Genomic DNA, 144,179 nt, shown 5'->3' on the forward strand with positions numbered 1-144,179 from the left:
CAGGAGGCTAGAACCACAGCACATCTGAAAAAGATAGGCTAAGCCCCAGTCCCCTTAACACTGTGGCCCAAAGTGGGCTTGTCAAAGACCCTCTGCCTACCTCTGCCTCTGTCTCTGGCTACCTAGAAGTAACCAACTTCAACATTTGAGGAAGTCAAATATCCTGAGGTCCAGTGAGCCTCCCTCTATTTGAAGCCCTCTCCAATGCCCTCCCACTCATTTCCTCCCTAGAGGCACCATGTTTATATTATCACCTTCCCACACTGGGTGGCCCCTGACCTCCCACATCACCTCCCACAGTTATAAAGGAAATGAAGGTGTTCTCCAGGAGCCCACGGAAGCCCTACCACCTCCACCACTGGGCATCCTGAGTTACATGCCAACGGGGCAGGTGCGGAGGCAGGCAGAGAAGGAGGCTGGATTCAGGGACCCCAGTTGTAAAGCCGCCTGGGGATCTGTCCTATTTCTCTAGGGGAGGGTTTTGTACACACGAGTCAACCAAACTTGTTTCTGTAAGAACCACGTGAAGTTTATTGTGAACGACGCTCAGACTGAAGGCAAGGGAGGGGTGAACGTGCAACGCCCAAGGCGTCCCTCAGTCCTGGGGTGTCACCCCCGGCCGTGGGGACAGTCCTCCTCTCAGGCGTCCTCCTCGCCCTCGCACAGGGAGAATTTGTCGAAGAGATACTCGGCCATGCGGCTATCCTGGCTGCCCATCCTGCGCAGGTTGGTCAGGTAGTCTCCCAGCTCCTTGAGGTGCTGCACCTGCTGGTGCAGGTAGTGGGTCTCCAGGAAGTGGCGGAGCTCGGGGTCGTCCCTGACAGTGGCCAGCTGGTGCAGGTCCAGGAAGCTCTGGTTGATTCTCTTGGCCAGCTGGAAGGCGCTCTCCATGGCGTGCAGGCCGCTGTCCCAGTGGCTGGGCTGAGGCGCGAGCACTTGGCAGAGCTTGATGCGGCCTCCACGCTGGTTCTGCATTCTGGCCATCTTCTCTGCACGCTCCCTCTCGATCAGCGAGCGCTTCAGGAAGTAGCGGGCGAAGCCCTTGAGTGCCACGTAGTTGCGGTCAAAGTGCAAGGCCATGGCCCGGGTCAGGTGGGACGCAGAGAGCTGCAGCTGGACGTGGACGTCCACTGCAGTCTCACACTCGGGATGGTAGTTGTGGCGCACCTGTGAGTGTGGGGGCGGGGGCGGCAGAGTCAGCGGGGGCACCGCCACCACGAAGTGGAAGGCAGACCCAAGGTTGGCCTCTGGGCACTCCTGCAGTGGGCGGCGGCAGCGCCTGCGGGGCCGAGGTCCTCGAGGAAACCCCATGGTGGACGCCTGGCAGCACAGAGGCTGAGCTTCAGACCAGGAGCCGGAGGTGCGGCCGGCGGGGGGCTTGGCGGTTGCAGGGGGCGCCTGGTGATTGGCTAGGGGACCGGAAGTGGAGGGTGGAGTGTGTTCCAGGAGAGCAGGAGTTGGGGTCACTTGACGTCACAATGTCATGACCCCACGGTTGGATGGGCCTGTGTCACATGAGTCACACTGTCCCGACCCCACGGGAGGATGGGCCTGAGTCACATGAGTTGGACTGTCCCGACCCCACTGTTGGATGGGCCTGAAGTGACACGCCTCATGCCTAATGCCTCCCCCAGGACCCTTCTGAGTCCTTCATTTTGCAACAACATTGCTAGTGGCCAAGCATTTTCCCGGATCTGCCTTGCACTCCTCCTCCAAACACGTGTGTTTTCATCTAGTAAACCCATGTTCTCTTGAAACATTTCGAGACCATGGATGTCTCAGCAGTTGGGGGTTTCTGTTTTGCCCTCCAGGGTGGTAGCTGTTCATCCTGTTCTCCTCACGTTTCTCAAATATGGAGCAAAGCTTTGCTCATTCCTACTTGGAATAAGAAACTCCTTGGATCAGTCTAGGTGATCAGTATGGGTGTGAGCCACAGTATTGTCTCTTTCCCATACAGGCTTCTCCCGGGAATGAAGGGCATGTGTGCTTGGCTGGGGAGTGGGCTTGTGCCTTAGGGACCCCATGCTACAGAGCTGTGTGAGTGCAGGTGGGTGAGGAGCCATCCCAGAAGACAACACCTCGGCACGGGTCCCATCTTACAGCCCTTTGGCCTGTGGCTACCTGTATATGTCTTTAGTTCTGCAGTGTCGCCACCCTTGGCTCTCCTTTGGCTTTTCTCCCTGGCCACAGAATTCACTGTCTTCAAGTGCAGCTTTAGGACATCAAAGGAGGTGAAATACCGCCTACACCTACTGCCCAATATAAGCAGAATGAGGGTCGCTTAAGGCAGGGCCCAGGGCACATGGATCTGCTCTCAGAGCCTGGGATGGCCCCTCTTAGGGACAGTTGACTCTTCTGTTGGGTGTGGATTTTGCTGGCTTGGTCATCGTTGTTTCTCTGCCTGTATGCTCTAGTTGTCTGCTGCAGATGCTTGTTCAATTCTTCTCAATGAGTCAAATGTGTATTTGTAAAAGTGGAACTAAAGGAGGAATGTACTTAGGTAGGAAAAAATTGGAATCTACACATAGTTTTTTCAGAGTACCAACAATTTTTTGAAGACTCTTTGTATGTATATAAGATGCTAAAATTATTTCTTCAAGGATGCTAGTCACCTATTACAATGGAGGATTCAAGAGATAAACGAGAAAATGAAAACAAACACAAAACTTTAGCGTAACTGAGCTTTGCTTGTAATCGATCTGTCAACCCTTTTTGACAGGAACAACAACTAGGGCTGAGCCGGACAGGAGCCAGGAGCTTCCTTTGGGTTTCCCACATTGGTTGCAGGGACCCAAACACTTGGGCCAGCTGCTGCTTTTTCCAGGCCACTTTCAGGGAGCTGAATAGGGACTGGAGAAAGTGGGAAATAAACAGGTGTTCATATAGGATCCTAACATTGCAGATGGTAGCTTTACATGCTATGCCACAATGCTGGACCTGCTTTTCAACGCTCAAATTTTCTGTTAAGGATCTTCTCATTCCAAATAGAATATAATTTGGGAGTATTATGCATCAACAAGAATCACAATTTGCATGGATGTTTTTTATAGGTGTTTTGTTTGTCATTTCTTCAACAAACCAATTATTCAATGCTGTTTGCGTTTTAGATTTTAACTTAAATGAGAGTCAGCAACTTGCTCAATGTCGCACATGGTGGTTGGTGATCAAACCAAGGACAGCCTGACAATATCTGGGTTTGTAGCTACTAATATACATCTTCCTCTTTCCCCCACAGTCTCTCTTCAGATGTAATAGACAGTTCCATGCAACAGATCCTCAATAAATACTGAATTCTATCAGGCACAGAAATGTTTGGTAATGAGATTTAATTTATGAGTCATGCATCATCTTTGTAAATATGGGTCTTCTTCTTCTGTGATTGGACCCCTATTATCTTTCTTTCTCTTTGCAGAGTTGAATATGAAAACTGTCTCAATATTAATTTTCTTTAGTGTGATTGTATGGCTATGTCTAAGCCCAGCTCTGAAGTTCCAGGTGAATTCTGGAGTAAAACAGGTCTTTAGATCTGATTGCCTAGAATTAGATTCTCTAGTGACTACAAGTGCCACCCCTTCCCATTGCCAACCCAATGTTGACACATCAAAACTAAATCCTCCCCACCCCCATCACTTTCACTACAGTCTCCACCTCTTCAGTATCTTCATGTGTTAATACCCTGTCCTAGGGTAAATTGCAAAAATACCATATGCTCCAATTCTCTGCATCTACACCCTTTTAAAGTGACATAATCCCATACCTTAATGAATCTGATTTGCCCAAGTGACTTGCTTTGGCTACACATGACAACAGCAGAGCAGCTCTCAGAACAATGTGCCAGGTGACAATCCTGGTAGACATGGCAGGAGGATTACAGACCACATGCATAACTGAGACCCCCCTAACAAGTTGCCAGTCAGCCATTTGCATCCCATCGTGCAGCTAATTACATATATCAGAAGCAGCTCCAGGTCACCCAGGCTTGGCTGGCCCAAGGCCATAAGTTCTGCCCAGCTAAGCTGAGCCTGAAATGCTGACCCTTAGACTCATGAAGTATCAATGACCGACTAAGAGTTGGGGCAGTTTGCCACACCGCAAAAAGTGACAAGCCGTTTTTTTTCCAAAGCTCCAGTTTCAGTATGAGAATAGCATTCTCTAATGACCAGATAGTATGGAGCCCCATCCCCGCCCTCTATCCCTTATTCTGTACTTTCGAGAGAATTATCTATATCTTGTTCATTTCATTGGTTTTGTCTTTCAGAGTAGACTGCAAAGTCAGGGAAAGCCAGAGAATGCTATGCTCATCACCGAATTTGTAATTCCACAAATCTACTTCATAAAAATATATGGTCCATCTATCTCCAGGTTCCAGACTGGTGAGTGTGTGTGGCATGAGTGCTGGACGCCCAGGCGCATGCACAGACACTTTTTGTCCAACCGCGCAATTTTCCAGTTGGCTTGCTCCGTTGATATTTGACTGCCACCATCTTCCTATAAGGCAAACATTAGATGAGTATGCTGTATAGTGCAGAGGATGAGTTGTCCATGTATAATAGCGGTTCTGAAATAGTAGCTCTCCCACAGAGCAGAAATAATGGTGGTAAGAAGAGTTACAAGATTTGGCATCAACTCAGATGCCTTCAATTTTGTCATTTGGAAATGCATTTTTTGTTGGGCTGAATCTTAGCTGATTACTTCTGTTTAAATAGAAAAGACATCAAAGCACAGGTTTTCTTAAAAATATATAAGTTCTATTTTTATTTGAAAGACAAAGTTACAGAGAGAAGGAGAGAGAGAGAGAGATCTTACATCTGCTGCTTCACTCCTCAAATAGCTACAATGGTTAGAGCTAAGTCAATCCAAAGCCAAGATCCAGAAACTTCTCAATCTTTCATATGGATGCAGTGGCCTGAGGACTTGAGCCACCCTTTGCTGCTTTCCTAGGCTGCAACAGAAATCTGAATCTGAAATGGAGCCACCTGAACTGGAACCAGTGGCCAGGTGGGATGCCAGGGCCACAGGCTGAAACTTAGCATGCTATACCACCATGCTGACCACAAAAGCATAGTTTTTAACAAGGTAGTCCACATAATGTTAGATGAATAATTCCTGTATGGAAGGGGCTCTCCCTAGGGCAGGATTTGTGAACTGACAGGGGAAGCTATAATTACAAGAGAAAAACATTTTATTGCCTGGGCCTGATCTAATTGATTTATTTCCAAAGGGAAAAAAAATTCATGTTTAAAAATACTTTGCATCAAATGGTAATGAATGTTATGATGTCTATCCCAGTACAGTCCTACATGGCAGCCACCATCCATGTGCAACTACTGAGCATGTGAAATGTGGCAATTCAGAGTTCAAGTGGGAGTTGGTGTGATAGCTAAACTGGCTAATCCAATGCTTCAGTGCCTACATTCCATATGGGTGCCAGCTCATATCCCGGCTGCTCCACTTCCCACTCAGCTTCCTGCTCAAGCCTTGGGAAAACAGGATGATGACTCAAGTCTTTGGGCCCCTGCACCAAATTGTGAGACCTGAAAATGTTCTTGACTCTGGATTTCAGATTGGCTTAATTCTGGCCATTGTAGCTATTTGGGAGAGTGAACCAACAGATGGAATCTCTCTCTCTCTGTCTCTCTCTCTTTCCTTTTATTTGTTAAAAAAAAATAGAGAGAATTGAAGTATGCTGTCAGTGTAAAACACACCCTGATTTCAAACACATAACACAAAAGTGAAAAGAAAAAAAATACCTTTATAATGATGTTTGCATTTGATGGAATTTAGAAATGTCATAATATATAGTAAACAATATTAGAGACATACTGTGCTAAATAAAACATACAATAAAATCAATGCCATCGCTTCATTTTCTCTTTAACTGTGGCTGGTGGGACTCTCAGAATGTCCCAGGTGGCCTCCATTTGGAAGCCCGTCAGATGCCTTAAAGCCTGTTGCCATGTGGAAGGCTGCGTGCCCGGACAAGTGCCCGAGCAGCCCAAGCTGCTGCTTGGATGGCCTGCTCCTCCTCTCCTGTCGGGAAGCCTGTCGGCCCTGAGACCAGAACAGGCTCTCCTCCCTCTAGCCGTTGCTCCTGTGTTCACAGGGAGTGTCCTGAGAGTGGGGAATGTTTGCACTGCAGGGGCTCTTCACCTTGGCCACCAGCAAGAACCACCTGGGCAAGGCAGGGAGGGCCATGGAAACAACTGCCTCACCCACCCGCATCGTGTTCCAACAAAACGGAAAGGGGAAAGGGGAAAGGCCTTGCTAAGCCTGCTGTCCACACAGATGCTGAACTCTGGAATAACTGGACACTGAGCTGCCATGCTCAGTCGCTGGGATGCCTCCCCTGCTCCCTTCCTCTGCTCAGAAGGCCACCCCCAGTAATGTGGCATGGCAACAGCATGTGCCCTCATGGCAGAGGTGCCTGGGCCCAGCCAGGCCAGGGCACGTTCCAGTGGGCCACACAGGTTCTACTGCAATGTGCAGCCTGGCCCTGCAGCTGCCCAGGCCTGTCCTCTGCACATGTCCAGGGCCATGGTTGGCTCCCTGCAGGGTGCCCAGCCAGGTGCAGATCACTGGCTTCTGCAGGCCCCAGGAAGTGCACTCTGGTGAGTAGGAGCTGGGTGACACAGGCAAGAGGGGAAAGGCCATTCTCGTGCATTTTGAGATGGGATAACTTCTTGGCTCCCTCTCTTGAGAACATTTGCCGCCTGCTTTACGTGAGTGAGGTCATCGATCTGGACCATAAGCTAGTGGGAGGCAGGAGCAGGGAGGGCCGGCGCTTCGCGCAGACACACAGCTGTGAGATGCCAGCCAGGGCTGTGCATCCAGCTGGGCTGCAGCCTGTGCTCTCAAGGCCGGTCCCTTCCTCTGTCCCGTTCCCTTTGCCCTGCACCCTCCTCCTCTCCTTCAAGGGAGACACTGAGACCCAACAAACCTTCTTAGAGCTGGGTGGCCTGGGAGAGCCACCACTGCCGTGCCTTTTGGATGGAGTTGGATGCAATATTTAGAGGGAAATGAACGAGGAGGGGGGAGATTACAATTGTGTTTAGTATTCATCATTTAGCTCCCCTTCCCCAACAGTGTTTAATCTGTCACTATGAGTTTGTGTTCTTCATGCAGAGTTCTGGGCACTTGCATAGAGCCAGTGCTGCGTGTGTTACAGGGCTCCCGTCCCCACTCCGTGGCCTCCCTCCTCCTGCCTCCAGATCGCTTCCACTCCTCACCTGTCCTGGCCCGTGCATCTGCACAGCTGCTGCAACACTGTGCTGCTTCTGCTTGCTTCCTCCATGGGGGTTTCATTCACGTGTGATCTCCTCGAGGCCAAGCACTGGCAGCTCCACAACCCTCCCAAGGTGGGGAGCCCTTCGTAGGGGCTTGGTGAGTGTCTGTGGCCCGATTCCCTCGGGGAGGTATTGTATGGTCTCCACATCTTTGTCAATATGGCACCTTTCCCTGGTTGCTCACGTCTCAAACCTTTGAAACTTAGTTTAACTTTTGCTTCTCTTATGGATCACATATCGGTATTGGACTCTCGGCAAACTTCTTGGGCTGAAATTTTACCACTCCAGGTTCCTTGCTGAGTGATCTTGGGTTAGGTCTGAAACCTCTCTATGCCCATTTACTCAAATGAGGATGAAAACATAGTTGTAATGTCTCCCACATATCAGCCATAGATATTTCCTTCTAATGAAACTTCATTACCTTCTAATGAAACTTCTGTGGTCTGCTTACTATACCCCGGGATTCATTTACACATGCATGATTTTTTTTAAGTATTAAAATTAAATTTTCTCTCCATTCAGTGAATCTCATTTTTCAAATATGTTTTTTTAACAGATCCCTGGGCTGTCCTATTTTCTCTGACCAGCAGGTGGTGCTGAGTGCTAGGCCGAGGTCAGATGGTTCCCCTACTTGAGCCCTGCTGTGGAAGTGGCTCAAGTTCATTCTCTACCTTGTTTTCTTACTCTGTGCTTGTTGTTTCTTTCCCTCAGTGACCTCCTTTGCTGCCTGCACCATCTCGGTGCGGCCTCTACCCACCGCCTCAGATGTGTGTCTTGTAGAGTTCGCCTATCAGACTTGAGATTGCCATACTGACCAAAATCACACTTTTTTTAGAGTCCTTGCAAAGCTGGGAAAGCTAAGGACTGGGCCACTAAATGTACAACTCTGAAGGAGAGGGACAGATCTATGCAGCTGGCCTGCCAGCCCTGTCCACAGCAAGCCCTGGCAGGCCAGCAAGGTTAGCCATGTGGCTGTCACTGTGTCCTGTCCTGGTGCCAGTCCTTGGCAGCGCAGCTCTCCACCAGCATTACCAACAGGGAAGCCAGACGGGCTTGCCACTCCCAGTAGGCCCAGTGTCAGGACTGCAAAGACTGGCCCAGTTCCCCATGAGCGCTCCCTGGACAGACGTGCATGTCTGCGGCTAGAACTGTGCACTGCATCTCCAGTGGGGAGGACCAGAGCAGAGCAGCTTGTTGTGAGAGTTTTGTTTCAGCTCATGGTTGATGTCACTGGCCTGTAAAATGGGTAGCCATGGAAACCGTTGAAGGCTTGTCCTGGAAGGCCCCACTAGACTCGCATTTCCAGTAACACTTTTGTTCCAGAATGCTTCCAGTTGCAGTAGGAGGCATTGATTCCCAATCAATTTGGTGTACCACAATCAGAATGTATTTTTAAATAAAACAGACTAGAATTGAATACAGTGGAATACTCCACAGAATATTGCACACATGACATATTCCTAGGGAGATTTTTTGTCTCAGGGGACTTTTGTTTTGGCTCTCTACAGCTAAGGGTGTGCTGGGTCAAAATATATAATGTATTCTTGCGATTGGTGATATGGTGTAGTAGGTTAAGCCTCCTCCTGTGGTGTCATCCCCTATGAACACCAGTTTGTACCTAGAATGTTCCACTTCCAACTCGTCTTCCTGTTAAAGGCCTGGGAATGCAGTAAAGGATAGCACAAATCCTTGGGCCCCTATGCCCATGTGGGAGACCTGAAGGAGGCTCCTGGCTCCTGGCTCCTGGCTTATGGCTTTGTACTGGTCCAGCTCTGACCACTGCTGCCATTTGGAATGTGAATCAGCAGATGGAAGATCTGTCTCTCTCTTACTCTCTATTACTTCTACCTTTCAAATAAAAACAAGTAAATCTCTTAAAAATGTATTCTTAGTGTGGCTGTGATAAAAATTAATGCTTGTTAACTGCTGTTAACACAGTTGTCTTCAAGAAAGAGAAAAGGTTTTTTTTTTTTTTTTTTTTTTTTTTTCTTTGGAGGTAGCACTTATAATGGCCAAACACTGGGCCAAATCAAGTAGCCCAGAGATAAACACAACAAGCATGTTTATGCAGTTACATTATTTCATGTTCTACAAATGAGTGAATAAATCATAGCTATGCACAAGAACGTGGGTTACTTAACTAACACACTGAACATAAGAATCAAGACAAAAAATTTTTGTCTGGGAGTTTGACTATGAGCAGATGACAAAAGAAAATTGTAGGGAGAGCCTTCCCAGAGGAGAGGTGGAGCGATGTTTGCAGTGCAAATTCTACAGAAAGCAGGTTGACTTGCTGGAGCAGCGTGGGCAGTACAAGTATGCAGCAGCAAGCAGGGACACCTCTGGTGACTTTTGTAGCCAAGAGCTCCAAGAGGTGCAGTGTTCCTCCAGCGAGGGGACAGGAGACTTTGGCAGCCAGTGTCACTTGCAGATAACACTGTGAGTTCACTTCAGGTGCCCACAGGAACACCTGATGGTTAGCGGGAAGGAAGTACTATGTTTTTTATCACCTGGATAGAGGCTTGCAGCAGCTCTCGCATGCCTCCAATAGGGGATTTTTATTGGAAGGATAAACCCCTGGTCAAACTAACTTTGAGTTTGGCTTGGAGGGGTGACACGGGCGGGGGGAGGCACCTACTTAGCAAGTGAAGTGCTCCCCTCTTCCCACTCTATCACAGGTACCCACACTGAAACTGCCAAGGTGGAGCACTGCCAGGTGGCTGGGTCTGGTAACGCTTGTGCTTCCTGTGGGCAGGGTGGGCTCATGGTGCTGAGAGCAGATCCCCTGCACCTTGTTTGTGGGATCCTGGTGTTCAGTGACTGTGGAGATTGCCTTGTATTTCATTACTGGGACTGCACATTAGGGCTTGGGGTGGGTCTGGGCCTCCGGACCGTCGCAGTGTCTGGTTTCAGAGGCTCCGGGTTCTCTGAGTTCCTGGAGTGAGTTCCATGCTCACATGAGAATCACACAGATCCTTCATATGATGCGCATACCTCCATGGGTGGGGTGTGTAGACACCGCGGGCTCACCCTGGGCACTGATCATATTGTCAAAGAGGATGGTGAGTGAGGCTGTGATCACACCACATATGATTTGTTTGCAGATGGTTGTGACTGAAAATACTAATCATCTAATAACCCTGCTAGGTCTGTAGATTGTCCGGACAGCTCTTCTGATCTGCAGCAGGCCCACTCTGTTACAAATCACAGTTGCCTCTCAAACCCAGGGTTCACCTGTTAAACATTTACTAGCACACCTTTGTGTATGTGCCTTGTATTTCATTACTGAATCCCGATTTTCTTTAAACCTCTGCAAGAACGTTCAAACTCTGCCCTAGGGGTTGGCATTCTGAGGGGGAGGGAGGTAAAGGGGTTCAATCTGCAAATAGGAACTTCGATGTCCAGTGGATGCACACATTTCTGCAATAATATTTCTATGAACTGGCTTAATTATAAAAGGCATATGTGGGTGCGTGTGAACAAAACTCTAGTACTTATTTAGCCTTCATAGGTGCTGCTCTGGAAATGTGTCAGTCACTAGCCAGTCAGTCTGCTGAATTCTTTAGTACTTGAGAAGTTCATCACTGAGTCTGAAGAAAAGAAGATGAAATGTTTATTGACTTGGATCCAGGGCTGCCGGAGCAAGAGTGCAAACATGAGATGCTTCTAGCAGTGTGACCAGTGGTAGTGATGGAAAGACTTGGGAGAGTTTAAAATTCACTGTACTGCCCGTATTTATTTCTACCTAGAGCTCTCCTTGGAAGTCACCTGGGCTTTGAGGCACCACAAGTTCCCTCAATCCTTGTCTGTTAAACACCCCTGTTTTTCTAGCCTTCCTATCAATTCTTTTTAAGATTTATTTGCTTTTATTGCAAATATATATATACATATATATATATATGCAGATATATAGAGAGAGGAAAAGAGACAGAGAAGATCTATGTGATGATTCACTCCCCAAGTGATCACCATGGCCGGAACTGTGCCGATCTAAAGCCAAGAGCCAGGAGCTCTTCCAGGTCCCCCACACAGGTGCAGGATCCCAAGGCTTTGGGCCATCCTCGACTGCCTTCCCAGGTACATTAGCAGGGAGCTGGATTGGAAGTGGAATAGCCAAGACTGGAACGCTGGTTCCAGTCTGTGGAATGCCAGTTTAATCTCCTATACCACTGTACTGGTCCCTGATCTTCTAGGAAACTTTACCTTAAAAGTGCTGGCATCATCATGTTTTGATCTGCTATGTAGGCGATATAACAGTGACTATGTTTGATTAGTATCCGGGCTTCTAAAATGGCCAGGTTTTGTCTGCTTGTAATGTTACCAGAAAGCAGAACTCTGGATATTTCTCTTATTTTTGTTCTTTCTTTTCTTGTAACAAAGCAAATGCAAATATGTTTTGTCATAAGGTATTTCTGGTTTTTGAGAAAAACTCCGGAAGGACTTTTGTTTTCTTGAAGGGCTTTTGTAAAGGAGTTCTACTGCTAAGCGCACGCTCACTGCACTTTTCTTTAGCATATGTGATTGCAATTTTTCACTCTTGGTAATTGGAGTGCATAAAATCTGCATCTTGCTCACATTCAGATGAATTTTCTTCATCTGTGGTACTTTAATAGTTTTACATTCTACAAAATCAGCCATTCCAACCAATTCTATTTCATACTTTTCCCATCCAAAAAGAAAATGTGCATTATTGCTTGTAGTGGCAGAGACTGCATTACAATTTTTCTCTTGACAGAGTTTGCGTTTTTGACATCTTGTTTCTCTTCCATTATCAAACTCTTCCAGTGTAATTGTGACAGGACACTTTTCTTATCTTGATATGGCCACTGCCCTACCACTTTACATGTGGGATGCATTGTTTCAATGGCAAAAGGGACATTCCTGGAAAGCCATTGGTATTTATATAAGAATAAGCCATGATGGCTCAATGGCTAAATCCTCCCTTCACAAGCATCAGGAGCCCATAGGGGCACCAGTTTATGTCCTGGCTGTAACACTTCCCATTCATCTCCCTGCTTATGTCCTGGGAAAGCAATGGGGGCTATCCCAAGGTCTTGGGACCCTGCACCCGTGTGAGAGATCTGGAGGAAGCTCCTGGCTTCTGCCTTCAAATCAGCTCAGCCCCAACCATTGCTAATACTTGGGGTGTGAACTGGTGGATGGATGAAAGACTTTTCTCTCTGTCTCTCCTCTCTATAAATCTGATCTGTCTTCCAAATAAAAATAAATAAATCTACTAAAAAAAGAGTAAGTCATAATATCCTAATTAAATTCAGAAGATTCTGTTAACCACACAGTAATGCTCCACTAAAAAAATCCACAGTCCTGGGGCTGCTTTTGTGGACTAGCAAGCTAAGCTTCTGCCTGGGATGCTGGCATCCTGTATGGGCATTCATGCAAGTCCTTGTTGCTCCATTTCCTTTTCTTTTTTTTTTTAAATAATAAGTTCATTTTTTTTTTTAAAGATTTATTTTTATTATTTTCTCATTGGAAAGGCGGATATACAGAGAGGAGAGACAGAGAGGAAGATCTTCCATCCGATGATTCACTCCCCAAGTGAGCGCAACGGGCCGATGCTATGCCGATCCGAAGCCAGGAGCCTCTTCCGGGTCTCCCACGCGGGTGCAGGTTCCCAAAGCTTTTTGGGCCGTCCTCGACTGCTTTCCCAGGCCACAGGCAGGGAGCTGGAAGGGAAGCGGGGCTGCCGGGACTAGAACCGGCGCCCATATGGGATCCCGGGCGTGCAAGGCGAGGACTTAACCACTTGCGCCACCGCGCCGGGCCCAATAAGTTCATTTTTGACGATGTTCGGTTACTTTGTGTCTGGTCCAGCTCCCTGCTAATGCACCTGGGAAATTAGCAGAAGATGACCCAAGTCCTTGGACCCCTGCACCCAAGTGGAAAAAACTCCAAGCTCCTGACTTTGATTTTGCCTAGCCCTGGCTATTGTGGTTGGCCATCTGGAGAATGAACCAATGGGTGGAAGATTCTCTCTCCATCTCTGCTCTCTGTAAAATCTTGTTTTCAAACAAACACATAAACAAAATAAATAAACCTTAAAAAAAATCACCATAGCCCTACTTTTTGCTTATGTCATTCCTGAGATCATCCAAGACCTTGATTTGGGGAGGGGGATGGGTCTGGAGGGAGCTGTTAACACTGCTAGGGACAATCAGGTGTAAAGCTTCATTTGCTGCTTCTTGATGTGAGACTTTTCTTCAGAAAATTAGTTTCCAAATGTGTCAACATCACTGGCTGAATGCTTTTCCTTGCTTCATTGGTTGCTATTATCATATAGTAAGTTCAAATAATGAATCCCTTTCTGGACTCTAGTATATATGTGTTGACCTTTATCATCATCACATTGCTTTATTTGGCTTTGTAAATGGTATTGTAATATAGCATGTTAAATAATAGAGTAGAAGCTTCCACTATACTGTTTAAAATAAATATTTTAAACAACTTATCAAGACCTGGGGAAAATTCTGCCTAGGATTTTGATTGAAATTGCAATGAATTAAATCAAACCATCGATTTTGTTAAGTATTTATTTCATGTTCAAAGATAGCATTACAGAGAGAGAGAGAGAGAGGAGAGAGAGAGAGAGAGATCTTGCATTTGCTGGCTCACTCCCCAAATGGCCAGAATGGCCAGAGCTGAGCTGATCCAAAGCCAGGAGCCAGGAGCTTCTGCAGGGAGCCAAGAGCTTCTTCAGGATCTCCCACCCGGGTGCAGGGTCCCCAAAGCTTTGGGTCATCCTCTACTGCTTTCCCAGGTCACAAGTAGGGAGCTGGATGGGAAGTGGAGCAACTGAGACATGAATGATGCTTGTAGGGGATCCCTGTGCTTGCAAGGTGTCAGCACCATTTTTTTCCATCCTTGTTGCTTTTTGTTCTCACTTTGTAACTAAAATCACTATTTAAAAAATATATATATTTATGGGCCCGGCGCGGTGGCGCAAGTGGTTAAGTCCTCGCCTTGCACGCCCGGGATCCCATATGGGCGCCGGTTCTAATCCCGGCAGCCCTGCTTCCCTTCCAGCTCCCTGCCTGTGGCCTGGGAAAGCAGTCGAGGACGGCCCAAAGCTTTGGGAACCTGCACCCGCGTGGGAGACCTGGAAGAGGCTCCTGGCTTCGGATCGGCATAGTATCGGCCCGTTGCGGCTCACTTGGGGAGTGAATCATCGGACGGAAGATCTTCCTCTCTGTATCTCCTCTCTGTATATCCGCCTCTCCAATAAAAAAAAATAATAAAAATAAATCTTTAAAATATATATATATATATTTAAATAAGTAAATAAACAATAAATATATATTTATTTTGAAAGACAGAGAGAGAGAGAGAGAGAGAACTCTTATCTGCTAGTCCCCCTGCCCATGCCTGAAGTACCTGGGGTTGGATCAGGCTGAACATGGGAGTCAGCAACCCAATGGAGATCTCAACCGTGGGTGATAGGGCCCCAAGTCCCTGAACCATCACTGCTGTCTCCCAGAGTTCCCACTGTCAGGAAGCTGGAGTCCTGAGTCAGGTACTGAACCTACATAACCCTGATGTGGAGCTTGACATCTACGCCAAACATCAGCTCCTAAAATCAGTGTTTTTACAGCACTTAAACGAAGCCTCAGACTAAAGCCAAAAGCAAAGCATTGGCTTTATTGATCACTTTTGAGAATTTTCTCATCGACCACATGTTTGTATGCTATTTCCTTTTTCTCATGTATTTTCCACATGTTACTTTGAGAATTTTCTATAGTCTGTTCTTTTGCTTACTCTTTAGGAAACCTATCAGCAGTTTACTATTTGCAATTTATCCTAGTCTATGTATTATGGTAGGATTGTTTGGCTTCATTTTCTAGCTCATTAATTTGCTCTTGAACAATACCTCCTGCTATTCATTCCGTTTGTTGAACATTTTTTAAATTTTACAATCAGTATTTTAGTATTATGATTTTGGGTTTATTACTTCTGTGGATGTAGTATAACTTTGGGAATATTAATCATACTTATTCTAAAAATCTATTATTCCTCTACTAACACTTCATTTTGGTAATAAGAGGGTTATGGCATATAAAACAATCTTTTTGAAATATTCTAACTTGTAGAAATGTTGCAGCCTAATTTCTTTTGAGGGTAGGTAATTTCAAAAGTAACAATAATTTCAAAAGTAACAATCTCATTGTTCAAGAAAAACATCCCACCTTAAATAGCATCAGTGAAAAAATGAAACAAGAATCTTCACTTCTAAAAAATTCTCTCGAAAGAAATCACTAAACGCAAAATAAATTTCTGAAAAGACCTTGACCCGTCACCATGGGAACGTAAAGAAAGCCTTTTGAGAGCAGCAAGTTCCAAAGGCCCCAGTCTCACAAAATCTTTTGACAATGGCCACGGTTAGTGGATGGCATAAAGTCTTAAAATTCAATACATTCCAAGAATAAAGAGAAATGGCTTTCTGACCTGAGTTACTGTAAAATATAAATGTCTTCCTTTAGTAAATGATGTGCCTGATTGGAAGAAAACTTATCCCCAGTGCCTCTACATCAGGAAGACTGTCATATGTTACTGAACTAAGACCAACAGAGACCTCCAGTGGCCAAGTACAGATGTGAACTCTTCTCCCCCAAACCCTAAACACCACAAAGAAACTTAGAAATATTTAGATGGTGATGGTTTACACGTAATGTACCAACTGTGCACAAAGTCCTGTTTTAATACTTAAACATTACTAATTAATTTAGTGCTCTGAGGTATCTAGTAGAAGTGACAGTTTAATGATTCCTATTTTACCCATGAAAAAAACTGAGGCACAGAAAAATCAAATAACATTGTTTTGTTCACCCCCCCCCCCCAAGAGTAAGTGCTTAATGTGGTATTCTATTGCAGTCACTTTGAGGCGAAATGTGCACTAAATCAAAGTACTTCTCCAAAATGAGAAAAATGAGAATGATCTTCACTCAGCTTTTATTCTGAAATACCCTTAAATATATGTGAACCCCATACTCCCTCAAAAATAGAAGTGAATGTTGACACAGACAGATAATATCTGAAACAGAAGCTGCAGAGTCTCTCAAAGCAAAGAGAGAGAGAGAGAGAGAGAGAGAGAGAGAGAGAGAGAAAGGCATATTGAAACCAATCAATTTAGATCAAGCAATGTAAAACAAACAAACAGACAAACAAAAAACACCTTTGGGGGGCTGGTGTTGTGGCACACTAGGCTAAGCCACCACTTCAAACTCCTACATTCCATACTGAATACCCAGTTAGAGTCTCTGCTACTCTGCTTCCACCCCAGCTTCTTGCTAATGTGCCTTGGAAGGCAGTCCAAGTGCTCGGGTCCTTGTCACCTGTGCGGGAGGCCTGGGCAGGGGTCCTGTAGCTTGTCTTCAGCTTCTTCCAGCCCCAGGTTAGTGCAGGCATTTGGGGAATGAATCAGTGGGACGGGAGATTTCTCGCTGTCTTTGTCTCTCCCGCTCTGTGTGTGTTTGTGTGTGTATCTCTTTCTGTCTGATTCTTCCAAATAAATAAACAGCAGTTTATGGAAAATGAACCAAAAGTTCATCTTCGTTTTTAAGAAAATGTTAAAGTTCAGTCATAGGGAAATGTGAAAGTCACCTGCTTCCTAAAATAATCTCTTCTATGTGTCACAGATTTTAAACTTGCTCCATCAATGACCAGGCACTAAGGTTCAAACCCTAGATCCTATGTATTTTTCCTGACATGACATTCCTCAGATCCTTTCATGAGCTAATCATGTGGATTTACCCCCAATCCATGTGGAATTCATGTCTCTTCAGTATGGTAGGCATGGATGGCAGTAAAGCGTGATGAATCTCTCACCTGGATTGACTCCAATGTCTCCAGCTGATTTCTATATGCAATTCATCTGCCAGCACCTACATTCTTCAAGCAGTCACTGACTTAACATCCAGGTGCATTTATTATCATAAAATTCAATATTATTAAGTGGAACATTTGGCAGTAACTTAATTTTTTTTCCCATCTTTCTATTGAGGTATTTTTTTACCATGCTACTTTCTTGGAATAAATGGAACTATTAAGGGGGATAAAAAACCCAAGTGCAACTTTCATCAGGGCAATATGCAAGAAATCACCCATGTCCGCAGTGTAGCCAGATTAAGGCTGATTTCTTGTTGCAGAGAGAGAGAGAAAGTACTGGACACCAGATTTAAATTTGACTAGGGTTTAACCCTGTTTCCACAAGCATGAAAAAATCAAATGGGGACCTATATAATTTCAAGAACCACATAAGTTTATTGTAAACATCACTCAAATTGGAAGGAAGAAACTGAAGTAAACGTGTGAAACACAATGAACCCAGTCCTGGGGTGGCTTCCCATGGCCCTGGGTCATTCTCACTTCAGCTAGCCTTGTTGCCTTGGCCCAGGGTGAGTTTGTCAAAAAGATACTCGATGGTGTCACTGTTTGGTCAGGTAGTCTCCCAGCTGGTTGAAATGCTGGACCTGCTAGTGCAGGTAGTGGGTCTCCAGGAAGTGGCGGAGCTTGGGGCTGCCCCTGACAGTGGCCAGCTGATGCAGGGAGGCTCTGGTTGATGCACTTGGCCAGGTTGAACATGTTCCCCATCTCGTTGAGGCCTCTCTTCCAGTGCTTGTGCTCTCAGAACCTGGGAACTCTGCACTGGCTCTGCATTCTTGCCTTCTATTCAGCATGCTCCCTCTCAGTCAGTAAGAGCTTCAGGAAGTGGTGGGGGAGGCCCTTGAGCACCACGTCATCGCAGTCAAAGTAGAAAGCCATGGACAGAGCCGTGAAAGAGATGGAGAGCTGCAGCTGGATGATCTATGGATGGCAGCCTCACAGTCAGGGTGATGGTTCTGGTGCACTTGATAGGGCATGGCCACAGCCATAGTGAGTGTGAGCACAGTGAACAACGAAGTGAAAGCAGTGAAAGTTTGTGGGTTGAGTGGTCAGTAGCGGTGGGGTAAGGTTCCTTGCCGTGATCCTGGGCAAGCCAGTGGATGGCAGAGACCTCATTTTGGACCAGAAGTTTGGCATCAGTTACTTGTCATTGGCTTTACAAGGGCACAGGATGTGGGCTATGGCAAAATGGCTGAGAGGACCTGTAGGAAGACAGCTGATTAGGAGAGGGCAATGAGAAATCTTGCCGGTGTAGTGCCATAGTCAGCTCTAATCCTGTGACCACACTCCAGGAATTCAGGGAAAGGTCCTGAAGCAGTTGATCAGGAAAGGCATAGGCCAGGACCTCCCTAAGCCTCACGTTTGGATAACAAATCAACGACAGGTGTTTCCTCTTGCAGGCATGGGTACAGGAACTCCCATATCCTCCAGCTTAGACAACAGATCAAAGAGAGGTGCCTGTTAGAACATATTGTTTATTGGTAACCTCCCTCTTGCTGTTAACATGCAAATCACATTCTGCTTCCAAACCTTCTTACTTTTGTCTACGTGACCCTCAGTCTTTAAAAATCCTTTGCTGTTAATAACTTTGGCTATTGACCATCAGTCAGTAGTCTGTGTGCGATTATTGGCTCCCTGCACCAAGGCCCTCGTTGCTAGACAGCAAACAGGGCTGTCTGAGAAAGCAGGGTTTGGCGAGGGAGGGCAGAAGGTCCAGTAGGTAACTGGAAGGGCCAGAGGCAGCACATCCCCAACCCTGCCCCGGTTGCCTGCCAGGTGGTATCACCTTGTGAATTTTTAAATTTGATAGCAACACTCCCAATACCAGAATTAATTTTACTTACTCATCATGATCTCCTCTTCACTTTCCTTAAAAATGGGTCAAACTCTTTTGCATTCCTATTTGGAGTGAAAACCTCCTTGGATTAGACTGGGTGTTCAGTATGGTCTCCAGAGGTGATGTTCCCTTCACATGTAGGCTTCTCTCATGAAAGAGGGCAGATGTAAAATGGTTGTGAGACTTCTCGTGCTTTGTGGTTGGAGCTTGCATGTGGGTTAGCAACTATCTCAGATGACAAAGTCTTGGTATTCTCTGATGTAGGAAGTTTTTGGTGGATCTAACTTCTAGCTATGTGTGTACTTTATTTTTGTCCTAGGATTTCTGATGTGCTCTGAAACTTAATTCTTTGTTTAAACCAGATTTTTCCACTTGGCTAGGAATGTGGTTTGCAATATCCAGAAGTTTACAACATCAGCACTAAAATAGGGATCTTTTTTCTAACACCAATCTAAACAGTCCTCAGTGTTCATTTTAGAGTACTCAAAAAATAACTCCTATATCCTTCATTCTGAATTTAGAACTAATTAATAGGTATAGGAGTAAGCTCATTAAAAATAGGCCAAATGGGTCTGGCACAGTAGCCTAGCAGCTAAAATCCTCATCTTGAACACCAGGATTCCATACAGGTGCTGGTTCTAATCCCAGCAGCCCACTTGGGGAGTGAATTATCAGACAGAAGTTCTTCCTGTCTGTCTCTCCTCCTCTCTGTATATCTGACTTTGCAAACAATAAATAAATCTTTAAAAAAATAGGCCAGATGGATATGCTAAGATATTTCAATAATATGCTTAGATATTTCATAATTTCAATGAAAAATGATGTTCACAAGCCACATTTCCTTTCTCTCTTTTGTAATAATAAATTCGTTTTATTTTTGATGATATTTACATAGCAGAGGGATGCATATCCATGTGGATCACCGATTAGGGTGGCAAAGGTCGAGGAATGGGGGAAAATGGATGATGCAACTGCCTCCAATCTTCTTTTTTCTTCTTTTTTCTATGGAAAGTGGGAGGAAGGGGAGAGGACCACTCCCATTAGTCCAACCACATCAGCACCTGGCGATAGAGGATGGCCATCCAATGTCATCCCAGGGTTCCTGATGTGGGACATGTTCTGGGGATACTACTTAAGTGGTTTTGGCAGTTCTGAGATGCTGCTGACTTCGTTGCTCCAAGGTTGAGAAAATCCTTCCAAGGTCCATTGGCTAACACAGTCCACATTAGAGTCTCAATTCATCCCTTACCAGGTCCACTCCCAGACCCAAATCTCATGCATGCCAGTGGGTGATAGGATCTTACCTAACACAGTCGGCTCCCCCAGTGTCAGCCTTTGTGTGTGCTGGTGTGTATTGCAGTCTGGCCTGTCTCACATCCTCACATCCTATATTTGGGGGTGCCTCTGTGGGTGCCATAGCCTGGTCCAGCCTGGCCTGTTCCAAGTCTAAGTGCCCTTGAGTGTTGATGAGCTCCATGGTCATGCCTACCTCAGCCTGTCACCACTTCCAGCCCTTGAGCAAACCAGCTGGTATAGCAGTCCCACACTCCCCCACAGGATTTGCTCCCAGCCCCCGTTCTCACGTGTACAGGATAGTGTCATGGCCTAGCCTAACATTGTCCACACCCTGCCTAGTACTGTGGTTGAGCACTTTCAGTTATGCCCCCCATTCATGGCTTTCATGTATGCTGGTAGGTGGTGACCGATACCAAGAATCCCAGCTCAGGTCTCCCATGTGGGTTTGTGGATTGGTTTAGCCCCAAAAGATCCTCTGGTTTCCTTCCTCTAAATCACCTGGGCTCAGCTCCATCATTTACCTGCAAGTGCTGTAGTCTGGCTCGTGGAAGACCCCCAGAAGTCACTCCTCACCTGTCATGTTCTCCCTCAGCAATTCTACCTCCCGTATATCTCTAGACCTGCTTTTCTAAGTAATCCACAGCTCCCCATGCCTGCAAATTCCACCAGCCGGTCTTTCAGCAGTCCTTGGCAGCCTCGGGTCCTGCCTGCCTATCCAGGGAACATGCACACTCACAAAGTATCCCCAGACCCTATCTGCCATATCGTTTAAAAAATTATAATATGTGACTATGCTGGCACACTGGTATAATTTACACAAAGATGGCATTAACCAGGCCCAGGATGTTCATTAGCTACTGGCTGCTTGTCTCCCAGCAGTGTGCCACTTGCCTAGGTACAATGCAACCTAAGCAGTTGCCTCCAGCTGGAGTTCCTTTTTCTTTTGATGACACAATTGGAGTATATTTTTGCAGGTAACTTGTAATTTGGTGTGGCCATGTAGTTCATTATGGCTATGGAATATTGGGAGAAATGACATATTCATACTTGGTGTTTACTCCCCAAATTCTTGCAAGATTGGGGCTGGACTAAAGTCAAAGCCAGGCACCAGGAGCTCAGTTTAGGTATCCTACAGTGGGATAATTTTAAGGGCTATTTTGTATTAAGGTTCTCATTGATTATATTTTTGTTTCAGCAGATTGAATTATTTCATCTTATTCCTGAACTCTCGTACCTGGAGAGAAATCAGCTGCTAATAAAACAACTCATGCCTTGCATGTGAAGTACTGCTTCTCTCCTGCTGCCCTAGGATTATCACTCTCTGTCTTTTTGCACTGCAGTTTTTCCTGCATTAATGTGGATCTCTGTGATGTCTTTCTACATGACATATGTTGAGCTTCCCAGATGTACAAATTCATATATTTTATCAAATTTTGGAAGAATTGAGTAATTTCCTTAAATATTCTTTCCATTCATCTCTTTTACCTGCTGCTGAGTCATTTTAGTGGAATATTTCAGTTATTGTACTTTTTAAGTCAACAAATTCTGCTTTATTCCTTTTTCTAAAAGTTTACTTTTATTGGGAAGGCAGATTTTATAGAAAGGAACAGAGATAGAAAGTTCTTTCATTGGCTCGCTCATTCCCCAAATAGCCATAATGGTCACAGCTGAGCTGACCCCAAACCAGGAGCCAGAAGCCTCCTCTGAGTCTCCCACATGGGTGCAGAATTCCAAGCATCTGGGAGTCTAACCAGCATCCACATGGGATGCCAGTGCTTCCGGCAGCTAATTAGCCTCATAAGCCACCGTACTGGCCTCACCCCACTGCTTGTGTATTTGAATATCTCCTATTTTTCATTTAAACCTGGAAATTTTTATGTTATGGAGTATCAGTTCTGGAAATCATATTGCCTCATTCCAGATGCTATGATGTGAATATCTCCCAAACTTCATGTTTTGAAATGACTCACCCATGTGGTAGTATTAAGAGGTGGATTGGTCAGATTGTTATCCATGAGGATGGAGCCCTTCACAGTGGAATTAGTGACTGTACGAAAGTGTTGAAGGAAACCAGCAGAACTGGAGATCTGTCTGTGTCTCTTCTCTGCCTTTCAAATAAAGAAAATAAAAACAAATATCTTGGGCCCGGCGCGGTGGCGCAAGAGGTTAAAGGTCCTCGCCTTGCACGCCCGGGATCCCATATGGGCGCCGGTTCTAATCCCGGCAGCCCTGCTTCCCTTCCAGCTCCCTGCCTGTGGCCCGGGAAAGCAGTCGAGGACGGCCCAAAGCTTTGGGACCCTGCACCCGCGTGGGAGACCCGGAAGAGGCTCCTGGCTTCGGATCGGCATAGCATCGGCCGTTGCGCTCACTTGGGGAGTGAATCATCGGACGGAAGATCTTCCTCTCTGTCTCTCCTCTCTGTATATCCGCCTTTCCAATAAAAAAAATAATAAAAATAAATCTTTAAAAAAAAAAACAAATATCTTATGTGTGCCATGTTTATCACCTAACCAAAACATAATTAACTCATAAGACATCTCTTGGATTTAAAAATAGCTTTATTTAGCATACCAAAAAACACAGAAACGTAAGAAAACCATACCTAGTATAAACATAAAAGTTAAATACTATAAATTTAATGTAAACCAAGCATTTGAATTGTGAAATACTATAATAAAATGCATGCTATTTTTTATGGAACCAAGTTAAAGCTACCTCCATAGTTACTGGATCAGATCATCAAGCTTGAAGATATCATCATTAGCAATGAAAAACACAACACCTTTATTCGTATTGGTCAATAGGGAAAGGGTATGTCATTTTATTTACTTTAAACAAATACAATTTATTGAGACATTTAGAGTATAGAAGCAAAGCTGCCAATTCTAGCATTCAAGATACAACCACTGCAGGTGAAAGCTTCTAAATCACACTGTGGGAACAGCTGAGCCCATTCTTTTATTTACATGAAAACCCACTGATTCAATTTAGTTAACTACTTAATAAAGATAGTAGATATTTTGCAAAAAATAAACCTTTATTAAAAATTACCAAAAGTGAATATAATGTCAGTCAGTTAGGAAAGACAAAGCATAAAAAATACATATTATTCCAGAGAAACCCCTTAATTATAACAAATGTTAGGAAACTCAGTTTATAAAATCAGAGGGGATAGTAAAAGGTATTTTAAAAATATAAAACCCAAACCACATTCAAACAAAGCAACCAAACCTAAGATGATAAGCCTCCATAAAGTGGTATTTTGCTTATCCTGTCATCACGTGAAAGCCACCATGAGATCTTTAGCTGATCTGTAACTGATGGAGCTATTACTATCTAAAAAGCTGTGGTCATTCATTGGTTTAAACATTTGGCTTTTTTTATTTAATGCTTATTGCGTTAAGGATCAGCATTCATCCTTACACTTTAATTCATAAATCTCTAAGAGACGGCATTGAATCCAATATTAGAAGTTTAAAACGTACAATAAAATTGCAAGAACAGATATTTAGTAATAGAATATCCTGCTCCTTTGTCTAATCTTATAGTAATCAAACTTTTGAGCTTGGGACTCCATTACACTCTTAGAATTTATGGGGATCTGGAAGTCAACTTGCTTCTCAGATTTATACCTCACTATTTAAAAGATTAAAAATTAAATGAAAAAATGATGTATTAATCCATTAAAAATAACAAACCCATTACATGCTAACATAAATAAATAACATTTTGTGAAAAAAGCTCTAGTTTATAAAACTGAAAAAAAGTGTGTTGGAAGATGACATGATTTTACATTTTCAACTCTTTTTGAGAGATCAAGAGTGAAAAGACAAATAATATCTTCATATTATGAAAATATTTTGATGTTACAAATCCTCCGAGAAGCTCTCAAGGAACCGCATTAATGATTAAAAGTTAGCACAAAAGGGGCCTTAAGAAAAAGGAAGCCCTAACTTTCCTTTAAAAATAAACCAAAGATCTCACCTATACAAGTCATTGTGTCAAACACTCCCACCTCTTGCATTAACTAGAAACCAAACATTGCCATGTACTCACGGCCAAATTCAGAACAATAGTATAATTTCTGAGGTCAATGTCAAGCTCTAATCATGTTTAGTTCAAGGAAGCTATAAAACCTATTAAGTACAAAGACTTCAGTTCCCTTTCTGACATTTGCTTAACCTGTTCATGCTAAATTGGCCATTATCTTTAAGTTGGCACTGCTTTGGCATAGACTAGAGTATGGCAGGGTTTAACTAAAACTGCATACATTCAGACCAGGGATATGTTAGTCAGTGATGGAACACCTGCTCTATTTCTCCCTATGTGAAAGATTTGATAATTTTTAGAGAAAAGGAGGGAGAAAATTCTCCCTTCAGCACAGTAATAATGCTAAGATCTTTTACCTAAGATAACTCTTCACATTTTACAAATGGCTTGCACACACACCATCTCTCTTTATCCTTTTGAAACCCCCAGGGAAGATCAGGACAAATAATACTATCCCTGTTTCTACAATGAGGAATCTGAGGATCAGACAAGGGGTCTTGTCCAAGGTAGCATGGCAAGTATATGGCAGAGGGGATTAAAATTTAGGTTCTCTTACTGGTAGTTTAGGATTCCTTGCAGCATTCCCCCCTTCCTTTGATTTGGGGGCAGAATTAAGGGAGGAGTCAGTGGGGATTGAGTGGAGGCATCGCAATGGCACATTCAAAGTTATATCCCTTCTGCTGCATCAACTAATATTTCATTTTGCTTTACCTTTAAAATTTTTCGTTTAGTTAGTTGAAAGGCAGAAAGACAGAGAAGGAGTGACACAGATCTTTCATTTGCTGAGTCCCTAAATGACTCAAAAAGCCAGGACTGGGCCAGGCCAAAGCCAGGAACTCACTCCAGATCTCTAGTGTGGGTGACAGGGACCCAAGTACTTGGGGCATCACTTGCCTCCTCCCAAGTACATTATGAGGAAGCTGGGTTGAAAGCAAGTATTAGGGACTTGAACCAGAACTCCCAAATGGGGTATGTGTCCCAGGTGGCGGCTTAATCAGCTGCACAACAATGCCAACCACCACATTAGCTATTGTATCCAATGCAGACAAGGTTTAGCAGTAGCAAAGATATTTCTGTGAATTAATCTAATAAATTTGCCATCAGTGCATACATAATAGAACTTCATGAAATAACTACCTAGCCACTTTATGCAGACAGTTTATACACATCCTATTCCCTCTTCTCCAAGAGAAAAATAAAAACCCTGCAGTTTAAAAAAAAAAAGCTTAATGAAACTGCCAAACAAAATAGAGTGAATAATGAAATGTACACAAGGCTACAACAAGATTTAGTATACATACTTGTTACAACACACACTTTGCAATTTCTTCCACGAATTGATGAAAATTACAAAAATCACAGTTCATAATTTAGTGAAAAATTGTCTCCTAATAAGCTCTTAGGCAAAAAACTTCAGCCTGTATAAAAAACATTATCAAAATAATTTCCAAAAAAACTTATTTTAACTCTTAGGTGCTTGAAGATTCTGTCGTGGTAGGAAAGAGACTATGTAGAATAAAAGAATACACAGGAAGAAGAAAATAATTATTGCTACTCGTCAGCAAATCAGTAAGTAATTGTTATCTAGTGTCTGTCATTAGTACAGATGTCTACTTTACACATTTTGTCACCAGGAAAATCATCCAAAGTTATTCATACAAATAGCACAAAACATTCAGGGATGCTAAGCAAAGTATTTAATTTGGAGAGCGGGGGTCAATAACAATAGCAACAACAACAACCAAAAACCCTAGTATAAAGTGAATCAAATGCCACTAACAACTAAGCATTTTTCTTGCTGCACATTATAAACAAATTATTGCTTCTCATGTACACATATACTCTCTCGATTTTTGAGATGTATATAAAATTCAGAACTATTCCATGAATTATCTGGGTTTAAAGACAGATGAAAAAATGTTAACAAAAGCCAGCAAGAGTCTTTAAAACATATATATATATATCTCCTTTTTGCAGAATTCTACAGAAAGTTACTGGCTATCTTACACCAACTGTGTGCCCTTTATGTCTAATTTTAGTGAGTAATACTGTCTTTTATGAATGATTAAGAAAGAAGTTAATGGATTTTTTTAAGACAGTTGCATAATATACTGTGTTGATATACACATATTAGATATGCATATACATACACACAGATACATGCATCTCATCATCACAGCACATGATGACTCCCACCCCTTGGTGTGTTTTTCCCTCTTCACATGTTTCCTTTGGCAAAAACGAGTAGATAAAGATTTTTAACAGGAAACAGAACTAAAGAAAACCAAACTAGAAAGTATGAAGTGGTATGCTTTAGGAATCCAATGAAATAACTCAATGCATGTTTATGTAGTGGTAAAGTGCTACAAAGTCCTTTCATTAGTAATTTAAAAACAGAGTACAAAGAAATCTGTAGTTTCATTTGATGGTGTTGACCACAGGCACCATAGCAATGGCACTGGCTGAAGTGGAGTTGACTATGTCCTCATACTCCGGGGGTGGGTCTAGATGAGGTTCTGTTTCACTTCTCCGCAGGTTCGTCTGGCCAGTCGCTTCTTCATAGGTAGGTGGGGGATCGCAGTTGGACAGGCGAGTGGAGACGGAATCTGAACGACCAACCACATATTCTAGAAAGCCTGGAGACAATCCACTGCTGTCAAACACTTCGTCTGGTGGAGGAGGTGGAGTGATAATATTGAGGTGCTGAGGGAAAGGGATGTGGCCTTCGGTCACTGTTTGTCTACGAGTTTTGTTTTTTAGGAAGCATCTCCAGATTAGGAAAACAACAAGGAGGATAATGAAGAGACCAAAGATTAGTGGAAAAGTAAGATAAAATTGAAACCAGTCACTTCCTCTGCTGCTCTCTCCTTGCTGTGCTTTTGTGTAGGTGCTCCAAAATTCTTTCTGAAAACACAAGACAAACCAAAAATCAGTGCAGTCAAAGGCAAGCAATGTCAAGTGCATGGACATCCACATTGAATGAACACTATAACCAAACAAAAAACCAGATCTGCCAGTTCAAGCAACTGACCAATAGGGTTACATCAGAATAAACCCACTCTGGAACTAGATCTCCTCTAAAATTTCATTATTACGCCAACATTTTGTGATTCTAATATGAACTGGCACATCCTATACTAATTATTGTAGTACTTACTAAAGTTTGGGTATTTATTCATAATTTTACCCTAAAAAGCAGATGAAAATACGCAAGTTTCAATATTAAAATAAGCCAAAAAATAGAAACAAGATTATTCCAGGTACAGCCTTTTTTTCAGGACAATACCAAAACCTCGAAATCATCAAATGACTCATTTGCTTTAGCAGCATTAAAAATATAACCACAAGTACAAAATAATGAAGTATAGATACACGAATCTTTTAAAATAAATTTACTTTAAAAATTATATACTATTAACATTTGGGTATTTATCAATTTTAAGACTGACAACTTTAATGATTTGTGATTATCTGAAGTTTTAATTATAATAAAATTTAAAATTAAAAACATTTTCATTATATAAAACTTAAGTAATAGCAAATAGCTAAAAAAAGCAAACCGCCTGTAATTTCATCACAAAGACATAAGCACTGGGGGCTATCATGGTGGCATATCAGGCCTGTGGCACCAGCATCCCATAAGGATGCCAGTTTGTGCCCCAGCTGCTCCACTTCTGATCCAGCTTCCTGCTAATGGTCTGGGAAAGCAGTGGAGGATGACCCAAGACCTTGGAACTCTGCACCCATATGTGATACCTGGAAGAAGCTCCTGGCTCCCAGCTTCAGATCAGCCCAGTTCTGGCCATTGTGATAATCTAGGGAGTTAATCAGCAGATAAAAGATCTCTTTCTCCCTCTCTGACTCTGTCTTCGCCCCTCTCCATAACTCTGATTTTCAAGTAAAATAAATACATCTTTAAAAAGAAAAAATAAGATATAAGCAATATTAACATTTTTGTTTACATCATTTAGAAAATATTTTATAGGCCTGCATTGTGGCACAGCATGCAGTGCCTGCATTCCAAATGAGTTGTGGTTCAAATACCAATTGCTCCATTTTGGATCCAGCTCCCTGTCAATGCACCTGGGAAAACAGCAGAAGAGGGGCCTGCCATCCATGTGGGAAAATGTAGGCCCTGGTCTCTCAAGGGTTAACTCCACAGCTTAGCTTGTTTCTCAAGGTGTAACAGGATGGGCAATCTTGGCCTGATACACTTAGCCCCAGGCTTGACTGCAAGTTCCCTCCTTCCTGCTTCCCCTTTTCATATGCCCTCCAGGGAGCTTAGGTGTTGCTTGAGCATTGGGAAAGTGCTGGAAGGGGCCAACCAGACTATAAAGATGCAGCTTGACTTTGAATAAACTGGCATTCTCTTCACAAGAATGATCCACTGTGTGTTGTCTGTTTTGTCTGTCTCATAACCCTAGTCCCTCCGCTCGGCTTGGGGTACACGGCGACGCAGGCGTTGCCCACAGGAAACTAGATGCAGTCTAGACTCCTGACATCATTTTGGCCTAGATCATTTTGGCCTAGCCATTTAGGGAGAAAACCAGTGAATGTAAATGCTCTCTCTCTCTTTCTGTAACTCTACCTTTCAAATAAACAAATCTTTTCTTAAAAATTAGAAAACGTTATAGTATTTCTACTATGTTTTTAATAATTACAGTTGTACCTCTACGTATATGCTGACCCTTTCAAATTTGGAATCAAATTGCAGTAATTACAATAAAGGTGTTAATCATCCACTCATCCACTTAGAGATTTATGAAATTTCTGCTTCATAGTCAATTTTCCTTTATCTCTAACTGAGATTTCACCCTGTTTCTTTCCAGTCCCTCAAATCCCCTTTTCCTCCACTTCATTTTACCTACAAATGCCAATAAATATGTGCTTTAGCAACTATGTACTGCTAATCCTGAGTAAATACAATAAAAAGGGACTCTAATAATTGCCCATTTTACTTCAGGATGATCAAGTATTAAAAGGCACAGAAGGAACATGCTACAGTACAGTGAGTTAAGCTGCCATCTACAGTGCCTGTATCACCTATGGCAACTCCACGTTGGATCCAGCTCCTGAGAAAGCAGTGAAAAATGGCCCAAGAGCTTAGGCCCCTGTCACCCTTGTGTTAGACGTAGCTGGAGTTACAAACTCCTGGCTTCTGCCTGGCTCAGTCCTGGCTATTGTGGCCGTTTAAAAATAAAACCATTTAAAAATAAAAAATAAAACTTAAAAAAATAAACCCCATAACAATGAGGCTTTTGTGTTGTTTATTTGTCTAATTTATTTTTCTCCAGTTTCCCTGATATGATGCGAAATAAAAATCTGTAGTAAATCTTTTTAGAAAAAAAATTACAAAAATAATGATTTTGACGGTAGAAAAGCAAAGCCCAAGTAAAACTTCCGTATCTTATTTTGCATGTAGTAATTCTACAAATCCTCATTACAACAAAACTGCAATTATTATTTTCACCAATTTTCTTTATTATTATTATTTTTTTTTTATTGGAAAGGTGGATATACAGAGAGGAGAGACAGAGAGGAAGATCTTCCATCCGATGATTCACTCCCCAAGTGAGCGCAACGGCTGATGCTATGCCGATCCGAAGCCTGGAGACTCTTCCGGGTCTCCCACGCGGGTGCAGGGTCCCAAGACTTTGGGCTGTCCTCGACTGCTTTCCCGGGCCACAGGCAGGGAGCTGGAAGGGAAGCGGGGCTGCTGGGATAGAATCAGCGCCCATATGGGAACCCGGGTGTGCAAGGCGAGGACCTTAACCACTGCGCCACTGCGCCGGGCCCTGTCACCAATTTTCATATGAGAAAACAGAGGCTGACGTGGTTACCTAATTCATTCAACAGGCAAATTTTGCTGCTGGGGTTCAAGCCCTAGAGGCCTGGTATAATCTAAAAAGCAATGTGTCTTGAGGAGTAAGATATTTAAACTCTATGGCAATGTTCCTAGAAAATTCAGTCTTTCAAGGATTGGATCTGTGGTGCAGTAGTTTAAACCACAGCCTGTAGCACCAGGGTGACATTTTAAGTCCTGGCTCCACCATTTCTGATCCAGCCACCTGCAAATGTTCTGGGGAAACCAGCAGAAATGGTTAAAGAATTTGCACTTGTGTACCCACAGGAAAGACTCAGGTGGAATTCTAGGCTGCTAGCTTCAGGTTGGCTCAGCTTTTACCCTTGCAGGAATGTGGAAAATAAACCAGAAAATAGAAGCTTCCTCTCACTTGCTTTGCCTGTGTTTGTGTGTGTGTGTTTCCCCACTTTCAATTCCTTTGTGGATCTGCCATTAAGTAGCAATAAATAACACAAAAATCCTTAGGCAATAAAAGAATTAATGGTAAATTTCAAGAGTTTGGTTCAGATGTGTGTGAGTGGGAGACTGAATATATTTAAGCATCAGCACTATTTCACAGCACCAAAAGTTAGCCAAGGGCCAGCAGTGATTTAACACTTCACAGTGGGCACACTCATGAGCTGGGGACTTGTCAAAGTGCAAATTCTAATTACTTGGCTCTAGGAGGGGGCTTCAGATTTTGTATTTCTAAGAAGCTCTCAAGTTCCAACTGATGCTGCTAGTCCACAGCCCACACTGAGCAGCGAAATGCTAGCCCTGGTTTTCAATCCAGGGATGCCCAGCTCCTGCCCGCCCTGGAGACTGAGTATGTGCTGGGGGATGGGCCTGGGCAGGTGAGAGGCTCTGCAGGTGGCTGTGTCCTGCAGCAGCCAGGAGAGCCTCCTGCTGAAGCTCCTGTGGTCTCGGCTCTTCCCTTCTGCTGGTGCAGCTCCCTCAGGTTGAACATCTTGCTCATACACCCGCCCATGTCACCAGGGCCAGGACTTCCTCCTTCGGCTTCTGGGCATCTCTGAAGCTTGGGAGGAAGTCCAGGATGTAAACAGGAGGCACAGGCCACCTGGCTTTGGGAGGAAGCAGCACCAAGTGTTTGAGAGGACGATTTCAAAGAAAAGCTGGTTGACACAGAAGGGACGCAGGTAACTGGAAGCTGTCACAGCAACATTTCCCTCCAGTCCTGGGTCTGAGAAAGGGGACAGTGCAAACAACCATCTACTCTCCTGAGTCCCAGCTGCACCTGACAGCCAAAGCCACTGGGAAGGCTGTTTCCTTCTCTGCTAGCATGCAGGGTGACAGGGCTGGTAGAAATGCAACAGAGACCTCCAGTGGCAAATTATAGGCATGAACTCTTTTCCTGAAACCATAAGTCCCACAGAGAAACTTGGAGCTCATTGGATGTTGGAGATGGTGATGACGATGATGATGATGATGATGATGATGATGATAGACACAGCTAGCACCATGTACTCCCATGAGTCAGGTATGGCTCGAGGTGACTTACAGAAATTCACTCATTTGATGTCATTGAATAATGTCATTTAACATAATGAGGTTGATGTCTTGATTATCCTGTCTCCCAAATAAACAAGTGCAAAGTTCAACAATTTGCCCGATCTCATACAAGATGATTGACTAAACTGAGATTTGAATCCAGACAATCTGAGGTGAAGAGATCAGCACAGCAAACATCTCTCTGAAATAGGAAAGGAAGGAGGCTCCTCAGTGAGCTCATAGTTTCAAGCTCTGAAAAATATGAGGCTAATTTAAAGTTTTTGTGGAAAATTGGAATTAAAGCATAGGTTTAGGGCCCTGTGTGGTGGCCTAGCGAGTAAAGTCCTCGCCTTGAACATGTCAGGATCCCATATGGGTGCTGGTTCTAATCCCGGCAGCTCCATGTCACATCCAGCTCCCTGCTTGTGGCCTGGGAAGCAGTCGAGGACGGCCCAAAGTTTTGGGACTCTGTACCCACGTGGGAGACCCAGAAGAGCTCCTGGCTCCTGGTTTTGGATCAGTTCAACACTAACCACTGCGGTCACTTGGGGAGTGAATCATCACATGGAAGATCTTCCTCTCTGTCTCTCCTCCTCTCTGTATATCTGACTTTCCAATAAAAATGAATAAAACATAGGTTTATTTTGCTACAAACTTTTAAAAATCCATACTTTTATTAGAGTAAGCAATTTTTGTAACACTTTTAAAGTGTTTCCCCACACTCCAAAATGCTCAAACTGTTCTTGTACTTACCTAGAAAGTGACAGTGTACACATAAACTCAGTCAATGATGGACAACATAGATGAAGGAGAATCCACAAGTCAGGTTTTTAGGGGTTATGTTGCCATCTAGGCTTTTGCTGTGTCAGTACACACTTATTTTATAACTATACACTAGGATGCATGCTAAATGAGGACAGCACTTAATGATAAAGATCTGGGACAAACACAGAGAGATGTGCCCAAAGCAGGCAGGGAAGAAATACAATGACACAAACTAGCTAGGCCAAGAGTAATAAAGGAGCAGGAATACTTTCTGCAAGCCTCACTCAAAGGGCCATAATCCTTACTTCAGTTTTTCCTAAAGAATAAGATAACATCTCACTTTAGCCAAATTGTAACATTAGTGTTTTTAAATGTTTATTAAGATAAGCGGAATGGATTTCAGGGATACAGTTCTAAGACCATAACCATGCTTTCCTTCTTCCCTCAATATCCTGTCTTCCTTTAATTTTCACAATAACATAATTTCTCTTTAGTTTGTAATGGATCCAACTGGAGACCATTATACTTATTGAAATGGGCAAGTCCTCAAAAGACAAATGTTATATGCTTTTTCTGATATATGGTACTGAATAAGGGATACCAAAAAGTATATGAAAATGAACTTGACAAGTTGTGATTTGAATACTTTTATTTCTTGAACATTATGGTTAGCAGTGAATCCTCAATTTAAAATATATATTTATTTATTTCATTTGAAAGGAAGAGATGCAGAAGGAGAGAGAGATCCTCCATCTTCCGGACCACTCCCCTGATATCTATAACAGCCAGCACTGGAGGTCAGGCTAATTGCAGGAGCCAGGAACTCCACTGGGGCTTCCACATCGGTGGCAAAAATCTAAGCAACTGAGCCACTTTCCATGCCTTTTGCAGGCACATTATCATGGAGCTAGATCAGAAAGGCTGCAGCCATAAGTTGAACCAGCACTCTGATAAGGAATATAAGCATGACAAACCACAGATTAAGATCTGTGGCACAAAGACAAGGCCAAAACGTCAGTCTTAAGAAAGTGTTGAAGAACAGTTATCAGGGGCAAAACTTAATCACAACATATTCAAATTTCCTTAAGTTGTACTGAATGTTCAGAATAGTCAGTTAACAAACCAACACATGAAATTTTGATCACTACAGACAATAATCCATCACTTTTATCTTTGATTTTAAATCAACATTTAAAACATGGTTTCTTTAGTAAGATGTCCTCCCATAGGAACCAAATAACTGCTGACATTGGCTGTCCTGTTGCAGATGTGACCCATCAATGACAAAAACCTCCTGTGTGGTGCACGAGTGTGACTTTATTGGAAGAGACGGCACAACTGAGGGAAACCCTATAGGTGGAGATTCTGAAAGGGCAATCAGGAGGCTAGAACCACAGCACATCTGAAAAAGATAGGCTAAGCCCCAGTCCCCTTAACACTGTGGCCCAAAGTGGGCTTGTCAAAGACCCTCTGCCTACCTCTGCCTCTGTCTCTGGCTACCTAGAAGTAACCAACTTCAACATTTGAGGAAGTCAAATATCCTGAGGTCCAGTGAGCCTCCCTCTATTTGAAGCCCTCTCCAATGCCCTCCCACTCATTTCCTCCCTAGAGGCACCATGTTTATATTATCACCTTCCCACACTGGGTGGCCCCTGACCTCCCACATCACCTCCCACAGTTATAAAGGAAATGAAGGTGTTCTCCAGGAGCCCACGGAAGCCCTACCACCTCCACCACTGGGCATCCTGAGTTACATGCCAACGGGGCAGGTGCGGAGGCAGGCAGAGAAGGAGGCTGGATTCAGGGACCCCAGTTGTAAAGCCGCCTGGGGATCTGTCCTATTTCTCTAGGGGAGGGTTTTGTACACACGAGTCAACCAAACTTGTTTCTGTAAGAACCACGTGAAGTTTATTGTGAACGACGCTCAGACTGAAGGCAAGGGAGGGGTGAACGTGCAACGCCCAAGGCGTCCCTCAGTCCTGGGGTGTCACCCCCGGCCGCGGGGACAGTCCTCCTCTCAGGCGTCCTCCTCGCCCTCGCACAGGGAGAATTTGTCGAAGAGATACTCGGCCATGCGGCTGTCCTGGCTGCCCATCCTGCGCAGGTTGGTCAGGTAGTCTCCCAGCTCCTTGAGGTGCTGCACCTGCTGGTGCAGGTAGTGGGTCTCCAGGAAGTGGCGGAGCTCGGGGTCGTCCCTGACAGTGGCCAGCTGGTGCAGGTCCAGGAAGCTCTGGTTGATTCTCTTGGCCAGCTGGAAGGCGCTCTCCATGGCGTGCAGGCCGCTGTCCCAGTGGCTGGGCTGAGGCGCGAGCACTTGGCAGAGCTTGATGCGGCCTCCACGCTGGTTCTGCATTCTGGCCATCTTCTCTGCACGCTCCCTCTCGATCAGCGAGCGCTTCAGGAAGTAGCGGGCGAAGCCCTTGAGCGCCACGTAGTTGCGGTCAAAGTGCAAGGCCATGGCCCGGGTCAGGTGGGACGCAGAGAGCTGCAGCTGGACGTGGACGTCCACTGCAGTCTCACACTCGGGATGGTAGTTGTGGCGCACCTGTGAGTGTGGGGGCGGGGGCGGGGGCGGCAGAGTCAGCGGGGGCACCGCCACCACGAAGTGGAAGGCAGACCCAAGGTTGGCCTCTGGGCACTCCTGCAGTGGGCGGCGGCAGCGCCTGCGGGGCCGAGGTCCTCGAGGAAACCCCATGGTGGACGCCTGGCAGCACAGAGGCTGAGCTTCAGACCAGGAGCCGGAGGTGCCGCCGGCGGGGGGCTTGGCGGTTGCAGGGGGCGCCTGGTGATTGGCTAGGGGACCGGAAGTGGAGGGTGGAGTGTGTTCCAGGAGAGCAGCGTTTGGGGTCACTTGACGTCACAATGTCATGACCCCACGGTTGGATGGGCCTGTGTCACATGAGTCACACTGTCCCGACCCCACGGGAGGATGGGCCTGAGTCACATGAGTTGGACTGTCCCGACCCCACTGTTGGATGGGCCTGAAGTGACACGCCTCATGCCTAATGCCTCCCCCAGGACCCTTCTGAGTCCTTCATTTTGCAACAACATTGCTAGTGGCCAAGCATTTTCCCGGATCTGCCTTGCACTCCTCCTCCAAACACGTGTGTTTTCATCTAGTAAACCCATGTTCTCTTGAAACATTTCGAGACCATGGATGTCTCAGCAGTTGGGGGTTTCTGTTTTGCCCTCCAGGGTGACACTTGTTCATCCTGTTCTCCTCACGTGTCTCAAATATGGAGCAAAGCTTTGCTTGTTCCTACTTGGAATAAGAAACTCCTTGGATCAGTCTAGGTGATCAGTATGGGTGTGAGCCACAGTATTGTCTCTTTCCCATACAGGCTTCTCCCGGGAATGAAGGGCAAGTGTGCTTGGCTGGGGAGTGGGCTTGTGCCTTAGGGACCCCATGCTACAGAGCTGTGTGAGTGCAGGTGGGTGAGGAGCCATCCCAGAAGACAACACCTCGGCACGGGTCCCATCTTACAGCCCTTTGGCTTGTGGCTACCTGTATGTGTCATTAGTTCTGCAGTGTCGCCACCCTTGGCTCTCCTTTGGCTTTTCTCCCTGGCCACAGAATTCACTGTCCTCAAGTGCAGCTTTAGGACATCAAAGGAGGTGAAATACCACCTACACCTACTGCCCAATATAAGCAGAATGAGGGTCGCTTAAGGCAGGGCCCAGGGCACATGGATCTGCTCTCAGAGCCTGGGATGGCCCCTCTTAGGGACAGTTGACTCTTCTGCTGGGTGTGGATTTGATGGCTTGGTCATCGTTGTTTCTCTGCCTGTATGCTCTAGTTGTCTGCTGCAGATGCTTGTTCAATTCTTCTCAATGAGTCATTTGATCGCATCTATGATTCCCATCCTACAAAGGTCCCTGAAGCAGTGGATTATTTCAATAACTCTAAATAGAAATACTTCTTTATCATCTTCTATACTTGTTCCTGCATTACTCCAGACCCACAATGAAATCTCATCCTTTCATTTAACATAAATATAATTCTCCTGAAAACAATTTTAGTAACAAACCAAATTTGTTCAAATTCTTCTGATAATACCCTCCAACTTTCTCTCCTTTGTCTTTGGAGGACTAGGAGAAAGAAAGGAAATATCCACAATATTTGTATGTGCAATAGCTATAACAGGATGGAATCCAACTGGAGAAATGATCATCATAGGTCATATATCCTTTCTTCAAATGGTGTTCTTATAAAACTTTTTTGCAGGTCCCCCTAAAGAACACTGTGCATCTTCCACCTAATTCACAGCTTGGCCACGAAAGAATTAGTGACACTGAAGTAGGCACTACAATCTTAACAGTTGGGTTGGAGAAATTTCCACCTATTTCCTTTCCTTTCTCTTAGTCCTCCGAAGAGTTGGAGGGTTAAGATTTAGTGACTCTGCCGCGTCTCCCCACACCAGGTTCTAAACCTCACAGCTTAGCAGCAGCTGCAGCAGTACTGGAGGAAGAGGAAGTGAGCACAGTATGGATTGAACACTGAAGTTTTAAATGCAGTTAACATGCAGCTTTTTTGTAGCTAAATGCTCCTGTCAAGGTATCATATCTGTTTCTAATAAATAAGATTTTCACTAATTAAAATAGCTACCAAAAGACAGTTTTTAGACACTTGACACATCATTTATGTAACTTTAACTCCTTTTCAAGTGGCAATATTGGCATGGGATCTATGTTTACACTAGATGGATGAGAAAAAATTCCTTCTGGCAGGTTGTATTAAGAAGTACTGCTGAGGTCTACAATTCTGTCTGTACCTTTGAGTGAATCAGGGGTAAATGCAGTATGTTGGGCGAGGGGTTAAACAGGATTATCACAAACAAGATAGCACTGTCTATAGCACACAGGGTTACATGAAAGTCATGGTGTGGATTATTCCACAAATTATAGCAAATGGAACTGTTAGTCCCAGTTTTACCTAGTCTCAGTGAACACATCTGAACATGGTTAACTAGCACTGGAAAAAGGTACCTGCTGAGGCAACTACAGGCCAAGAAAAGCAGATGGTTAGCAAGAGTACGAGACACCCTCGAGCAGGTACACTACCATTAATATGAAGCAGGCTCAAGGCTGGCACTGTGACACAATGATTAAGTTGCCACCTGTGATGCTGGCTTCCCAAATGAGCACCCGTTTGAGTCCTGATTGCTCCACTTCCAAACCAGCTCCCTGCTAATGTGCCTGGGAAAGCAGTGGAAGATGGTCCATGCGTGTGGGCTCCTGTCGCTCCCATGAGAGGCCTTAGTGCAGTGTCAGGCTCCTGGCATGGCCCAGCCCCGGCCTCTCTGTGATCAACTGGTAACATTTGTGGGCCCAACAACAGATGGAAGTTCACTCTCTCCTTCAGCCTGCTTGTTTCTCTCTCTCTCTCTCTCTCTCTCTCTCTCTCTCCCTCCCTCCCTCTCTCTCTCTTGAATCTCTGCTTTTACTTCCTGCTTTCTCCATCCTTTCCTCTTCTTTCACACTTTCCCTTTGTCATAAATAAACGAATATAAAAATTATTATTATCTTTTTCATAGTTGCTTAAGATCACAAGTTTCAAAATTCTGAGAACACTCATCATCCCATAGAGTAAATAGTGACAAAATGATACAGACCAAGTAAAGAATGCAGCTAAAATTAAGCATCTAAAACCTGGAATAAAATATATCTACTGAAGGTTTTCTCTCAATACCCAGTATGCTAATTACAAGCCTTATAACGAATGCTGTAGCTAAAATTTAAAAGATACAGCATTTTAAGATCTCTATAGTCTAGATGTTTGCACAAAGCAATGCCATCAGCAGGTGGCAGAATTGAGATTTGTTAATCAGGACCATGTGCTTCTCAAGGCAGAGGAGAATTGATGCTTGGCATTTTCTAACTACTGCTTTCCACTCTTACCTTTATTGAGACATAATTGACCAATAGGGGTCGTGTCTATTTCAGATGTACAGTGTGCTTGTATGAGTCTTTCTGTATGTGACTACTGTCTCCACTAGATCTCACATGCCAGGAGGCAGGGGCAGCACATCTGCTATATGCACTGTGTCTGTGACACAGTAGTTATTGAGCAAGCGATATCTGAATAAATCTGACCCAATTTCTACAGTATGCTAAGGAAAACATGAAGCACAATGCACTTCCTCCACTGCATAATTAGACATAATCCAAATGAGGGAAGGAATCACACGTAAGTATTCCACTTGAACGCAGACATCCTGGAGCACACAATTCACCTTTGGATCTCAAAAGCTAACCATTTTTGTTAACTTAGAATATTAAGGCGAATTATGTAGCACAATGCTGCACTGTGCCTAATTTAGAACAAGCACTGTTAAATTTCTGTCTAAAGATGATCAAAAATGAAAACTCTATGGCTGGTGCATTGGCTTAACTGGCTAATCCTCCATCTCCAAGCATTAGCACCCTGTACAGGTGCCAGCTCACATTCTGCCTGCTGCACTTCGTATTCATTTCCCTGGTTGTAGCCTGAGAAAGCAGTAGAGGATGGCCCAAGTCCTTGGTGTCCTCATCAAGGAGACCCAGAATAAGAACCTGGCTCCTGGTTTTGAATCAGCTCAGCTCAGACCATTGTAGCTCTTTGGGGAGTGAAAAAGTGGATGAAAGCTCTTTCTCTCTCTCCTTATCTCTGTAAAATCTACCTTTCTATTAAAAATCTTAAAAATGAGAACCCAAATTCTACCTTTATAAGACACATCTTATTTGACATACCTTTTGGTAAATATTAAGACTGTAAAAGTAAAAGGCAACCTGAATTTCACAATTTCAATCATTAAAAGAGGGACACGGAAGCAAAAATTAATCATCAATTTTACATTTACATTTATGAGCCAAATTGTGAACAATGTTAACTTACTTCTTCCTGTGTACTGAATGTAATTCATAATATTGCCAACCATTGATTCATTTCTTCTTCCAATATTTATTTGGCTCCTACTATATGCCACCATGCCTTTATACACTAGGGGTCATAGTGATGAACAAACACAGCAAGGAATGCTGTCATTTAGCTAATGACTAGTCTTTATGGAAAAGTAGCAATTAGTACACAACAAATAGGTACCAGATGATGGTAATGCTGAGAAGAAAAGAAATTCAGAGAACAGACAAAAGGTTTTAATTTAAGGTAGGTTATTTCTTCTCTGAGAAAGTGAACTTGAGCAACGACTTGAATAGTGATGGAGGACAGATATACCAAGCTGGAAGAGGAAAGAATGTCCCGATGCCATTGGACAGTCATGTGCTGTGTGTATATGAGTGTGAGAAAGAGGGCACACAGGAAAGGCAGAGCAAAGTGACAATGGGTGAGTGTCACAGAAGATGCAGTACAGAAATAACTATAGGCAGAAGGCTGTGGCCTGGAGATAGATGGGGACTGACTGGGCAGTGCCTTGAGTAGTTCTGAGCATTTTGGCTTTCTCCAAGTTGTGAATAAACTTTAAAGGCATTGCTCTAGCTTGCTGTTTGGAGAATCAATTATGGGGAGGTCATGAACTCAGATAGATGAGAGGGTGGTGCCAAGTAGCTGAACAAGTAGAGAGGCCAATATATGGCTAAATCCTGGATATGTGTTCATGCTAGAACTGACAACGGGCAGATAGGCTGTGAGATGTGAAAGGGAAGATTCAAGGATCGCAATAAGTTTTGGGGCCAAGAAACAGATGGAGTTAATGTTTACTGCAATCTAGTGGTACATGTCTTCCATGGAATACTACTCAGCCATTAAAAAAAAAAAAGAAAGACATTAAACCATTATGCTCAGTGAAATAAGTCAAACTCTAAAAGACAAATACCATATGTTCTCTCCAATACAAGAAAACCATCATGCAAATTAGAATGTGTCGTGATGGAGTAATGGAGACTACCATATCCAGATGTAGGGACACAATGCAACATGCATCTCCATTTCCAATTTGGAGTGACTCCCAGCGAAACTGTTGGACACGTCTAGAGATGGACTGTCTGACACTGTATGTGCCAGCCATGTCGGGACACATTCAAATAACAGACTGATGGAATTATATTATGCTATTGTGATGATATGGGAAAAATCAGTCAGGGGATGGAAGCTGGGGGGGGGGGTGGGGAATCCCAAACTCTACAGAAAAAGAAAATTGTGATAAGAAAGCTATTTTGCTTCATTTTATTTTTAGGGAGAATGGATGCAAACATAAATCCCAGTAAAAACTGACTGATCGGTATATATTTTTTTTGGAGCTAGACAAGTTAATACTGGATTTTATATGGATATATGGGCATGCAAGAATGCCTCACAAAACATTGAGAAAATAATCCCTATTTTGTACTGAAACAGTCTATAAATCTTCTGCAGTAAAAAGAACATAATGTCATCCTAGCACTTGAGCTGAACAATGGACCAATGGACTAGAAGAGAACATCCTAAAGTAGATGAAATATGTATGGCAATTGGGTAACTGGTAAAGGATAGCTAAAATCACTGGGATCAAAAGAGTCTTTTGTGGAATGGTGTTTTGTAGCCATGTGGAAAAATCAGATCCATAACTTGCATTATAACTAATGATAAATTCCAAGAGAATCCACAATCTAAATGTAAAGAACAGAAGAACCTATTGAATTATACTAGAATAGGTGTAGAGAAAGTTTTTCTACTGTGATCCTAAGTGAATATTGAACAAAGTATCTATTAAATCTATGACTACAATAAAAATGAAAGAAAATGCATGGAAAAAGCAAACAAAGTAAAAATGTGTATGCCAACTGCAAGCAAATATTTGTAATGTGAGTACACATCACAAGTGAAGGTTAGTACCTCTAATGCAATTTTTAGAAGCTAATGAGGAAAACAGTCACGTATCTGATAGAAAATAGACTAAAAGGATAATTTACAAAATATACATAAGATGGACTGTAAATATGTGACAATACAGATAACTTTTACCTATAAAAGAAATGCAAATTAAAACAATATCTAGATATTATGCCTCACCCTTCAGATTGACAAAAATGTCAAACTCTTCTGATGGTGACACTGTGAAGAAATAGGGTCCTTATATACTTGGTATAAATGCAAAACTGTACAACACTTATGGAGGGTATACTGGCAATATCTAATAAAACTATACATGCATTAGCCCTTTAACTAGTAACCCAACTTCTCAAAATTTAACACAAACATACTTCCAATAACACAAAAATCACATGCACAAAGTTATTTCCTGAAGCATTATGTGCCATTGGTAAAAATAGTCAAGCTACTTAAAATTCAAATACAAACATTTGGTTGAGTAAATTATGGTATTTCCTTACAAGGGAGTGCTACATAGCTTAAAGCATAGGGTAATAATCATGAATAAATAGTGAATTCTTGGATGGATGGTTAGGTGAACAAATGAATAAATAAAAAGCTTACCCTACTCCATTATGGTATGGCTATTACTATTCTTAAATCACTATGCATTTATCTTATCATTTATATAGCTTAAAATTTGGGAAATCACTATGAATATGGAGTAAATTCTTGGATGGGTGAATAGCTGCATAAATAAAAAGTTTACCCCCACTCCATTATGGTATGATCATTACAATTCTGAAATCATTGTGTTTTTATTATAGGACCAAGAAAATGAGTGAATGTATTGACGTCATTGGAAGCCAGGCTTTTCATTGTGCAAGAACATCTACAATGCATCTACAAATACAGCATGGTTGCAAGAACTCTGAATGGCTGGGCTGGAATTGGACAACAAGGGGATGAATTTGTTATTTTACATAAACATATATAGAGATCTTAACACGTGAGAACTTTCAGAAGTTCATGAAAAATAAAATTAAATGAAAAGGTTATGTTGGTATAAAATGTGGAACCCATGTATAATGTTTTCATAATACACTTTTTCCATCAATTTTCTGAAGATTCCTATATACATGTACCTGTATAATTTCTTTCCTAGCTCTGTGTAATATTTTTTCTGTTTTAGAAAAAGCCTAAGATTATTTTTCTCCAAATTCATGGTTTAATAGCGACTTGTTTGAGAAGAACATGTCCCATCATCAGTCTTTTCACAAAAATAAGCCATAGTATCAACTCAAGAAAACAAATATTTAAGACCACTACACTATTTTCTTTCTAAAACACACATTTGACATGCCGACTCTTTACTACAAAATGCACAACTTTACGTTTGTGTTGAACCACTCCACAGCACTCTCACATGGAGTAGAACACACACAGCTCCAATTCAAGCCTGTTCTTGCGTGCTGTTTAACTAAATGAGGTGGTCCTAGCAGTTAAGGTTGCAACTACTAACTCATGGATGGATTGGAAGAACTCTACTCTGTCTTAACAGGATGTTGTTTTGGAGACATCTCATAAAACCCATACAACCTTTTATTAATCAAGTCATAGAAAAACATCAAAATTAAAAGAAAAACTACAGGGCAAGATTTACAAACGCTCCTGAGAAGACCAGAGGAAGTGCAAATGGGACTAGGCACAAGGCAATACGAATTAATGAACCTGGGAAAGAAGTGATGGGAGAACAATGGGCATATGCTGAGGATACTAGGGGAGAAAATCTGGTGGAAATGTTGATCTTAGAGAAATAACAGATGAATAGATAGTAAAATAAAACCCCTAAACCCCACTACATGCTTAAGTCATTCTCTCCTTCTTCAGCCTTTTTCGTGATCCTTGGTCAGCGCCATCTGGCTAGCTTCTATTGTTCATTGTCATAGTCAAACTCCCTCCCACCCCGTCCCTGCCCACTTAATCTTCATATTAATCTAATCTTTCTTCAGGAAGCTGCTGCTCTGCTCCTTTTCTGACTCAGTATTCATCCCCACTCCTTGCTTATTCCATTTGTTTTCATTGCCCCCACCCACCCACGCTTTCCAGTGGAGAATTCCGTTTTTTCTTCACCTGGATTAGATCTTCCTTAATGGCCCAAATTGTCACACATGGAAGCACATCTTTACTGCTCAGTCTTAAATTTGAAGGCAATTTGCGCTTTTATGAGTTGTCACCTGGCATCTAGTGGGCACTACAGAAATAGAAAGAAGAAAACTGTGTGCTGCGTAAGCGTACATCCTGTCATAAGTCATGGCACAAGTCAGAAGATGAGCTGTGCATCTCTGCAACACACTGCTTCATACATGTTTTTCCTCGGTTTATTTTATGCTCTGCAACCAGATTAATATCTAAAACCTGGCCAGCAATCATTCTGTCCTGTCTTCTCTTCCTACAGCAGTTTGGGCATTTCCCTCATTAACATACTAAATGAAGGCAAACTTCTTATGAGTGCAACAGTCTATAATGTTGCCATACTTGTAAAAAGATGGCTTTGACATCTGACTTCCTGACCAGAAGAGTGTTGAGATTCCCAAAGTGTCACCGCCACCCAGCAGCGATGACACTAAAATGACGAGGCATGCTCTTGAGGGTCCGGGAAAAGCCGGAACCGCAACCGGACCCCTCACTGCCAAAAGCGGCTGTGTTTAAATCCTTATCTCCACTGCTCCTGTCCCCATTGGCCTTAGCTTTCCTCTGCCGCTTCTCTAGCCCTAATTCCACCACCCTTCTTTGTTCTTGTCCCCGTTTTCTGTGTACTGCTTCTACTGTTCCTGTACCGCTTCTGTATCCCTCTCTGCCGCTCTTCCTCCCCATATGCCTTAACTTTTCCGCCCAAAGATCTAAACCCTTCTTCCCCTCTCTGCTGCCCCATTCTTCCCATTCCATCCGTCGTTCTTTCCCCATTCTTTCTCCTCATTGCCCCCCAGTCTTTCTCGTCATTGCCGTCTGTCTGTCCATCCATCCGTCCCATCCTTCCGTCATTGTCCATCCATCGTCCTTTTAGCTTTTACCGGCTACTTTTATATCGTTCTCCACCAATCACTTCTCCCCATGGGTCCACTTGGCACTATCTGATAGGCCAGTAGCAATGACATAATCGCAGCAGAGGCATTAGCCTATCCCTGTGACTTCCTGTTTACCTGCTGGTGAGACCAACCCCGCCTCCTGGCCCTGGGCCAGCCGCCATCTTGCAACGGCCCCTCTTAATCCCTGAGCGGCTTCAGTACCCCGCTCCCCACACCAAACAACATGTGGGAGGTCAAAGAGAATCTGTCTTGTTGCTAATATTATTAGTCATTGTGTTTGATAAGGTTCCTCACAAAGCTGAACAACACTGCTGAGGCTAAAAACAAATATCATTCAAGCAAAGTGCTACTAACATATTTCAAGTAATCTGTAAGCAGCAAGACGAAGAGATTCAATTTTGAATTTCTTATTTCCTAACAGATTTTGCTTTATAAATGTAATTTCCAACCAAAAGTAATGAAATGGCCAATGCAGGTGACTATATAAAAATATTGTGTAAAATATGCAATGGAATATAATTTGCCCTTAGGGAGAAAGGAAATCTAATCATTTATGACAACATGGATAGGCCTAAATGAAATTATGTTAAGTGAAATAAGTGAGACACAGAAAGCCAAAAGCTGCATGATGCCACTCATCCATGAAATCTAAAAAAATATGAACTCATACAAGCAGAGAAGAGAATGGTGTCTGCCAGAATAGTGAGGAGAGAAACGAAGAAGAAATGGTCAAAGAGTATTTTGTTAACAGCTTTGCAAGACAAACTCATTCTGGACAACTATTATCTAGCATAATGTCTACACTAACAATACCATGTTGCATATGTAAGTTTTGCTAACATGATAGTGTGTGACCATACACCAAACATACACAAGCTATTAATAATGATGAAAAGAGAACAAAGAAGCTTTTGGAGGTGATGGAAGTGTAATGGTCTTAGCAGTGACAACAGTTTCACAGGTAATAATTATCTCCAGAATCACAAAAACATGTATTTATATTAAATAAATGTACAGTTTTTATGTCAATTATACCTCAATAAAGTGATTTTTTAAAAAAGAATGCTATTCACTCTTATACATTAATTTTTTGTACTCTATATAATAACTTACACCAATCAGAGAAACATGATATTTGTAGTTTTTTTTGCTTGTTTGTTTGTTTTTTTAATCTGGGTTATTTCATTAAGCATCATGGTCTCTAGTTGCATCCATTTTATTGCAAAAGACAGAATTGCTTTATAAGAGTAACATTCCATTGTGTATATATGCAGCATTTCTTTTTTGCACAGTCATCATTTGATGGACATCTAGGTTGATTATCTTGTTATTTGGTTATATAGTTAATGATCCTTGTCTATATTCCTGTAGATCAGTGGTCCTTCTACTTCTTGTGGAATCCTTTATTCAGAGGGGCATTAAGCCTGTAACTATAAAGTAAATTGAAAGTATAACACAAATTATAATAGACAAAGGAAGGAAGAAGGAAGCAGGGAGCAAAGTGTCATATTTTAGTATCCTATCTATGAAATGCATTAAGTCTTTTCTCTTTATTCTAATAAAAATTCTGAAAAATTAAGCCCACATGGCATTAGACCAAAAAATGTTATTCATTGTTTGTAAAATCTACAAGTAAAATCTACAAGGACTATGCACAGACCGAAGAAAAAAGATGGAAATAAAAGGCCAACAGTGCTTTGTGCTGCATTACCAGATTATGAATTACATATTGTTTTCCCTGTTTTTGGCCAAGTGATTTAGAAGTATTTTATAACAATTAAGCTCACAGTTTACCGATTTATAAAATGTCTGTTCCATGGTTGTGCATGCCAGAATCTAGCCATCATGAGCCTGTGAGCCTCTTTCCTTGAGCTTCTTCCTCTATCCCTGGGCCCTTTTTGACATCATGAAAAATAAGCACATCTAACGGCATAAGATTAATATCTACTGTTGTTTGTATGATGCACTAGAAGGATCTTCACACAACTGTTGCTAAGGGTGATGCAAATTCCAGCCATGGAGGCACTTAAGAACTGACCACCCCCCGACCCCCACAAATCCCCATCCTGCCTTGTGCTTTCCCAACCCTGCTCTTCTTAAACAACGTGTGTAGAAGGATAATCTTGGAATGGAGAGAGAAGTACGGCTACATTTTTTTTTCTATATGAGAATTAGAACCTGGAAAAACAGCATCAACATTCACTAGCTTCTTCCACCCTTTCACTGCAATTAGACATGGTAAGGCAATGAACTTCTAAAAACATATTTTATTTTGCTCTATGACATAGTTCCATAGGTTCTGGGGTTGCCTGTGCCCTTCCCCAAAGTCCCTCCCCAAGCCCACTGATTTCCCCTCTGGTTTAACAATGGATGTCCTTCATGAACAGTCACAAGTCCATCATACTGTTATTGAAGTGTCTCCTACAATGTAAGCACGGACACTGTGAGAGAATCCATCATCTTACTATTAGGATGTATTCAATTCTTTCACTGGGAGTCCATCTTTGGTTTGTATTCATAGAGACACACAGCACTTTGTCTCCATATCTGAACATATCAGTCCCAGCTACACTTCCATTATATATCCTCTAAAATACAGAACCAGTGCGTATAGTCCACAAGAGGGTGAAAATAATAAAGTTTCATCAACATGAAGTTAGCAAACATGCTATAAAAATAAAAATGCATTACAAGGGTGGTGAAAACAAGAATCAAAAATCTTCTTGTAGGAATAAATGCTAGTGCGTGACTTGTGGTGCTGAAGGAAGTACATTTAAATTGTTTTCAATTTCCAGTAATGAACAATGTCCTAGTGACAGCTTCTTTGTGTGTATGTGTAAGCATTACTCCAGGGTGGACACTGATAAGTGGAATTAGTGGGTCCTGGAGGAGTGTAAATTTTAATAGATTCAGCAAAGTTGCCTTCCAGAGTGGCTGTGCCAGTTTCCACTTCCATCTGTTTGTGAACTGCTTTCTCCATTGTTCTCCACACCATATGATATTAACCAACTTAGAAAATTGGGGCATTCTTGTGGGTAGTAAATGGTTTCTTGATGCCTTAGTATACATTTATAATGCTATTAAGCAACTTATCATGTTTGTTATTGTCATTTGCATTTTCCATTCAGAGAATTACTTTCTCATAAAAAAATTAAAAACTAGAACTTTATTACTCATGATATGTAGCAAAACAGTACTACTCAGCTATTAAAAGAATGAAACACAATCGCTTGCAGCCAAATAGACCAAATTGGAGACCCATATGCTAAGGGAAATGAGCCAATCCCAAAAGGTTAGCTTACCACATGTTTGCTCTAATATATGACAACTTACATCAAAAATCTCAGTGCTAATCTGGCTGGGAGTTATTTTGCTCATCTTCTTATGGAAGGCTCTTTCTTATTTCAATATGCAGTTTTGTAGTGCCAAATCTAATTTTTTTGCAGCAAATCTTTTATTGTCACACTTCCTGGCTATTTGTATCTCTCCTAATAAGTTCTTGTGATTCATTAATTGATCATCCATAAGAGATGGATTGCTTGTAAGCACTTAAGATTGTAAGTGTCCATTTCAGCATTGCACATGGAGGATATGGCAGTCCGTCGGAACCTGCAGAGGACACCTGGCACCACAACAGAGGACAGAACAAATCAATCAACTGTCCCAGCCATACATTGGCAGTGAAAAACTGGGCAAACGGAGACTGTAAGTGGACTATGTCAATCAGTGGATTCTGCAGCGACTTCATCATGCTTGGAATGGCGATATTGGCAGCAATTCAGAACTGTTGAACTATCAAAACCACTTGAGCAGGACCTTTGGAGCATGCCCCACATCGGGGACCTGGGATGGGTGGGAGGCTGGGTGGGGCTTCTCCCTTTATCTTCCCCTTTATCCCAGAAACAGAAAAAAAAAATAAAAAGCAATAATGTGGAAACAATAGTCTTACCCACTTTCCTGTAGCCCTTGACCCTTTGTGCCCTATCAACTATGTAAAGATTGTTAAAAATAAAGGGAAAAAAAGACTGTAAATGTTCATTTCAATACTGTTTTGCTACATATCATGAGTAAGGCAATGAACTTTATTATCAACTTTCCAGAACATTGCCTTGTGCAAACTAAACCTTTTTTTTAAAAGTTTTTATTATTTCTTTATTGCAAAGTCACATATACAGAAAGGAGTGGACACAGAGAGGAAGATCTTCCATCTGCTGATTCACTCCTGAAGTGACCACAACAGCTAGAGTTGCGCCGATCCAAAGCCAGGAGTCCGGAGCCTCTTCTGGGTCTCCCATGTGCATGCAAGGTCTCAAGGCTTTGGGCCGTCCTTGACTGCTTTCCCAGGTCACAAGCAGGGAGCTGGATGGCAAGTGGGGCAGCCAGGACTAGAACCAGTGAGCATATGGGATCCCGACACTGCATACAAAGTGAGGACTTTAGCCGCTAGGCTACTGTGTTGGGCCCCATGCAAACTAAATCTTATTTCAGCAGAATCCTATGGGAGTAGGGTCTTCCAAGACAGAGCAGTACACAAGAAGTGAACCTGAATGCAATTTGACAACACCTTCAGAATTGTTTTTTGCAAAGATACTGATAGTAATGCATACACTTCGAGAATGCAGGTTTCAAATATGCATCAAAAGACTAGGCAAACATGGGAACATTTCACAATTCCAGCTGTTAAAAACTTACAGTTTTTTCATTATTTTCAAAAGCTTCTCTGGCTTCCTCAAATGTGCAGACTTCTTCTTTGCACTCACGCTCAATGTTGCCCTGTCTTATTTCTTCAAAAAGTCTATTAGCTCTTCGATAGCGTTTTAATACTGAATTGGCTTTTTCTCCTGTGAGGAAAACTAAAGAGATACACTAGTAAGCACAAAATACCACGAAACCCCAATCTGGGAGATTAACATATAAAATGAAAGCTCCTAGGTGCTTGTTAGAAAACATTGGCTAACGTCACAGACCTCAGTGAGTCAGCGGTGAAGATAACACTTAACTCCAAACGACTGGCACCTGCTATCTTCCTCATCATTTGGGTATGATCTTTCAGCCGCAGTTGCGCTGGGCAGGGACAGTGACATAATTAACCATGCCATATTCAGACTTTAGCACATTCCTGTCGACCATGGAAGTTTAAATATAGTGATAATGATAGTACTAGTTAACATTCATTAGTGTAAGCAGATACCCCAAGGCATTCTGCTTTTGGAAAGCAGCAAACAAATCAAAATGCAACCTGTAGACTATTAGTCCACGGAACTAAAAATAAGTAAAACCTCGACTGACCTAATAACATAAAACCAGAGAACACTTACTTGTAAGAAACAGAGGTAAGAAAATAAGATTTTGAATTTGGCCATAATTCATTTCAAGGCAATATTAATAGAATTTCTGTCCTAAATACAGTTAAATATAGTGTGACATTTCATAGTCCTTCAGAAAGTTAAAAATTATTTTTCATGATTTATAGAGATGTGCAAATATAAACATTCAAAATGCAATTTTTCAATCCAATAAAAGAAATAAGACGGTAGCCAAGAGTATACATTGGGGATTTTTCTTTTTATATGCAATTACATTTAAAAGTTCAAATTTATTATGTTCTTTTCAAAGTATCTTTTTTAGGACCCAGCACAATAGCCTAGTGGTTAAAGTCCTCGCCTTGCATGCACTGGAATCCCATATGGGCGCTGGTTTGTGTCTCCACTGCCCTGCTTCCCATCCAGCTCCCTGCTTGTGACCTGGGAAGGCAGTTCAGGATAACCCAAAGCCTTGAGGCCCTGCATCTGCGTGGGAGACCAAGAAGAGGCTCCGGGCTCCTGGCTTTGAATCGGTGCAGCTACTGCTGTTGCGGCCACTTGGGGAATGAATCAGTGGATGGAAGATCCTTCTCTGTTTCTTCTGCTCTCTGTATATCTAACTTTCCAATAAAAAAAAAATAAATCTTTGTTTTAGAGCCATAAATTTAATACCATCAGAATTTATTCTCCACTAAAGTAAAATGAATGAAGATTTTTAAATGTTATGCATTTACTTTTTAGTATTTGTTAGAAAGGAGGAGTTACAAAGAGGGGGAGAGAACACAGATTTTCCATCTGCTGGTTCACTCCCCAAATGTCCACACAGTGAGGGCTGGGCCAGGCCAAAGCCAGAACCCATGAGCTTTCTCTGGGTCTTCCATGCGGGTACACAGACTCAAGCACTGTGGCATCCTCCACTTTACAAAGCTCATTTGCAGGGAGCTGTATCAAAAGCAGAGCAACTGGGACTTGAACTGGTGCCTATATGAGATGCCAGTATCACAGGGGGCGATTTTACTCCCTATGCTAAAACACTGGTCCCCAATGTTTTACATTTCTAACCTGAGAAACGTTATATGGCTAATTTCTCAACAGGTCAGAAAAAAATACATTTTTTCACAGAACACCTTGAAGTAAATGATAAACAATAAATATTATTTTAAAATGTTTATATAGATGAGTAAGTTTTTGTCTCATTATTGAAATGTGTGTTTCAGTTTATATAATACAGATTCATTATTTAGGATTCTTTAATGTATCCAATTGATCCCAGCCAGATGGCACCTACAGTAGGGTGAAAATTATTCTTTCTCTCTATTTCATAAGGGACCCCTTTATGAAATGAAACATAGTCATAGGATATTATTAGAAGAAACCTTAAAACATAAAAATCATGCAACCCATGTTGCAGCATAGCAGTATAAGCCATTGTCTGCATTGCTAGGATTCCATGTGCGCACCAATTCAAGTCCCAGTGCTCCACTTCTGACCCAGCTCTGTTCTTAACGAGCCTGGAAAATTAGCAGAAGATGGCCTAACCTCTTAGGTTCCTGCCACTTACGCGGGAGACCCTGATGAAGCTCCAGGCTCCTGGCTTCAACCTGGCCCAACCCTGACCCCTGCAGCCATTTAGGGAGTCAATCAGTGGATTGTAACGGTCTTTCAAATAAATGAATCTTCAAAATATAAAAAATAAAGTAAATGTTTTATAGGAAGCCAGGTGGGTGCTGTTTAGTTGGAGAATAATAGTGGGATTTTCTAGCAGTGCTTTTCATAATTCAGCAGCATTGCAATGCCCAAGATGGCTTATTACAGAAGCTGCTGCCTCCCTTCCAAGGTTTCTGATTCCACAGGACTGACACAGGGCCAAGAAATTCATGTTTACAATCAGTTTCCAGACAATTCTGACACTCCCTGTCCCAATACCACAGTTTCGAGGATCACTAACACAAGTTCATTAGAAAACCAGTTCTGAGGAAGGCATTTTTAGAGAAAACTGGAATGAACAAATTTAAAGAGGTCTTTTACTGCATTATTCTTTTAGGATCCTTAATATACATTTGTCAACCTCTTCAGAAGGTCCATGGTACATGAATCTATCATATTTATGTGATTCGAGTGGTCTTTTTCAAGTAACATTTCACTGAATTACAACGTCCTAGCCATTGTCCTTACTTGTAACCTTTGGATTGATATACAACTGTCCTCCATGTAACAGGCCAAAGAATTCGTAAAGAAAGTAACTGCCATCCTTTGGGGCATCGCTTTCCAAGGATAAACATGTATTGCTTCTTAATCTGTTTGTGATTAAAACTAGATATGAGTTTCTGATAAAATATGCAGTGTCTTATATCAAATACAATATTCTGTGTGTGGTCTTACAGGTGCAAATTTGATCAGGACTATCAGCTTCTTCTTTGTAAACATAAGACATGTTAATGCAGTCTAAGATGTCCACGGATTTTGGATCAGTTTTCTTGATTTCAACTCATCCACAACAATGTATGTTGAGATTTTTTTAAAAAGATTATGTTTGGGCCCAGTGCGATACCTACTAGCTAAAGTTCTCATCTTGAATGTGTTGGGATCCCATATGGCCCCCAAATGGCCACAACGGCCAGAACTGAGCAGATTCGAACCAGGAGCCAGGAGCTTCTTCCAGATCTCTCATGTGGGTGGGTGCAGGGTCCCAAGGCTTAGGTTATCCTCTACTGCTTTCCAAGGGCAAAAGAAGGGAGCTGGATGGGAAGTGGAACAGCCGGGATATGAACCAGCACTCCTATGGGATCTCAGCAGATGCAAGGTGAGGATTTAGTCATTAGGTTATTACACCAGGCCCTGTATCTTGAGCTTTTAAGAGAAAAAAGTCAAATACTCCTAAGACAAAGTAATTTTTAACGTGATACCTGAATAGAAAAGGAGAGTCAAGGAAGCAGATTAATTTAGAAGGATAAGCAAGTAGAAGGTAATGTTGCAGGACATAAACCTTCTAATCATAACCTAATCAAATTACCAAGAGCATTCCATCAATATCATCTGTGCATTTCTTGCACTGGGAAGCAGTGTAATATAAAACTGAGAACTCCAGATGAACTAAGTTGGCAAATAGATTTCATCTCACTTGCCAAATTGGGTGATTAGAAAACAGCATTTGGTGTTAAGAATCTAACCGGTAGGAAAGATACTATAATAGATTAGCTATGTCTGCCAAAAATAAGAGCACAGGAAGTGGTGGCAGAGTATTTGTCAGTCCTCGTGAAAGTAATGTGAAAATCAAGTGGATACTGCATAATGACACCAGAATTAGATTTTTTTTTTTTTTTTTGCAATACAGAAACAAAATAAGGAGAAGGTGGCAGCTTTGAGCTATACAATGAGTTAAGACAAAACATTCTTTCATTGGGACTATTTAAAACTAAAACCTGTTTAAACTTAAAGCTGATCACTTCCCCCTGCCTTCTTTTTAATTGTATGAATTAACACATCACTGCAAGGAAACATGTATACACTTCAACCATAAAACATGAGGCTAGTGCTGTGGCACAACAGCTTAAGCTTACACCTGCAGCACTGACATCCCATATGAGTGCCGGTATCAGTCACAGTTGCTCCACTTCTGATCCAGCTCCCTGCTAATGTACCTGGGAAACCAGCAGGTGATATCCCAGGACCCTGGGCCCCTGCACCCATGTGGGAGACCTGGATGAAGCTCCTGGATCCTGGTTTTAAACTAGCACAGCTCCATCCATTATGGTCATTTGGGGAGTAAAACAATAGGTAGAAGATCTCTCTCTCTAGGTTTCTCCTCCTCCTCTCCCTGTGACTGTATCTTTCGAATGAATTTTTTAAAATTAAACATTTTATTTTTTATTTAAATTTTGGGGGAATCTATGCATGCAAAGGACTTCTTTAAAAGTTCATGGAAAAAATGAGTATTATGAAAACACCATGCATCAGCTTCAAAAAGGTTTTTGTACCAAAATAAACTTATCTTTCATTATTTGTTCTTTGAGAGTTAGATATGGAGCGGGAGCTCTTACTCCCTGGTTCACTCTCCAAATGCCCAGGGTAACATGGAGGGTTAGACATGGTTGTAACAGGGAGTCTAGATCTGAAAGTCTCCCAAGTGAGTGGCAGGAACCCATTTACTAGACAGGTCACTACCGCCTCTTAGGATTTACATTAGCAGGAACCTAGAGACAGGAGTCAGAGGTGGGAATCAAACCCAGGCATTCTGATCTGGAAAGCCGTCATCCTAACAAGTGTCCTAACTACTAGGTCAAACACTTGCCTCAAACGTATCTTTTAATTACATTTTCATGAACTTTTTGAAGTATCCTAATATTTGACAGTCATCCAAGGTTTTAGACTAATAGTTGAGGAGAATAACTTAGAAAACTGTGTGTGGGGAGGGGAGGGTAAGTACGGAGTAAACAGCAAATGGAAGAAAATGGTAAAAGCTACTTAAGAGTAGACAAAGCTAAGAAGGGAATCAGATTATATTTTAGAGTGGTGGTCACACACATGGGAACATAAAACATATGAGTATTGGGTGATTGGCCACTTCACCCACCAGGCACTTTTCTTCTCATACAAACCAAATCTCATCATCATATCAATTGGTTCCTTTAGCCTACACTTACATTCTCCTCTGTCTCGTGTTCTCCTTTTCCACTTATATGCAACATCCTCTAAAAGTCTTCTCACACTTGGCTCATTACATCATTAGATGGCATTGCAATGGACTTCCCATGTTTATGCATAATTTGATTATAGCAATTAAACTTTTATTATACTTTTCATAAGACCATCTGTTTTCTTGATGGCAAGACCCATATATTGTCAATATATTTATCCAACCTATCTTTGAAAACACTTAGTAAAGAACTTGGTTCAGGACCGGTTCAGTAAGTGTGTGATAAATGAAAAAGCATAATCAAAGAGACTCGGAGACTGAAGGACCTGGTTTGGAGGTATTTGCACCGTGTCTGTAATTATAAACGCATCATTGCAAAGTTAATATACAATCATGAAATATTTTTATGATGTATAAAATATATTACGCCAAAGTTTTCAGGAGAGAGCATTTGAATATCCTTTTTGTAGTGAGGGAAGTTACCTTTTGCAATTTGTAGGATGCTATTTGTACTTCCCTTAGAGCAGACATTTTTGTTCTGTAAGAACTTACCCTAGTAGTTACAAAAATGTACAGCTGCTCTTGGAAGAGGGTATAGCTGGGTAGTTTCGGGCTAGGCAAGGAAGTAGCACACTGGTTTCCAGGTGTGTAGTAAAACCCTCTAGAATGCTGCAACAAACTCATAGATGACAAGTGCTAGAATATTCTACATTTTTTAAAGAAATGCAGTAACATTCAGCATCTTTTAAATGCCACATGAACAACTTGCTTGAGGTGTTTGAAATTTATTACTAGTTGCATGCTCCTTTTATTTGCAAGGCTATGATTTTAAAAAAGAGTTCCAGGTGAACAATCAATATGTGATAGGAATTCAGTATCCAACTGGATTCCAACACTGGAGAAGATATACAGGGCTCAACGTACATATATAGCCATATGAACATAATAATAGCATGTTGATGTAAGATTGAAATAAAAATGGTACATTCTTTCAGTTTATGTATATGATTTTGGGTAACCACTATGTATTATGACATAAATATTGACTAACTACTTGAACTTGACTAACTAATTAAGGGAAGTCTTACATTAAAAAAAATTTTTTTGGCCTGTGGCTGCTATGAAAAACAAATCACCGTGACAACTATGTGGACAATAAACAGCAAGTTTGGAAACCCCTAACTGCTGGCTTCTGGAGGCTAGTAAACTCTTTGCCACTCCTCTTCCAAGTCCATTTGGCACACCAAACTTGGTAAGTCAGGAAAGTCCTTACGTGTTATAGAATACTATTTCATTGGCTACTGCAGTCCTGATAAGACCTACAGCTAAGCAAATATGGTGCAGTGTTCTACACTATCCAGTAAGATCACCTGGATGTACATCAGCTTAAACTAGCACTTCCTCAGCCTCCTTGAGTCTAGGAGCCTGCCTAGGGAGGAGACCGAGGGTATAAACACTGAATCAGCAGTGACTGAACTGTTTAAATATTTGAGAAAGCAAGTCAACTGTGGGACCACAGTTAATGGGATTCTGGGTTGAAAGGTGTCCTTTCAGCACTGTTGGAATCTACTACCAGCCCAGCTGGGGCAACTTCTGCTTCAGTTACTGTATAGTGACCCGGGAACAATTCTGGGTACCAGAAAGCTCATCTGGTTGCCTTTTTTTAATGTAAACCTACACATCACCAACAGTAGCAACAATATCGAAACCGAATGGGGACTTTCTACAATGATCCTAACAATCTATGATCTTTTCTTCAGTGAGACAGTCAAACTCCTCTATGATCTGATGTGAGACTGTGGAGATCCCTGATTTCCACAGGAGCTAAACTGGTCAGAGAGGGAAGAAGTATATCATTACAATATGAGGAACTCTGAATTGCTTTAAGTAACAAATACAATCTCACTGATATCCCATACTTATTAAAGCAGTGTGTATCAGTTTTGAAAATGGGTTGTCAGAGTAAACAGATATACTGAGAAAAAGCCCAAGCACAGCTTATTCGTCTGTAAAGTTGGAATGCCAGCAATGACCTCATAGTCAAAATAAAATAACATAGAGCTTTCTCATGGTTTATCAAAAACTAAATATTGAGTAAATAATATTATGGCTTATCATTGCCATCGTGGTAGTTATTCCACGAACAGAAAAAAAGATTCATCAAACATCTTTCAGTCAATGGATTCTTTCTGCTGTTTGGACGACCCTCCTATCCTTACTTGGAAATAGGGGAAAAAATCTTTTTCCCCATTTTATTTCAGCATTTTAACTTATGTGTGGAAAATAAAGGTTAGCTTGTTTACAAATGGTATGTTTATAATGCAGAATTTATTGTACAGTTGGTGTCCATGTGCCCAACTAAGTTGTCACACGCAGTATAGTTAGAATGTATGTGTTTACACAGGAACTAGGGAGCAAAAATTCACTTGAGAATTTATATTGGGGTAAATTGGGGCGATTGCTGTGGTGCAGTGACTTGAGCCACTACCCATGAGCACCCCATACTGGAATGCCTGTTTGAGATTCAAATTCCACTTCCTGCTAATGTGCCTGTGAAGGCAGAACAAGACAATTCAATTGCCTGAACTCCTACCACCCGTTGAGGAGGCCAGGATGGGATTCCTGGCTCCTGCCTGTAGCTTAGCCCAAAAGTGGCTTGAGGCTACTTGCAGAGTGAAACACTGCATGGATAATGTCTCTTTTCCTCCCTTCTTGTCCCTCTCCTAGCCCTCCACCATCACTGTGCCTTTCAAATGAACAAGTAAAAAATTTTTAAGAAGAGCTCAGATATCTAAAAAATAATTTGAAGCTTCAGAATTGAGCTAGAGTAGGAACATTAAAAGTTTGAGAGAAGAAATAACTGTTAATATTCCAAGCCTGTTTCCTAAGGACAATGTGGTGGTTATGATCATCATCTAAATTTTTTTCAATATCTTTGTACTACCAGAGGCATACAATAAAATGCCAGGTGACAACAAGCAAGTTTCATGGAGTAAGTGTGGATAATATGCCAGAAATGGATTTCTATAAGAGAAATGACAAAGAAAGGTAATGCATGTCTATAAAGTCAACATTCTTCAAAAACAAAACAGAGTTCTTCACTAACTCCTTCAATATGCTTTTCTTGAAAGCCAAATTTAGGCTAGATATTCAGATGCTTCTTTTCTAATAATTTTGTGCTTTGGAAGGAAAAATGAAATACAGAGAAATGACCTAACAGCTTCTCCCACTAAAGAATATAAAAAGCCACATTTTCTTTGAGGAGATTTGAAATCTGAAAACTATTTCTTATCTAAAATGATTCATGAACTAGCATATGACAGCCATAAAATTACTAGCAATTACACCAACTGATTTTAAAGGACAGTATCTAAGGTGGTATTTCTGAACTAGGGACAATGCAGGACCCACATGAAACAAATTTGGAATTCATGAACAATCTATTTTGCCATAATTAAGCACACACATTACTTGAAATAATCAAAATAGAAAAAATCCAAAATTAGAGTTTATCTTATTCCAAGTATTTCAATTACATCAGCAAGAATATTAGTAATCTTGGTGTTTTTAGTTGTTGTAACCCTAAAGCTTCCCTATCTATACCAATTATATTTATGTCCCATATGGAAGAACATAGATATAACTATGATTAACATAATGGAGGGCAGGTAGATAGAACTCATTGAAGATGGGTAAAGTTTGTGACACCGGCTTCCCATATGAGTTCCAGTTCATATTCTGGCTGCTCCACTTCCAGTCCAGCTCCTGGGAAAGCAGAGAAAGATGGCCCGAGGACTTGGATCCCTGCCACCCATGTGGGAGACCACAAATGGAGCTCCTGGTTCCAGCCTGGTTCAGTCCTAGCCATTTTGACAACTTGAGGAGTGAACCAGTGGATGGAAGTCCTCTCCCTTTGTCTCTCCCCCATTCTCTGTAACTCTGACATTTAAATAAACAAACAAATAAAAAACTAAATAAAATCTGGGGTCTCCCATTTATTGTAAAACATTGCAAATGTGTTAAAGCCTGCTAAGTTGTTTTTTGAAATGATCAAGTCTGAATTGCATGAATTTTGCTTCAATTAAAAATTGTCACTACTTCTGAGGTCTAGAAACTGTTTTAAGCTTACTGTGTTAAAGGTTATGTTTGTCTTAAGCAAGCAAAATGGAGAGAGGTTTGCATCAAGGAAAAAAGCATGAAACACTATGATTAAAAAAAGTAGTGTGACCCTTAAATGACTGTTTTTCTGCTGGAAAAGCCTTTCCAGCGAAAAGTAATGGCAGTTGTCAACCCTGAGCACATTTGTATCACTATTACAAAATCATCAAGAGAAAGCTTATTTTTAAAAATAAATTTGTGACATCATCTGCCTCATAGAAGCATGAATATGTCACCACAATAAACAATCTCCCAGACTTATTATAAGCTAGAAAATACAGTAATTCATTAGCTTTAAGTATATGCCTTTACTTAAATTATAAGGCAGGGAACTGAAAAATAATATTATGTACTGTATTATGAGATTGCTACTTTACAAAGCTTGTCAATTTGAAGGTTTATTCCCTGTGTGAAAATACAGAACTATATGCCCATAGTTAGTTTAGAATTAGCCTTAATAGAAAAGTACTTCAGAAGTGAATCAAAGAACTCAGAAATTTACTGTGGTAGTGGTAAACTACCTTTCTTTCCACTAGCTGTTGATCAGCAAGGGTACGTGGTTAGGCTCCTTGCTCTCTGGAAGACAATCATATCCTAGTAACTAAAGGAATCATGCAGCTTCTTTCAAATAAGCAACAATGACTTACACTGACACTGCTTCCCAATAACATAACTATCTATATAGTATTTTACACAAGAATATCCAAAACATTTCAGCAATAAAGTGTGGAGACTAACTTCAGATTAAGGTTTTCTAAACACTAAATACTAGAAGAAGACAAAAAGACTAAATGGGAAGATATGTTCATATTTTATTCTAATTATTGTCCACAAATAAGACCTGCCTGCTTGCAATCATTAAGCTATTTTAGATATTTTGCATTATTTTTATTTTGTAAGTGATGGGTAGGACATCTTGTGGCTTGCTGTTATGTGATGGAAGCTCTGTTTTTAAGGTAAAGATGGTGAAATTAGCCATCAGTGACTACATATTAGGCTAACAGATACCACAAATTGCTGCTTTTGCACTTAGATGCATTATTATAAATGTGTTCTGGGATGCAGAAAATGAAGATGGAAACTGATGTAGTTCAAAAAAAATCAAATTCTGCTTCAATATTGTAATAAAACAATAATCCCAGAATTTGTTTAGCAAGAACACTCTCAAGAAATTGCATTTGGGTACTTACTGGAAGTACTCAATATTTTATCAATTTGTCATGAATATACCAGTTGCTCAAATGAAGAATGGAAAGGTAGAATAAAGCTTTAATTTCCATTTGAAGATAAAAGGTACTCTAATATTATATAAACATTTCTAAAATCCTTACTTTCCCTTATTTGAGACAATGTTAACTTTTTACTAGAATTTTACATCTAATTTAAATGATACAAGTTATTTTTTGTTTTGTTTTTGCTTCTTTGGCTCATCTAATCATCCCACACTATCCTGGTGTTCCATGTGCACACATTGTATTGTTTGCATCAAGCAAAGCTACAAAGATAAATACCTACCAGTCAGAATGGTGACTCACACACAGGCCACATAAATATTATTAGGCCCCCTTACTTTCGGTTACCTTCCCTTGTGGGTTGTAAAGAGCAAGCCTTTGAGTTGAATTATCTTGATATCTACTACGGTCACTGCCAGTAAGTGATGCTGTTCTTTCAGTTACTGCAACACGGACCTCTGCTACTCTGAGAGTATTTTTACCAGCATCCGAGAGACAGAGCAATAGAAAAAGAGATAATGAGAGACAAATATAGAGATCTCTCAACCTCTGGCTCACACAAAATGGAAGGCGAAGGACTAGGTCAGGCCAGGGTGAAAGTGGGGAGCTGGGAACTCAATCCAGGTCTCCTGTATGTGGCAGGAACCTAATTATTTGAGCTGTCACCATTGCCTCAAAGGCTCTGCATTAGCAGAAAGCTGGAGTCAGGAGCCAGAGCCAGGAATTGGACTCCGGGACTCTTGACATGTGGTACAGGCATCCAAACCTCTGAGGTGAATGCATGCTCTTGAAAATCTTTATATTTAGGGAGCTCTACTATCTGATTATGTTACTATCTAATACATATATACACACACACACATATATATCAGATAGCATATATACATATATGTGTGTGTGTGTGTGTGTTTCTGTGTCCTTATGAACACTGATGGAGACTGGGCTATTTCCTTCTACTTGTCTGTACACTTCCATAGGAAATATGAACATCATCACAGATCTTAAGAAACTAACTTCACCCAAATTTCTCACAGCAGCAGATTTTTAGCTTCTAAACAATTTTATATACTACTACATTGATATTCATGGCATGCTTTATTAGAAGAAAAGAAAAATTGGATATTTCATAAGATGATGTAGTTATGCATTGTGGCTCTCTATTTACAGGCTCTAAACTCTATCAAAGACTTCCTTTTACATGACTCAGTCTATAATACCTGTATATAAAATGAGGATAAATAATTCCTATTTTTATGTTGTAGACTTTTCTTACCACCCAAATAAAATAATGTACAAAAAATATCTTTGATTTATAAAGTACTGTACAGACACTTGCTAATACCAAGATAATTACAGAATCTCAAGTATACTAAACATTAAGCCATTGATAAGAATTAATATATAGTAAATGGAGTTTCAATGCCATACAACTACGGACACTGTGGTGGCCTAATGAGAAATTAAGTAAGCCTGCTTTTACCATTCCTTTCTATTAAGAGTTAGATTTTGCTTGCAATATTTCATGTCACATAAATAAAATAATGTTGCTTTAACAAATATTTACACATAGTTTTTCCATTTAATAACAGGGAATATTAATAGAGATTCATCTCAATTTTAATTCAATTTCATATTTTCGGCTAAACTGAATGGCCACAGGGCTATGTTCTCTTTTTGTGGATCCTTAATTGATTTAATGAGGTTCATGCCATATATTAATGATATATTAAATTGTGTCTCTTTGTATGATAAACTGAGGTACATTTGTGAAAACTGTCAAGTCCAGTAAGAAATATTATTTTTCATCACCAGAAAAAAGAAAGATGAGCATCCAGTAGGATTTCTCTCAGTAACTGTGTCAGTAATAAACAAATATAATTAGGCAAACAAAGCACAGCTTGCAGAATAAAGGATAAAATCTCTGACACTGAAGTCATTACTGATTATTTTAAAGCAGTCAACATTGTCAAAATGCTGTTATGACAAGCTTCCTTGTTTGTCAAAGCAACAGTCTTTGAAGCACTTTCCTAATCTCATCTCCAGGCTGGAAGTATCCCCACCTTTGCAGATTATGTTATCATGCCCTATTCTTAGCAACTATTAACTCCCGGATGATTTGAACAAATACTTTCTGATATATTTATTTAAAGTAAGCACCTATTGATTCTCTGCCAGTGAATGAAGATCAAAATGAAAAGAAAAAGAGGAAACAGAATGGAATGCCATGTGTCTATACATTCCTCTCTTCCATATGGCCACCATGGTATCTGAGAACCAGAGCATTCTCCAGATCTGCATTACTCTGAAAGCTTCCATTGACAACAGACGAAGAAGCAACACATAGCATGGGTTATTTCCAGAATTTGACTAGATTTTCTTTTTGTAATTTCTGCTTATTTTTTAAACTTCAGAGACTGTCATAGCTTGTGAAGATTTGGAAAGAACCGGAATCCCTTAGGATTGTTAATTTCTTGGGGGAAACTCTGGAGAAAAAAAGGAGCAAAGGCTGATCCAACAAGATTGAGGAAGATATTTTCCTTGACTGATCCATAATCTTTAGGGCTGCCTACAAATGCCCAAAAAGGGCGAGGCAAGCAAATGGCAACACAAAGAGAAATTCTCAGCTATTTGCATGATCCTTGTCCCAGGCCCAATGCTGACAGAAGTATCTCACCAAACAACATCATGTTTATTCCTGAAAGAATTGATAAAGTTATACTCACTCAATAAGCATACCAATGAGCAGATAACTACTATTTCAATCAATTATGCTCTGTAGTTCTCTAAACATTTTCACACATATTCTTTAAGTTCAACTTCTTGAGACTAGAACTGTAAGATGCAATAATCTCACCTCAGAGAAGAACAAACAAGGTTAGAGGAAGGATCGAAGTAGCAGCAGAATGCAAATGGAGGCCTTTTGGCTATGCACAGGCTTTTCCCACTATATCATGTCACCTTCTGGAGTCTTGTAAAGCACTCTGCCTTTATGATCTACATTGATAAAAACTATTTATGAAATCACAGTGGTGGCTGATTAATACCAACAATGAAATTATCTTAAATTTGTCTATTGCTTATTGAGAATAAATAGCCTTACAAAAATCCAATAAGTCAAAAACCCAATCCACCTAGTGGGTCTAAGTGCTGAGCTTTAACATTTTAAGTGAAAACAAAATCATTTACAAATCAACTCAGGCATTTTTTTTTTACTACTGTGATTGGTGGCATGGAATTTTTTTTTTTGCTTGTGTATGTTACTATCACATTAGTAACCATCAGAAGCATATATGTAACTTTGCTAAAAGTGCAAAGCAACTACAATTCAGGAGGTCTATACTACTTTAAGTTTGATCCGCCTCTCCTATAAAAAAGCAGAAGAAAATTCAAGTTCAAAAGGTAACATGTGGCATGGTGGTCTTTAGCTGCAGAGTTCCCTTCCGGACAGAAACTTTATGGTATTAAGCAGTAACACAAAAAACACTTTGATTTGCAGGTTTAATTTTTTGTCTACAGTGGATTAAACATAGGTTAGAGTCTAAATTACTTAACAGAAGAGAAACTTACCTCTCCCCATGTTTTCCTGTGGTTTCTGACAGGTTCTTGGTTGATGAGTCCCTGTACAAAAAAAGAGCAATTACATACAATCAGATTCACAGAGGCTGAGTCACTGCATCAGATAAGCTCCATTACAGCTGATGCGGTCAATGTGAGCCTTTCACTTCAGTGCACTCCAATCTTGTCCCTTACAGAAATGTTGTCTCCATCGCAAACAGATATCTAATCTCAAAGGACAGAAACACTGTTCTGGAAGCCTAGGCTCTATATCATCTTACTCTGACCTTCTTTATCTGGTATTAGCTTCTGTTCTTGCCAAATAAAAATCATCAAATTGGTCACATGCTAATCTCCTAAGAAAGCAGTGATAACAACAAAAATGGAGAACAAAAATGCTGAAGGGCCTACAGTTAATAACCAGGCTGCCATGTCATTAGCTAGCCTGTCCCTAGATTCACTTCAGTATCATTCTGTGACACATTAGATACCCTTTACAGCATAACATTTTCCTGAGTGGTGTCAAACAGCAGCACCTCCAATCAAATTAGCCCTGAGGCAAAACAATCAACAGAGTCATTTACAATAAATAAAATGAATCAATGGCCATGAGCTACTGACAAAAGAAACTTTAGGGAAACAAAAGCCCACATATTGCAACTGCACAAAGTGCTCACAGCAGAATAGCAATTATGGGTTTAAAGAATGAGAAAATATATGCAGCTGTCCTGCAGTATCTGGGTATGACTGATTCCAGGAAACCCAACCCTATCACAGAAACCTGGGGGGTGTTTGGGGGGGTCCAGTCTCCTATATAAAATGGTATAATAAATAATCTTTAAGGGAGGGCAACATTGTGACACAGTGGCTTAGTTTGTCACTTGTAACATCAGCATCTTAAACATGTTCCAATTTCATTCTCGGTTACTTTACTTCTGATCCAGCTCCCTGCCGATGTGCCTGGGAAAGTAACAGAAAGTTACCCAAATGTGTGTGCCCCTGCACCTAAGTGGAAGACCCAGATGAAGCTACTGGGTTTGGCTTGGTCCAGTCCCAGAAATTGTGACCATTTGCGAAGTAAACCAACAGTTGGATGTTCTGTCTGTATGCATCTTTTTCTGTAACTAAGCGTTCCAAATAAATAAATAAATAATAAAATAATATAGTTTTTGCATGTATAATATATGTATATAGTATGTGTGTATATTATAGTATATAGTATATGCACATTCTCCTTCATACTTTAAATCATCTCTAGGGGGCAGTGTTGGGGCATGATAAGTAAGGCTACCGCCTGTGACTAGCATCCCATAGAGGCATCACTTCTATTTGAGTTCCAGCTGCCCCATTTCCAATCCAGCACCCTGCTAATGCCCTAGGAAAAGCAACAAAGACAGCCAAAATGTTTGGAGCCCTGTTACCCATGTGGGTAACTCAGTTGAAGCTCCTGGCTCCTGGAAAAGCCAAGCTCAGCCCTGGCTATTGCAGTCACTTGGGGAACAAATCAGCAGCTGGGAGATATCTTTCTCTTTGTGTCCATATCTCTCTACAGGAAAAGAAAGTTTGTCTATGTTCATTACAGACACAATTTTGCCCTTTCTAATATTTCCACTCTTTGGTTGGTTTACTCTATGGGTGTACAATCAGGAGATCATTTTCTTATAGAGTTGCTATAAAGATATTGAACATTTATTATTAACTGTCATGTCCCCATCTGTAGTGGAATGCCTTACTTGAAGATAAAGAGACAGTTGAAGAATAACTATCAAACTCCGAGACCTAATAATTGCCTGTGTGACACTGGGCAAATCATTTTGTTTTTTAATTCTTTGCAAATGGAGGGGACTGAACTATAAGAGTGTTTCTCAAATTACTATCCACAACATGTCAAACTGATCAAATAAAATGTAGGAAAAGCTGATTTAGGCTCTTTTTAAGTTACAAGACTTCATAGCCTTTTTAAATGCCAATGAGCAATGTGACAAAAGGAGAGTCCCAACATACTTGGGCTGCACGGTTTCTTTTATAAGTAGGGTTACTCAAGAGTCCTATTCTTAGAAGCTCAGTTTGGGAAACTTGACCAGAATTTCATTGTTTCCTAATAAGCTACTAATTCTATGGACCCAAATTAACATAAAGTGAATCAAGAAAGACATCAAGTGGGTTAGATTCTCAGAGGATTTTAGGACTGAGAGTTTATATTTTAAAAGATGTATTCATTAATTGTAAGGCACAGCATCAGAGAGAGAGACAGAGACAGAGAGGAAGAACAAGAGGTCTCCCATACACTGGTTTACTACAAAAGTGGCTGCAACAAAGGATGTATCAGTCCAAAGTGAGGAGCTAGAAACTCCATCCTAGTCTCTCACATGAGTGGCAGGAGCTCGAACAATAGGCCATCATCTGCTGCCTTCTCAGGTACCTTAACAGTGAGCTGGATCCAAAGTAGAGCATCTGGTCTGGAACTAGCACTCTGATAGTGCTGGCATGGCAATTGATGATGGCTTAAGATGTTGCACCACAAAAATGTTGGCCCCTGAAATGAACCTCATCATCCACTTTTTCTGAAAAGTAGCAAATAGCTCTCAAAAACATCTTATGCAGAACACTAATATAGAAAACGTGTTTGGGCCAGTACTGTGATATAGTAGGCTAAGCCTCCACTTGTGGCACCAACATCCCATGTGCGTACTAAATTCAAGTCACAGTTGCTCCACTTCCAATCCAGCTTCCTGCTGCTGCACCTGGGAATGCAGCAGAGGATCGATCAAGTGTTTAAGCCTCTACATCAACATGGGAGATCCAGAAGATATCCTTGCTCTTGGCTTTGAATCAGTCCAGCTCCAGTGGCTGAGGACATTTGGGAAGTGAACTGGTACATGCAAGATCTCTCTTCTCTCCCTCTGTAACTCTAACTCTGCCTTTCAAATAAAAATAAATCTTGAAAAAAAGAAAGAAACGAGTTAGGGAAGAACTCTAAGTTGAACTGGATTCCCACCTGTCCCATGCAATGAAATTTCTGTGAGACAACCTAAATGTCTTATCAAAAATCTAGCATTAAAGGAATTAGAGTTTGAAATCCAGTAACCCCTGACCCATCAGTTGAAGCAATTCTACGAAGGCTTAGGAAAAAACTGAGATCTTATATATACTTATAGAAAGTTCCTTCACCTTTCTCATCTCAATTTTAACCATAACCACTAATATAATAAATAAAATGATTAGCATGTAAACAGAATTATCAAATCTTTCTCTGGGAAAAGTTCTAAGAAAACTATGGTATTAAAATAATAATTAGTGTACAAATAAGAAGTGCCAAAGGAGCTAAGCAGGAAGTGATAGGGCTAAATTTGGACCTCAGGAAGGCATCTCCGGCAGCAGCAGGAAGAGGAGATTTGAGGGATGTAACCTGATCAGGGATGGTGATATTACAGAGGCTAGGTAAGTCTGGCAGCACTACTTGAGTTTTACTTCTTGTTTGTTTTTCAATATTTTATAAAGTCTTTTTGAAAAGAATCAAGCCCATTTCAGTTGTGTTATGGGGAACCACAATGGAAAGGGCTATCTGTCAAGCAGGAGCCAGGAGTTTCAAAAAGGAAGTGTTTCTCCAGAGGTCAACATAGTGGAGAAAAACAGGCACTCTTGGAGACATCTATTTTCCCGTGGAAGATGAAACCAAGGAGACATAAATCAATAGCACGTTTCAGCTACCTCACGTAGCCTTAAAGCTCCAAGATAAGAAACTTTTTCTAAAGAAAAAATAAATCTTCCTAACAGATTTGAGATTCAAGGTTGGCTTCTTGTATCACCCTGAACTGCCCCACTGCCAGGTTACCTCTCTTGCGTTGTCTTCTGCTCTCTTGGTTTTGCCTCCTCTTTTCACTATGCTGCTTTTTCTAGAAAACAGTTTATTTGTGAGTGTGTGAGTGAGTGGGTGAGTGTGTGTGTGTGTGTGTGTGTGTGTGTGTGTGTGACAGAGAAAGAAAGAGAGACAGAGAGTTTACACTTTTCTAAGCAGAAATGTTCTTTGATCTTGACGCTCGGCCAGGTCCCTCTTACCAAGCTAAACATTACCCCTAACGTTGTAGCAACACACTTAAAGAGAACAAAGCAGCTTCCAGTTAGACTTTAGGAAAGCTAAATAAAACAATCACTACTCCAAAGATTTACCCAGTCTCACATTAAGTATATTCTACAACCAAATTCCACCTTCCTTAAGACTATGCTTAAGACTATGGTGGTATCGGTGAGTTGGGCTGCTGCCTGCAACACTAACATCCCATTCAGGCACTAGTTCAAGCGCCCCAGGTACTCCACTTCCAATCCCTCTCCCTACTAGTGTTCCTTGGAAAAAGCAGCAGAAGACAGATCAAATGCTTGGGTTCCTGTGCCCATACAAGAGACCTGGAAGTTCCTGGCTTTGGCCCACCCTAGCTCCAGCAGTTGCAACCATTTGGGGAATGAACCAGTAAATGGATGCTTCATTCATTCTCTCTCTCTCTCTCTCTCTCTCTCTCTCTCTCTCTCTCTCCGCCCCCCCTTTCAAATAAGTAATTCTTGAAACACAGACTATACTCCAGCCAAACTGACCTCCAAACTTACCCCTCTGAATATTCTTTGAACTACTACAACTCTTAGCCTCCATTCATTCTGCATTTGTTTGCTCCTACAAAAATTCCATCTACCCTTCAATATCAACACTGATGCCTTTCCTCATTGCCTGAGCAGGAAACAATCTCTTTTTCCTTTGAAGTCCCATATAATATGCAGGTAACAGGTAGCTTAGGTGCTACCCCATAGAGACATGCATATAGTATCTACAAGCCTAATTCTCAGAGGGTAAGCACTTGTCCTGACCTGTATCTAGTCCATGCACGGCATGAGATCATTCCCAGTGAGGGTCTGAGTGGTCCACCCAAACCAAACTCAGGGCAAGAACTTATGCCAAGCATGTTCAGAGCACATTATGTTTCCTTAACTTTCTCTTAATACAGATCATTCATTATTCCAACTGTAATTCTTCACATATCACCTTAACTGTTCATTCTTGTGTTTAGTCAATTAAAAAAAAATAGTGAGAGTCTTTCAATTTCTGGGGACAGTTCTGTTCTTCAGGGCAGTAGCTCTCAACTCTGGAAAATCCCCTTCACGTAGGACATCTGGCACTGTCTACAGACATTCTTGCTTATCATGGAGAGTGATGATAGAAACTAGCGTGTTAAGGCTAGAGATGCTGTTAAACATCCCACAATGTACACAGCAGTCTTCCACAGCAGACAGTTATCTAACCCACAATATCAATAATGTCAAGGCTGGGAAGTCGTGCTTCACAAGAGCAACTGCGAACGGAGAGACAGATTCTCTGCCGTGTTAGCACCTATGACCCAGTAACATGACATTCTGCCGCGTTAGCACCTATGACCCAGTAACATGACGTTAGATTCTGCCGTGTTAGCACCTATGACCCAGTTACAGATCACACTCAGAATATCAAGTAAGAGTCCATAATCTCCAGTTCTCAGAACTGCTTCCCTGTGTGCATTTCATATATATATTAATGCTTGCATTAAGCAGATTTCTAGAACAATAACATTTTTATTATGAGCTGTGTTTGAAAAAAAAAACTTTCTGATAGGCTCACACGATTCAGAAACAACTTGAAAACGTAGAAATGTAACGTTCAGTATAGTACTTAAATAGAGCATTACTAACATTATTAGGAACCAACTGTCACTAAAACCGCCCCCCAAATTAAGCATGAACATGTATCCTAAAATACAGGTCAAGTGTTACAAAAGAGAACATTATTTTTAGATAGAGATCCAGACAGACCTTACATCAATATCTTGGAAGAAACAAATATCAAACAAAATGCCATTTTGTAGCACTCTGTAGCGTGGATGTCGATTAAATAATTACCATACAATAACATACTGGGCAAAGTACAGGCTCCTTCACATATCACTTATTTAGTAAAATAAAATTTCCTGTATTATGGAGCAATAACAAGCCTATGTCATATTTGTCTGTTTTTGAAAAGTATATATTTATTTTTGAAAACTGCATTTTTTCCTGTTTATTTTTCAGTCTGAATTTTTGAAGATAGTTTATTTTAATTGTATACATTGTAAGGTTCAGAATAGAGTGTCTGATACACTTAATACATACCCAGATGATGAATACAGTTAACCAGAGCTTTCAAAATTATTGGGTAGCTGTAGTTACTAAACTGTACCACAGAATACTACAACTAATTTTTCCTAACTAGATATTTGTACTTAATCACCAACTCCCTTCCCGCTCTCACCTCCCATTCCCAGGTTCTACTTCTACGAGGTCAATTTATTTAGCTTCTCCGTCTGAGTGAGAACAGAACAGGCCGTATTTGTCTTCTTGTGAAGCATGATCACTTGCATAACAGGTTGTACACATCCTGATGAATTTCAACAACACATCATAGCATGGGTTTTGTCACCACACATTCCTAGTCAGAGGCCTGGCCTGCCAATAACTAGCACTGTGACCTTTGTCAAGCTATTAAACTTGGTTTTTTTCAACCATTAATGATAGTCCTAATCTCACAGGTTTTGGAGTAGGATTAAATGATACCGGTTATAATAGTTCTTGATAATTGTAAGTAGGACCATTGAGAATGATAACAAATAATTGGGTTGTTCGCTCCCTTTCCAAATTTCTTGGTTCACTCTGGTTCTGTGGTTTACTATTTTATTGAACATAAAGGCTCAATACAGTAAATTTAACTATGATCACTTGAGACTGAGTGTAATAAGTGTATTTTGTGAGCTAACTTGTTTAAATTAAAATATTTGATATTTTTTGGGTCCGGTGCAGTAGCCTAAATTCCTCGCCTTGAACGCACCAGGATCCCATATGAGCACTGGTTCTAATCCTGGTGGCCCCACTTCTCATTCAGCTCCCTGCTTGTGGCCTGGGAAAGCAGTTGAGGACAGCCCAAAGCTTTGGGACCCTGCACCCACATGGGAGACCTGGAGGAGACTCTGGGCTCCTGGCTTCAGATTAGCTCAGCTCCAACCATGTGGCCACTTGGGGAGTGAATCAATGAACAGAAGATCTTCCTCTCTGTGCCTCCTCCTCTCTGCATATCTGACTTAGCAATTAAAATTAATTAATTAATTAAAAGTTGATTTTTTTTAATGTTTTAGCTTCAGCTTCACTAAGTTTAGTATTTATAACACAAATCCAGTTATTTGAGAGCTTCATTTACCAGTCTTGAGGTCCATTACGAATGCTTGCCCCTCTTTCCTCACTTTTCTTGAGACAGTCATAACCTGGAAAGTCCTACTGTTGATGTGCACTCTTCCAGTAAGCCTCTGAGAGCCCATTATATTTAGCTCTTTCTTTGTGCCCAAACATCTCAGGCCACATTTAGTTTGTAGAGACTCACTCTGACGTTTAGTTCTCAGCCACGTGGCTCTCTCATTCATGCCTGGTTAGAGGGGTAAATCACTTCACTATCCTCCATTAGGCTTGAATGCACCACTACATTAACATCTGGCCACCCTACTTAATGCAGTACCAGTCCTTTTCTCCCACTCCTCCCCTGGCCCCAAGGTCTTTCTGATTTCAGAAGAGGGCCTCACGACCCTGTGGCCTGCTCCAGAAGAGATGGGGTGTTCCCTGCTTGTGGTGTTTCTTAAACCCACAGCTGTTTTCGGCTACCTACGGACTCTTCTGTAATGGAAAGGTTCTTATACTAAGCTTCTGAGATCTTCACTTTCTCCACTGTTTCCACTTTCACATTCTGCGAATAACAAAAAAATTTTATTTCAATGAACTGTATGCCTATTACATAAGGCTGTCTCACTTATGTTCTACCAGTACTTGGCAATAATCCTACGAGATAGGTATAATAACATCTATTATCTATTATCTATATTTCAAAGAAATCAACCTATTCATGTTCAAATGCTTGATATGTAGAAGCATTTCAGGATTTTAAAAAAATATTAACATATTTACATAACAGTGCTAATATTAAAATTATACAACTTTTCATAAACACACCTATATAGTTGCTACCCAGATGAAGATTCGTAATCCAGGATTTTTAAAAGACTTACTTATTTTTATTGGAAAGGCAGATTTACAAAGAGACAGAGAGAAAGATCTTCCATCCAATGTTGACTACTCAAAAGGGCCACAACAACCAGAGACAACCTCATCCAAAACCAGGAGCCAGGAGTTTCCATACGGTGGCAGGGACCCAAAGCTTTTGTCTACTCTCCACTGCTTTCCCAGGCCACAAGCAGGGAGATGCACTGCAAGTGGAGCTGCCAGGACACGAACTGGCAGCCATATGGGATCCTGGCACTTGTAAGGGTAGGATTAGACAATTTAGCCACTATACTAGGCCCCATAATCCAGAATTTTCACCTGGGCTTTTTTTTTTATTTCATCAAATTCAATGTTTTTTTCCTCGTTCATGTGTTTGTGTATGTTTGTATGTGTGTACACAATCATTTAAGAAATGTTTACTGGCTGCCTATTACATATTACTATTACATTTCAGTAGTTTTTCAAAATACTGTGAAGTTAACAGTAACACAAATCTGATTCTGCCCCAACAGAGTTGAGTGTGAAGTTATTCAAGGAATTTGTAAAAGTTCAGGATGACTTTCCCATGGCAAGAAAAAGAATGTTTGTATCACACAGTCAAGTCATATAAGGTCTGGTAAAGTCTTTGGATTTTGTTGTGAACATAATGGAAAACCACTTAACAATACCCCTATGTTCATAAATCAACCTATTCTCTATGAGCTTGCTTAATTCTTTAAAGCTACTCTGACTCTTAAATACTTCCTATATGCCATTCATTTCCCAAGGTTGATTATCTAAAACAAATAAAAACAATAACTTATATAAAGCTTGAGATATGAATACATGTAGTATGTAAATATGAGTATTATTTATTCTTTATAAATTTAAGTATTATAAAATAATACACAACATATAAATATTTATGTATGATATTTCTCAGCAGGCAGCGGTGTCAAAATGTTGTCAAAAATTGCTAAATTTCAGAAATATTTGTTGCCCAGAATCTGTAGAACAAAGCTAGGTTAATGAAAAAAGCATACTTTGTTTTAGTCTGCAGTAATATGAAGATCTTGGTAGAATAAGGTTAAGAAAATGCATCCAGTCATAGTTTAAATTTCACAGATATGTACTACTGCAGTATACACTGAATGTCTACTATATGTATAGGATATGGCTAAGTGCCAAGGGATATGGAAGTAAATAAACAAAAATCCATATCTTGATGAACTTTACAGTGTTGAGGTAAAAATACAAAACCAACCTGTACCTGTTTATTTAAGGAAGCAAACATATACTGCTTTCATGATTAGTAGGTAAATAACGGTATATACCATGGAGGAAATAAAATGAAGTAGGAAGAAAAAAGGATATGAATTGTTTAAATAATGATTCTTGGTTTAAAAAGCAAATACCTTCTACTCTATGGAATACAACTGAGCTATTAAAATGAAAGTAATTTGACCATTGTTTTTTAAAAAATGGTCCCAAGTTAGGGACCTTTATGCTCAGTGAAATAAGCCAGTCCCCAAAAGACAAATATCATATGTTCTCTCTGATATAAGGTAATTTTCATGCAAAATACAAGATCAATAGATACATAGCTAAGCATGTACATACATATATTTATCTAGAGGATCTGTATAATGCAAGAAAATAGATCATGAAGTGGAGATACATTGCAGTAGACATCTCTATTTCTGAATAAAAGATGGACTTCCAATGAAACTTAAATATATCCTGACAATAGGATGCTGGACTTTCTACCATTGTCTATACTTACAATGTCAGGATACACTTAAATAGCAGACTGATGGACTTATGCCTGTAGTTGAGGAACTAAACTATTGTTACAATATAGGGGGAAACAGTGGAGGGGAGAAAGTGGGTGAGGGTGGAATGGGAAATCCCTGAGCCTGAAGAATGATATCATGGAAAATAAAGATTTTTTTTAAAGCAAGTACCTTTTTTTTTCTTTTGCTTAAAAATTGTCTTTTGCTAGCTTTACTAAAGACACAGCAGTTTCTCAGTAGATTTTTTCTGAGTTCAGAAGGCTTTCTATAAAGGTCCATAAAGTAAAATATTTCGGCTTTGGGGACCAAATGATCTCTGTTGCAACTACCCAGTGCCCTTGCCACAGCCCTAAAATAGCACAGAACAGAATTTGCATGTGGACTTAATCAAACTTTATTTATGCACTAAAATTTGAATTTTACATAATCTTTGTGTGTCATAAATTATTGTTTTAAATGTTTTCAACCATTTACAAATGTAAAAACCATTCTTGGTTTACAGCCAATGAAAAATGGGCATTAAGCCAATACTTGCAAATCCCTAGCGCATACAACTAAGTGGCTTACTGAATTTTTATATATTTTTATAAATCAAGAAGTTGTAAGACAGTATAAGTATTACTGAAATACAAAGATCCAGTACCATCAATAACAGTTACAAAATTCTCCAATAACTTTCAAGCAAGCCATTAATTTTATATGACAGTGGTACTTATATTTCTGGTATAATAAAATATTAAAGATAATGGTATAACCATTTAAATAAATCATGCTAAATCTTGGAACACCTCAGTGAATAAAAAGAAGCCATTGCAACTACTTCAAACAATGTAGATGCCCTATAAATTTTATTTGATGAACTCAACTGTATTCTCTAATAGCTTATTTCATTTGCAGTGATGTTTAATTATCACTTCCATCCCAATAAGACTCAAATTTAAATATCCAGCTTCAATCTTCCCACTGAATCCCACAATTCTAAGTGCCACATAGAAATCTACACTTGGTTATGTTGTTATCACCTGAAACAGTATTTTCTTCACTATGTAGATCTTTTGCTTCTTCTCTACATTTCAAGATTACATTAATGATACCTGCATTATCTAGTGTCATGCAATGACACTTTAAGATAGAAAATGGCATATTAACTACAGCTTTGCTTCTCCCTAGAATTCACTTTTTTCCTTCTTTCTTTTCCCCTCACCTATTATCTCCCCCAAAAGATGTCAAGCCATCTTGTGTTCATTGCTTTAAACGGAAGTCAAGATGTGGTCAAAAAAAGAGAATAAATAAATGTATTTTTCTGTCTTCTAAGGCACTTGGGGAAATGAAAAATTTTCTATCCAACAAAAGGAGATTCCCCTCTAATCTCATCTACCCATACTTTGTCCCATACTAGAAAGGCTTCTTTGGGTAGAATGGAAATGGAACCAAGAACAAAGAGCTAGATTTGAAGGAACCAAAGAGATGCAAATTGCAGGGCCATATCTGTGTGAAGTGCATTGCTTGAATGCCTAGAAGCCCGTTGTGTTGCATGCACAGACCAAAAGATCTAGAATACAGACAGATTTCTGCCTGGTTGTTCATGCTAGGGGCTTTATTTGGACAGTACTCATCTCCCTGCTGAAGACCTCTCTGCTAGAAGGATGCCTATCCATGCCCATAGCTTTAGCTGGTTCACAGCCACTTTGCCCCATGTAGATAGCCATCCATGCAACCTTCCTGGACCCTAACCTGGGATGTACTGGACCATGGATACTTTCTGGCAGTAACAGTAATGGTATTTACAATGGTGAAAATAGGCCCTATACTAGGTGAGAAAAATAGCCCCTGTCGCTGGTAACTACTAAGCTGACTTCTTATACCACAGATGAGTTTTATGTGTCATTGGAATCTTAGGGTGTGCTCTTTCACATCACCTGTTGCGTGCGGTCATTCTCAATACTGACACAGTATTGGGCATATATCCCTATTTGTTTATTTATTCAACTATTCATGAACATTTAGGTTGTTTATGGCTTAAATGCTGCTTTTCTCCTAAAACTCATATGTTAATAACCTAATATCCATTGCAACAGTATGAGGACATGGGGGCTTCTGGAAGTGATAAAATCATGGAATGGGATCAATGGAATTAATATTCTTTTTAAAAGATTATTCTTTATTTTTACTGGAAAGGCAGATATACAGACAAGAGGAGAGACAGAATAGATGTTCCTTCTGCTGATTCACTCCCCAAGTGGCCAGAACGGCCAGAGCTGAGCCATTCCGAAGCCAGAAACCAGGAGCTTCTTCCGGTCTCCCACACAGTTGCAGAGTCCCAAGGCTTTGGGCCATCCTCGACTGCTTTCCCAGGCCACAAGCAGAATAGAAAAGCGGGCTGCCAGTATTAGAACTCGTGCCCAGATGGGATCCTGGCACATACAAGGTGAGGACTTTAGCCAGTAGGCTACTGCGCTGGGCCCTGGAATTAGTATTCTTATAGAAGAGGCTTGAATAAGTTCCCTGGACCATTCTACCATACAAGGACACAGCAAGAAGGCACTTTCCATTGAGCAGAGAGCCCTCACCAAACACTGAATCTACTAGTACTTTTATCATGGACTTCCCAGCCTTCAGAGAAACTGCCGTTTATTTTTTGCTCCACAAATTACCAAATCTAAAAAATTTTGGTAAAGCAGCAAAACTATGGTTGTTTTCCATTTAGGAAACACAGTAACAGCTGCCCCCCAGCACATGCATGTGCACGCACATGCACACACACACTACAAAGGTTGAACATAAAGGCCGTATCCATGGATGAAGCTAACTAACCTTAATCAGTAAAGTCTACTCACACCTTTTGCTCTAACACCTGACTCCACTTTTTCATTCTCACTACTAAAATCCTTTACCATGTATCTTCACTCATAGTAAGTTTGTGGTGGACAGGAAAGCTCTTAATTCTTTGGATGGTTCATATGAGATAAACTTAATATGTGTTCAGGACTATTATATAAGCATAATCACTGTTATCAAAGTGATCACTAACAGCTTTTAATGTAGAAATACAATTGGTAAAACAGGTTAAGCCTCTGCCTATGATGCCAGCATCCCTTACAGGCATCAATTCCAGTTCAGCCTATTCTACTTCCCATCCAGCTCCCTGTGAATGGCATGGAAGGCAACAGAGGACAGCCCAAGTCCTTAGGCCACTATGCCCACATGAGGGACATGAAAGAAGCTCCAGGCTTTGGATTGGCTCAGCTCCAGCTGCTGTGATCATTTGAAAGGTGAACCAGTAGAGAGAATATCTCTCTGTAACTCTGGCTTTCAAATAAAAATAAGTAAGTTGCAGGAGATGGATTTACCCACTACACTACAACACTGTCCTCCAGGGTCTTAAAATCTTTTAAGCATCCTATTTCATGTATTCTTAAGGTCCAACTCCTTAATACTAAATGAGCCTAGCATTATCAAATACATCTCCTCCTTTTTCTTGCAAGATGTGCTAAGGGAGATGATGTAGAAATAGAAACAAAAAGCTAAGAGATAGGTTCTGGTGGACTATTTTGAACACAGGACCCATCAACTCATAGCTTTAATGTCACCAGAAATAATAAAAGTGTAATTTAGCATAATTACCCATGAGAGTAACAGTAATCTAATAATGTAGTGCTTTTTAATCAGCTCACTGTGTATATTAATTCCTCTGATCTTTAGAACCTTATGACTTAAGTAAATAGTATCAGTACTCCCATTTTACACATAAGGAGGGAGGTGCAGAGTGGTTAAGTAACATATTCATGGTCATTCAGTTTGTAAAATGGTAGAGCTGAAATGTTAATCCAGGCAACCCAAGTCAGTGATGATAGAGAATAACACAGTCTTGCTGGAAAACCAGGTGGGGAGTTTCTTCCTTCAGATGGCATGAGAGTGCTACAATTAAAGTGAACTACATAAAATTAAACTATCTGTAAGCAAATGTAAACAGATTTTAAGGATATTTTATAAACACAAAAAATCAGGCATTAAAAAGGATGAAAGGTGTGGGCATTTGTCTAACAGTTAAGACACAGGTTAGGATGCCAGGGTCCCACATTAGAGTATTTGAGTTGAACCTCCCAGTTCTGCCTCCTGATTCCAGCTTCCAGCTACCATATTAATGCAGATCCTGGGAGGCAACAATACAGTGGTAACTCAAGAGAGCTGTGTTCCTGCCACCCATGTGGGAGACCTGGATTGTGTTTTGAGCTCCTTGCTTTGCCCCACTGCCCACACCTCCCCACTACCACTGCCCAAGATGTTTACAAGCACTTGGGGGAATGAACCAGTAAAGAAAGTACATGCTCTCACTCTTGCTCTCTCTCTCTTTCCTACAAAATGTAATACACTTTACTGAATTTTCACAAAATGGGCACACTCTAACAAATCAAGATCAAGACTCTGAGCAAAGCATGATTAACATCGCAGAAACCCTCCTTTTGCCCTCTGTCTGGTCACTACCTATCAACAAGGGAACCAACTACTCTGATTTCTTCCACCACTGATGAGTTATGCATGCTTTCAAACTTCATAAAAATAGAATCATGGTTGTATACTCGGAGAAAGCTTCATTAGATACATCAGAATCATCTATATTGCTGAATTATCGTTGTAGTTTATTCATCCTTACTACTGATTCCATGTTAGGTATATGAGCATATTCCTATTTATGCATTCATTGTACTGCAGATGGATATTTTGGGCTGTTTTAAATTCATATTTATTACAAATAGTGCTGTACAAAAGACATCTTGTACATGTCTTTTGGTGAACCTTATATCTATTTCTGTTGGGTATATGCTTAGAAATGGAATTATTGAGACCGAGGGACACATATATTCAGCTCTGCTCTACTGCTAAAGATTTCCAATGGAGCTGTACTGATTTATATTTTCAGCACATAGAAGTGTTCCAGTGGCTTCACATTCTTTTTTTAAGATGGGGGTGTCTGGTGGGGCTTGGGTCACCTGGTCCAGGTCCTGGGACCCACCTGTGTGGTAGGTGGCAAGTCCATGAACCACAGGGGTGGGGGCTTCAGCGGGGCCTGGATCGTCTGGCCCAGAATTTTCAGCCGCCTATGGGGTGCGAGATCTGTGAGCTCCAGGGATGGAGGGTCCGAAGGGGCCTGGACCTCCTGGCCCAGATCCCTGGACCCGCCTGCGTGGTGGGTACCTGTTCAGTGAACCCTAGGGACAGGTATTCTGGCAGATCTTTGGTCGCCTGGCCCAGGTCCTTGGGCCCACCTGCACGGTGGATATAGTAACTGTGAGCCCGAGGGGTGTGGCACCTGGTGGGGCCGGGGTTGCCTGGTCCAGGTTCTAGGGCCCACCTGCATCATGGGTGTCGTGTTTGTGATCCCTGGGGGTGGGGGATCCAGTGGGGCCTGGGTTGTCTGGCCAAGTCCTTGGGTCTGTCTGAGCACTGGGGACTGGACCCATGAGCTCCAGGGTTGGGGACGTCTGGAGGTGCCTGGGTCTTCTGGCCTAGGTTCCTGGGCCTGCCTGAGTGGTGGGTGCTGGGTCCAAGAGCCCCAGGGGTACACTCAGATGGGGCTCAGGTTGCCTGGCCCAGGTTCTTGCACCCACCTGTAGGGGGGGGTTGCCAGGTCCCTGGAGTCTGACTTGGCCTGGGTCTTCTGGCCCTGGTCCAAGAACCCACCTATAAGAACTGGTCCTCTTCAGTGTAAAGGGTGGCATGCTGGAAAGCAGACCATGGTGCACATAGAGGACATGGTAGACTGCTGAGACCTGAGGAGGACATCTGATAACAGCAGAGAATGGAGAACAGAACATATAGACAACCACCCCAGCCAAATGATGACAGCAAATATCTGGGTGAATGGAGACTCTAAGGCGGACTGTGTCACCCAACGGATATTCAAAAGGATTTCTCATCCATATATCAGCAAGATCAACAGCATTTCAGAACTATCACATCCACCTGGGCAGAACCCTCGGAGCATGTGCCACATTGTGACCCTGCATTGATATTGGGTGGCCTTTCCCCATCCTCGGGTACTGGGATGGTTGGGAAGCAGTGTATGGTCTATCCCCTCATCTCCCTCTTTTCCCCAAAAATGGGAAGAAGAAATAGAAAGTTTAGAAACAATGATCACACCCACTTCTCCCTAACGCTTGATCCTTCCCACCCTAATTAACTATAAACATAATAATAATAATAAAGTTAAAAAATAAAACTATCTTCTGATGCCTTAAAAATAGATTCATTTTTTTTTATTATTGCAAAGTCAGAATTACAGGGAGAAGAGACAGAGAGAAGGATCTTCCATCTGCTGGTTCACTCCCCAAGTGGCCACAAGAGCCAGAGCTGAGCCAACCCAAAGCCAGGAGCCTGGAGTGTCTTCTGGGTCTCTCACACGAGTCTCCCATGCAGGTGCAGGGTCCCAAGGCTTTGGGCTGTCCTTGACTGCTTTCCCAGGCCATAAGCTGGGAGCTGGATGGGAAGTGGAGCAGCCAGTAAAAGAACTGGCACTCATATGGGATCCCAGAGCATGCAAGGTGAGGATATTAGCCACTAGGCTACTGGGTCCTGGCTTCACATTCTTACACACTATTGGTGTTGCCCTTTTCATGTTTGCTATTCGACTAGAAAGGTAGTAGTATGCAGTGTGAATCCTTCTAATGAATGGGAAAATTGAACACTCTTTGGTATGTTAATTGGACATTGGAACATCTTTTGTAAAATTCTCGCTTCAAATCTTCTGTCCATTTAAGCCAAGTGTTACTTTTAAGATCAGCAGAATGTCATAATTTACTAAACAAATGAGTTCTCTGAGCAAAAGAACATTTGTAAGAATAAAAAGAAGAAAGAAGAGACAGAACTAATAGGAATGTGGTTAGATGCCACTTCTAATTCCAGAAATATTCTGAAAAAAGAAATAAGAAAAATCTTAAGGTAAAAGGAATCTTAAAGTAGCAAATAGATGGGCAAGGGGGGCAGAGCATTGTGAAGAGAATGCATATGAGCAGTATTTACTTCTTTTGCATTGATAGGAAATAAAGTACACACAGGAAATAGCTTGAAAATTATGTTAGCCTTAGTTATTGTTCAGAAAGTTGATTCTCAGGAAAAGAAGCACAGATGGGCTTTGCCCGTTATATATAGTGCTAGCATCCAGGGTAATTCTGTGGTTGTAGGTCAAAAGGTAAATATTCTGAAATTGCAAAAAGTCTATCATCTGTAAGTTTAATCCCATTATAACACACTTCTCAAAAGAGAGAAAATGGTCATTTTTATATACCCTTGAATAGCCAATATACATAGCCTAACCTTTTAACCTCATATGCCCACATTAAGTCTTTCTTTTATTTTATGAGTTACCAGAATGTCCTCTGGCATTAGCTGCTTATTTTTAGTTTACTGATTAAATTTTGATGAGACTCTTCAGATGTCAGTACAATCAAAGAAAGTTAATATTGCTGGACAAGATCAATGCATAATGAGTACAATGTATAAATGAAAAAGTAAACGAATAAACAGTATGGCTTTGGTTGTATTATTTTAGGCATAAAACAGCACAGAATTTTAGCACCAAATACAATAAATCTGCATTTTAAATGTGATTACATGAGTTCAATTTCCCCGATACTGTTCAATAAATAAGGGCAAATACACTAAATAACTTCAAGAGCACAACATATACAATCCAGTCAAAAAGAAATAACTTCTCATCTCTTAAATTCTCACATTGTCCTATTTTGTATGCATATAACAAAAAACGACATTGAGAAATCAGTTCAAATAGCATATGCGACAAATTAGATATGCCTTTGATGGCACCAAAGGAAATAGTTCTTTCTATAGCATTTCAAACTACTGTATCACTTACAAATCATGTCACTGCAGTGATTATGGCTAAAGAAACTACATTAAAGCTACTGGGGAAATCAAAATTTAAAGGCTTGATACAGTACACTTTAACCTCAATTCCAAAGTGTGTATTTTGCAGGATGAAGTCCTTTGTTTTCAAAAATTTTATTTATTTGAAAGGCAGAATTATAGCAAGAGATGGAGAGAAACAGAAAGAGACATAAAGAAATCTTCCATCTGCTGGTTCACTCCCTAAATGACAGCAATAACAGGGGTTAGGCAAAACAAGGTCAGGGGCTCAGAACTCCAACTGGGTCTCCCTAAGGATGGCGGGGGCCCAAGCATTTGGACCATCTTCCACTGCTGTCCCAAGTGCATTTTCAGGGAGTTGGATTGGAAGTGAAGCAGCCAGGACTTGTCAGCCAGTATACCACCACCTCTCACAGTCTTCACTAGCAGGAAGTTAAGAGTTAGAAGTGGGAGGTAGGAATCAAACTTAGGAATTCAGCATGGAATACAGGTGTCTTAACTGCTAGGCCAAATACCTGTTCCACTGGTCTGTTTCTTGTAAAAATCGTCAAAAATCTTAAAGGAAATTTGTTTCAAAAAAAATTAAATTGAAAATGCTGCATAGTAAGAATTATACTATATATATATATATACACATAGATATATGTATATACCATATATACATATATGGTATAATATGGTAGAATTATACCATATATATATATATGGATTTGTTTGTAAAGTTAAACAAATAGGACCTTGGCAAAACACTTTTTAAAATTTTTTTCCTGGAGGAAAAACAGACAGATTCTCCATCTATTAATTCATGCCCGAAATGCCTGAAACAACCAGGGGTGGACCAAGGTGTAACAGATTCCAGAACTCTCTGGGTCTCCCATGTGAGTGTAGGGAGCTTACTACTTGAACCATCACCTGCTGAATAGGAAGCAAAGTCAGATCTGAAACCTAGTCACTCCAATATGAGTGTTTCAAGTGCATCTTAGTTGCCATGCTCACCATCCATCCCACACTGTGTGTGTGTACAGAACAGTTTATTTAGTAGTGAAATAACAAATGCATATTCATATGTGTGTGAGCTACCCCACACAGAAAATTGCTTCTTATCCTTTGAAAACTAATGCTTTATCCTGCAGAAGCAGCCTACACAAATCATAAGGATGACTCATAAGAGAAGCTTAAGTTCTGGGATGATACCAACCACAAGGGGGAAATGCATGTATACAGGCAATAGAGGAATGCTAGGCTTGAACTGTCTGTCACTTTTGTTGTTATACTCCTCTGTTCAATCTAATTGAACCAGAGAGCTATCAATTCCCAGACAAAAAGCAGAAGAGAAATGAAATGTAGGTCCTAGAGATTCCACAAACCATAAAAGGTGCTTAATTACATTTGACTAGAGATCACATATCTCCAAAGGGAGATTTAATTTCATAACAATATCTTACTTTGCTTATAGCTGGAAGGAATTGTGTAAATTTGACTTGATGCTGTATCCTCATGCTTGTCACTATACTTGAAAAATAGCAGACATGCTAACATAAAAACAAACTAGTTACCAGTTGCCCAGAAGCTTTATTACTCATGATTTTGAAATTAAAAAGAAAAAAGCATTCATTGTGCCCTCAAAAGAAATGCTAATGAGCAATATATTCAATAGTTATAATACTATATTTTACAATACAATTTCTGATAGTTTCTTCTAAGCAGTCTACTGGCAAAATAGCAACAGAGGTGATATACTCCATATTTGTATGTTTAGAAGTGGGCTCAAATGACTTCCTAAGACAGCCTGGACACAGTAAAAACCTGCCTGGGGTAATGCCACGCCAAAAGAAACTCACTGCATCTGGCTGAAAGCCACTCTGTAAACAAAACCTAAAAGATCTGACTCACTCTGCTTTCCTTTCTCCCCTCACACCCCCCCCCCCCAAAAAAGGGGGAAAAAGGCAACAATTCTGAAAGAAATGCTGACAAGCAACCTTACAGGCCTAGAGCATTCAGAGTATCATGCTACTCTAAATGTTAGAGACAAGGGATTATAGTTCATGTGGGGATATCCTTGGGTCTTTAAGAATTTCTATTCCCCAGAAACAAATTGCCAAACTTTCTAAGATTGACAAACCTTGTCAAGCTGGACTGCTGAATTAAGTGCAGCCCTGGGTGACAATAAGAGTTTTTCTGACTTACTGGTCACTTCAGTACTCTATTTTCAAAGTCTCTGCAAACACTTTCCTCTAGTCACACACCTGATCATCAAAAATGAAGGACGAGTTGGTACAGGAGTTCTGTAGGTTTTTTTCTAGCTTTCCCCCAGCTGTACATCATTAAAACATTTCTACCATTTTATTTCATCTGTGTATGGAGAACCTTGTAAGTTCAGAAAAGTGAATAAGCTGAGACTTGGCTTGTTTAGAGCCACATCCTAGGTATGATTCTGACCACAGTACTGAACCAAGAATGGGAGCTTTTCAGCTATCAGCTTAATTTCATACATTTTGGAATAAATTTTTCAATTGTAAAATGGCCAGTTTTGTGATGAGTAATTAAAAGCAACAAACAAAACAGCATATAAATCTGAAGCAAGCACAAGTCCTGATGCTCTCATAAGTCTGGCCCACTTTATTTGCTCTTCGACTGCAACAGGAATTTGACCAATTGAGTCACGCTAGCTCTTTACAAATGCTATATATTTTCTTGGGCCAGTGCCATGACATAGCTGCTTAAGCCCCTCCCTGTGGTGCTGGCATCTCATATGGATACCGGTTTGAATCTCAGCTTCTCTACTTCCAATTCAATTCCCTGGTAATGTGCATGGGAAAGTAGCAGAAGGCACACATCCTAGAGTCCCTGTACCCACACAGGAGATATCCAAAAAGCTCTTAGCTCCTAGCTTCAGACAGACCCAGCTCCAGCAGATGCCTTTTAAATAAAAATATTTTTTAAAAAAGGACTATGTATTTTCCCATTTTAAAAGCCTTTGTTTATGCCATTCTCCTTGATTAAAGTGATATACCTTCCTTTTAGCTTATATGGATCCTAACAGCATTACTAATAACAGTGAAGTCATTCCCTTCCTTAGAAAAATATTTCCACTAGCTAAGCAGGACATAATCCCACTGGTTTCTGCATTCCTCTAGCTTTCCAGTGTGTAAGTCTTCATTCATATTTGCTCACTGGTTTTGTTGCCATTACTTTTCCAATATTACAAACTGCTGGAGGATTGGGTTATGACCTGGTCATAGAATCCAGCACACAGCTGGTACAAAGGAAATGCTCAGTGACAGCTAAGTCATCAAATCCCCTGAACTGCCTAGACAAACAAGCTACCTTTGTTTCACTGTAAAGTTAACAGATTTTTGTTTCCCCATTTTCCCCTATATACTTCTTTTTCTACTTAATAAAACAAAACCAAATCATATGTTTTTAAACACTGAATTAAATGGAAATTGTATGATATGTATCATGAATATTTTTTATTCAATAAACTTACATTTTAAAGCAGTTATTTTGGAAAAATGCATACATTTTAATTGTTACTTCATAATTCATTTCATGAACACTTAATCATTTACTTAACTAATCCTCTGTTGGTGTTCAATTAAGACAGCTCCATTTCTTTATTATCAATATTGCTGATAAATGTGCCTAAATATTATATATTTGTTGGCATTATTTTGTGTTTTTTTATTTATTCAAAAATTTTAGATTAATGTGATTCTTGCACATTTTTAAGGGGTACAACGCAATTTCTTCACACATGCACAGCCCTTATTTTCTTTTTTATAATATGTTTATTTTTACATATTGGAAAGAGAGAGGAATCTTCCATCTGCAGGTTTACTCCCCAAATGTCCACAACAGTGAGGGTTGGTACAGTTTGAAGCGATGGTTTGGAACCCCATCTGGGTCTCCCAAGTGAGTGGTAGGTGTCCAAGTATTTGAGCCATCATCTGCTGCCTCCTTGATTGCTTTACCAGGAAGCTAAACCAGAAGCAGCATTTTTGTCATGTAGACTTGAATTCAGATTTCTATGTAGGATGCGGGGGGGGGGGGGGGGCAAAGCAGAAGCTAAACCCACTGTGCTTTACGTCTACCCCTAATTCTCTGAAATTAAATGTGTGGGTGAATTAGTAATTATTGCTAATTTGCCATGCAGGAAGTCTGTATCAGTTTCATTTTTGCCAACAATATATAGGAATGCTTAATAAATCAGAGCAGTTTTCTGGGGTTGACAGATGGGGACGGGAGATGGGAGATTGTGAAGGAATGACGAAGGAACCAGATTACAAATTGAGGACAAAAAACACAAATTGAAACAGTGCTTCAGAAAGTTTTTATTAAACTGGCTTCTATTTTTTTGGCATGCTTATATTTGATAATTAAAAATAAACTTTCAAAAGACTCATATTCTCCACACTTGCCAAAGATAAACATTAACAGTTTTTCAATCTAGTGAATTTATTAAATTAAAAATATTATCTTGTTGCTTTAATAAAGGCAAATATTTAATACATAATGCATAGTATGAGCTAGCTCTATTTTTTTTCTTTTTTAATTTTTATTTTAAATTGTGTGGTCTCTGTTCTTTGTGTGAGTACACACTTTAGGGTTTTTTTTAAAGATTTATTTATTTTTATTACAAAGTCAGATATACAGAGAGGAGGAGAGACAGAGAGGAACATCCTCTGTCCGATGATTCATTTCCTAAGTCACTCCAACGGCTGGTGCTGTGCCGATCTAGAGCCAGGAGCCAGGAACCTCCTCCAGGTCTCCCACATGGGTGCAGGGTCCCAAGGCTTTGGGCCATCCTCAACTGCTTTCTCAGGCCACAAGCAAGGAGCTGGATGGGAAGTGGAATTGCCGGGATTAGAACCGGCACCCATATGGGATCCTGTCGCATTCAAGGTGAGGACTTTAGCCGCTAGGCCACCGCGTCAGGCCCCACGCTTTAGTTTTAAATGCATGCAAAATAATTTTCTCTAAAAAACAAAACTAACTCAAAGCAACTATCCTCTTAGTAGGATCTTTCCATGTGTTTTCCATATTTGATCTCTTCCCCCACACATATGTGGCCCTCAAGTGGGAAATACTATAAACTACCAAATGGGACACACATTTTCTGAAAAACAATTCAAAAATAGAGAGGTCTTCACAAGAGCTCCTTCCTTTCTGAGAACAATTGAACAGAAGTCCTGTGAGGAAAGCTTGGTCTCTGAGGAAGGCGATTTGTCTAACAGATCTCACAGCAGTATTTTCCTGTTGCTGTAGAAAGGGCAAGGGAATTTGTCCAGAGGACTGAAAACAAATGTTTCATATTCAGATAAAGAAGAGACAATCAAATTTAAAACCACCCACCTAAAAAATGCAGTAAAAGACACATATAATTTCATGAATCACAGGAAGGAGTGCCCTAAGAAGGCAATGAAGAGTAACAGCATGAAGCAGCACTACACATTAAGGGATCCTAGGAGTTTCCAGCCATCCTCAGCTTCATTCCAAGGAGCTTCAAAAGATTATGTCATTGATAACCAACACAAAGAACTGACACAAACAAAACTATTAAAAAAAAATCACAGTAAAAACAGTAAAATGCATTGAATGCTACAACACATCCCTCTATCAAATTTGACTCATGCTGGGAAGAAGGAATTGAAGGATAATTATTCATTAGGGCACATAAAAATCATAAAATCCTAGGAAGCAGATTAGTCATAAGGATAATCCTTTACAGTATTAGATGCCTTAGTGAAATGATTGGACATGGGCCAGGACTTTTTGGGGGGAGGCCTCATCATGAACATGATACTGTAAATTATCTTTATAAACATCATCCTCAATGCCTTCGCCTCCTGCCTTTCTCTAGTATATGCACTGAAAAAGTTCTTGAGTTCCTTGGAATTAAGGAAGGCAATTGGCCCAGTTCTGGACAATGTGATGTAAGAAAAAGGGGCTTCTTTTCAAGAGGAGACACTTCTATGCTCCCTTTCTTCTTACATGGGATACAGATGGGAGGCTTGCAGCAGAGCTCTTGTATACTATGAAGATGAGAACCACATGCTAAGCTTAATGGAATGGGCAAAAACAGAAAGATATGTGTTGGTGAAGACACCCTCCCTTAAGTGTCTTTCTTTGTGAGATAATGATACCATTATCTAATTCCCTGTTCATTGCATTCCCTGTTACGTTCAGCCACACATCTTCCTACTAATATACCAGAGACAGACAGATGAATAATAATTGCACTATCTACTGCTGTAGGAAGAAACAGACACATATTAAAAATGCAATAAACACATCATAAATGCTATGAAAGGTATGGAGGATCCACTAAAGGAAAAGTATCATCTTCAATTGAACCAGAAAAGATATGAAGACTTCAGAGACAACACATCAACTGAAAATCTCGAAACATCTTCAAAATTTAAAATGTGCATGCTAAAAATGGAAGAGAAAGAAACTTTACCTCTTGTCCGATACTTTGGCGTCTATTCCCATGCTAAAGATAAAGAAGGCAAGGAAACTTCAGGACAATATGATATAGTATTATTCCCATTCTTCCAACATAAATTAATAAAAACTTACCACAGCCAACTCTCTGTGCCAAGACCACAAGGACATTACCACAAGGACATAAAACCTACCCTCGCGCTGCTTATGGCCCAGTGGGTATTTTCAAGGCAATCTCAACAGCTAGGTAGTCACAACTCAGCGGCTGCATAATTATGCCTCAGATACTTTAACTATGCCTTGGCCTAAAAGTCTGATTTCCAAAATCCCAAAGTAAAATTAACATTTGTTCCGTATCAAATAGGAATTACCTCATTAGTCAAATAAAAAAATAAGGACAACACATTGTCATTGGTGATCATTAAAAATCTCAGTATAATTACAAACCTGGCAAATATCCCAGGAGATCAAATCAGCCTATTGTGTAAGTTGGAGCTTCAAAATCTCTAGAGACAATCTGAATCCAAGTACTTAAGAAAATGATCTCACCATCTGTCCACCTCCTTGAAAGCGCTTCTGCAATGCCCAAGTGCAGCCTTAGCTATCAAAGAAAGTTAAACTTACAGAAGGCCCCTCCCACATACCAATTTAGTTACTAATTGGAGGCAAATAATCTGTTTGGTCATTTAACCAAATTTTATACAAACTAATACCTTTTGCTACTAATCCTAAAGCATATCTTCTCCCTGGTCTTCTTATCACACATTATGAAATCTGAAGAAAGTTCCTTGAAAATACAGCTTCTTAACCTCCCATCCAACTGAAACATCCATCTGCTTCAGAGATTAGAGTAACCCAGAGGGTAGTAATTAATGTTGTCTAGTACAGAATCATGAGGAATGTGAGTATTCAGAAGAAGGAACAAAAATCCATTGCATTATAAATGAACTGTTCAGAATCATCTGGAAAAAATATTGAGTCCTGCTGGCAGCACACATGAATATCCACAAAAACATTCTTTGGTCTTACTTACCTTGGTATTCTGTTCTAAAATTGTTTTTCACATTTTCAGTGCTCATTCATGCAATTAAACTCGGAGCAACTTGGAGCACTGGGTTTAAAAACAGGTACTGTGCAACTTCAGCTCCCCACTCTCTTGCAATGACCACGCAAAATTAGATCAGATAGAGAGAGACCAATAAGGAAAGCTTAGAACAGACAAGAAAAAGTCAGCTTGTACTACCATATACCTTATTGTTAGGAAACAAAGATCAGCTACTCCTCACTAAGGTATTGAAGATTTCTCTGCACACCCCTCCTAAAACTGTTCTGCTCCTCAATCATTAACATATGGCTTGTTAGAGTTATAAACCTGTTTGGATTATCCTAAAATTCACAAAGTTCAGTAAAATCCCGCTTGAATACTAAAAGCTGCTAAATACGAATATGAAGAAAAAAAAAAGACACGAGACAGCTGAATAGTACCCTATAACAATTTTAAGGTTTCTAGCAGTTGGTTCTGTATAAACTAAAATTGAGATGTCAATGAAGTAGTTATAGGATGTGATTAAGAACTTGCTTTTTCTAACACATTGGTCACTCAGTACCATGTCAATTGACCTCATGATATTGTAAATTTCCATTTTTTGTTCCTGTTGTTGAAGTTGTGTAGTGGCTTTTCATTGAAGGGGATGATATCCTGCCAGCTCTGCTTTCAGATCAAGGATGGTCTCCCAGTGAAACTGTTGACTCCCTGCTTGCCCACAATGATGGAATTATGATTGGTTATGAGCTGTACTGCTGTGATAATATGGAGGAAATCAATATGGTGGAAGGCTTGGGGAGGGGTTGGGGGAATCCCAGAGCCTATGGAACTGTGTCATGAAATGAAATCTTTTTAAAAAATAAACTAGTAAAAAAAAAAAAAACAAACCAGGTACTGTGGGAGAGAAAGGCAACATACAAGTGAATCTACACCTGCGGATCACCAGGGCTAGCAGGAAGATATGCTACCACAGCCCCTTAATGGAAGCAGAAAAATCCAAACATCTCAGGCTCCCCATTCTGCCTGTATCACTTAGTATGGAGAATTTCTGAGTTATGATGCTAAATACTTGAATTAATCTCAGGAATCAATTCCATACTATAGCTCAGCTGTAATAATCACACTGAGAAGCCAATGCCAAATCTTTAGATTTAGTCAAAGACCAATGAAGCTGCTTGAATCTCATTCCCATTTGATAATGAATAGTACTTACAGTATAGCTTGTAACTTACCATAATGAAATCAAGTTCACACAAAATCTTTTACACATGCATTATTAAGAGGATTAAGATAAGTCTAGGGTTGCAAGTTATACTACAATGAATTTTATTTGCTATATGTGTGTAGACATGCTGTTTTCTAGAAACCTTTAGCCTTGCTCTTGAGGAAATTTTTCATGTTTTGCGATTCTATATTCAGTCACTATAACTCTAATTTCTGTATGCATCTTTTATTCATAATACCATATTTTGGCTGTTGCAAGAGATAGATTCTAGAGCACTTTCGCCTAGTTCACTATTCAGTGCAGTCCTTTAACAGATCTGTTAGAAGCAGAAAATAAGAGTATATTTTCCCTCAAAATAGTTCATTTATATAATAGCACATAATAAAATATTTCATAGACTAATATTGTATTTAAAATGTTTTGGTATGCTATTGGCTATTATGTCTACATGAATACAAGAGGAAAAGAAAATACACCGACATTTTCTTTAGTCATCTTATTTCTAACGTAATAAATATTTTCACATTTAGCTGACTTATTACTAGTGAGCAATTTATCATGGTGAATCCTTCTTAATGGTTTAATATACATCTACTGAATACCTAGTTTATGACAGATATTTCACTAAACACATAAGCCATCATTTCTCTCAAAATAGCTGTCATAGGTTTTAAAAAATAACCATTTTATTCTGTGAACATAATCTAGCAAGCTGAAATTATGCATGAGTATTTCAGAAAGTTAATAAATATTATATTATAAAAAAGTTATTGAAGATTTCTCTGCATACCCCTCCTAAAACTGTTCTGCACCACAACTGTTGACAAATGCCTTGTCAGATTTATAAGCCAGTTTAGACTATCCTAAAATCTGCCAAGTTCAGCAAAATTATGTTTTCAACACAATAAACTGCTAAATACTGAAATGAAAATAGACACAAGACAGCTGAATAGCGCTCTATAGCCACTTTAAGGTATATAGCAGCCGGTTCTGTGTACAAACAAAGATTGAAATGTCAATGAAGTAGTCACAGGATATGGTTAAGAACTTGCATTGTTTTAACATATTGATTACTCAATATCATGTCAATTAATTCCACAATGTTGTAAATTGTTGTTGATGTTGTGCTGGGGCTTCCAATTGATTGGGATGATATTCTGCCAGCTCTACCTTCAGACCAAAGATGGCCTCCCCAAGAAACTGTTGAATTTATCTGGACAATAAGATGCTGGACTCTATGCTTGGTATATGTTTGCAAAGAAAGAATCTTAATTTGAACTGTAACACTGCAACAAGGTGGAGGAATCCACCATGGGGGGAGGGCACGGGGAGGGATTGGGGGAATCCCAGAACCTATGAAACTGTGTCACATAATGCAATGTAATTAATAAAAAACAAAATTTAACAAAAGTTATTCATGAATTTCAAAAAAAAATTTAGACCAAAGAAAACTTATGTTACTTCCTCTTTTCCCATTAACTTTCCAAAGTATCCTCAGGTGACTGCTCACATCTTCCAAAGAAGTTTGCTTATCTCCAAAATGTCTTCCTCCCTTACCCTTTGTGTTTGGAAAATAAGATTTCTTCTTTCAAATAAACACTGAAGGATGGTTTGGCCTTGGTTTCTGAGAAACTATTTGATGATGCAGATTTTTTTTAACCTCAAGAACTTAGTCCTTAAACTTCTGGGTATGATTAATTCAGAACATACAAGATTGCCTCCCTCTTCAGCACACATATATAGACATCACCTACAATACTTGAATACCACAAGGCTTAAAAGCTACAGAAAAAGAAACTAACTTAAGGTATTAGTGAACATAAGTACTGGACAGCAAACTCATAATTGCTAGGAGTAACGGAAACATAATACAAGTAAGTTTTTATCACCTTGGCTTTTAGCCTGGACCAACTGCAGCCAGTAAATAGCAGCTATTGCAAGAGGAGGGCCACATGAAAAAAAAAAAAAGAAAAAGAAAAAGAAAAAAACCTTCATTTTTCTGGCCTAAGGGACCATCAAAATCCAAGTTGGGAAATGTTGAAAAGAATAAGAAATTATAGAAGAAAATAAAACAGAGAATTACCAAACTCTGCCTATCCACATCTTTAACTTAACTTTGAACTATATTTGTGTAGAACAGATACAAACCAAAAAGAATAATTTCTGAACAAAGAAGATACTAGTGAATGTAGAAAAGTAGAAAGTACATGCACTTACTTGGTAAAGAGGATAGAGTATGCTTTTAGGTGTAGAACTAGACACAAAGCATGCCCAGTAAAATTAGATACATGAAAACCTTCAGTCACTGAGGACCAGAAATCTTTATAAAAACAATATAGGACACTGATGGCTGTTGAGGGTGCAGCAGAAGGGCTGGGCTTAAATCAGACCTGACACATCACTCTGGCCTCAGCCCGGAACCGGAATGGGCCACAGGAGCCAGACATGTCATTGGACTAGTAGGGCTCCTGCTGGCCAATGATGAGCCTAGGCCAATGTGTGGGTCTGGCAATCAGCCTCTACAGAGCGCTGCACCCTCCTCCGAAGCAATCCTACCAACCCTGCTAACACCTGAACTGTTGGGACTGGCTGAGGAGAAGTGCGGCCTGGGGACAGACACCTCCAACGCCCTGGCTAAACTCTGGGTCTCCACTGAGATAACGGGTAAGTCCATCAACTTCCTGGTGGACACAGGGGCTGCCTATTCCGTGTTGCCTGCCCATGTTGGCTGCGCCTATCCTTCCCAGATCTCGGTAATGGGTACTGATTGAACTCCTTCTAAACCCTTACAGACGGGTCGTTTGCCATGCTCCCTCAAGGGAATTCCTTCCTGGTCATCCCCTCGTGTCCCATTCTGTTGTTGGGACATGACATCTTATCCACACTGAGTAACAGGTCTACCTCATCCTGTTCAGAACACAGCCTTTGCTGACGACACTTTAGCAGCACTGTCACTCAGCACAAAAGTCTCAAATACTTACTCTGTTGACACTTTTTCAGTTTGACCTCACAGACTATGGACCCGCCTTACTATATAACTTCTCCGAGAGCACACAGACCAATGCCTTCCACATCCCAACCCAAACTCGCCAGTGGATTCAGACACCCTTCCTCTCCAACTGGGAGACTTGGTTCTGCTCACTTCAGTCATGGTGGGCCAGACCTCACGCAGTGATCCTTATCACACTCACTGCAGCCAAACTTCTTGGCCACACCTCCTAACACCATCTCTACCGTCTTAACCCTTTTCAAGACACTCTCTCATCTCAATAGGGAGTTCAACAGACAGGGCCTACTACACTAACCTTTAAACACCAAGATGACTCCCCTGTGTCCAATTCTACTAATAATCCTGCTCTACCTCCTGATAATTAAACAGACCTTTACATATGACAGATCACATCAGTGGTAGAAATAGCCTTACAAAACCACTGAGCACTGGGTCTTCTAACCGCAAATAAAGGGGGAACTTACATATTTTTACAAGAGAAATATTGCTATTATATTAATGAATCTGGCATAATAGAAACTAAAATTAAAAATTTACAATTGGTATGTAACAGACTCGATAATTTACAAGACTCAGGCAACAACTCTGGTCTCAATATTTGCGAATCCCCACTCATGTCATGGCTCATTCCAATACTCATTGCACTAGTAATTATAGGTCTCTCATTAACTATTGCCCCTTGTTTCCTAAGGTTCATCCAAAAAAAATTTTTGTGAAGCCTCATGGGTCACCTTCTAGCAAATACAACTCCACCCCTATACTCCAGTGCCTGTGGAGCTACTTCTAGACCTCACTAAGGGTGAAATCCCTCCTCAGCAGGAAGTAGCCAGAACGACTTCATCGCCCTTTTCCTGTTATCAAGAGGCTGGAATGATGGCTGCCACAGGAGCAGCAAGGGAACTGGGCTTATATCAGACCGGACACATCACTCCAGCCTCAGCCCGGAACCGGAAAGGGCCAGAGGAGCCAAACACATCACTGGACTAGCAGGGCTCCTGCTGGCCAATGAGGAGCCTAGGCCAACATTCCTTACCTTTTAGGGCACAGAGTCTGTGCCAGCACCCATGTCAAAAGGGGTTTAAAACCCTCACCCGCACCATTCTGCCTGCCTTCTCTCCACACTCCTATCTCCTTCCTGGGGTGCACAGAGGGGGCCCAAACGCGAATCTCAATAAAAGTCTCTATACATTTTTACTTTTTTTTTTTTTTTTTTTTACAACTGACTGATGTTTTCTTTTCTCAGGTGGTCAGCAAATCTAACAGACACCATGTACATTGAACAGAAATAGCTAATGAGTACAGCCTTACAATACTCTATTTGGATGTCTGACTAAGCTCTGGAACTATGCTTACACAGACTTTCAGCAGTCCATTCAAAAAGAAAAGACCTGAACAAAGTGAAGACCTACTGTACAAAAAGCAGAGTTGGCTGTTACAACCTCATTTTTTAAATAACTATATACTTCCACACACTAATCCCAAACACTAAAAAAAAAAAAAACTTTTCGGATGAAAATAATACAAAAACTCAATTTAACTCTCATAATAACTAATATGCAATCCAAAAAACACCCAACATAGAATCAAGAAAATAGAACTCATTGTAAAGAGGAAAGGAAATCAATCTAGAGCAACTCGATGATGAACCAAATGGATTTAACAAGATGACTTTCATGTGGGTATCCTCAGTGAAATACACATTTTTAATTCATGAAAGCCTGACTATCATCTCCATGAGAAAAATGCAAAACAAACAAACAAACAAAAAACTCTTTCTAAATCCATCAGATAGTTTAGGACAAGGCAGACCACTACCCAAAAACTTATAGACAGGTAAGTAGAGAAAAACCTAACTTAGAAAAAAATCTAAATATTTGAAGCTGAAGACCAGGAGAAAACTCCAGAACCAGTATCAGGGTCAAAAACCTAAACTGTAGTTTAACAATTAGTCTTTATGAAGGCACAATCTTAGTCTTACCACACACCTACTTTTGTGAATTTTCTCTCCAGGATTCCCACTAAGCTCTCACAACAAAGAACAGAGAAGAATTCCCTTGGACATTTCACAAAAGGAGGGGGAAACACATAGTCTACAGGAAACACTAAAACACAACCCAGTTCCTAGCCAAAAAAACAAAACCTTACAATAAAGGGGTTTTTTTTTGCCTCAGTCCCTTTTACCCAGTATATCACATCTACCTTTCAAACCAAAATTACAAGACATACTAAGAAACAAAATACAATTTGATAAGACAGAGCATCAGAATTAGATTCAATTATGGCAGAGGCATGTTGGTATTATTAATTCATGAAAACCTCAGCAGAGAAATAAATATAAGCAAGGAAATTTTATGCAGGAGAAAGTCACAGCTTTTATTGAAAGTCACAGCTTTTATTGAGGGTTGCCCATGTAGGCATATTCTGCTTGACCAGACATGGCAACCAAAATTCAGAAAACAGGTATATATCACCAATCTTGACATTTGTACAAAGCAATTCTGACACATAAGTACATGTGGGTATGGCTCATTGCACCAGGTAAAAATATCAACCATTAACATAAAAAGCATCTAGTGAGCCACATTCCCAGGAGTTAGTCAAGAGTCAACCTGGTTCCAAGTTCCCTTGCAAACATCAAGTAGTTAGTAAGTAGGCCTGCTGTGTCAAGAATTTTTTATAAGCCTTACATATAAATATGTAAGAAACACAATTCTCAACAATCATTGAACTGAATTAGAAAAGAAATTAAACAAAATTTTGAATATATGTAAATAAAAACACAAAATCAATATCTGCAAAACATAGTTAAAATCATGTTCAGAAGTAAAAACTCCTAAATGCCTATATTAGAAAAAAAAATGCAAAATCAACTATTAAATAAAAGTTTTCAAAAATGTATAATTAAGAAATTATCCTCCATGTTGGCCTTTATTTTTTTTTCCAGATATAATGCCAGAAGAGGAATATTTTGCAGATAACTATATAGTGAAACATTTGGTTTCTTTGGAACCCAAAGTATCATAGACTAAAGAGGTTACAGGATTGGTGAGCAGCAGGGAACCAGACATTTAAAGTGCACCATTCTGAGTAAGCCCAAACACTATCATTGTTTCCTATCACGTGTGTGTGTGTGTGTGTGTGTGTGTGTGTGTGTGTGTGTGTGAAGCTTAAACATGAGTATGGTCCTCCTAACTGAAAACTTTCTACAGAATAGGTCTTGGTATTTTCCTAGGTCTGACAATGTTAGATAAGCAATGTAGAGTAATTTCAATAGAAAATCCTGATCTCTGTCCATCTACTAGACTGTATGCTCTATTCTACCAAGAGACAAGTATAAAATTCAAGGAATATACTACCATAATATGTATCAGCTGATGCTTATGATCAGAGAGCACTCCACCACTCACACACTGAAACATCCCCAAAGCAGCAAAGTAGTAGCTAACAGGGCCAGGAGAATCACTATTCCAGTTGTTAAGATTGCTTTGCCACACACTTCCATTAATTTGGCTGGTAAGGATACAACTTATTAAATAGACAGCAAAATCAAACTCAGTGTGGTATCAGGGCTACAAGACGGCCCAAGTGTTGGGTCATAGCTGTTGAACAGTTATCACTAAACTAAAGCCCAAAAGTAGGCAAAGCCACCATCTGCAGTGCTGGCATATGGGCACCAATTCCTGTCCTGGCTACTCTACTTCTGATCCAGCTCCTGGCTTATAGCCAAGAAAACAGCAGATGTTGGCCCAAGTTCTTGCATATGTGCAGGAGATCTGAGTAGTCTCCTGGCTTCTGGCTTCAGACTAGTTCACCTCTGGCCGTTGCAGCCATTTGGGGAGTGAATCAGAGGATGGATGATCTTTCTCTCTGTGTGTCTCTCTGTAAATCTGCCTTTCAAATAAAAATAAAATACTTGAAAAAGAAGTTATAAATAATTGCACAGAAACATTCAGATGTACTGCCACAAGGTGCAAGGTGAAAAGTCTTCCACCCAAAAGAAACTAGGAGATGAATAAGAAATGGCCCTAGGCCATTTTCCCACATAATATGGGTAAGACTCCGCCTCATCTCACCAGGTTTCTTATCTTCCTTGCTCCAGCAGGAATTGCAGGGCACTTTGCCAAAACATGGGTCAGACTACATTGAAGCATTGGCTCCATAGCTTTTAGGAAGCTATCCAAGGTTGTCAGAAGGCTGCATGGCAAAGCTGTTTTGCAATATGCAGAGCTTATCTACTCCTTTGTATACCAAAAGGAGTAGAATGATATTCAATTCAAAAAAAATTTTGAAGTACTTATTAAGAGGAGACACAGTGTTTCAGCTGGACCTTGAGGGATGAATTGCTTAATCGAAAATCCTGTCACCTATCCAAACAAAGGCTAATGAAATAAGCCACTACACAAAAGGGGTCAAGCTTAAAACAGATGGCTTATTTGTGCAAGTTTTGGACTGTGTACAGTAAAGGAAGCCCCTGAACCAGCTGACTTCCCTAACCACTAACTCTTGGGCTCCTAAAAGGATACTCTTAATGTCCGGTAATATCCCTTGGAATTTATGCAATTCTTTCTGGTCAAATTCAATAAGGCCAAACTAAAGGCTAAAACTACCAGTACAAAATAATCAGAAACATCTACCTAACTGAGGGCTAGAACCTGAGGCTGTGAAACAAAGAACCTGAGGCTATGAAACAAGCCTAAAGCAGAGCTCTCTGATCAAAATGCGATTTAGCCCAGGGCAGTTAGAGAACCTCCAACAAAATGAGTTTGAACCACATTTCTTTAGTTACACACATGGATAACCAAGATTCACTCATGCCAGAAAAAAATTTAGAAGTGCATTAACTTTTGACCATCTTAGATTTCACAGCTTCCATCAATACTGCATACGGAGCTGTGTTAAATAATTTTGAAGTAAAAAGAATATATGCTACTTATGAAGATCTATTTTATATGATTAAGTGTAGGAAAGAAATACTGAAGATTGCTTTTCCAAGTAATGTTGGAACAGGGACATCTCTCCTGCCCAATGTGTCATGAAGAGAAAGAGAAAAAAAAAAGCCACAGTCCATGATAGCAATGTAACAGGAGAAATATAACACTATCAACTGAAATCCAGTAATTATAGCATCATGAAAAATAAACCATAGATAGACGCATAAAAGTAGAGTTAACTGCATAGTCTGACTTGACAAGGCCCTCTCTGAGGACTGGAAGTAGCAGAAAAGAAGAGCTCACAAAGAAATCCATGGCTACAGAAAAAATGGACAAGGGGGGAAAATTCCACACAAACCTTCGAAGAGTTTTGAGAATGTGAAACTGGAGTGAAACTTCAAGTGAACACAACTGTTCTTAGTAGTTAAAGGCTGTAGCTAGACAGTAGGCCATGTCAATGCAGTATAATCTCTTCAGTAACTTACTAAGTCATTTGATTTTGTAGTCAATTATATGTTAGGGAAAAATAAAATAATTTGAATATCAAGAACTGTAATTTTTTTAAGAATTGTATTTTACAGATGCTTGGAATAAGCATCTTTATAAACAATAATCAGGGTGCATTCTTTCATACATTTTGCTCAAGAAAGGAGAAAGAGGGCTCGTCCTCTTAACATCCCTGCTTGTATCAAGAAGGGGGAGTTTCAGGTTAATTGACATAGAAAAATCCTGGAAGGCAGTGAGGCACATTATTGCTAGCTCCTTAATTTGGGGGCCTTACCCCTCCAAAGGAGTGGCTAAAGGAACTCCATATGGTTATATTTCTGCTTATATACAGTCTGTTTCTCTTTTTTTAAAAAATGTATATATGTATGTATGTATGCGTATGAAAGGCAGAGGAGAGAGAGACCTTCTATCTGCGGGTTTAGTTCCCTAATGGTCACAACTAGATCTGGGCCAGGCTGAAGTGGGCTAGGCCAGCATCACAGGCAGTGGCTTAATTCACTGCACCTCAATGCCAAGTCCCCCAGCTTGATTCTCTCTCTCTTTTTTTTTTTTTTTTAAGATTTATTTTACTTTTATTGGAAAGGCAGATTTACAGAAAGGAGATACAAAGATTCTCTGTCTGCTGGTTCACTCCCCAAGTGTCCAAAATGACCAGAGCTGAGCCATCCAAAGACAGAAGCCAGGAGCGTCTCTGAGTCTCCCAAGTCCGTGCAGAGTCCCAAGGCTTTGGGACATCCTTCACTGCTTTTCCAGGCCATAAATAAGCAGGAATTGAATGGAAAATAGTTATTGGGACTCAAAGCGGCACCCATGTGGGGATGCCAGCACACTTAAAGTGAGGAATTAGCCACTAAGCCACACACCGGGTACCCCACCACAACCAGGTTGCTTCTTACCCAGGAGTCTACATCCAATACAATACAATACAAATACAACACAATACAAAAACCAAAGGAGAAAAAGCCAATATTTAGGATGGGTAATAGAAAAAGGGAGCGGGCCCAGCTCTGTAGCCTACTGGCTAAAGTCCTTGCCTTGAACATGCCGGGATTCCATGTGTGCGCTGGTTCTAATCCCAGCTGCCCCACTTCCCATCCAGCTCCCTGCTTGTGGCCTAGGAAAGCAGTCAAGGATGGCCCAAAGCCTTGGGACCCTGCACCTGCGTGGGAGACCCAGAAGAACTCCTGGTTTCGGATCGACACAGCACCAGCCATTGCGCTCACTTGGGGAGTGAATCATTTGACAGAGGGTCTTCCTCTCTGTCTCTCCTCCTCTATATATATCTGACTTTGCAATAAAAATAAATAAATCTTTAAAAAAAAAGAAAAAGGAAGCATTTTTTGCTTTACACATGTCAGTTTATGGTAGGCAGTCATGTACAAGGCCTGGCTTCGAAGAAATACTGTGACTGAATATAAATACAGGAATTTTCATTATGAACAAAGAAGCTTATGTCACAAAAATTGATGGCATTTCTCAGAGTGAAGAAGGAAGAAATACCAGACTGAGTGCAATAGAAATCAAATAAGAAACAAGTGAAAAATGGCATTCCTCTTTTGGAAGTAGAGACAGATGATCACACAATACTAAGTAAACTTTCAGGGATCCCAAGAAAAAAATATTAATTAAAATGAATTGTTTTCTTCACAGAAGATTGGATCCATGATTTATATATGCATTTTCATCATCACCTGTTTCAATAAAAACAGTTCCATGGATAATATCATTAATTCAACAATATCTGAATATTTCACGAATTCAGCAAGGAATTGTATATCTACTACTGTGTTAAGCACAGAGAGATTGGTCTTTGTAACTAATTTAAAGATATTCTCTCATTCATTCATTTAATACTCTTTAAGCACTAAATACATGCTAAACCATCAAATTAGACATTTGAAATTCATTTACACTAAGTAAATGCATTTTATCTTCATAAACATAGTTTTACAGCCCCAAAGTATTCTTTATAAAACAAGACTTCCTGAGGCCTCCAAGCTTTTAGCGTCAGAGCAACCTAGAATGGAAAATTCCAGTCCCACTGCATACAACCACTGTGACCTTGAACACTTATTTATTTATTTTTACGTTTTCCTTATATAATTGCACCATTCATTTGAAAGGCAGAAGTATAGATATATACAGAGGCAGAGACAAGGATTCACCTCCCAAACAAATGTCTGCAATAGCCAGAGCTGAGCCAGGCTCCACAGGAGCCCTGAACTGAATCTGGGTCTCCCATGTGGGTCACGGGGAGTCAGTTACTTGAGACAACACCCGCTGTCTCCCAGATGCACATTAGCAGGAATAAGAAGTGGAGCCAGAGTTAAAACTAATGCAGGCTAGGTGGGAGGTTGGCAAGTAAAACGCAGCTGAGACTTCTAGCCGTCTCTGGGCTATAGTCCTGTACCTCTTAAAAACTCTGTCCCCTTCCAGGACAATTTAGCACACCCCACTTTCCCATGATGCAGCTAAGCTTCATTCATGATGTAGAAGACATGATGATAAGCATGGGTATGCCAAGCCCAACATGGTGATACCATGAAACCTTCCCAAAGATTACCACCAAGCAATGAACCCCATCAAATATCTACCCATTTGTATATTTATTCAGTTTTGTACATTTAATCTGGACCCCAATAAAAGGAGTGACTGACCTTGAGTGAGGTAAAATACTTCACATGAGGTTGCCTGCATTCACTTCTGAATGTGTACTATCTAACCTATTTAAATAAGTCCTGCACCCATTACCACACTTTACCTATATTTCTGCTTTCAGTTTATCTGTTACAGCAAGATAAGAACTGTGGAGTAAGTCCGGCTGTTAGTCCCTACCAAACTTCCCCAACAAAGGTACTCCTAAGTGGAATGCAGGCATCCTAAGCAACACCAAGTACTATGCCAAATGCCTGTCCCAGTTTGGGATGTGTAAACATATTTTCTAATTCCATTGTCTTCTCTCAAACGTCGAGATAAATGTCATAAATCCTACAGGGTAATAAAACAATATTGGAAATAAAATGTCTGATGCAACACAGATGATTCTTGCTGTCATTATAAAGAAGCCAATACACATGGGCAGCAGTTGCTCCAGAGAAGAGAAGAAAAATATCATTTGGGCAATCTGTAGATTACCAGACTGTTTTAAAAAGTGGGTTTGTGTCCAAAGAAGAAAATTCCATTTTGCACAGGATTTGCTCTAGGCTCCTTCCTGAGCTGCTGAAGACTCTGACATCCTTTTCCTCTCGTCAGCCTGGTTAAAGTACACTTGGTTCACTCACTCTAATGGTGAAGATTGTAGGGCTATTCAGAATCCCAATTATTAGTGGTGGAATAGATCAAGTAGACAAAGACAATATGGACATTCTGACCCCAGATTAGTGGGACTGAGATTCCAGCACAGAACAAAACACAGTTAAAAGGTTAAGAACTGAAGTGTAAATGAGGAATCCCAACAGAAACTCAGAACGCTAGATACATATAACTCAGAAAGATCACTCTCATGCATTCTTTGACAAACTCAACAGTTATGTCTGTTTGGCTGGACTCTGTAGGGACACTGTGAAGGGTACCAGCAAGCTGGGGGCTGTCAGTATCTGTGGATGGACAGATCTGGGTTAAAGACAGGCAATAAACTACCCAGGGGAGAGGTTTAAAGGATAAGACAATAGTGTGAGGAAAGAAGCAATGAATCCAGAACTAAATAGCCACAGAAATTCATTACTCAAAATGTTGCTAAGGCCAATTCCATAAGCCAGGTGAGTGTTCATAGTGCAGAGACTATATAAAGTATTAGCAATAGATAGTAAATTAAGGGAAGTTTAAAATTCAAACAGTTATCTATACAGTACTGTTTCAAATTGAATGCAAGAAAAATATTTACAGAAACAAATTTCTTTTTGAACTTCTATAATAATATTTTCTTGATAAATTCAAGAGAAAATGAGTAAGATATCAAAGCAGGATAAAATTACATAGAAAAGTAATGTATCCTAAACAAAACAATTATTCTGGTCCCATAAGCAATACTAATACAGGAAAAGAAAGTTGGAATACATTTCACTGGTTTCCCATTTTTGCAGTGACAGCAAATTTTAAAACTGGGCTTACGTTTCTGACTTTTCCTGCCTTCTCTCTAAAGCAAACATGTCAGCTTGGATTATTGTGACAAGTTACTCATATAGATTTTTTTTTTACAAAACTGAAATGCCTTACACCAGGAACCAAGCCACAAAAACTGGCACACAGGAGACAGCTAGGGAAGACTCACAGCTTCAGAGCTTGGCATAACAAGGCTTTGTCACAGAAAAAGTAGGCATTCCATTAATGAGGACTACAGAAAACAACGCACAATTGAGACAGCGTCTTGAACAAAGGGAAGAAATAGAAAGCAGGAAACTCACTCCAAGTCAGGGATTTAAAACATCACACATTTTTGTCAAGAAATCCTAGGTTCTAAATTCTGAGACACTAACAACAACAACAACAAAAAAAAGTGGCTAAGACTTCAAACTGCTAGGGTTGATATAAAACAGGTTAATCCTCCACCTGTGGTGCTGGCATCCTGTATGGGTGCTGGTTCCTGTCCTGGCTGCTCTACTTGTCATCCAGCCCCCTACTTATGACCTGGTCCAAGTCTATTGGGATCCTGCACCCACGTAGAACTGTAAGAAGAACCTGGGTCCCAGCTTTGGATCAGCTAAGCTCTGGCCCTTAAGACAATTTGGGGAGTGAACCAGTAGATGGAAGATTCATTCTCTTTCTCTCTCTCTTCCCCTCCCTAGCTTCCTCTGCCTCTCTCCTCTGGCCCCCTCTCTCTCTCCCCTGCCTCTCTCTCTCTCTCTCTCTCTCCATCTCTCTGTTTCTCTCTCTCCCTCCCTCCTTCTTTATGTAAAACCTGCCTTCCAAATATAAAGAGTTAAAACTGCTATTTAAAGTCTAGTTCATTTAATTCCAACACTTTCAAGTAGAGAATGAGTGTTATCAAAAATGCATCTTCAGCCTCTGAATGAGCATGGAAACAGCATACTAATTATTACCACACAATAACAGAGAAAGCAAAGCTACTACTGATTTTTAAAAAACTGTAGGGTTAAATCATTTTTGCTTTAAATTGTATTGACTTGTTTTCACATTATCTGAAATGGAGGAGTAACAGAGAGAAGTGAAGAGAGATCTTGCATCTGCTGATTTCACGTCTCAAATGCCTGCAACAGCTGGGGCCAGGTAGGTAGAAATCAGGAACTTTGACTTGATCTGGGTTCCCTTCATAAATGAATGGCAGGTACTCAAGCACTTGAGCCATCACACCTGATGCTTCCCAGAGTGTACATCAGCAGGAAGCTGGGATTGGAAGCAGAACCAAGACTAGAATCAGACTGATTTGGAAAGCAAGCATCCCAAGTAGTCACTTAACCACTGCACCAAATGCCTGCCCCAATATTGAGCATTTTTAAGAACTCTGACTACCTTGGTGTTGCAGAATTCTTGATTCTTACTTCATTCTTAAAAGTACTATGTTCCTTGTTTACAAAAGATAAGGCTAATGTATACATATCTTACACATCAAAGGCATTCAATAGATGCTGAATTAAAGTCTAACATACAGAAAGCCATTTTCTCAGATTTAAAAAGTCAATTTGCAATGACAACATTATTTCTATAGTGTCCTGACAGCTTTTTAAGTTAGTCAAGTGACATCCAAACCACACCAAAAAGTCGATTATATTTCTTTTTTTAAGATTTATTTCTTTTTATTGGAAAGGCAGATATACAGAGAGGAGGAGAAACAGCAAGATCTTCCGTCCGATGGTTCATTCCCCAACCAGCCCCAACAACTGGAGCTGACCCAATCCGAAGCCAGGAGCCAGGAGCTAGAAGCTTCCTCCAGATCTCCCACACAGGTGCAGAGCCCCAAAGCTTTGGGTTGTCCTCAACTGCATTTCCAGGCCACAGGCAGGGAGTTGGATGGGAAGCAGGGCCACTGGGGTTAGAACCTGTGCCCATATGGGATCCCGGTGCATTCCAGGTGAGGACTTTAACCGCTGCGCTATTGCACCGGGCCAAGTACAATGATATTTCAAAGTGGACTTGGGGGCTGCCATTATGGTGCAGAAGGTTAAGGCACTGCTTATGACACTAGCAATTCTTAGAAATGCTGGTTCTGTGATAAAGTTCCATGCTAATGTACCCAAGAAAAGTTAAAGATGGCCCAAGTATTTCATTCAACCCCCGCCATATATGTGGGAGCCCGTGATGGGATTCCAGGCTCCTGACCTTGGCCTGATCCAGCCCTGACTGTTGTGGAAATTTGGGGAGTAAGCCAGCAGATAAAAGATATCTCTGCCTTTCCCTGTCTCTCTCTAACTCTGCCTTTCAAATAAACACATATTGCCTGCAAACTGAATGAGTGCCAGTTCTAATCATGGTACCTCTGCATCTAATCCAGCTTCCTATAAATAGCCTTGGGAGACAGCAAAAGATGGTTCGAGTAGGGAGGTCCCTGCCACTCACGCGGAGACTCAGATGGAGTTCTCCTGGTTTTGACCTCACCCACCCTTGGCTATTACATTGAGGATTTGAGGTGTGAACCAGCAGATGAAGAATCCTTCCTCTCTCTGTCTCTCTCTCGCTCTCTCTCTCTGCCAGTCTGAAGCCAAAAACTAGGAGCTTCTTCTGGGTCTGCCACATGGGAGGCAGGGTCCAAAGTACTTGCTCCATCCTCTGTTGCTTTCCTCTGTTGCTTTCCTAGGGGCATTAGTAAGTAGCTGGATTGGGATTAGAACATCTGGGATTTGAATTGGTACCAACACTGGATGCTGGCCTCACAGGTAAGAGATTTTTAAAAAATTATTTCTATTTGAAAGGCACAGTTACAGACAGAATAGGAGAGACAGAGAAAGACAGAGATCTTGCATCCAGTGGTTCACTCCCCAAATGGCCACAAAGGACAGAGATGGGCTAATCCAAAGGCAGGAGCTTCTTCTGGGTCTCCCATGTGGCCGAAGGGGCCCAAGTTCTTGGGCCATTCTCAGCTGCTTTCTTAGGCCATTAACAGTAAGCTAGATTAGAAGCAGAGCAGACAGGACAATAACTGCTACTCATATGGGATATTAGTGCCACAGGTGGAAGCTTAACTTGCTACACCAGAGTACTGGTCCAACAGGTGGTGGGTTTACCTGCTATGCCACAATGCCAGCTCCAACACACTCCTTTTAAAAAATTTTATTTGAGAGGAATAATGAATGACAGAGACAGAAATAGAAAAACAGCTCTCATCTGCTGATCAATCCAGGTGTTCCACATAAATTTCAGGAACCCAAATGCTTGAGCCCTCATTGTGGCTTCACAGTATTATGCTGGTAGAAAGCTAGAGTCAGTAGCTGAAGCTAGGAATCAAACTCAAGTACCCTGATGTGAAACATGGGTGTCTTCTCCAGTAGGCTAAATATCTGCTTCCTAAAATATACTGTCATTAAAAATATTCTTTATGTGAGAAATTTTTGGATAGACAGAAACAAAGAGGAAAAGAGACAAATCTTCCATCCATTGGTTCCCCAAATGCTCCTAGCAACTGGGGCAGGCAGAATTCAGAAATCAATTCAGAACTCGATCTGGCTTGCCACACAGACAGCAAGGAGCTGGGTATTTTAGCTATTACCTGTTGTCACACAGACTGCACATTAACAGGAAGTGAGACTGGAAGCTGAGGCAGGACTTGAACCCAAGTGTCCCAACACAAAATGCAGCCATTTGAACTGCCTGCACCAAATGTTCATCCCAACAACACACTTTTAAATAACACATGGGATAGGGCTGGCAACTTGGTACAGTGAGTTAAGGCCATTGTCTGTGATTTCAGCAGCTATATGAGGACTAGCTCAAGTCCTGGTCAACTTTTGATCTAGCTCCCTGATAACACACCTGGAAAAACTGCGTAAGATGTCCCAAAGTACTTGAGTCTCTGCCAACAAAGTGGGAGACTCGGGAAGAGTTCCAATTTTCTGGCTTCAGCTTGGCCTAGCCCTGGCTGTTGGCAGCCCTCTGGGGACTGAACTAGCAGGTAAAAGATATCTTTCCCCCTTCCTTCCCTGCTTCTCCCTTTCTGAAACTCTGCTTTCCAGATAACTAAGTAACTCGTCCTAAGTAAATAACAGAAGAAGAAGGAGATTCAAAGTAAATGAAATTTCTTTAACTAAGTAAATAAATAAATATTTTTCAAAATCTGTGGGATACAAAGAGGTGCTTAGAAAGAAATTTATGGGTTCAGGCCCCAGAGCCATAGACTAGCGGCTAAAGTCCTTACCATCCATGCGCCAGGATCCCATATGTGCGCTACTTCTAATCCCAGCAGCCCCATTTCCCATCCAGCTCCCTGCTTGTGCTCTGGGAATGCAGTTGAGGATGGCCCAAAGCCTTGGGACCCTTCACCCGCATGGGAGACCTGGAAGAAGCTCCTGGCTCCTGGCTTCGGATTGGTTCAGCTCCAGCTGTTGCAGCCACTTGGGGAGCGATCATCGGACAGAAGATTTTCCTCTCTGTCTCTCCTCCTCTCTGTATATCTGCCTTTCCAATAAAAATAAATGAATCTTGGGCCCGGCGCGGTGGCGCAAGCGGTTAAGGTCCTTACCTAGCACGCCCGGGATCCCATATGGGCGCCTGTTCTAATCCTGGCAGCCCCACTTCCCATCCAGCTCCCTGCCTGTGGCCTGGGAAAGCAGTCGAGGACAGCCCAAAGCTTTGGGACCCTGCACCCGCGTGGGAGACCCAGAAGAGGCTCCTGGCTTCGGATGGGCATAGTATCGGCCGTTGCGGTCACTTGGGGAGTGAATCATCGGATGGAAGATCTTCCTCTCTGTCTCTCCTCCTCTCTGTATATCTGCCTTTCCAATAAAAAAACATAATAAAAATAAATAAAAATAAATGAATCTTTTAAAAAAGAAATTTATAGCTTGAATGCAGAAATTAGAAAAGAAAATTAAAAATTAGTCTTCTAGGAGCTGACACTGTGACACTAAGGGTTAAGCTGCCAACTACAATAATGGCATCCCAAACCCATGCCAGTTCAAATCCTGATGTTCTCTTCTATCCAGCTTCCTGCTAATTCACCTTAGAAAGTAGATACATATGGTTCAAGCATTTGGGCAACCTGCCACCTGTATGGAAGATGTAGATGAAACTCCTGGCTGCAGGTTTCAGCCTGGCCCAGCCATGGCAGTTGCGTCCATTTGGAGAATGAATCAATGGATGGAAGACTCTGTGACTCTGCCTCTCAAGCAAGTAAGTTTCTATTTAAGGAAATTATAAAAAAGAAGTGAAAATTCAATCCTAGATAGAAGAAAAAAATCACACCAAAAATTAAACAAATTTAAAATAGGAAATAAAACCAAAAGCTGCTCTTTGAAAAGATAAATAAGGGCCACATTGCAGCTTAACTTGGTAGCTGATGACTTAAATTAGTAGTGGATAAAATTCCAAAAGGTTTACGCCTCTCTTTCCCATGTTGGCGACCTTAATAGAATTCCTGCAACCCCTAATTGGCATGGACTAACACAAGCCATTGCAGCCATTTGAGAAATTAACTAGCAGATGGAAGGTCTATCTTTGTGTCTCTGCTTCCATCTCTCTGCCTTCCAAATAGGTAAATAAATAAATATTTAAAAAATAAATGTTATGACCCAGTGCGGTTAGCCTAGTGGCTGAATTCTCACCTTGCATGCACCAGGATCCCATGTGGGCACCAGTTCATGTCTCAGTTGCTCCACTTCCCATCCAGCTCCCTGTTCATGGCCTGAGAAATCAGTAGAGGGCGGCCTAAAGCCTTGGGACCTGCACCCACGTGAGAGACCTAGAAGAAGCTTCTGGTTCCTGGCTTCAGATCAGCTCAGCTTGTTTGTTGCAGCCACTTGGGGATTGAACTAGCAGATAGAAGATCTCTCTTTCTGTCTCTCCTTCTCTCTCTGTAAATCTGACTTTCCAATAAAAATAAATAAATCTTTAAAAAATGTTATAAGCTACACTCTTGGTTAATTAAAAATGAAAAAGAAGACAAAAATTACTACTATCAGAAATTAAAGACATCACTATGGAACCCATGTACAAAAACAGTAAAGGTGTATTACAAACAATTTCATGTGTGTAAATCTGATAGCCTAAAAGAAATGTATAAATTCTCAAGTGAGAGATACAATTTGCCAGAATCCACAAAGATAAACACAGAATTATTTCATTCACAAGGTTTATTGAAAGGGCCACCAGCATTTTGTTCCAGAGGCTTAAGCTGTCATCTGCCAAGCCAGCATCCCTAATAAGTTCTTGTTCCAGTCCTGGCTGCTCCACTTCCTACACAGCTCCCTGCTAGTGCACCTGAGAAAGTAGCAGAAGATGGCCCCAGTAGTTGGGCCCCTTTACCGATGTGGAAGATCCAGACAAAAGCCTTAGCTCTTGGCTTTGGAATGGCCCAGTCCCAGCCACTGCAATTACCATTACAGCCATTTGGGGAGTAAAATAGCAGAGGGACGATCTCTCTCACTGTGTCTTCCTCCCTATGTAACTTTCAAAAGAATAATTAAATCATTTTCTAAAATTCCATGGGAAGATAGAATTAAAAGATTAAATTTATTTTGATCCAACAGCATTTTGGAATTCATGCATACCTTCTTGATGACACATATTTTCCATGAAGTTTTTGAAGACCCCTCCAAATATTGGTTCAATGTTTTGTACCAAAAAGCACTTAATTCAAATTTCCATAAGCTTTTAAAATACTTTTATAGACAATATTAATAGAACTACATTTTTTAAAAATTTTAAACTATTCTTTTTTTAAAATTTTTATTTTTGAAATGCAGATCTGAGTTACTGAGAGGAAGAGAAAGAGAGAAAGAGAAAGAGAAAGAGATTTTCCATCCCCAACATGGCTGCAATGGTTGGCACTGAGCCAATCCAAAGCTAGGAGCCAAGAGCTTCTTCAGGGTCTCTCAGGTGGGTACAGGGTCCCAAAGGCCTGAGCCATTCTCCACTGCTTTCCCAGACCTTAAGTGAACAGCTGAACCAGAAGTAGAGTAGCCAGGACACGAAATGGTGCCTAAATGGGATGCTGGTGCTGCAGACAAAAGCATAGTCTGTTATGTCATGGTGCTGGCCCCACTAATAACTTTCTAAATCACAAACTACCAGTCTCATATCAGATCCCTGATGAATTTTACCAAGCCATCAAGGAAGAAACTGTACAAATTCTCTAGTCTCTCCAAAAGACAGAAGCCATTATGTCCTAAGTCATTACCCTAAAACCAAAACCAGACAAGGACATCACTAGAAAACTAAAGAACAACACTTCTCGTAAACATAGATTTTAAAATACTCAACAAAATATTAGCAATTGAATTCAATAAAATATGAAAATAATTGCATACCACATCCAAGTGAGATGTATACCCAGTATGCAAAGCTGCTTTGGTGTATTAAAATCAACTAGTGCAGTTTCCTGCATTAACAGGATTTTAAAAAAGCAATGATGTCAATAAATGCAGAAAAATATTTCAAAAACTCTAACCCTGATTCATGATTTAATAAAAACTCTTAGCAAACTAGGAATAGAGAATTTCCTGAACCTGAATAAGAACATCTATTATTAAAAACTATGGTTAACATCTTAATGGTAAGAAATTTGAAGCACTCCAAAAGATCATAAACAAATCAAGAATATTTGCTTTTAGCTCTCCTTTCCAGCGTCATACTAGAAATCCTACCTAATGTGATTAAGAAATAAAAGGAAATAAAAGGATGGGAATTGTGAAATGCAATTTTGTTCAGAGATGATATCAATGTTCATGTAGAAAATTCCAAAAAATTGATTTAAAAATTTTCCAGAAACTAGCATGTGATCTATTAAGAGGGTTTCAAAATAGAAGAGTAAGAAACAAAAGGCAATCCCATCCTATATATTGGTAATGAACAAGTAGCATCTGAAAAATTGGAATTTGAACTACAAATACATTATCATTTAAATTAGTACTACATAATTAAATATTTAGTTATAACAAAACATGTATCAGATCTGTTTGAGGGAATCTATAAAATACTGTTGAAAAAGAAAAAGATGCTAATTAAATGTAAAGACAGTTTATGATAACAGGACTAAATCTCAAGACACCAAATTTTTTTCTTTTTTCAAAATTCACCTTTACATTCAATACAATCCCATTTGAAATGCTAGCGACTTACTTTGTGGCTGCCAAAAATAGATTGTAAAACTTATAGAATTTATAGAAGAAACAAAAACCTGAATTACCAACACAATGATGTGTAATGACAAACTTTGCGTCTTACTGTAAATGATATATAAAGACACCACAGTGAGAAATGCAAAATAACTGAGGACCCAGAAAATACCCACAGACTACAGTCTGCTCATCCTTGACAAATCACCAAAGGCAATAAAATAATGAAAAGGTAGTTTTCCTCCCCCAAGATAAATGTAAGATACAAAACCATAAAACTCTGGAAAGATAGCAGACTTCTAGATGACTTCAGATATACTGAAGACATTTTAGTTGACTGTCATCAAAATATACAACCAACACTTAAAGCCCAGCAAAAAGAAAATAAATAACTTGGGGGGAAAAGGTCATAACAAACACATCACCAAAAGAGCTATACAGATAGCAAATAACCATCAGATGCTCCACAGTGTCAGTCATTAAGGAATTGACAAGCCAAGCAACAATAGATACCACTACAGCAAAATCCAGAATACTGACAACACCAGATGCGAACAAGGATGTGATCCACAGGAACTGTAATTCACTGCTGGGGACAGAACTCAAAGCAGTGCAGCCGTTGTGGGAAATGGCTGGTCAGCTTCCTATAAAACTTAAAAAATAACTACACCACTCAATTCAGCAATTGCACTACTTGATATTTATGCAAATGATTTTTAAATCTACATTTTAATAATTTCACAGAGATATTTATGACTGCTTTATTCATAATTATCAAAATTTGGAAGATACCAAGAACTTTCGATGAGTGAAGAGATAAAGTGTAACAATCCTGGTGACGGAATACCACCAAAAACAAATCAACTATCAAGCCATGAAAGGCATTGAAAAAATTTAAATGCATTTTACTAAGTGAGAGAACCAACTCCCAGAAAGCTACATACTTTATGATTCCAAGTACATGGCATTTGGGAAAAAAAAAGCAAAACTACAGAAACAGAAAGATCAGCGGTTTCCAAGGGGTTCGGTGAGGGAGGCATGAGAAGGCGGAATAGAGGATTTTTAGGACATCTAAACTACTTTGCACCATACTATAAGAGTGGATACAAATCACCACAAATTTTGTCCAAACTCATACAATATGTAACATCAAGAGAGACTCGCTAATATAATAAATGTGATAATAAGATGTCAATAGAGGTTCGTCAATTTATGAAAAGTGTCACTGCGTTACAGGTTGTTGTGATAGTATTGGAGGTGCGATGCCTGTGAGCAGAGGAGCATATGGGAACTTTCGGTACTTTCTTTCCAATCTTACTATGAACATAAATTTTATTATAAACATTTTAGAAAAAAATGTAAAGTTCATTATTCTTTTTAAAAAGCAAAAGAATGACACGTTCCCTTTAAATCTATTCTTAGTTCCCTGCTCACCCATAACTATCTCCTAAATTCTACCTATTAGTCATCTCAACCTTAAGATGGTCAGTGCTTAATTCTGTATCTTATTTCTCAGAAACTTTCTCCTTCTGCAATCCTCCATGTCTCATCCAGTGACTACTCCATCCATGCTGTTGTTCAGTTGAAAATCCTTGGCATCATCCAAGACTCCTTGTTATATTCCACTCCAAATTATCAGGAAATCTGATCATTTATCATCACCTGCACCACTACACTTTCTCAGTCCAAGGCACAAGGAGGCCTAATTGATCTCTCTGTTCTTAACCTCTTGCAAGCTATTCTCCACCCAGCATGAAATTAATCTTTGTAAGGTGGAAATGCGGTAAGACCATTCCTCTTTTTCAAGTCGCTAAGGGTTTTCCTTCTCACTTTATATAGAGACCTCCATAATGATCTGCTTTGTTCTATGTGATCTTTTTTTAAAAAACATTTATTTATTTTTTACTGCAAAGTCAGATATACAGAGAGGAGGAGAGACAGAGAGAGGAAGATCTTCTGTCCAATGATTCACTCTCTAAGTGGTTGAAATAGCCAGAGCTGCACCAATTCGAACCCAGGAGCTCTTCTGGGTCTCCCACGCAGGTGCAGGGTCCCAAAGCTTTGGGTCATCCTTGACTGCTTTCCCAAGCCACAAGCAGGGAGCTGGATGGGAAGCGGGGTTGCCAGGATTGGAACCAGCGCCCATATGGGATTCCAGCGTATTCAAGGAGAGGACTTTAGCTGCTAGGCCACGGTACCAGGTCCAATTCTATTCTATTCCAGGTCCTCCCATATTCCTTCTCTGATGGTGTGCTTTGTTATTCATCACTCCCCATTCCTGCTACTCCAACCACAAGGATCCTTTTGCTATTCCTACCAAAACAGTCTCAAAAAGGCCCCACTTAAACATCTTAGAATCTGCTAGTCCCTATTCCTTTTTCCAAACAAATGGTTCTCTCATCTGTCTTTACTGACAGCAAAGTCTTCCCAAATATCCTACTCTCTTTTAGGTGGCTCCTCTATTTGCCTTTCCTGCTTTGCATTCGTCTAGAAGAATGCAACACTGTATGGCTTTATATATAAGTAGATGTATGCACTTTGTTTAACATATATATACATATATATCATTTTACTTATAATATGCTTCACTGAAGCTGTTTCTCGTAGTATAGAGACTTTCAATAAGCACAACTACTGTAATCATTTCATATTTTCAGAACAAAGTGCAGTAATGGGCAGGCACCCATAGTTGTTAAACAAATGAAAACCATATAAAAGCACGTGACATAGTAGTCATATGGCAGGGGCTGAGGCAACAGCATTACAACACAGTGTCCTTGGATTAACATTCAGAAAAGTTTCTAAATGAGAAAGGGTATGGAAAACACAATTTTATAAACATTAGAGGTAGGTAGCATAGCTGCAGTTACTAATCTGATAGCATCACTAAACTTGCAAAAAAAAAATACATTATGATGAGAATTTACTAAGTTCCACTGAAGAATAGTGCCATATAAACTTCCTTTAAAGATACTTCCTTCAGCGTCTGATAACATCTGTGATCTCATTTCACTCCTTTTCTCCTCTCTTGGTGCCACTAATCCCATTCTGTTATTCTCTTGCCTCAGTACTCTAGCTCATCAATTACCTCCTCCTACCAAAACATCTTCAATCATTCTGCTCTAATAGTGTTTCCACTTTCTTTACACATTCCTATTGTCTTGATCAATTAAAACCTTCAAATTTCTGCCTTTTTCTTTCCTTCCCATTTCCCATCAATTTACCAACAGAATAGTTACATTTTTATTGCCTCCACATCCTAACCACCATCACTCAAGTGTTTTTTAAACAGGATTCAAATAAAAATCTCTTGGAATTTTATGGTCATGGTCAATACCCTGAAACTCATATTTGATGGAATCAGACTGGGTTTAGAGACACTAAATGCATCTTGGTTGAAACAATACCATAGGATAGTCTGATGTATACACTAGAGTAAGAAGCATTATTTCAAATATCTGGGAAGTTTTGCTAGTCATAATAATAAAATTCTACCAATAGAGGAATCAACCTTCTGTACCAACACCAGCCAAAAACAAAAAAGGAAACCTCCAGGTCATCAAATCCGATCATCTCTTAGCCTTGCATCTACACCTGAGCATTATCTGTGTATCAGTCAGATTCTCACTACTGTAACAAAACACTCAAGGCAAGCCACTTTGCTAAGTAAACAGGTTTCTCTTGGTTTAATGTTCCACAGGTACAATGACCAAACATCACAGTGCCAACTCTTCTGAGGGTGCTTCTGAATTGCATCACACAGTAGGAGCATGTTTGTCAATGTGGTCTAACTCTCTTTATAAAGCTCCTAAGAATCGATCATGAGAGTTCCACCCTAACAGCCTAAAACAGTCTAGTCACTTCAAAGGACCCATCTCTAAACAGTGCAATCAGGTTATTTCCACTATTCTAGTGCCACTAACTTAAGAGTTAGGATCTAAACTCCCGCATGAGTTCAAGAGGACAAATATTCAAACCTTAGCAAATAGCTGTAATGCGTTCAACTCTTGTATAAATTTTTGGTCTTTTAGTTTCCTCTCCTTTCCTCCATACCAATTGATCTTCATGCTATCAAGGAAAGTACTAGTCAGTGTTTTCACAGGAGGAGCACCATTATTCGGATCACTACTAAGTGGAAGTTCTCAAATGCTGCCCCTCACATCAGAAACTGTAAGGGTGGATCACAGAAATTTCTGTGATTGTGTGATTATTGGGCATGCTGAAAATAGAGAACCACTATGCTAAACAGCCTGTTGGAAATCTACAAATACAGAACTGGTGCTGGATCAGGACAGAAGATATCAACACAGCCACATTTCCAAGCCTACAGCTAAGTAAATGATGTAATATAACAAAAAAAACAAATACAAAATATTCGCATGCACTTAACACTGTTATAAGGTATCTGGTTTCCCAGTGCTGGGATTTCATGTGGGCACTGGTTCATATCCCAGCTGCTCCACTTCCATTCCAGCTCCCTGCTTGTGGCCTGGGAAAGCAGTCAAGGATGGTCCCCACACCCTTGGGACCCTGCACCCACATGGGAGACCCAGAGGAGGCTCCTGGCTCCTGGTTTAGGTTTGACTCAGCTCCAGCTGTTGGAATTACTTGGGAAGTGAACCAATGAATAGATGATCTTTTCTGTCTCACCTTCTCTCCATAAATCTGCCTTTCTAATAAAAATAAATACATCTTTTAAAAATCTTGTCTTGCCTCCAATTTGTATCCCTTTGGCCACTGTATTATTGTATTCTGCATACAGAGTTTTGAAGAAAATTCTAACATTAGAACTCATTGGAGGTGACTGAGTTTGATCAAAGTGTGAGAGAGGAAAATATTAGGAGGAAGTCTAGAGGGTTTGAAGAACAGTATAATCACACTGGTTTGGTCTGGAACCTTTTTATTTGGTCTATAAACCATAGAAGAACTTTTATGAAGTCTATTCATCCTCTGTGAATCTCAACATTATTGATAAAAATCTAAGCACCATTTGAAGTGTTTTGAGGGCAATGGGGTTAATATTATTTCTTAATGGCATGGACAAAAGGTGCTTCTACATTTAGGCGGATAGGGGAAGGAAAAGATGTTACTAATGGCTAGGATATGTTCTCTTTTTTGTGGACACAGAAACCCAGACTGAACAAATAGCCCATTTTAGTTCTTTTAAACTAAAAGATCAATCCCATTCTCTTACATAGTGAGTGAACATTGCCCATGTTTTCTCTCCAACTGGTATACCCACTCAGGAAATGAAGGCTGGGGGAAAGGATAAAGAAATTGAGTGGATGTATCATTAAGGATGCAGGATGGGGCGCAGAAAGTGACTGGAAAGCCAGTAATACTGGTGGAGTTAAAAGAAACGTTAAAGACAAGTTGGCAGATCATATTAAGCCTATCAAGGAATGCTATAATGTGAAGAGACCCATTAGCTAAAAGCTCAAACCACCTAAGATTTAGGAAGCAGATAATATCAATGATTAGGTTAGAGCTTACTTTAGTTACACTGGCCTTCAAAGGATACCATCTGGCAATTTCAATTCATCTGGAAAAATTCCTAAATGCCAGCAGTATTTCATTTACATCCTTCTACAAATGTTTAATTCTCTGTTACACATGTACTCCTCAGCAGTTCCTTAGCAAAATTTGGCCTTTTTTTAAGATCCTGATCCCTATGACCACTTCTTTATCTGCTGAGTTTCTACACCCTTTTTAGAAAGGATAAATTGTGGCTAATACACGAGAATATATTCCCATACTCATTCCTTATTTATATTCCAAGTAATGTTGCTCAAATATTAAATAAAATGTCAGCATCCTAAAGTTCTATCAGCCTATGAACTTTTACATAATACAAATGTTTTTAACAACATTCATTAACACCTAATTGAGTGAGTTCATCAACCATTCTACCTGCATAGTGAGGGTAACACAGAGACTGAGTCTCTACTAGCAAGAGAAATCCAGTGACATCAATTTAACAGAAAATGGGATAATTGGTTTATTCCGGAGGATTTAGCAAAATTTTCCAATAAGTGAATTGGGCTGAGTCTGGTAGGATGAAATAGAGTTCATCAGGGGCTTGAAAAAAAGAAAGGTTATCCTTAACATGTATTCTCCCACGTTTGTTAAGGTTTGCAGTACAAAACCTCAAATAACATGAAACTTAAAAAGAATAAAATTACAACAAAGCCAGAAGAAATCCTGCTCACTTCATGCCTTGGGAGGGGAAGAACTTTGTCTTTAAACATAGTTCAGATCTGAAAGTAAATGTTTATAAAGCAGGGTTCACAATCAAGGGAAAGGAGGAGGAGGAAGTTCAGTTTGTTTTGTTGTGTTAAGTTAAAACAAATAAGTAAAAAATATCAACATCTGTGCTTGGGCACATATACCATCTTTCATAAAAGAATACGAAGTTTAAAAATAAAGGCTATTAGGAAACTTCTCCAATGTTAAAACACTTGCCCTGGGCTTTGTATTCAGTAATACCATTTTTCAAGGTTCTAGATTGAGTCAGCTCCGCAACTTGCCAGCACACATTTTTCGCTAATAATCCACTCTTGGTTTAAATCATCAGAAGTATCCTAATCAACTTTTCCTTTAGCCTGGCTAGCGCACCGTCACAACTTTCAAAGTCTGGTTTTACACCACAGCTATCAAAAAAAAGTAATTTAGCTCTTTCACTGCACCTCTTCGCCCTTTCATTCCATTTTTTTTTTTCCACGAACTCCATTAGTTTCGTCTTTGTCCTGAAAGAACTGTAGAAAATACACAGAAAGCACAACCACCCAACCAGTGGTTGCAGCCAGAGTCTGAACGCACACTGATCTCCAGCCGTCTCCCTCTGAGGGCTGTTCCTACCACTTATCAAAATCACAGGACCAGGAAGAAGGAAAAAGCTGAAGCATGAAGGCTGTTCCTGCCTTCCACGGCCCCCAAGCTGGGCCCCCTGGCTCTCCCTCCTCCCAGAGCCGCACCACGACCTCGCAAGCACCCTCCCTTCACCCGCCCCCAATGTCACCCGCCACTGCCTACAACAGTCACAGCCTTTGTTAAAATGTCCATGAGCACAATGGACCAGAAGAGGGACATATTACCGGGGGCAGGGTAAAGGAAAGTCACACGAATTGCACGTCCTCTTTGGAACTAGCCTGAGCCAACAGTCCATCTCCCCTAAGTCCTCACTCCCGCGACGGGAACGTTCCTGGCAACTCTGGACCCAGGGAAGGCAGCGCGGGAGGGGGAAGGGATGATCCCGCGGAGCCGCATAGGGGCACCAAGCAGCCAGGGGAACCGAACTGAAGTTGGGATGACTTCCAGCGCCCTGGACGAGCCTGCGGAACCTGCCAAGCCAGTGTCTGGACTTTCAGACTCTGGACCCCCTTCCTTCAACCTCACTCCTCAGACACACCCTCATTCACTCCAGGGACCACGCACTCCGCACCCCACGCGGGCTGGGCCGGACAACCTGAGGGAACGCCGCCACCAAAGCTGCTGTACCTCTGGCCAGTCACCCAAGTCACCCCCATATGCCCTGGTCCCTCCCGGGACACGCGGCCGGGAGCCCAGCTGGGACCCCTACACTTACCGCGCCTCCCGCTCCGCTACTCCGCGCGCTGAGAGCCCGGAGTCGCGCCTGCGCGCTTCCGATACTGCCGAGCCTAACTGGAGCCAAGAGCCGAGAGCGTACAGGAAGGGCGGCGGGAAGCCGCGGGGGCCCAGGAGGGGCGGGGTTAGGAGGGAAGGGGCGGGGCAACGAGTGGGTGGGGAAAACGACAGGCGGGGCCAAGCCAATGGGAAACCCTCGAGCGGAGCACCCACCTAGAAGACCAAGCTCGCTGGACACCCTACTAGAACTCTTCCCTCAAGGGATCTGTTTGTAACTCCGACGGGAAAGTTGGCGCAGTCCCTCTGTGCACCCCTACATTCGACGTCGAGAAAGCTTGGATTGGCGCAGAGCCTTGCAGTCAGCCCTCGGGACTGCCACGTCTCTTGAGCAACCCCAGATCCCTGCCAGCCTTTCCCCCTTCTGTATGCCTGCCTCACCACATGTTCCCTGGTCATTTTTCCTGATCACGCGCTGTCTCAACCCTCCTGAACCGAGGACCAGGAAGATTTCTCATCAAGAAACTGCCTATGCTGGGCATCCTAATTAACATTCCTCTTTTAGTGTGCAAGCCCAGATTGTGGTTGATTGGTAACTATCCAAACATTGCCCGCAGTTACAGCTCAGGGAATTGCCCTTCCCGCAGGACAAGTTCTTGCCTCTGTTTCTGAACACCTTTTCGTGACAACAATGTATTTTCTTAGAAGCGTATTAAACAAACCTGGTTGAATATCTTCAGAAGAACGCAGGTTATCAAATAAAACCCATCTTCCATGCTGATTTTTTTTTTATAACTGCGGTAAAATTTGAACCTTGGAGTCCTAAAATGCTCTCTTAGACTAAGAATATGAGGTCTGTAATGTTATATAGACTGACCTCATGACTGGAGGTTTGGAGCATTGGAGCATTTTTTAAAGGTTATTTATTTATTTATTTATTTATTTAATTTTATGATACAGTTTCATAGGCTCTGGGATTTCCCTTCCATCCTCTCCAAGTCACCTCCCCCTCACTGATTTCCCCCCATATTAGTACAGCAATATAGTCCTTCATAAACAGCCCAAAGGCCGTCATCCTGCTCTGTAGGTTTATCTGACATTGTAGGCATAGACAATGGTAGAGAAAACCTCATCCTATTGTCAAGCTGTGTTTAGCAGTTTCATTGGGAGTTCATCTTTGATTTGCAAGTAGAGATGCAGATCGCATTGTCTTCACATCTGGATATGATAGTCCCTATTCACAATTACTATACATACTATTAGACAAAAAGCCATGAAACAAAATCAATGATCGGAAGAAAAATAGTAAATTTACAACAACATGAAATTAAATAACATGCTACTCAATGACCAATGTGTTGATGAAGAAATGCAAAAAAGCAAAAGCCTTCTTGAAGCAAACAATGCTGCTATATGATCTACGAGTCAGTGAAGAAATTAATAAGAAAAGTTGTTTTGAATGAATGAAAATAAAAACAAAAATATCAAAACCAATGTGATCAGCAAAAGCAGTGTTGATCAGCTATTGATCTTATAATTTGCATGAAGATTGCCTTATATCAGAGAGAACATACATTTAGAACTCTACTAATAACACCTGCTGGCATGGATGTAGGAAAAAAGTTACTCTCCTTCATTGCTAGTGTGAGTGTAGGCTAGTACAACCACTATGGATGTCAGCATGAAGAATGCTAAAAGAACTAAAAATTGAGTCAGTCATATGATCCAGCTAGCCCGCTTCTGGGAATATATTCAAAGAAAATTAAATCTGCGTATGAGAAAGGGATCTGTAATCCTATATTCACAGCAACATAATCTAAAATAGCAAAGATGTGGAAACAACCCAGATGCTCATCCAAAGAGGAGTGGATAAAGAAACTGTGGTACATTTACTTCATGGAATACTACTCAAGCGACAAAAAGAATGGAATTCTACCATTTGCATCCAAATGGTCCCAACTACAGACCGTTGTGCTCAGTGAAATAAATCAATCCCCAAGGGACAAATACTATATATACCAAATATATGCTATTTACCATATATATAATATATATGGTTTTTTTCACTCAAAAGTTAGAGTTACAGAGAGAAAGAAGGAAAGAGGGAGAGTGGGTCTTCCATCTGACAGTTAACTCCCAAAATGATCACAACAGCCAGAACAAAGCTCTTCTGAAACTGGGAGCCAGGACTCTCGTCCAGGTCTCCCATGCAGTTGCAGGGTCCCAAGGCTTTGGGCCATCCTCTCCTGCTTTCCCAGGGAGCTGGATGGGAAGTGGAGCAGCCGGGATATGAACCAGCACCCATATGAGATGCCCATTCTACAAGTGAAAAGTTAGCCTGCTGTGCTACCACGCTAGTTGGCATTGTAATTGTTTGAGGAATCTAACTTGAGTATTATTCCATGCTTTATGCTTGCTTAGTTTTAAGTTATATGCGTTTTTGTTGAGAATCTGTTCAGCTATAGCATCTCATATGCCTTCAAATCAGCTATTAAAATAAACACATACACACCTATATGACTACAAAGGGGATTGGGCTGTGAGCCCCAAATCTTATTCCAAACTAATTTTCCCATCTTTTTGCTCTAGTTATAATGGGATTAAAAATATTTGATTTATAAGAATAAAACAATTACCACAAGGCCACACTAATAGTCCCTTCTAGCATGCATTTTGATTGTGACAGGAGTCCATTAATTGTCCTTAGAAATATGAATATCGTAAAATTCTTCCTATCAACCTTTCTAGTTCCTCCAAGTGTATATTTTACAAACTAGATTTTCTTAAACTTGTTTTATCAAATAAATACAAATGTGTAGGGAGCACTTATTACAAAAAAGGTATCCTGGTAAATACGGATGGATTTTTGTGGAATTAAAAAAATGTGTAAATGCTTAGAAGTGCAGACTTGACATATTCATTTCATAAGTGAAATGTTTTATACACAGAAAGCAGCTTAAAAGCACCTTAGGTCAATAAAAGAAATTCGTGCATCATTAACAGAAGCGTGTAAGTGTGGTGTTTTTAGAATTTTTCATTGAATTATTATATTCATTATTTTTTGCTTGAATTTGTTCAGGATATTTTGGAATGCCAAAAACTAACATAACTCAGGCAAAAACAAAAAGTTATTGTGTAACCTAAGTTATGAAAGGGTAAGTCTGTGATTGCCTTAGGAATAAATGGAAACCAGAAACTAGAATGCTTGAAATTCCAGCTCAGGCTCTCAATCTTGCCTCTTTCAGACAGGGTCATTTTTCAGACCCTCTCAAAGTCATGGTCTGCAGGCCTCGAGCATGATCTCTGGAAAGTTGTATGCTCACATATACCACGTTTCTCCCAGATGGTTGTCACTCTTTCCTTATTTGTGGCTTTTAAAGCGATAGATATTCTTATTGCATGAGGCTAAGTACAATAATCACTCTGGAGACAAAGTTCATATATGACATAAGAATAGAACCTCCAGCAGAACAACATGAACGAATGAAACAATAGAGAAAAACATCTAAATAAAAACCACAGGGAGGGGGAGGGGGCCAGCACCGTGGCCAAGCCGGTAAAAGTTGCTTCCTGTGAGCATTCCATATAGGCACCGGTCCATGTCCCCCACTGATCCACTTGCAATTCAGTTCCCTGCTAAACCAGCTGGGGAGAGGGGGGAACAGCTGAAGATGGTCCAGTGTTTTGGGCCCTGCCACCCTTGTAGCTAGACCTAGATGCAGTTCCTGGCTTCTAGTTTCAACCTGGCCCAGTGCTGGCCTTTGCAGCGAACTGGGGCGTGAACAAAATGGATGGAAAATCTGTGTGTGTGTGTGTGTGTGTGTGTGTGTGTGTGTGTGTGTGTGTGTGTGTACGTGTGTGTGTGTGTGTGTGTGTGTGTGAAATTCTGAGTTTTGAATAAATTAAAAAATCTCTTGAAAACATGGTATGGGGAGATGCTGTTCTCAGAAGAAAACAAGTTGTATTGGACAAAGAAAAAATAGGCACATAAAATATCTGTATTTGAGGAATAATCTTGAAGTTATCTTCAATCTCTCTCTTTCTGATTCAAATGTTAAATCTTCTTGATACTGTCTCTGTGTCTTCTTGACACTGTGTCCACCATAAAAGCTATCACAAGCTTAGTGACTTCAAATAATATGAATTTATTATCTTATACGTCTAGAGGTCAGAAGTCTCACAAAAATCACACTGAGTTCAACTCAGCATTCTAGAGTCAAGATGTTAGCAGAGCTGAGTTCCTTTCTAGAGCTTCTTTTTCTTTTCTGTGATTTGGGGGTCATCCATCATTCTTGGTCCATGCTCCTATCTACTTTCATCTTCAAAGTTGGCAGTGACATTCCTCTGACACAATGACATTTCTGTCTCTCTCTTCTATACTTGAGCAGTGTTACCATTATAGTGGGCTAATCCAGATCATCCAAAGCAAGCTGATTAGCAATTTTAATTCTAGCATTATCTGTACCTTTAAGTTCCCTTTGTGGTGTAACAGTTTCACAGGTGATGTTAGTAACACAGGAGCAATGTCTTTGAGAGTCCATTATTTCCCTGCCACTGACCTGATTTTAATAAAAATAAGAATGCTTGGGATGGGCCCCCTGGAGTACTAGGCTAAGCTTCAGTGTATTCATTTTTACCTCCTGCATGTTTCACATATCAATTCCTCTTCCTCCCTCATTTCAGGCTTATCATCAATCACCTGATATATATCATGATCTCCCAACAACTGTCCCTATTTTTAGTTTCCTTCATCCTTTGCAAGTATGTCAGCTAGCTTTTTGAACACAAATATGATGAAACAACTGTGTTTCCATGACTTTCACCCACTTTAACATTAACTATGAACTCTTTCTGCTTATCTTGCTTCATCACACCTTTGCGAACCCATCCTATACCCCTCATGTCCATCTTAAGCTGCTTTCTGTATTTGCTTTATACTTTCCTGTTGTAAAAACTTTTCCATTCTCTCTCTGGCTAATCAATTCATACAGATCTAAATCGAAAGATATGCACTGTGTAAGGTTTTCCTGGTGCCATTTTACGCAAAGCTATTGTCATTCCCCCTTGCTGTATCAGTATTTGCACCTTTTCTTCTTAAGTCTTATGACTCAGTTAATTTGTGCATGTATTTTTCTCCCCACTGAGATCTCTTTTTTTTTTTCTCTTTTTCTTTCTTTCTTTCTTTTTTTTTTTTTTTATTGGAGAGGCAGATTCACAGAGAGAAGGAGGGACACAGAGAAGATCTGCCTGCTGGTTCACTTCCCAAGTGGCTGCAATGGCTGGAGCTGAGTTGATCTGAAGCAAAGAGCCAAGCCGCTGCCCATATGGGATCCTGGTGCATTCATGGCAAGGATTTGGCCATTGAGTCATCACGCCCCATACCCATTCCTCATGATCTCTAAGTGGCCATGCATGACTATCTCTAGCATTAGTCACAAAGCTTGACATACATGGAAATACTTCAAAAAGTTTGTGAACATGGAGTTAAATTTTATTTTATTGTATTATTTGAAATCTATGCATGTAAAGGGACTTCAAAAAGTTCATGAAAAACATATTATTGAATAATTCTTTTTTTAAAAGATTTATTTCTTTATTGGAAAGTCAGATATACAGAGAGGAGGAGAGACAGAGAGCAAGATCTTCCATCCGATGATTCACTCCCCAAGTGAGCACAATGGCCGATGCTATGCCGATCCGAAGCCAGGATCCAGGAACTTCTTCTGGGTATCCCACATGGGTGCAGGGTCCCAAGTCTTCAGGCCGTCCTCGACTGCTTTCCCAGGCCACAAGCAGGAAGCTGGATGGGAAGTGGAGCTGCCGGGATTAGAACCGGCGCCCATATGGGATCCCGGCATGTTCAATGTGAGGACTTTAGCCGCTAGGCCACGTCGCTGGGCCTTTGATGCGTAATTTTCAAAATTCCACTTCCCCTGACCTTTGGGAAGTACCAAGTACACTCACACTTTAGAAAAAGAAATCCTTACTTTAAAAAAAAAAAAAGAAGAAAGGAAATGAAACAAATTTCATGTTGTCTTTACCTTATGACTTGACAATTCTTTTCTTTATCTTTTATTCTTTCATTCCTTGTGTTACTGACCATGTTGTCATCTTCCAGCCAAGTACTTTAAGAATCTACTCAAACATTTTTATCCAGAAGTATCAAGAGATTGTCCGATTCACTGAGTCTCCCTCATGATAAATCCTTTGTTTTGTGGACCTTTATCAATATATATTTAATCCATATGGAATCTGTTAATTTCAGCCGTTCTTGGCCATATTATTCCATACGCTTGCATTTTTGACTCCCATGTGATTGGTAAAACTGCAGAAAGGCAGCATTTACTTATTGTATTTTTATCATGGTCTGTGTGATACAAACCAGGTGACGAGGGAGACAATGTACAACTATTTCAATAGGCAGAGACACAGAATGTAGTGTCAAGAAATCCAGAGGTGTAGGGGGTGGGGGCTGAAGTTTTCCTCTCCATAAAAGGGAGAGGAATCCTGTCAAATTCTTCCCTGCGGTTTTTATTTTCTTCATCAGGATAACAAATTAGTCACATGGCAGTAAGTCTAAGGTCACATGCCCATGCCCTCTAACTAGCCCCTGAGACTGCCAGAAGATCATCCTGTCCCAGAGGGAGGAGGAGAGCGGGATTCCTCGCTGAGCACACAAGCTCCCTGAGCTCATTATCTCAGGACACCTTCAGCTGAGGGCTTCGACCTGTGTCAACTGTTGCTTTGCGAGCAGAACACTCCAGCAGGGTTTGTTCCCAGAACACTCAGTTCAGAACTGCCTCACTCCTCAGACTGTTGTCTACCCCGAATGGTCTTCGGCAGTATTTCATTTGTATCTTCTCATAAAATCATGGTAAACATACATGTGGCAAAACAGTTCATTTTTAAAATCTGGCGCAATGGCTCAGTGGCTACATCCTCAGTTTCCGCATGCTGGTGTTCCATAGGGGTACCGATTTTTGTCCTGGCTGTTCTACTTCCCATTCAGTTCCCTACTTCTGACCTGGAAAAGCAGTGGAGGATGGACCAAGGCTATGGGACCCTGCATCTGTGTGGGAGACCTGGAAGAAGCTCCTGGCTTTGGATTGACTCAGCTACAGCAGTTGTGGCTAGTTGGAAGTGAACTAGCAGACAGAAAAACTTTCTCTCTGTATTTACTTCTCTCGGTAAACCTGCCTTTCTGATAAAAATAAACAAATCGTTTTTTAAGAGGTTGATAAATGTATTTATTTACTTATTTATTATTGTGATTTATTTTGTATATTTGAAAGGCAAAATGAGAGAGAGAGAGGGAATGATACAGATAGAACTTTCATCTTTGTGTTGGTTCACACTCTAAAGGGCCATAACAGTTGGTACTTGGGCCAGGTGGAAGCCAGGAGCCAGAAAACTCATCCGCCCTCCTATGAGGTTGGCTGGGTCCAAGTGCGTGGACCGTCTGCTGTTGCCTTCTCAGGTGTGTTAGCAGAGAGCAGAATCAGAAGGAAAAAAAAAAAAAACATATTCTAACTAGAACTCTGATATGGGATGTCAATCTTGCAGGTGGCTTAATTCGATGTGCCACGAGTTCAATCCTCCTGGATTTACAAATTTCAAACGACTGAATTCATACAGAGTGTTTGCTCTAAGAAGTTCAAAATTAAATCAGAAGCCATACTAATGATATCTAGAAAAGATTCATATGTTTGGAAGCAACAAATGTAAATTCACTTATGTTTTATATCCTGTCACATACTTACAGTATAAAAATTAAACCCATTTAATTTACATGTAGAAGACCAACTTTAAATATTGAAAAATGTTCAAGAATAATTTTAAATGTGTGCAAGGTTTCTTTATTATTAAACACAAACAATGATGATTATTCATCAAGAACACCTTAAATAATGAAATAATATACCATGCTCATACATCAGAAGAACCAATATTGTTATCATTTCTTTCAAACACTGATTTTTTTCTAAAGATTTATTTATTTTTATTACAAAGTCAAATATACAGAGAGGAGGAGAGACAAAGATCCTCCACCCCATGATTCACTCCCCAAGTGAGCGCAATGGCCGGCGCTGTGCCGATCCAAAGCCAAGAGCCAGGAAACTCCTCCGGGTCTCCCACACAGGTGCAGGGTCCCAAAGCATTGGGCTGTCCTCAACTGCTTTCCCAGGCCACAAGCAGGGAGCTGGATGGGAAGTGGAGCTGCCAGGATTAGAACCGGCGCCCATATGGGATCCTGGTGCATTCAAGATGAGGACTTTAGCCACTAGGCCACACCGCCGGGCCCCTAAACATTGATTCTAATAGAGTCAATGCACTGTCAATCCTAAGTCCTGAAGACTTTTTAAGAAATAGACACACTGTACAAAATATGTAAGAAAATTTAAGCAAAGGCATATGGAAATGCAAAGAAAAAATTTAGATTATGCAAAGCAATTTTGATTTAAAAAGGAACAAACTTAGAGGACATACAAAAGCTAGCTTTTAAGATCAACAGGTATGTCAACACACTTGTAGACAGAATCCAGAATCCTCTTTCTAAGGACATGTGATTTTTTGGACAATGTAGTTAAGGCAATCTATTGTGTGCAGGAAAACCTTTCTTACAATTAGTCACAGAACATCTGGATAGCCACGTGCAAACAAATGAAGCTGAATTCATACTTTATATCATAAATAAAAATTATTTTGAAAACTAAAATTGTAAATCTTTTACATAAAAGCAGCATATCTCTGTGGCTTGCGGATGGGCAACAGTTTCCCAACAAAAAAAAAAGGTGTCAATAATTATAAATGAAAAATGATGATTGACTTCATAAAAATTCAAAACATTTACTCATCAAAAGACATCTGTGAAAATGTATCATAGGGAATCATCAGTCTGGGAAAATTTGCAAAATATATAGCTAACAAAATGTTGGTATTAGTACACATGCAGAATTTTTTTAAACATTCAATAAAAATATGCTCACTGCATAAAGTCTTTACAGAATTTATTTTTTTAATTGGAAAGATACAATTATATAGTTAGAAGAGAGACAGAGAAAGAGGTCGTCCATCTGTTGGTTCATTTCGTAAATAGCAACAAGGGCAGGAACTGAGCTGGTCCAAAGCCAAACACTGGGACTGTCTTCTTGGTCACCTACGTGGGTGCTAGGGCCCAAGGACTTGAAGCTATCCCCTGCTGCTTTTCCAGGCCACAAACAAAGAGTTGGATTGGAAATGGAGCAACCAGGTTACAAATCGGTGCCAGTTTGGGATGCCAGTACCACTGACTGAGGCTTAGCTTACTACACTATGACACCAACCTGTGTCTTATAGGAAAATGTATGTCTAGATGAATTTCTAGAGCAGACAAAAAGGTAAGGACGATAGAGAGTTGGGGAGGAGGAAGAGAATATTATTTGTCCTGTGAAGTGTTGACAGATTGGGAAGATTTATAGGATCAGGAAATAAGTTTATATGGCACTATTAATATTTTGTTGTCTGGTTACTCAAATTTGTATATTTATGCAATTGTTTAAAAAGAATTATTTATTTTTATTGGAAAGGCAGATTTACAGAGAGGAGAGACAGAGAGAAAGATCTTTCGTCTACTGGTTCACTCCCCAAATGGCTGAAACAGTCGGAGCTGAACTGACCTGAAACCAGGAGCCAGGAACTTCCTCGGGGTCTCCTACACGGGTCTAGGATTTTGAGGCTCTAGGCAATCCTCTGCTGCTTTCCCAGGTCACAGATAGGAAGATGGATGGGAAGTGGAGCAGCCAGGACATGAACTGGAGCCTGTATGGGATGCTGACACTTGCAAGGAGAGGATTAGCCAATTAAGCCATCATGCTAGTTCCCCTTCCCCATTTGTGGAATTTATTGAAATTCATTGAATGGTATATTCAAGATGTTCTCATTATAGTGTATAAAAATTTTATCCAAGGAGTAAAGCTCTATGGACAAATATTAATCTCTAGCTGTCTGGTATAGTTTAGGGAAAATATTCTTGTGGGTGTTTTATGTTGTGTTTTTAATCAGCTTTCAAGTCATTTAAGTAGTTTGCATTGTGCAAGCATATATATATGGCTAGATGAACAGGTGAATGTGATGAAGCAAATGAAACTAAATATTATTTATGGGATCTAACAAGTGTTCATTATACAATCCTCTTCCTACTTTTCTGTGTTTCTGCTTAAAATTTTTCTAGTAAATTGTTGGGAAAACATTCAGTAAATTGTGTATGCATGGAAGATTCTAAATAAATCAACTTTTAGCTATCTGTAGTTTCTGAGTCTAATCAGACAACTTCTTTTGGCTGCAAAACACAGAGGTTAAATGCATATTTATGTAGAGATTATATTTCTTCCACATTTTGATTTTTCAAACAACCAATATTCACATTTCTTGCAGTAAATTTGAAATTCCAGCACATATCTATAGAGTTTGGTCTGCCTGCCCATAAAATATATGTGAAAGAATATCTCTGGTCTGATACTGTGACTAATTACAGCGTGGTTTCTCATTTCTGCTGTTCAAGACCAGCTCACTCTGATCATAACCTTGGTTATATAACAGAGCAGTCCACAACCACAGGTTATCATATTTAATTTGAGAAAATAATTTTAAATGAATGATTTGCATGTCTCAATGATGTGAAAGGTACATTGAAAATAATCCATCACTTTGAGAAACATGAGATTATTTTTTGTTCATTACAACTGGGCAGCACAGAAATTTTGAAATGTAATTGGCAATATGGTACAAATCCTATCTCCCAAAGAACTGGAAAACAGAAAATGTTGCTTTTGTTTCTAACATGTGCTTAAAATCAGAATAATATGATTCTAAAACTGTAATTTAATGCAAAATATGAGTGAAATGTTACTGTTAGCATAATATGTTATGGGCCAGCTTTGTAAATGTTAATTTTTGTTACATCTGGGAATCCAGAAATGAAGTTTTTACTTAGTTGCCTTAAAAATAAATCAAAAAATGTTTAAAATGCCTTTTTAAAAAAGTCATGTATTTTTGTAACCTGAAAGAGTTAGAGAAAGGCAGAAAGAGAGAGATCTTCCATCCACCGGTTCACTCCTCAAATGACTGCAGTGACTAGAGATGGGCCAGTCAGAAGCTGGGAGCCAAGAGCTTCTTCTGGGTCTCATACATGGGTACAGGACCCCAAGACTGTAGGCCATCCACTACTGCTTTTCCAGGCCATTAATAGGGAGCTAGATCAGAAGTGGAGCAGCCAGGACTAAAACTGGTACCCATATGTGATATGAATGTCTCAGGTAGGTGATTAGCCTGCTATGTCACCACACCAGCCCCTAAAAATGCATTTAAAAAACCTGTATTACAATGTATAACTTCTTATTGAAAACTATAAGATTGAGAATTTGGTAAAACATATACCAGAAAAAGTAAAAGCTTTAAATTAGGAAAATTTAGAATATGTCAAGCACAACATTGGAAAAACTCTTATTTTAGTAAAATCCTCATATATTCCAAGTGTGTGCCTTTTATAAAACCCTCACACCCCTTTACATATACCAGTCAGATCTTCTTTCAAAAAAGAAAATCATTCAGCTACTAGAAGTAGAATGAACCAGCAGCTTTCAACTCAGGGTGATGGCTCACTCAGTGGGTCACCCCGCAAAGCACCAAGCACCATGGGGAGCTCACACTTGTCCTGGCTACCCACGTGGTACTCCAGTAAGCAATCTCTGCTCCAGAGCTCCCTCTTGCGTTCACTGAGACTTGCACACCTGCATCTTGGTCTGATAATATTCTTTTCTCTGAAACCTTTCTTTTTCTACTTTTCTTTCTTCCTTAAAAACATTTTTTAATATGTATTTTATTTGCAAGCCAGAGTTACAGAAAGAGTAGTAGAGAGACAGAGAAAGGGAGACACACACACACAGAAAGAGAGAGAGAGAGAGAGATCATTCATCCACTGGTTCACTCCCCAGATGGCTACAATGAGCAGGACTGAGCCAAGTGGAAGCAACAAGCCAGGAGCTTCTTGCGTGTGTCACATTGCTATTTATTTCAGGCTTTCTCTGTCTGGCCATTCCTTTTCTCTCTCTCCAGTTTACCATTCATAGATCTTATTTCTCCACCTTTCCCCAGTCTGCTCATCATTTTAACAGTCCCCATGTTTGCTTCCTAAAGCACACAAACTGGCACATTAAATCCTAAGCTTACTGAATTTAGGCAACTTCTTGGTGATTAAACAGTTTGCACTTGTTGGGGGAAACTACCCCATATTAATATTATGATATTATAGTATTGGTAATACTGTAATAAAGATAAAAGAGATATCACAAATGTAAATTGAGTTTATGCATATTATTTCCTTCCAAGGTTAATTGTTTGATTTAGGATTAGGCAGACTGCATAGTTTATAAAGTTATTCACAGATACCGATCCTCTATCTAAAAGAAGAAGCTATGGGATTAGAAATATGATTGACTACAGCATGATGACTTGGTGTTTTTCCTTAAGGTACTAACATTTCTTTATAACCTGAAAATATGAAGTAATCATTTTCTAAAATAATTCCCCTTTAATCAACTAATATCAATTCTGACACTTCTTTTTGCTAATCTCCATAATCACTTAACAGATGAATAAATTATAGCTAATATTTGTTGAGCTATTTTGGGCTTGGCAGGGTGGCCTAGTGACTAAATCTTCACTTTGGACATGCCAGGATCACATTTGGTGCTCGCTCTTGTCCCAGCTGCTCCACTTCCCATCCAGCTTCCTGATTGTGGCCTGGGGAAGCAGGGAAAGATGGCCCAAGATCTTAGGACCCTGCACCCACGTGGAGACACAAAAGAAGGTCCTGGCTCCTGGCTTTGGATTGACTCAGCTCCAGCCATTGCTGCCACTTGGGGAGTGAACCATTGGAAAGAAGGTCTTTCTCTCTGTCTCTCCATAAAATCTTACTTTCCAATAAAAATAATAAAGAAATCTTTAAAATATGTGTTGTTTTTTATGTCAGATACAGTAGCATGTTCTTTATACGTGCAAATAATATTTTTAAAGATTTATTATTTATTTATCTGTTTTGTTTGGAAAGGCAGACTTAAAGAGAAAGGAGATACAAATGGAAAGATCTTCTGTCTGCTGGTTTACGCTCCAAGTTGCATAATGGCTATAGCTGAGCCGATCTGATGCCAGGAGCCAGGAGACTCCTCCCAGTCTCTCATGTGCACACCAAAGCCCAAAGATTTGGGCCATCCTTCACTGCTTTCCTAGGTCATAAGCAGGGAGCTGGATTGGAAGCAGAGCTGCCAGAACAGAAACCAGCACCCTGAAGGGATGCTGGCGCTGCAGGCAAAGTATTAGTCTGTTAGGCCACCAAACCAGCGCCAAAGCTTCTGATTCTTCTTCTTCTTTTTTTTTTTTTTCAATTCTTAAACCCTGAACCCTAAATTTCTTTAGTGAAATAAATATTTAGCTTTCAGAGTAGAAAAGCAAATATAAACAACATTTAATAATGTTTAGTCTCTGTAAGGTTTTTAATGTTTGTTGGTCACTCTGATTTTAATTCTTATGTAGCTTTCATTTCATCATAATTTGAAATGATTTCCTTACATCTATAAGCACTGGGAGAACAGGGGCCAAGTCGCCTTTAGTTCCTGGAAAGAAGCCTTTCAGTTTCCTAAACTTCACAAATGTTCTGGGCTAATAATTTTGTCTTTATCAGTGTTCCTTTTTGATGGACAGCTAGGGTCTCTGTCATTTTCACCAAATACACATCCCCAAAACCAGAGAAACTTTGACTCAAATTTCCACTATAAAACAATTCCTAATTACTAAAATTTTGAAGATTATTCTAGCAACAGCCTGGAATCTCACTACCTTTTTTACTGTTCATCGTCTAACCTGTAATAGTTATGATATGCAGGGAGAAAACAGAGCTCCTGCTTCTGTTGTCAGGAATGAGTGCTTCATTTCTTTCCATTTGTACCATTTGATCCCTCTAGGAAATTCAGGGCAACGCAATCAGCTAGGTCTCAGGATAGTTCTAACTCCCGGTCTGCAGGAATTTGAAAGTTCATGGTGCTTTCAGACAGACCGAGCAGAGGCACAATGGAATAGCATGTCATTTCCTTGACTGCAGGAAGATTGGTCCATTATTGCAGACTCTTGGGTCTTTTCAAAATTTTCAACAAGAAGAAATGTCACAGGTATTTCGAGTTATCGTGGAATCTATGTCTTATACATGTGCTTTTAAGGCAGTAATTTATAAAAAGTTAAACCAATCTATTCATGAATTCTTCATCTTCAGCAGTTAAGATCAATATTTGGGGCCCTCACCCTGGGCATAACAGCCTAAGCCTCAGCCTGTAGTGCCCACATCCCATGTGGGTGCTGGTTTAAGTGTCCTTTTTTCTCTCCTCCTCTCTGTAAATCTGCCTTTCCAAATAAATAGTAAATCCCATATGGGATGCTCACAGTTGAGGGAAGAGACTTAGCCTGTTGAGCCACAGCGATGGCCCCTCAAGATACATAAATCTTTAAGAAATACATTGGAATTTGTCTTTTAACTGGCAATTGGAAAATTCTGAGCTTCATTATTTTAAGTGAAAAATCATTATGGAATACTTAGCCTGTGTTAGGTGCAGGCATGTTGAGAAAAATAATTAACAATGTTCCATTACAAACTCACAGTGATTTTGAAGTAAATCAAAAGCTGCACAGCACTGTGGTAGTGCAGATCTGAAACATTAAAAGAACTCTCGGGCCTCCATGTTCATGACCTTGCTCTCTGGATCCACAGGGCCAGGCTGCTCTCGACTCCAGCGCATGCCAAGCCCACAACTTCTGCTGTCTAACTACAAACATGCATTTTGTGCTTTCCCTTGTGTTCTCTGCAGCAAGCTGTGCCACTGCCACCCTCAAGCGCTGCACAGCCAGAACAGCTTGTATCTGGAGTATTGCCGGTCACTGTGTCAGAGGGAAATAAAGCTCTGATTGTAAGTGACATGTGTCACTTCCTTGCACATTTTGTTAGCCAAAGAGTCATATGATGTGGGAAAGCATATTTGTTTCCCACAGAAAGCGCATTATTTTTTTTGGAAGTTTTCATTTTGAAATGATGCTCGATTCTAAAGAAATAGCACAAAAATACTAAAGAGATCTTGTGCACCTTTTTACTCCATATTCCTGATGGTGATATATTTGCAATCATAGTAAAATGTCACAGCCAGAAAAGTGACACTGGGGTGACAGTGAGTAGAGCTGTTGCTTGTGGATATCTGTATCCCATGTCAGTTTGAGCCCCAGTTTCTCTGCTTCTGATCCAGATCCCTGCTTATGTGTCTGGAATGATGGCCCAAGTATCCAGGGCCCTGCTACTCATGTAAGAGATCCATAGAAAATTTCCAGCTCATGGAGTCAGCATGGACCAGTCCTGACTGTTACTCTTTTTCTGTGTCTTTCACTCTCTCATTCACTCTGCCTTTCAAATGAATGAACGGATTAATGAATAATGTTTTTAAAGCATGACATCAATACATAAAAAAAGAAACCAATGTTTTTACAGATCACAGACCACATTCAAAGAAATCACAGGATGCGTGGGCCAAAATTGGAGTGCATGTATCAAGATTGGGTCTCTTCCTCAATTGCTGTTGCCCCACAGTGAACACCATGCCCAGATGCACATGAGAGACAAGACGACCTGCTCATCTAATCCGGCAGTGGATGTCAACTGCCTCATTAGAGGATGGAAAGCAGAACAGGTTGGACAATTCTCCTGACCAAACTGTGCAGCATGTTCCTGAGTCTGTGGCTGCACTAAGATGGACTTGATCAACCAACAGACCTTGGAAAGATTTTCTCAACCCTGGAACAATGAAGCCAATAATTTCTCAAAACTATCAAACCCTAGGAACACTCTTCCCCACATCAAGTGTAGGCCCCGGTCTCCCAAGGGTTAACACCACAGCTTAACTTCTTTCTCAAGGTGTAACAGGATGGGCAATCTTGGCCTGATGCATTCAGCCTCCGGCTTGTCTGGCAAGTTCCCTCCTCCCTGCTTCCCCCCTTTTTACATACCCTCGGGGGGGGGGGAGCTTAGGTGTTGCTTAAGCTTTGGGAAATGCCTGGAGGGGCCAAGCAGACTATAAAAGATGCAGCTTGACTTCAAACAAATCGGCATTCTCCTCACAGGAATGACCCACTGTGTGTTGTCTGTGTGTTGTGTGTTTTGTCTGTCTCATAACCCTAGTCCCTCCGCTCGGCTCGGGGTACACGGCGACGCGGGCGTTGCCAACAATCAAGGTCTCTAAGGGTCATCAAATGACCCTCCCCCATCCCCAGGTGCTGACATAGTTGGACAGCAAAGAGAGGCCCCCTCCCCATCATCTCTCTGGATACAGAAGAAAAAACGTACTGAAACAATTGTCCCACCCACTTTGCTCTGTACCTGAACCTCCCCATCCCAATCAGAGGCTCACTTGGGTGTGTATCCCTCTCAATGCAAACAAGACTAAAAGGGAAACAAGCCTGCTGCTAGTAAGCATGGAGTAGGAAGGAGCCTGTTTTAAGGAATTTAATACTCATGGCAAAGGCCAAGTTTCTGCAGGAGACCTTGGGCAGGCTGTCACTAAATTGTTTTTTTCTTCTTTTTAAAATTTTTGATTTTTTATGCTTTTTAAAAAACAGTTTTTGAAAGGCAAATTTTATATATAGAGAAAGAGAGACATAAAGAGATCTTTCATGTGCTGGTTCACTTTCCCTAAATGGCAGCAGCGGCTAGAGCTAAGGTGATCCCAAGCAAGGAACCAGGAGCTTCTTCCAGGTCTTTCATGTGGGTACAGGGCTCCAAGGACTTGGACCATCCTCTGTTGCTTTCCCAAGTCATAAGAAGGGAGCTAGATGGGAAATAGAATAGCAAGGATTTGTATCAATGGCCAAATGGGATTCCAGCACCACAAGGCAATGGCTTAGTTTGCTGCACCATTGCGTGGGCACTCTGCTTCTGGTTTTCACATCTGTTAAATGAAAAGAGTGGTTTACATAGGTTCTAAGATGTCTTCAAACTCTTAACTTCCACAGATTCAGATTGGCTAAAGAATCTTGAATTCTAGAGACTCTAGAGATGTCCTCACAAGGGAAAAAATCACGAAAAGGTGCACTGTCCATTTTGAAACTTATGTCAGAGACAGTCTCGTTTAGGGGAAGAAGAGGTTATAACTCTAGAATTAACTAAAAAAAACCCACCAAAACCAAAAACAAAACAAAACAACAACAACAACAACAAAAACACCTGTGGGCTGGCCTGGTGGCTCAACAAGCTAATCCTCCTCCTTGCTGCACCAGCATCCCATATGGGCATCTGTTCCTTTCCTGGCTGCTCCATTTACAAATCAGCTTGATGCTTATGGCCTCGGAAATTAACATGTATATTTACTATGTACTTTTGGGTATAAAAACCCTGGTCTCTTTCTTTGAATGTGGCTCCACTAGTGAGTTTTCTAGACAGCCATTTCTAGAATAAACCCCATAACAGTTGTAGTTTTGATACTAGTAGCTAAGCATTAGTGTGCACCAGCTGCTGTTGATTCTCCCAATATCTCACGGAGGTAACTGTTACTATTCCTCATGTTACATATGAAGTTAAGAAACTTAGGTAAGATCACACATTTAGTAAGTGGTAAAAATTAATGATAATATCAAAATGGAATGATCCCAAGTTTTATTTATTTGTGAATGTATTTATTTACTTATTTACATGCTTACTTAGTTACTTATTCATCTGAAAGACAGAGTGAGTGAATCTTCTAGATGCTAATCTACTCCACAAATGGCTGTGATAGCCAAAGTTGGGCCAATTCAAAGAGAAGAGCCAGGACCTTCTTCTGGGTTATTGACATGGGTACAAGTGTCTAAGCACTTAGGCCATCCATCACTGCTTTCCCAGGAGCATTACCAGAGAGCTGGATTGGAAATGGAGCAGCTAGGACTCAAATCAGCACCCAAATGAGATGTTGGCACCATTTGCTGCCTGTGCCAGAGTGCTGCCCCCCACCCAAGTTTATTTTCTTAAACAGCACAATTATCATTTGTAGTTTGTGTTTCTGGAAGGTTTTCAGAAAAGAGATTTTTTAAAAAATATTTGTGGAACAATCTAAGTATAGAATCCTTTAGGGTTTTTGTTTTGTTTTGTTTTGTTTTAAACTTAATTTTCTTTCACGTAGCTACTGTAACATTAATTTTTATTAGCTATTCATTAGCATTAAATCTTTCTCCATTTCCCTGTTACTCTGCCTTTCCAACAAATAAATATTTTTTAAAATCCTTCCAAAGAGTTTTTGTGGAAGCCACAGGCTCCTTTCCAATTTATGTTTCTGCCCTTTATAATATAATCAAATTATTTAAAAAACCATATATAAAGAATCATAGGGTCTGGTGCTGTGGCAGAGCAAGTCATTTCTCTGTCAGTGATACCAGCATCCTATATGCACTCCAGTTCAAGTCCTAGCTGCTACTTTCTCAGGCACATACATGAGCAGCGAGCTGGATCAGAAACACAGCAACCAGAACTCAACCCAGTGCTTGAAGGTGGCAACTTCATACTCTGTGCCACGATGACAGCCCCAGAAATGACATTTTCTAAAACCCTGGAAACTCCTCACATAGTATTCTAGTTTAAAAATGCAAAGGCAAAAACAAAAATACTGTACTTTTCATGTGCTTGTCTCCTGTGGATCACGTCTAGAAACACTTTTATGGGACAGGCTGGGTTCTGTCGGTATTCTTGGTAATGTAGCAGCTGTGGAAAGTAGTGAGAACAAAGAACAAATGTGGAATAAATCACATGTTTTTTCCTCTGCTATTCTTGATTAAAAGGTGAATGAGAAACATCCAGTGCTCCGTGTTCCCCATCTTATTATTATTATTTTTTCCTGGCTAGCAGAGCAGTAACATTCCTGACGCTCTTACAGATGGATGAGGAGCACTGCACCGACTTCTGGCCAGTGGCGAGCAGGCACGATCGGCATGCTGTTTCCAGGTGCAGTCATAACAAAACTGTAAGAAACGTTTGTGCTCCATTTCCCTGTAGCAGAAGTCTTGCAAACTACATATTTACATGTTGACATCACAAGGTGGCAAGATGCTGAACTTCCAAATCGCCCAATGGAGGAGACCCCTGTCAATCCACAACAGACTTGGAGGGAGAAAATAGGTACCAGTGAGGAATGTTTTCATTGAGAATGAGTTAGAATCAAGGTTGCAGTCTTTTTATGGTTTCTTTATTGTCCCTTGTTTCAAATATTCTTTGTTTAAAGAACCTATTTATTTTTATTAGAAAGGCATATTTACAGGGAGAAGGAGAGACAGAAAGATCTTCTGTCTGCTGGTTCATTCTCCAAATCACTGCAAATAGTCAGAGCTGAGCCAACCCAATGCCAGAAGCCAAGAGTTGGGAGTCGAGAGCTTATTGCAGGCTCCCACATGGGTGCAAGGATCTAAAGACTTGGACCATCCTCCGCTGCTTTTCCAGCCCATAAGAAAGGAGCTGGATCAGAAGTGGAGCACTTGGATCAAGAACTGCCAGTATTTGAAGGTGGAGGATTTGCTGGCTGAACCACAGTGCCAGCCCCTTAGACAGTATTAATTTATCAAATGAATTACTAAGTAATTATCTTTCTATCTGCTCCTTGTTTTATTTTAAGGTATTTTGAGCAATTTTTTTTTTCTATTTTAAGATCGTCCATCCACTGATTCACTCCTCAAGTGGCCTCAATAGCTGGAGCTGTGCCTATCCAAAGCCAAGAGCTTGGAAACTCTTCCAGGTCTCCCATGTGGGTGCAGGGTCCCAAGGCTTTGGGCTGTCCTCTGCTGCTTTCCCAGGCCACAAGCAGGGAGCTGGAAGGGAAGCTGGGCAAACAGAATTAGAACCTGCATCCGTATGGGAACCTGGCACATTTAAGGTGAGGACTTTAGCTGCAAGGCCACTGCGCCAGGGTCCATTTTGTCTACATTATTAAGCAAGGGCATTGAAGGAGCTATGTTACCTAGCCTTAGGGAAGTAAATAAAAATGCTTTCACAGCAGGTATAAGGAGAAGTAATCTCAGTGAAATGAGGACTAGAAAAATCAGTGGAAAATCTAGCATTGAAAATACAGGGTAGTAGACTATCTTTCAACTATTAATTTAAAAATAAAAAATACATACAAATAATTTTTACTTTAGTGAAACATTTTGTGTGAGGGGTATGACATGCTGTACTATTAATAAAAGTGGAAAACACTGCACGTTCCTCTGGAGCTGAGTGAAGGTTCTTAACATTCAATATTATAAGGTGGAGCTTGAGCTGTGGCTCAGCCAATTAAACTGTCGCCCACAGTGTTGGCATCCTGTATGGGCACTGGTTTCAGTCCCAGCTGCTCCACTTCCCATCCAGCTCCCTACTTAGGCCTGGGAAAGTAGCAGAGGATGGCCCAAAACCTTGGGACCTTGCACTCACATGGGAGACCTGGAAGAAGCTCTTGGCTCTTGGCTTCAGACCAGCTCAGCTCCGGTCATTGAGGACACTTGGAGGTTGAATCCGTGGATTGAAAATGTTTCCCTTTCTCTCCTTCTCTCTGTATATCTGATTTTGCAATAAAAAATAAATCAATCTTTTTAAAAGGAAATGATTTTTATATACTTAATGGATTGAGAGAATAAGTATCATTTTGTGACAACACTAAAATCATTTAATAGGCGTAATTATCTGCTAAATAACTTTTACTTTAATGAAATGTGATTTTGGTGAGCTTATTGTAGCAATTACAGTAACGTTATAACTAGTGGTAAAAATCTATAGTCCTCAAACCATTCATCATTCTTGCATGTTTCTTCTTTGCATCCCATCCTTTTGTAATATTCTTTCACAATCCAGTACCCCTTAAGATCAATCTTATTAAACTGGTCTTCTATTAAGAAGCAGTTTATGGGGAGAAAAAAATAAGGTTAAGAGCAGCCATTTGGCGCAAAGATTGATATACCCTGGCATGCCCACTTCCTGTTATTCGCATGTCTGATTCCGAGTCCAGCTCTGCTGCTAACCCCAGCTTCCCGGTAACAGATACGCAGAGGAGCGGCAGATGATGACTCAAGGACCTGAGTCCCTGTCACCCACTTGGGAAATCTAGGTGCTCCTATTGGTCTAGCCCTACTTGCTGAGAGACCTTAGGGAATGAATCAGTATAGGCGAGATTCCTGTCTCTTGCTTGTCAAATAAGCAAGTAAATAAATATACACATGACCAAAGGAAAAAAAAATAAGGTTGATTATGAAGCAGTGGGTGTCCAAGGGAAATATAAGGGTGGCCTATTCCAGGAGTGCACGAATATCACAAGGACACTAGGGGAAAGAAAAAGAATTTGGACCAACACTCTCAGTAAATCAAATTGTTCATAAATTACTAATTTTTCAGAAATACTCCATGAAAGTACATGGAATGTTTTCTACACTACCACAGCATTGCATTTCATTCATTATAAAAAAAATAGCATTGCTTTAAAGAACAAGATTGCAATGATGTTTAGAACGACACACTTGATATTACTGTTTTCCAAAGCCTTTGTTTGTGTTACAATAGCTGTTTCTGACATGCTTATTATGGAACTGACACTTTAAATCAGTCCAATGGCAGGGATATTTCATTTTAATGTAATGATCTCTATAAATAATCTTATTTTTTTAAAAAAACATGAATTTCAAAATATATAGTGTGAATATTTTTCCTTTCATTGTCCACAAACATTCAATAGCACTCCGGCAGCTAAAGGGGAGGAGACAAAATATATATCAACAGGGTAGCAAAACTAATGTATTTGTAATTTTTGAAATATGGCACTCACAAGATACCTCTGTATGTGCACCCACTTGTTTTCTCAGCTGATATATTTGGAAGTCCACAGCACAGCTTTGCATAGTTTTTTTTTTTTCCCTCACAACTCTCATAACAAAGAATAATTGTACCCGGGGAATAAAATAACAATGACACATGTGCTTATTTTTCTTTAAAAGTGCACTGTTGTTTCTGCAGTGTGCGTTCACTGGCTTCCTGATTTCCTTCCAGAGTGTCTCGCTGTGTAAATTGTTTGCTGCCAACGGATGTAGTGAAATCACAGCTTGCAGATATATTTGGAGTTTGATTGATCTTACCAATACAGGTGCCCCAAATGCCAAATCATTCCAGAGCTCTCTGATGAAGCATAATTAATACTGAACTGCTTTTAAAATCCAAGTCCATGGAAGAAAACACGCCTATGGAAGGTGACTGTGTTGGGGGTCCCCAGGACCTCCCCCACATTAGATTACACAGGAGAACGCAAGGGACTCGGGATATGGTTGTGTGCAAGGCTGATTTATCATGGAAATGAGGTAAAGACAAACAGCCCAATTGTAGGGGGAAGAGACATAGGTAGACTAGAGGAATACATGCGTAGGCGTCCTGATATGAACTTCCATGTGGAGTCACACAAAATGCACTCTTACCCAGCAAGCAAATTGCAGCAACATGGCTGATAAGTCTCACCCACGGAGGCCCATTGGAGACGCAGTATGTAGAGATTTTGTTTGTTTGTTTGTTTGCAGTGGGTGGGAGCTCTGCTCATATAGGTATTTTGTGCTTACACTGTACCCAAATTCCATAGTCTCAGAAGGAAAGCAGGGATTCAACATAAACCACTTAGTTTACATAATAGTTGAGGCGCCTTAAGCCACTTCAATCAATTCTGGGAATAGTAGGAATCTTCCTGAAAGCCAGGTTCCCAGGTGGCACCCAAGAGCCAACTTTCAGATTTGGTATTATAACTTTTCTTTGCACAGGGGCTAGCCAAGGTTTTACAAATACAAAATTTTTAGGGCCCAGTGCGATAGCATAGTGGCTAAATCCTTGCCTTGAATGTGCTGGCATCCCATATGGGCCTCGGTTCATGTCCTGGCTTTCCTGCTTCCCATCCAGTCCCTGCTTGTGGCTTGGGAAAGCAGTAGAGGATGGGCCAAAGTCTTGGGACCCTGTACCCCTGTGCAAAACCTGGAAGAAGCTCCTGGCTCTTGGCTTCTGGCTTTAGCTCAGCTCAGCTCCAGCCATTGTGGCCACTGTCTATAAATCTGCTTTTCCAATAAAAATAAATAAAACCTAACAAAATATAAAGCTTTGGATTGCTAACACTTTATCTACAAATAAATGATATTTATACTCTAGACTACATATCTCAACAAAGTCATTGTGACAGCAATTTATTTTCTGGTTCCAAATATAGATATTTTTCCCATTGTAATTTATAGGCTTTTCTTTATGAAGGAAATGTAAATTGAAAAGCCATAATAAAAACTGATCTTACATTCCTCTGTCAATGGTCTCATTTGCGAGCTTATCAAATTATTCAATTATCGTATTGTGAGAAATTTTCGGAGCTAAAATATAATTGTTCTATTTACTAAAAATCAAAGGCTTATTGCAGTGCTTTGTCTAATGTACATATTTTGGCATTTCCAGAGATTCACTTTTTCTTAGGGCAGCTGAAGCTTCTGTATAATACTTGGGGCTCACCCCTACCTACAGCAAAAAAATAATAATAATAATAATTTTTTGATTATATATTGAAGTATAACTTATTTTTTAAACATTTCTCATTTAACATTAAGAACTGAGGGCCCAGCACAGTAGCCTAGTGCCTAAAGTCCTTGACTTGCACCTGCTGAGATCCCATATGAGCATCGGTTCTAATCCTGGCAGCCCTGCTTCCTATGCAGCTCCCTGCTCATGGCAGGGAAAGCAGTTGAGGACGGCCCAATGCCTTGGAACCCTGCACCTGTGTGGGAGACCCAGATCTGGCTTCAAGTTGGCGCAGGTCTGCCCGTTGCGGTCACTTGGGGAGTGAATCAGCCAGTCGGCAGAAGCTCTCCCTCTCTTGTCTCCTCTCTGTAAATCTGACTTTCCAATAAAAATAAGTAAATCTTAAAAAAAAAAAAAAAGAACCGAGCTGCTTGTTATACATAAAGGTGATAAAATAACTGAAATGAAGGGATGAAACTATTTGTAAATGTGATTATTTTATTTATTTGGACTACCCAAGGGAATCTATTGGATGATTATAGTTAATGATATAGTGTATTCTAGAAAAATGTAAGGAGAATGGATGCTGTATTGTTTTTTAAGATTTGTTTATTTGAAAGGCAAAGCAACAGAGGAAGAGAGCAGGGGATAGGGGAGAAAGGAGAAGAGGCAGGCAAAGAGGCAGAGAGAGAGAGAGAGAGAGACAGAGAGATCTTTCATCTGTTGATTAACTTGAGAAATGACCACAAGGACTGAGACTGGGCCAGGCCAAATCCAGGAGCCAGGGCCTGCTATGATGGCTCAGTGGCTAAATCCTCACCTTGCACCCTCTCGATTCCATATGGGCACCTGTTTGTATCCTGGCTGCTTCACTTCCCATCAGCACCCTGCTTGTGGCCTGCAAAAACAGTGGAGGATGACCCAAGGCTTTGGGCTCCTGTCCCCACGTGAAAGACCCAGAATTAAGCTCCTGGCTTCTGGCTTCAGGTTGGCTCAGCTCCAGCCATTGTGGACACTTAGAGAGTAAACCAGCAGACAGAAGATCTTTCTCTCTGTAAATCTGCCTTTCCAATAAAAATAAAACAAATCTTTAAAGAGAGAGAGAGAGAGAGGAACCAGAAACTCCATCCAGGTTTCTCACTTGTGTGCCAGGATTCAGGTGCGCTGTCAAGGAGCCTGATGAAACCTCGGAGCAGTTCTTGAACTAGCACCCATAGAGGGTGTCAGTGTTACAAGTATCAGCTTAGGGCCCAGCGACGTGGCCTAGCAGCTAAAGTCCTTGCCTTGAACGAGCTCAGGGATCCCATATGGGCGCCGGTTCTAATCCCATCTGCTCCACTTCCCATCCAGCTCCCTGCTTGTGGCCTGGGAAAGCAGTCGAGGATGGCCCGAAGCCTTGGGACCCTGCACCCATGTGGGATACCGGAAGAAGTTCCTGGATCCTGGCTTCGGATCGGCATAGCATTGGCCGTTGCACTCACTTGGGGAGTGAATCATCAGACAGAAGATCTTCCTCTCTGTCTCTCCTCCTCTCTGTATATCTGACTTTCCAATAAATAAATAAAATCTTTAAAAAAATTTAAAAAAAAACAAGTATCAGCTTAACCTACTACATCATAATGTCAGTCATCAACCCATACATTTTACTTATAGAACTATAACATAGCAAACTGGTGTTATGTGTAACCTGCTAAATTTGTGGCAATTTGCTAGGAAGCAGCAGAAAAAATAATATAGGGGCTAACAAGGAATCAAAGGAAAGATGAGTGTTGTAGCATACAGGTAAAGCCATTGCTTGAAACACCCACAATGAGCAGCAGTTTATGTCCAAGCTTCCAATCCAGTTCACTGCTGATGGCCTGGAAAGGCAGCAGAAAACGGTCCAAGTGCTTGGGCCTCGCACCCAGGTGGGAGACCAAGAAGCTCCTGGCTCCCAGCTTTGACCTGGCTCAGCCTCAACCATTGCTGTCATTAGGAGATAAAGCAGATAAAAAAAACATTCTATGTTTTTCCCAACTTCTGTGACTTTGCTTTTCAAATAAATAAATAAATCTTTACCAACAAAGTGTCACATTAAAAAAAGTAAAACATGCTTTGAAAAAGATACTTAGATCTAGATTTTGTAAAAATGGTAACAAGATAAATAGAAGAGCAGTGTATGGAAGAAAGTATTTCTTCTACAACCATTGCAAGGATCACAGTTAACACCCTATTTAAAAAAAAGCAGAGTCAGCCATAGAAAAGCATACACATTTATTTAATATAGGTTTTTAATATACATATATTAGATTTTTATGTTTTATTTGAAAGGCAGAGCTGCAGAGAGAAAGAGAGATAGAGATCTTTCAGCTGCTGGTTCACTTCCCAAATGCTTGCAACGCCAGAGCTGAGCTGATCTGAAGCCAGGAACCAGGAGTTTCTTCCAGGTCTCCCAAGTGGATACAGAGGCCCAGAGATCTGAGCCATCCTTTTATGCTTTCCCATGCCACAAACAGGGAGCTGGATGAGAAGTGAAGCAGCCAGGACACAAACAGGGGCTGATATGTGATGTCAGATACTGCAGGAGGAGATCTAGCCTTACTATGCCACGGTGCTGGTCCCTAATGTAAATTCTATAAAGATTTGT

The 144,179-nt window shown here is 40.6% G+C and overlaps 2 protein-coding genes across 2 annotated transcripts; both read right to left on the reverse strand.

The window, feature by feature from the left end:
* Positions 1-639: 639 nt before the first annotated feature.
* Positions 640-1,311, reverse strand: LOC121171367 (ferritin heavy chain, oocyte isoform-like). The gene has a single exon (XM_041003076.1). The coding sequence runs from the start codon at positions 1,309-1,311 to the stop codon at positions 640-642; it is 672 nt and encodes a 223-aa protein (XP_040859010.1).
* A 24,497-nt stretch (positions 1,312-25,808) lies between these two features.
* Positions 25,809-63,398, reverse strand: PRRG1 (proline rich and Gla domain 1). The gene is made up of 3 exons (XM_041001925.1): positions 63,247-63,398; positions 49,043-49,203; positions 25,809-27,264 (listed from the first exon to the last, which is right to left on the reverse strand). Exons 1-3 carry the CDS (start codon positions 63,254-63,256, stop codon positions 26,779-26,781), a joined length of 657 nt encoding a protein of 218 aa, XP_040857859.1. The 5' UTR covers positions 63,257-63,398; the 3' UTR covers positions 25,809-26,778.
* Positions 63,399-144,179: the final 80,781 nt, after the last annotated feature.

Source organism: Ochotona curzoniae, unplaced genomic scaffold (genome assembly GCF_017591425.1).
Source record: "Ochotona curzoniae isolate NIBS_2020 unplaced genomic scaffold, NIBS_Ocur_1.0 contig_1274, whole genome shotgun sequence".
Lineage (NCBI taxonomy): Eukaryota > Metazoa > Chordata > Mammalia > Lagomorpha > Ochotonidae > Ochotona > Ochotona curzoniae.

What these genes read in the sequence shown, in the direction of transcription:
- LOC121171367 (XM_041003076.1), bottom strand. Translation starts at nt 1,311, where the DNA reads ATGGGGTTTCCTCGAGGACCTCGGCCCCGCAGGCGCTGCCGCCGCCCA.
- PRRG1 (XM_041001925.1), bottom strand. An exon ending in TTGAAAATAATGAAAAAACT is followed by an intron (nt 27,265 to 49,042) that starts GTAAGTTTTTAA and finishes TTGTGTTTTCAG; the next exon opens with AAAGAATTTTGGAGCACCTA.